The sequence below is a fragment of the Gymnogyps californianus genome, chromosome Z (assembly GCF_018139145.2).
Source record: "Gymnogyps californianus isolate 813 chromosome Z, ASM1813914v2, whole genome shotgun sequence".
NCBI classification, from domain to species: domain Eukaryota; kingdom Metazoa; phylum Chordata; class Aves; order Accipitriformes; family Cathartidae; genus Gymnogyps; species Gymnogyps californianus.
In genome coordinates, this window is record NC_059500.1 from 80,383,590 (window position 1) to 80,526,457 (window position 142,868).

The 142,868-nt window shown below is 44.6% G+C and overlaps 5 protein-coding genes across 6 annotated transcripts; 2 read left to right on the top strand and 3 right to left on the bottom strand.

The window, feature by feature from the left end:
* Positions 1–18,842: 18,842 nt before the first annotated feature.
* SIGLEC15 (sialic acid binding Ig like lectin 15) lies at positions 18,843–27,198 on the top strand. Its single transcript, XM_050913690.1, has 5 exons — positions 18,843–18,894; positions 21,627–22,010; positions 24,293–24,652; positions 25,673–25,703; positions 27,102–27,198. The coding sequence occupies exons 1-5, from the start codon at positions 18,843–18,845 to the stop codon at positions 27,196–27,198; spliced, it is 924 nt and encodes a 307-aa protein (XP_050769647.1).
* A 4,559-nt stretch (positions 27,199–31,757) lies between these two features.
* EPG5 (ectopic P-granules 5 autophagy tethering factor) lies at positions 31,758–91,611 on the bottom strand. Its single transcript, XM_050913644.1, is given in 44 exon segments — positions 31,758–33,456; positions 34,743–34,857; positions 35,832–36,047; positions 37,573–37,792; positions 38,653–38,895; positions 41,200–41,344; positions 41,489–41,698; positions 45,107–45,292; positions 46,030–46,205; positions 47,111–47,214; positions 48,083–48,150; positions 48,847–49,035; positions 49,155–49,315; positions 50,114–50,327; positions 51,428–51,622; positions 52,604–52,760; positions 54,387–54,529; positions 55,129–55,291; positions 56,256–56,427; positions 57,488–57,629; positions 58,551–58,674; positions 60,537–60,764; positions 60,896–61,062; positions 62,683–62,802; positions 63,583–63,696; positions 64,226–64,423; positions 65,289–65,433; positions 66,189–66,329; positions 68,090–68,349; positions 69,936–70,055; positions 71,285–71,449; positions 71,662–71,802; positions 72,375–72,529; positions 76,618–76,775; positions 77,134–77,289; positions 78,271–78,421; positions 79,030–79,144; positions 79,643–79,751; positions 82,158–82,231; positions 83,300–83,407; positions 83,992–84,128; positions 84,988–85,231; positions 87,044–87,982; positions 91,558–91,611. Coding segments are annotated over 44 exon segments (7,725 nt in total). The 3' UTR covers positions 31,758–33,273.
* A 3,719-nt stretch (positions 91,612–95,330) lies between these two features.
* Positions 95,331–115,025, bottom strand: PSTPIP2 (proline-serine-threonine phosphatase interacting protein 2). The gene is made up of 15 exons (XM_050913366.1): positions 114,993–115,025; positions 106,912–107,012; positions 104,632–104,709; positions 103,651–103,685; positions 102,052–102,158; positions 100,310–100,372; positions 99,747–99,845; positions 99,500–99,545; positions 99,038–99,117; positions 98,235–98,333; positions 97,608–97,704; positions 97,245–97,326; positions 96,153–96,187; positions 95,562–95,619; positions 95,331–95,364 (listed from the first exon to the last, which is right to left on the bottom strand). The coding sequence occupies exons 1-14, from the start codon at positions 115,023–115,025 to the stop codon at positions 95,570–95,572; spliced, it is 1,005 nt and encodes a 334-aa protein (XP_050769323.1). The 3' UTR covers positions 95,331–95,364; positions 95,562–95,569.
* Positions 115,026–117,873: 2,848 nt separating this feature from the next.
* On the bottom strand, positions 117,874–125,556 carry ATP5F1A (ATP synthase F1 subunit alpha). Of its 2 annotated transcripts, none has more exons than XM_050913254.1 (12): positions 125,470–125,556; positions 124,389–124,467; positions 123,125–123,294; positions 122,201–122,308; positions 121,888–122,054; positions 121,595–121,743; positions 120,472–120,623; positions 120,117–120,341; positions 119,902–120,009; positions 119,192–119,336; positions 118,814–118,964; positions 117,874–118,078 (listed from the first exon to the last, which is right to left on the bottom strand). In XM_050913254.1, exons 1-12 carry the CDS (start codon positions 125,527–125,529, stop codon positions 117,997–117,999), a joined length of 1,596 nt encoding a protein of 531 aa, XP_050769211.1. In that variant the 5' UTR covers positions 125,530–125,556; the 3' UTR covers positions 117,874–117,996. The 2 variants fall into 2 exon arrangements, with proteins under 2 accessions (XP_050769211.1, XP_050769210.1); XM_050913253.1 differs by having other exon boundaries at positions 122,135–122,308.
* Positions 125,557–127,271: 1,715 nt separating this feature from the next.
* Positions 127,272–138,156, top strand: HAUS1 (HAUS augmin like complex subunit 1). Its single transcript, XM_050913364.1, has 9 exons — positions 127,272–127,329; positions 128,831–129,005; positions 129,607–129,742; positions 130,786–130,920; positions 132,051–132,174; positions 132,970–133,035; positions 134,816–134,887; positions 136,798–136,845; positions 137,867–138,156. Exons 1-9 carry the CDS (start codon positions 127,309–127,311, stop codon positions 137,948–137,950), a joined length of 861 nt encoding a protein of 286 aa, XP_050769321.1. The 5' UTR covers positions 127,272–127,308; the 3' UTR covers positions 137,951–138,156.
* The last annotated feature ends 4,712 nt before the right edge of the window (positions 138,157–142,868 follow it).

Sequence of the window (142,868 nt, forward strand, 5' to 3'; positions counted from 1 at the left end):
AATTTTTCCTCTATTTATCATCACTAAGCTCTTCCAAAGACAGGTTCTCTCTTAAATAAGTAGTCTAGAAGACGTTGGAAAATAAAATTATGAAATCAGTGTATGGGGAATATTTAGGAAACTTCTAACTTCTGTTCTTTGTACTTATGGCATTTTTCTGCATCAATACCTTCTTAAACTTGCAAGTGCAAAGTCTGCTTCTGTACAGGAGGCACGATCAGCCGAAGGCACAGTGTTGTGCCTGCAGAGCTACAGGCAGAGCTGGAAACCTCCTCAAGAGCAGATGAGGACTCGTTCCTAGGGGAGATGCTGGCCAGGCCCCCAGACTGGGGTTAGATGAGATCATGTTCTGTCCAGAGGATGTACCTCTCCATTTGTCAAGCTGTGATGGAAAAGGATGTCTTTTGATGTCTGAACTGATATCTCCCACCCAGGATCACGTGTGCCCCAGAGAGGCAAACAGACAAAGGCTAGCTTTCACTCTTATGTCAAAATCTGCACTCGGGTAAGAGTACACACTTTATGACCAGTGTAAATCAGCAGATTTCCTCCGACTGTGCTATTCAGCTTGCTGTTGCTGAGCAACAGGGACATTTTGGCAGTATCATAAAGAAACCATATGCACAGAACAGAAAAACAACAAAAGACGCAGGCCATGTCTCAGCCATTAGAAAGATTTTGCACGTCATTCCGAATTAATTCTTCATTTTACGCTACCCAGAGAATTCATTCTTCCCATCGCCCCATACAAAATAACAGTTATTTGGTAATTTGACATGTATATCAGTCAGAATATGCATATCATGCTTTTTCCCATTATCATTCACAACACAGTCTTTGCTAACAGAATTAATTTATCTTATTATTGAAACTGTTCTTTTTTTTTTCTTTACATCAAATAAACGCTATTCAAGTAAATTTTTTTTTCAAGCACTCTTTTCGCATTCTTGTTTCCGACACACAGGTGATATCAGACTCATAAGAAACATTCATGCTGGGCAGGAGTTTTGGGGCTCTTTCCTGGACTACTTTCCTCCCAGTGCCAGCATAACATAGCAAAAGAGATGCCACTGCATTTAACATTTCTAAAAAAAAAAAATAATAATAATAATAATAAAAATAAACAGATAAATAAAAACCACCAAACCACTTGAAAACATCTGCTTGGAATCAGATTTTATCCAAAAGTCTAACTCAAATGAACTGCCTCACTGCCATTTCCTAAGCCACTCTCATTGCTTCTGTCTGATGTGCATAATTCTCTCCAAGACTCCCAGTTCCATGTCAGGCAACTGCCCCAGTCTCCACCATTTGACACTGGTGTGTCTCCTGCCTCCCAGTACTTTCTGCTGTGGTTCAGCTGCCCAGTAGCCCTGGCTGCAGCTACACACCTCGTAGTCCTGCATGAGGTTTGCTATTGGAGGTAAGGGGAGGGAAAGCATGAATGACAACTTAAGAAATCGTGGGATGCTGAGCAAGGACCAGCAGATTTTTGTCAGCAGAGCCCGCTCCTCTCCCTTCCCAAAGCAGTGCTGCTTCTTCACGGAGCCCAGGGCATGCTGACAACACCAGCAGCGGCACCAAGTCATGGGCTACAGCCCTCATTTCCCCTTCCTCCAGCAAACCAGTATCTCGGCAATTGCAGAAGAGGCCAATATTGAGCCATGCAGTGAAGACACTACACCCTTGATGATGCTGAACTGGGAGAGGAAACATTCAGCCTAGGTTACCTGAGGACCAGACCCAAGAGTCGGTTGCAGAAGCAGGACCAAAAGCAAGAGGTATGAGTGCAGCACACTAGCATTTTGGATGCTCAAATCTGGGAACATGCAACGATACAATCTCCTTTATCTGATCCTCCAGGACTGTTGCGGGTTTTGTTTGGTTTTACCACGTTGTACGTGAAATATAAACAGTATAAAGAATGCTCGTGTTGATAATTATCTAATCTTTTGGATCTTGACATTTACTGTAAAGGTAGAATTGACATAGAATTTGGCCATAGCTGGAATAATTCACCTGCTAAGAAAGACGCTAGCCACGAGGAAGCAGGGCTGTGCATTCAAAAGAAATACTTGATTATTTCCCCCTCCCTCAGAGTCTAAGCGTTGCAAAGACCACTATGGCAAGTGAATTGTTAGACACAAACGAACACCCTTCTGACGCCTTCTCTTTGTCTTGCCGTGGAAACCTGCCTTCAGGTGGTAAGGCCTTTTTTGTTACCAGCAGTTCAGCTTACTCAAGATTTTGAACTAGATGGGGAAACAGTATAACTCTCAAAGCAAAAACACCCCGATGACTTAACACCCTCACTCTGCTTATTCTCAAAGGCACAGATAGACCAAGGTAATCAGTTTCCCACGCATAGAAATGGAAAGTGTTTAAGCAGGAGTTGGAAACCTTAATATTTCATAGAACTGGGCCAGAAGACTTGGGCTTAGGTCCCCAAAGGTTACATCCATGCTGGTAAATTAAAAGGATCAGGTGCTGGCACACAGACACCCACCCTGCTGGACTGAGCACACGTGCCCTGGCACAGTCCCAGCCTTTGTCAACCAGCATCCCTCAGACAGTGCCTAAACACAGCTCAGCAGGCGGCGTGGACCTCTCTTGGCTCCTCAGCACTTCCTACACCAGCTAATATTTAAAGACGTTTCACTTGCAAAAGGGGCTCTGAAGGTTAAATTACCTACCGTGAGGCTGAGCCCTCCTGACTTACTATTGCATTTCAACGCAAAGTAACACAACTTTGTTTCATAGCGTTCCTGCTCGCATCAGCGAGAGCCCTTTCATGCCTAACTGTTTGCCTCCTGGTCCTGCAACGGGCTGGGGTTTAGCTCCTGCGCTGGGGGGCTGCTGCCCACCCTGCCTCCAGCATCGGGGGCCAAAGATGTCCTTGGCACACACGAGGGGCAGAGCACAGGAGACAGCGGCGTTGAAGCCCTGCCCTTTGCCTGACACAGAAGCCCTCACCTGGGGGTAGAAGGAGGAACAGAAACAAAGAGGGAGACGGAACACAAGTAACTCTGCAACCCGGTGGTTCTGGGCATCACCCAAAGGTATCGCTGAAGAAGGATGTCAGAAAGAACCAGCAAAAGGGAGGCTTGAAAGGGCAAACATGTGACAGAGGAGCTCATGTTGCTTCATGTGCTATGGCAAGAGCCTCAGAGACTGGGGCAACGAGATCCAGTCTGAGGCCGGATGAAATCCTGCCCACAATACCAGTATTGCAAACTGCCCTAGGGAGCGAGGCGGCCCGAAAGCTGGCCCCAAACGCGGAGCATATTCAACCGCCATGAGAAGGATTTCTCACAACAAATTCAAACGCTTAGAAGTGAGCAAGGAAATCAATCCTGCGATCAAACAGAAGTACCTGTGTGGGAAAATATGGCTCAGTTGTACTTGTAACATCAGAGCAATTGCTTCCACTTTTAGGCCCAGTGAGGTCAATGAGATTTTTTTTTTTGAGTAAAATAAAATCGTATGTGAACATGATTGCAAAATTGGGAGTTCAAATGCAAACACTTTCTAGGAAAACTGTATTTTCCTTTCTTTTGCCTCCTGTGAAAACATATAGATTAGAAAACGGATGGGAACCATGGGCTTGGAAAACTGACAAAATACCAATCCCCTCACTTTAGATTAAACATTCTTGGATCAGACATCAGTGTAATCGGATAAGGCTGAGATCAGCGGGAGGTTAAGGATCAGATTTGCCAATTAGTATAATTAAAGAAATAATACTAGGAAAAGTGTGCCCCTGGCATGGCGCACTGGGAAGGAAAAGAAGGAATTTTTTCAAGTGGAATTTTCCAGCGAACAGTCCTGGTGCCTCAGCCATAAAGCAGCTATAAAACACATTGTAGTATATAGTTTAGGTGGGGGAGGATGTGATACTCTATAAGAAAATCAGCCACTCTGGACTACATTGCTGCAAAAAGGACTTGCTACAGGTGAAGGCACTACTCATAGCACTATCCTGCACTGACCACGCTCTCGTACCACACAGACGTACCAAAGTATAGGACAACCCAGCAGTGCAGTTTTCAACTTCATAGAAAATCTTTGGATAGTCTCCTAACGATAGAATTTTTTTTTTTTTATTTTAAAACAAATTAAATGAAGGGAATTAAGGGTCGCATCTCTATCTTTGAACTTTCTTTTCTGTTAAAGAGATCATTCTAATAATCTCATGCTACATTCCCTTTCCATATTCGCTACTTATGAGACACAGAAAGAGCAGGCTATCTAAAGAGAAAACAAAACTTGAAAACAGTTTCTAAGAAACAGAGAGGGAAGTTACAAACTGATGTGAGTAGAAGTAACCTCCCTGGTCCTTTCCCGCACTGTCGCTGCAAGCTGTGCTGGAATTCACTCTCACGCACAGGGTGGGACGCTCTGCCCTGCTGGTAGGTTACGTTCTGCACGTGTATTGCAGAGGTTGCAATGTCTATGAAAGGCCCGACACATGCCAATCAAACGTGCAGCGCAAGACAGTTACACTTGTCTAGAAAAAAGAACAGGGAAGAGCAGATACATCCCTAGATTTCAGGAAAAATGGTTCAGAACACCAGTGAGCTACAAATTTAACAGCCCAACTATCATTAAGGATCTGTGCATAAAGCTCTAGGAGTTATACTGAAAAAAATCAGGATGGGAACATGACCTTGGACTGAACACCCTGCATAAGAATCCAACATATGTGTCTCTGACTACACACATACTGGGCAAACCCTCTGCGTTTTTCTCTCTCATCTCTAAAAGGAAGACGTATCAAACTCTCTTTCAACTTGCCTTGTCTGCCTTTACCCTTTAGATTTCTCTGTGGTCAGGCAACACTTGTCTCCTGCTGCTTTCTCTGTGATAATAGTGCCTGGTACTCACCAAATGCTGCCCCAGCAAGGCCCAGATATGCCCTGTTTGACTTCAAAGACTTGCTGAAATGTCAGACTTTGGAGTCTGGTAGCTACAAACACTTTATACAATTCATGGAGAGAGAGATTCAAGGTAGAGAGAGAAGCACCTCAGTAATTCCCATTATAATACAACCCTTTCTGAAATAGCAAGCTAAGTAGGAGCAGCTTATCTTTCTCTGTTGACCACAGAAGGGGCTGAGGGCAACTAGACGCCCACTTTAATGACAACCAAGTTAGATGGGACAAATCTGGGCTGTAAGTGTAAATTCACAAAGGGTCTAGGTCCACAATGAAACAGCTCCCAAGAGGCACCACATGACTCTGTATTGGCTAACAGCCAGCTTAAGCCTAAATTCAAGGTTAGATCCTCAAAACCCCTGCCTAACCATGCTTTACCTGTAAAGTATCCAGAGGACCACAGATAAAGAAAACTAATTTTAGGTGTCTACATGTTGGCATCTACATATATGTTAAGGGTCAAAGTCCTGCTCTAGTCAATGGAGATCTAATCAATGCAGTCCATGGAGTCCAGACAGCAATTCAGCTGGCCAAATGTGGGGGTCAATTTTAGGGTGGGCTGAACCACTCTCTAGACCCCATGGACAATATTGACTAGAACTACACTGATCCTAACAAAAGCCTGGATGACTACTCATGCGCATACACCAAGTAGGTTTATCATCCTGGGAGACGATCCCACCCACATGCACAGCTCCTTGCTCGTGGATATGTCCAGAACCATCTGCATCCTGAGCCTCTCATGCCTGGCCAATATCCCTCTTGAATGAAGTGCTCCTTCCACTTAATTTGCCTGAAGAGTCTAATCCAGCAGAAAGCATGAGCATCTCAGAGCATGCTCACAGACCCACATACACAAGAGGAGGAAGAAGTGGCGTTCCTTTCTCTGTCCTGAACTGGTACCTGTATTCAGCACCGTACCACATACACATATACTACCCTTATCTACCTTGCTATATGCTCTAATTATCTCACGTTATGTATTCACTTGAACAGAGACTGAAGTCTCTACCCTACTGTGTCATGAGTACTGGAAGACTACTGAGAAAACATGAAACAGCTTAGTGGCCTAATTCTAGATGGTAGCTCAAGGAATGGGCAAAGGCTCTGAGGGACTTAGGCCACATCTTCCCCAAAGCCTTCCTACTGGGTAGTCCAGGAAGCTCCCTGCCCACCATGATGCTCTCTTGGTTCCCTGGTCATGCCAGTGAATCATGAGCAAAGCACTTGGAGGCTAAGAGGTGGACCAGTGAGGATCCCAGCATTTCTGCCCTTCTGGGAACTGAGCCTTCATATGATAAATAGCACCACAATCTAGGGAGTTAGATCTGATGGAGGAGAGCAGAATCCATCTAGTTTTGTTTCAGGTTGCGAATCTGAACCTTGGTTTCTCATGCAAGGAAAGAGAGAGGGAGGTGGGAAGTCACATTACTTTGGAGAAAGCAAGAACATCATTTGTAAGTGGGAAATGCCTATTCTCTAAATAAAATTAGGAATGGGTCTTTATTACTCTTCAAAAAACCAAATGAAATTACACACAAAATGTGACATTTTCTGAGGTTTAACTTTTCATGGAAGAAACAAATACAACATTGATTTGTTTGTGTTGAGATGCTAAAACACAAATAGGACTCTCAGCAAGCAGTCAAGAGGCATCTGTCTAAGGCCTCTTCACTGCTAGTCTATAGAAATGCTGTCACCTCATCTGCCAGCCCTAGTGAACTGGTCATTCATCTCATTAGCCATCCTGATGCTGAACACCTTTCGTGTGGGTAAAAAAGGTAGATGAGGTTTTGCTAGTGACGCCAAACAGGCCACATAAGTAGTAGCTTGCATTACGTCTGCCTCCCCTGACCTAAACCTTCTCTCGTCTGCAGGATAAGAAAATAAGAAAACTTCCTATATCTGGAATCGCTACACATTTTTCATTACACATTCCCAGCTCATCTCCATCTTCCCTTTGCTCTCTGTTTTTTTCCTCTACTCACATAACAGAGTAGATTTACAGCAAGTGACAGCATCTGACAGCAAATGCAGGATCCTCAGCCACCTCCTGCTGCCTGAAGTGTCCTGGCTTTACTCTCAGCCAGAGGAAGATACACCCCTTCCCTACATTCATGCACTCCCTGCATACAAAGCAGCAGTTTTCACCTGAATAGGAAGATCCAGAATGATAACCCCCTTGACACGTCTCTCCGATTCACTTCAGCATAACCCAACAGATCACTTATCTTCAATTTACCCTTATCTAAACCGCATAGGTGACTCAACCCTACCTACGCACAGAATATCTTCAAATTACAAACTCTCCCTCCCTGGAGGGAGAAATCCCACTTAACAGCAAGTGTTGTGTGGTGGTGGCTTAGCAACAAGAGGCACCTCTGTGTGTAATTTTTCTGCCAGGCACTGTGAGCAGCTAGCAAGCCACGTGTAATAAACCCAAGTTTTATCCAAGAGACAAGGAACACCGCAATAACTTGGAAGAACTACAAGTCAAAAAAAAAAATCCCCTAAGGGTATATTGAATTTCTGTCCTTCTCCCCAAGAAACCTCTTCCCTTTTTTGGCCATCCCACCATGAATGGCTCTTTGAGTCTTCGCTTCCTTTTCTATTTCCCCATTCCTGGTTTGCTCACAGTGTGTTGTTGGTGATGGACATGGTCACCAACCCCTCTGGGGAAGCGTTCTAGCTTCTACAGCACCACCAAACACTTCAAATTCACTAACGCTTGAGTGTCCTTAGCCACAACACCCTCCAGTTGCTACCAGAGCTTATTCTGGGGCTCCCTGCACCCACGTTCCTGCCACAGCAGTGTCCATCCATAGGCATCCATAAGCAGGACCCTTGCTGGAGTTCACTCAACCCTTGCTGCCCTCAGCACCTTGTTGGAAAGTACATACCATTCGTTTCTCTCCTGAAACACCTAAAGGCACAGGATTTCATCTCTGTGGGGTGGAGAATGATGAAAGACATGTGACCTGGCAAGACAGTCCGCAGCACCAGAGACTTGCTCCATCCAGGTACAAGACGGCTAGGACAGCAACAAAACTATTACAGAGGCATTCAGTAAAGGTTTCATGCGGGCAGATTACATACCATTTGATCACCTTTCATCCACACGATACAGAAGACACTGTTTGCTTGCATTAGTTTAACTGGAAAAGACCAAAAAATGGATTCAGGAAAGAGAGGATCCCCGCAGCAGTGCAGCAGACAGACCAGCCCATCCAAAGCACAGTGGGGATTTTACATAAGGGAGCATGAGATTACCTTTAGCCAAAACATGAGTGATACAGCTTGAGGATGAATTTGCCACGTTATAATTTTTTATTTTGCTAAGCCAAAGCTGAAAGCTGATACAAAGCAGAGAGAAGAACTAGATTAGTTTTGAAAGGGCAAATGCCCACTAACATACCAAAAGATAGATGTTGTGAACTGAAAGTCATGCTGGGGATTAAGAGCAGAATAGCAGGAACAGAGCAGAAAAGGAGATCTATCCTTATCCCTGAGATGTTTGTAGATGTGCTGAAAAGAAGCGAAGGGGTGTCACAGAAATAAATCACATCAAATGTGCTTGAGAAATGTGCTCAGTTAGATTGAGACATCCAGACTTTCTCCACTGAATACCAAAAGCTTTTTTTTCCTCAGTACAAAAATGTTTATTGTTTTCTGTTTTGCCTGCAATGAAAATTCCAGAAGAAAATCTTTCCCCTGACTGACACCTCCTGGAAGCTGAAGTTGTCTCTCATCTTCAGCACAAGTCAGGCTCAGGAGCAGCAGGTGCCAAAGAAGGGATTACACAAGAGGGACGCAATCCGCATAGCTCCAGCCTAAACTCTGCTAGGATCTTGTGGAATGGTCCTTCACAGCAAGTCAAACCACCCTTCAGCTCCTTTCCAGTATAGCTGAACATCACAGCTGTAAGCATTTCACTGCCTCCCAGGGTGGCAATTCTGCGAACAAGCAAGAATCCACAAGACTCGCATAGACCGGCCAGGCAAAACCAGTGCCACCCTTCAAGCTCTAGCTTGAAGCACATGGCAGGCCAAGACTTTTGAAGCCTACAATAGCAGAGGAGGAATGTCAGCAAGAATGCCATGCAGGAAAGGCACATTGTCCTTACAACAATCCTTCTCCCAGAGGAGGCCGCTAACCTGTATGTTGCGGATTTACGTAATAAAGCTAAGGAGGTAACAGAGGCCCCATTTGCGACGTGACCGATAATCGCACCGGCAAGTTTTGCACCTTCATTTGTTCCATTGTTCTTTCAAAGACTGATGGCTATTCGTAAGACTTGCAGAAACCTGTGCTTTTAGATGAAGCTGTGAGGAAGCAACGGAAGAAATGCACCCAAACAGCTCTGACTTCAGACATGGGGGGTTGTTCACGTGCTCCTCAAATACACATAGCCAGATTTCTCCTGATCATGGGAGAGGTAACCTCATACCGGTGCTGGAGAAGACAGCTGCTTACAGACATGTCACAAAGCCATCCAGGATTTAAGTTCTTCTGGGAACCCATCCAAAAGCATTCAAAGGATAACTGAGAATCGTTTATACACTCAGAGAAAAAGGACCGAAGCCCTGATTATTCAAAATAATCAAGCCTGACAGGCAAATGAGTGATTGTGCCTCGGAGGACACACATGTCTGTTCTTCCTTCCCTTGCTAAATCATGGGCTGATCTTTCTACAGTATGATTATTTGTAACAAAGTAATGCCTTTTGCCTACAAGAACGTGGCTCTGTTTCATCAACATGGGCTAGATCAAAACCTGTCTGTATGACAACACTGGAAGAGGTTGCCCAGAGAGGTGGTAGATGCCCCATCCCTGGAAACATTCAGGGTCAGGTTGGACGGGGCTCTGAGCAACCTGATCTAGTGGAAGATGTCCCTGCTCATGGCAGGGGGGTTGGACTAGATAACCTTTAAAGGTCCCTTCCAACCCAAACCCTTCTGTGATTCTATGACAAAGTCACCTGCAGTCTACTCCATGAAAGCCTGTGGATGGCCTTCGTCACCCAGCTCCCTAACCGAAAGGGAAACCTCCTTTCCCCTCTTACTGCTGGAAACTACAACATGGGCCACCTAGGGTCACATATTTTTAACTCTTTAGGTACTTAAGGACATGCCGCAACAAGGCACAGTGATTTTCAAACACACCAAGATAAGCTCACGCCCAACCCAACGGATTGTGGAAACCCCAGGAAGAGTTTGCCTTCAGGGACTGCAGAGCCTCTCTAGTTAACTTAGCTAAGGTCTCTGAGGACGTCACGTGAGAAGCAGAGATTTGTGAGAAACCTGCCTGCCCCGTGTGCCAAGAAGTGCCATTAACTGCTCGTTCCGTACGTCATGTCCACTCCTAACCAGCACGTTTCCCTCCCCACCTGCTTTACCTGATTCCCAGCTTTAGATTACCAGTATTTTATTTACCCTGCAGCATGTCCAAATTGCTTCTTGCTGATGCCCTGGCTCCATCCTACTGTGCTTTAAGGCAATCTCTTTGCAAAAGGGACCATGACCAAAGGTCACAATCCATAAAGGGGGTTCAAGATTGGAGAGGAGAGAAATGACTCTATGGAAATGTCCACCTCACAGAAGGGCCATCCTCCCCTCATGTCCCAGGCTCTGCTGTTCTCTGACACTGTATCATCTTTGCCCAACCCCACGTTGCATCTCTTCTTCACCCCACTTTCCTACCATGCTTCCTCAGCTTCCCTCACTTTGCCACCTCTGTGTCAAGCAGCTTCCCTCCTCTGGTGCAACTTCACTTTCTAATCTTGCCTGGACAAGGAACACTGAGCTTTCAACAAGGTCCTGCCGGTGAGTCAGCAACCGCTTGCACACACGGTTGTGAGTAGGGTGTATTAAGTGATGTAAATTGATCTATTGTTTGCTTCAACCCCGTGTGTGGTGAGAACTGATAAGAACAATGCACTCCCCATAACACTTCTCCTCCACGTTATCAGCCTCTGATCTTAATCCCAGGAGTCAATGTCATAATCCATCACTGTTAACGAGTGTGAGCTCCCCTAGGCAGGGGCCTTATCTCACTTGGTATCTAAAGGGCCGTATGAGCTTATGGCAATAGTGCAATTAAGTAAAGGTTGAAAGTGTTAGCACTGGCTCTTTGGGAACACTTCTATGTTATCAGAGACCAGAGGAAGCAAAAGTAAATGCTTTATATGCTACAACTCACATGTCTCTTCCTGGCACTTCCATCGCTGGGACCTTCCGACCCAGCAGATCCCAGTACCAACACCACAGAAAGACAAACTGCCAGCCTTGGACAGCTACCAACACAGACATGCGCAAGTGTTGTGGTTTGAAGGCAGGATTGAGCATGCTGGAGAAGTGCTGAAAACGGTTTAGCCATCTGTTGCTGCTAAATGCTCCATTTACTACCAGAAATGTTTCCTGAGGTGAAGGTAAAGGGTAAACACACAGGCAGTAATACTTTACCAGTATGTCCTATTTAGCCCTGTTGCCTGCATCGATCAAAATATCACACCCACTGAGCAAACTGAACTCTAGAACAACCCCAAATAAGACAAAACAGCAACACAACCCCATCTTCAACCTGCCTTCTGGGGAATCCCTGCCATAGAGAGCAAAAATGATTCCTTCTCCTGGCTCTTCCAGGGGCAGGTCACTCCATCAGGGCAAGGAAAGTTGCTGCCTTCATCGCATCTAATACCTGTCCCAGCTGGAAAGGAGCTGATCTTGCACTGACAGGCTCTGCCAAGAATTCAAGTAAAGGTCTCCTCTTTCAATAGTACCTACACTGCCTGCCCTTCATACAGGTCACGAGCTACCTACAAAAATTATTTGCAGTGGTCCCCTTAAAGGCAAAAGTGGCCTTAAAATACACTTGCCTCTGCCTATGACTCAGCTGCAGATTTAACTGCAATGTAGACAATCCTAGGACAAGCAGGTCAAGGCCGTCAAAGAATATTGCCTCTGGACACAGTTCATTGGAAAGAGTGATCACTCAGCCTTGCCTCATTTATTACCTCAACAGCTTGGCTTCATGTCTGCAACTCACCTTTCCTCCCACACTTGCCCAGTGTGGCTGGGCAGGGGCTGCGGGTGCTGTGCTTTCCCTCACTCCTTCCTACCACACATGATAACTCAGTACCTAGGTCAAATCCAAGTTTTGGAATTCAGTTCAGGAGCAAATGGATGAAAACAATCTATGTTATACTAGAAGTTATATACCAGGTCAGATTAGATGGTGCAGTGGTGCCCTCTGGCCATTCAACCCACCCTTGAAAGCTATGACTTTCAAACATATGTTGGGACATATTTAAGAGCAAGCATGATGGCAAGATACCCATGCAGGATGGCAAATCTGTGGTTGACACTTAGAGGTGGGTGAGCTGAGGAGCAGTCAAAGCACCTCTGGAGCTGCACAGCAGCAGATAATGCCAAGAGGAGAAATTCAGCTGAAGTTTGCAAGTAAGCAAGGGGAAATGGCTGAACAGTTCAGGCCTTAATCACATTTCAAAAAAAAACCAAAAAAACGAACAACAAAAAACAAACCACCACACCACCAGAAAAACCCAAACCAACATCATCATTATGGTTACATAAACACTACAGGCTATCAGACATTAGGAAGGTCAAAGGACAATAGAATAGTGTGTTTCTCAGAGAAGATGCCACAATAAACTTCACTCTAGAGAGGCTGGGTACAGGATCTCAGGCAAGGCAGGTTGTAAATAAAAACAAGAGGTAGAGAGGTATTCTCCAGAGGCACATCCTAGAGACGTGCGTTTCTCTTCATTGCTGCAGATCGAAGTCTAAGCGCTTTTGAATCCGCTTTGAGTCTGCAAAGTGAGACAGTACAGAGGTGGTGGTGACCAGAGCTCAGACCATGCGTCAGTCCCATTGTTTCACCGGCCAAGAGCGCTGTGTCAAGGGAAAGTTCAGGACCTGCTTCAGATATTGTGTGGACTGATGGATATAACCAGCCCACACTCCGTCCCAAGCTGCAGTGTAAGGGAGTGCAGCTCTTATCCCAGAGAAGGGCTATGAAATCTACAGCTAAAGGAGCATAAATCACCAGCTGCGCTCATGCAGCAGGGAAAAACAGAGCATATAAATCTCGACAGGCTCACTTTCAGCAGGAAGGGTAGGCAGGGACTTCTTTTCTGGTGGCATTTCAAGCGCCTTAAATCAGACACGTCATTCGGTTTAGGCTAAAGGAGAGGTTTAGCGTCTCTTGTTTTGCCAGCTGGCTCACCCCCTTGCTCAGGCTAATCCCAGCGTCACACAGATACCAGACCTTCAGTGCTTATTTGGATGACAGGATGACCAGGGTAGGGGAGGACAGTCAGTGGTTGGTAAGCTCACACGGGTCCAAGGAGCATTGGCTTCAGTCCTAAACCTTTCCATCCCTATCATTAAGCAAGTCCATGTATATCCCTTGCAAGTCAAAGGTCTCCTAGGTTTGCCATTCTGAATGGCCGCATCAGGGATTTCAGGGCAAAGCAGCGATTAAATCAAGTGTATCTACACTGTCGGTTCAGCTTGGGACCAAGACGAGTGCTGAGACGAGACAACCCCACTCTGCAAACCTCTAGTAAACAGTTGCCTTATCCTGAGCTCTCGTGCTGCCCCGAGAAGGTGGGCACTAGCATTATCATGGCCCCAGGCTCACTCTCTTAATGGCTTTGACCTACCTTGGTATGGGCAAAGTTGGGCACACCATGTCACTGCCTGTCTGCAGGTGTTCCAAACACAGTTCTTCACGGTCATAGTAGAGGCTTTGAACAGGCAGCAGTAGGGACAGAAACGCACAGGTCTAGGAGATCAGATCTGTTCTTCATCTCAACACATGGATGTGACTGCAGAAGTCAACAGACAACAACTTACTAGAGAGACGCTTCCTATTTCTTCTTCCATCCATGATGCTCTGCCCATAATAAATGCAAGCTATGTTTTCCATACAGTAATCACCCACTAGGAGCAAAACTACCCAAATAGGCATTTAACTTTCTTTAGCTTACGTTCACCAGAGGCAACACAGGCTCACCAGCACCCCTGTTGCTGCTCCATCAATTCGCCGCTGCAGCTTTGGTGACAGAACAGCTCAAGACCTTGCAGCAACCACATGGCCGGCAGGAGAATTTCTCAGGTCAGGAGCGTTTGTAAGGGGCTGAGCAAACACCACAGGCGAGCAACTGAACCTGTAGACTTTCAAATTGGATCAGCAGGAGCTTGACGCAGTGGTGACCATGTTCTGCAGCAACACTCAATGCCAGGAAGCAGGATCAGTGTCATCTACGATAATGGTGCCTGGCTTTGACACCCTCTATCCCTCCCGCCCCTTCTACTTTTCTTGCACTGTAGGTATACCCGTTTTTTTTCTCCCTCCATCTTGGTGAGGATGAAGTGGACGCACAGGGGAGATGGGCAGCCCGCAGCAGCTCCCCGAGAAGGGGAGCATGGCTCAGCTTTCTTCTGCTCAGCTGTCAAGAGACCAGGCGGAGGGAAAACTCCTGTGGCCTCCCCAGCTTCACCTCCCAGCTACTTCACAGACCCAATCCCTTCAGGGAAGAGTGCCAGATTGGACAAAACACAAGGCTTTTGCGTCGAACATGTGCAGACTGGCACAGTCGAAGGAGTAGGGGCAGGACTTACACATGCCGCTGAAGTAATTGAAGTAGAAAACCTTGGAGCTGAAATTAAGACCCAAAGGGAAGGAGGGGGAACAACTGGCTTCACTCTGGTCCTTAAATAAGCAGATGCATTATCAGCAAAGGTACAGCCACACAGAAAAGCTCATTGCTCAGGTCCTCAGTGACAAACCTGGGACAAGGAGGCACGAGCTCTGCCGTGCTCATCACCAGCTACGTGTTGCAACCTGGGTGCACATCACCACCCCCCAGGACCGGACAGATGCTCAGATCACAGCAGTTTAACACGGTGGTCAGTGGAGAAACGTGCGAGGTGGCATGGAGCAGCTTCTGACAAGTCCAAAGGGCTCTTCTAACAAGTTGCTGTCTGCCAACGCATGTGGTGCAAGGGGTATCGCTGAACGGAGGGCACATCTGCTAAGAAATCATCCTGGCATGCTTCTGGGTTGCCCTGTAAGTTTTGTCAACCATCCATCACAAAACGCTGACGGGAATTTCTCAGGGAGGTAGGAGAGATGAACACTCTACAAGAGACTAACCTTTACAACAAGTCAGCCAACTGGGAAAAGTTAAAGGGAGCTGGGAAACGCTGCTGGCCCTGTAAAACATTCGCATCAGCAAGATACAGCCACTGACCATCTCGATCAGTTTATTTCAACATCATTCTCCCCTTCTTCTGTGCTTTCTCCATCAGATTGCGCTTTTAAATTGCAGCCTATATGGTGTGGTACGTAACCCCCTACAGTGCCATTAACACATGGTTAATGTAGTCAAAGCAACACCCAGACACCATACATCTCTCACTTTTCTCAGTGCCTCATGAGGCCATCACTTGGATTCAGGGCCGACAGAGGAGGCAAAGTCCAGGGAGGAAAGGCTGATGTTGGCTCTTGCCGAAGGCAGTTTGATTTAGTCAGTACCATCTTCCAAAGGTAACCTTCAAAACCCCAGGACTGCTATAAACAGGACCAGACGCAGTGTCGTGGTTTAACCCCAGCCGGCAGCTAAGCACCACGCAGCCGCTCGCTCACTGCCCAACCACCCCTGGGATGGGGGAGAGAATCAGGAAAAAAACCTCGTGAGTTGAGATAAAGACAGTTTAATAGGACAGAAAGGAATGAAAAACAATGATGATGATGATAATAATATGACAATAGTAATACTAAAAGAATCAAACTATACAAAGCAAGTGGTGCACAATGCAATTGCTCACCACTCGTTGACCGATGCCCAGTTAGTTCCCAAGCCGCGATTCCCCCTCCCAGCCAGCTCCCCCAGTTTATATACTGGGCATGATGTCATATGGTATGGAATAGCTCTTTGGCCAGTTGGAGTCAGCTGTCCTGGCTGTGTCCCCTCCCAGCTTCTTGCGCCCCTCCAGCCTTCTTGCTGGCTGGGCACGAGAAGCTGAAAAATCCTTGACTTAGTATAAACACTACTTAGCAACAACTGAAAACATCAGAGTGTTATCAACATTATTTTCCTACTAAATCCAAAGCACAGCACTATACCAGCTACTAGGAAGAAAATTAACTCTGTCCTAGCCGAAACCAGGACACGCAGCCATGAAGGCGACGGGATATGAGATACTCCCCTTCAGCTGCCAAAGAGCACGGGATGGACTGGCCATACCATTGCCAGGATGGGCAGATGTCTCCCTATCTTTGGCTGAAAATTTGCCACTAGCCTACATTCGATTGCTACTCACTTGTATTTACAGGTTCCTCTAGTTTTTATTTACAGGTTCTTTTTACTTAAATGGGTTCATCCATTTTCTGAGTGGGAAAACCCACAAGTTTTCATTCCCCTCTCTTTCTCCAGATTCCATGTATTTTCATAGGACAAGAAAGCACCAGAAACTGGGGTGTTTCTGGGCCCAGACCTGTGATTGTTGCTTCTGTACAAGCACCAAGGGAAGATACTAGTAAAGTAGCATAACATTTGCTGTCATTACCTACAGCCCTTAAAAAAAGATTTACCAGGAGGAAAACCAGTATTTGATGAATATGGAAGGCATCCTGGTTTTGGTGTTGGACCAGAAGCAGCCTTCCTTACAGAAATCTTAGATATCATTTAAGTGCAAAACTGGGGAAAAAAGGTCCCAGATAACAGTCTGTGGATCATATAGCCATGGATGGGTTTGTTTACAAAATTTTTTTGGCTGATTCAAATAGTTTGTAAACATTTTCAGCTATACATTTTCAACTCTGTATTTTAAACATTAAAAATGCGTCATTGCAAATAGCTATCTCATGGTCTGAAAAGAAAATCAATCCAGAGATAAAACTCAAAGGATTCATACTTCTGCACTGATTTACCAGATATTTGTCTAGGAGATGCTGGAGTAAAACATTAGAGAGGGAGAGGTTCATACTAAGCGTTAACCGCAGCTATTCTTTACGTTAATCATTTATGCTTCACTGTAACAACATGTTTTTAGCGTGGATTTCACTTTAATCTTTTACTTCAATCCACTGAGTCCCACTGTGCCATGAGTGGTGAAATGCTTAAAGACAATCAAAACACCAAAAAGTTTACATCACAAATAGATAAAATCAAATAGTATATGGAGGAAAATGGGGAAGGTACACAGAAAAGGCACATAACACAGACGGGATAAGGATACAGGTCTCTTACTCGCTGTTTCCACCACCCATACCCTCAGGTTTCTCTGCTGACAACGGCATGGACTACTTTTTACAGCTACTAAGGACAGTTTGCAAAGTAGTTAGAGCACTGGGTCCTGATTCTCCTGCTCAAGGAGGACATGTGTAAGGTCTGAGCAGGGCTCTAAGTCATTAGTCGCAATAATACCACCCTCTGCTGAGTAGCAACAAGTCTGAGCCACCGTAAATAATAGTTAGGTACTCTCAGAGCCTCCTCCAAAAAGCCTGGGAAAACAGAAATCCCTCCCTTCACAGACATTCTAACTTTGACCAGAACAAAGAAAGGGTTCAGAAAGCAGCAAGCACACTTAATACTACCAAATCTCCAAGTCCCTCTTCTAGGAGCTTTCGCGCACCAAGTTAAGAAGGGAACATAGGCGGAGAGTTTAAGGAGAAGAGGTGAGGAGCAGAGAGGAGCCCCTGGCATCTCTGCTGGGGGAAGGCGCTGGCTCTTGGCACAGCGAAAGCGGGAGCAGCGACTCAGCAGCATCTTCTAATATTGGCTCTGAGAGCCCTCCAGTGGCTGCGCACCCGGTGATGCCGACAGACGGAATCGTGTGGGTGCCGCGTCCCCGGCCCCAAAAAGGAGGGAGACGGTGGGACCCTACAGCAGCACAGCTGCTGAGGTGAGAAGAGGGAGTCAGACATCAGCCCTCCCTCCCTCCGGTCTGAAGCAGAAGCAGCAAACCTCAAGCTAAGCCCTGATGGGGAATACACGCGCCAAGGTTAAACTTAACAACGTCACGGGATCACTGTATGGGAGATGACGTGGAGGGGAGCATGGTCAGCTCTCCACAAACCCCGAGCTCTGCAGCTTAGCAAACCGCGCAGTAAGTTTGCTAAAGCTAAACCCAGAAGGAAAGAGAGAGCATTTGTGCAAGGATTCTGGGCAAAAGCTGGAGCTCAGCTGATTTCAAAACGCAGGCTAACAACAAGGAGGAGAACGACTCGCGACTCATCAGGGTCATGGGAGTCCGGACAGAGCAGGGTACCAGGGGACATCAGAGCACACTTCCACCGCTGAACCTTCACACAAGTGCTCAGATGATTTCCAAAGAGGAGGGTTTGTTTGTTGGGTTTTTTGGGGGGTTTTTTTGTTTGTTTGTTTTTTTTAACACACCTAGGGATGACAACAACCAGTGAGCATAAGGGGTAACGCACAGTTGGCTTGCAGGCTCCAGGTTCAGGAGGTGGAACTGCCTCAAGCCAGGAGAGCAAGGGTCTTGCTTGCCACCTCCTTAGGCAGATTGCAAGGACTTCCTCCAGACTGGTGAGTTGGTAGCACTTGAAAGCTGTCCCCTCTTGCCCCATCGCACAGATGGAGTGGGTGTTTGCAGCCTCAACCTGCAGTCCCCTTCCTTTAGCTGGAAAATGGTAATACTCCGATTCCCTCTGGTGTATTTTTCACATGACTGACCACAAAACTATTAATATCTGAATCCAGAGCTGGTTCAGCTAGACAACTCATTCCCTCCAAGGAGAGGAAAACCACAACTTCTTCCACCCCTGGAAAAACCTTTTGTGACTGCAAGACCAGCAGCTCAGATGTAGTAGAGACGGTTCTGGCTTGCTGATACACCTCAGTGGAGAACGTCAACCAGTATGAGAGAGTTCGGCTTGTTTCTTCTGTGCCTCCTTCGCATCTCCAGGAGGGGTGAGTTCTGAGCTTGCTATGAATCTCTGTCTGATCAGGGCTTTTCTTCACACTCTAGTCAAAGTACCAGGGGAATTGCCTGGAACAATAAACTCTCCAAGAATTGCACCATCCATCACGTTGCTTAAAAGGATCCTGAAATTCCACATCCTGAAATGTGAGATTACTGGAAAAACTCAAAGGCTTGACTCTGTAATTGTCAGAGAGGTCTTTGGTTCGGATTTTTTTGCATTTTTTTTCTTTTTTAACTTGTGCAGGGAGTTCCTCTAACTTTTCCCCTGCATTGCCAGCTGGATGCAGCATTTCCATCACCACCCAGAAGTGCTGGGTTACGTTCCTAGGAGTTATTATGCAACAGACACAATTTGCTCTGGTTCCGCTGAGCGCTTAAGCTCACGTTTAACTTCAAGTATGCACTTAAGTTCCATTAAACTCAATGGGATTTGCTTAGATATACTGTCAGACAGTGTTTGCTAGAGCAAGGCTAGTGTCTGTGGCTGTCTCCAGCTCTTGATCTTGTTATTGTCTTCACGACCTTTCCATTGACAACTAGCAGATACACTGACCTGACAACTCCTTTCAGGAGTTACCTCGTGTAAGGTGTGTAGGCTATTTGCTTACGACCTTCTCTGTTTCTTGTGAGAACTTCAACTCCAGGAACAAATGGAGGCTGGATATTAGCAGGAGGAAGCCATGGAAGACCTACCATGCTGAAGCCTTAAGGTTAAGGTTAAATTATACACAAGATGCTGACAACTCCCTTCACTCATAACCTAGGCAAACTGTGTTTCCATAGAAATGGGTGGAGCTGGTAACATCAGAAGCACTTATTTTTAACATTATTTCTCATGTGGAAGGCAAGGGGATGTTTACGTGCTAAAAAGAATGTTCTTTGCTTAAGATTTTTTTAAAAAAATGCAAACCAAAAAGGTGGCAGAGAAAAGCAAATCATGTACTCAAAAGCACATGATCTGCAGTTCTCCAAAAGTAAGGGTTACAGTGACGTGGTGTAAAATAACCAAAATAACATGAAATAAACTAGAAAGCAATAGCATTTTCTGTTTTCACTGCCAGGTCCTTGTGCTCTAAGTCCATGAGCTTTCCGGAGCTCCTGTGACCATGTAGCCTTGTATATTAGATTACCTAGGCTGCAAAAGGTACTCCTATCGTTATAATGAATGACAAGGCAGCCCGACTTCAGATCTCAGTAATGAAAACACTGGCTTGGCGCTCATTCCAGATAAATTACTTAATGGCAGAGAACAGGTCTTATGTTGGCCTTTGTCCATTGCGCAGCGCAGAACAGATTAATATGAGGTGCACCGCCACTGAGGTATTTGTCAAATACTACGGAGAACAGATATATGAACAAGCAAGAAAATCTTATCTTAGAGTTTACACGAGTAAACCGACAGCTGAATGTCCACAGACCACAGTGAAGCCAGCTAGACCAGGGATGGGTGGCAGTTACTTACAGGATGCCTTTGCATTTTTTGCAGTTCTTCTCAGCTATTGAGGGGAAAGCCCTGATTTAATGAAGCCATCAAGTGAGTTTTATAAGACAGGAATGTAGCCACAGATGTTCCTGAAGCCACAATCTGCTGCTACAGCTGTTGCTATTAGCAAGACAGTGGATAGATACACATATTTATACGGAAAGCACTGCCTACAGGTGCTGTTTGTTGATGCTGTTGGTTCCTGGGGAAGAGAAATGGATGAGACATTGAGTTTTCCCTATATACTTCAAAGGTGGGGAGCATCCATTCAGGTGAAGGCTGTTTTCATCACTGGACAAAAAATGATCAGACTGGGTCTGGTGGCAGTGAGGTTCAGCTCCCCAGACTCTGCTAGGATTTACTGTGACCAAATTTGGCCAAGAGAGCAAAATCCCAACCATTTGTGACATCTCAGCTGGAAAACTCAGGATTTCCCTCGCCGTGACACCAGGACAAGGCCTGTCTGAGAAGATACTGGCAGCTAGAGTCCACGCAGTGACAACCTGCTCTGCTAACAGGGAGATGCTTTCTGTACTGTCAAGGGCATCCTCCTTCCTACGACAGGAGCCGATACAGGGAACTTGCCTGTTCTCACCAGCCTTCGTAAGATGAGTATCTTCTTTATTCAGATCCTGTCACAGCTTACGAGTAAGAAAGATGCTACTTTGTGACGATAGCAGCATTGATCATTAGAAACATTAGCTGTTACTACCTTCCCCAGGGGTAATGCAACCACCAACTGATTAGTGTAACGTATACTATAACGTAGGAGTGTGTGTGTGCATGCGCTCAAATGAGGGCTGCACTTCAGTGCCTAAAGCCACCAGATTTCTGAATACATGCAAAACTTATTTTTAGCTTTTTTTTTTTTTTAAAGAAAAAAAGTCTCTTCCTCCAAGCACATAAATGTCTGGTAACTGCAAAAGACTGTTACACAACTTAAGATGCTATTGTTCACTTGACAAACAAGAGGCCTGCTTAGGAATTAAAACACTTTCAACACGAGCTAGTCAGTCCCCTGAGCTCTGCTGGAGATTGGTACCAAATCCAGCCACAGTAACTGGGCTGCGCAATCACCTGCAAGCCCTCAACAAGAACACCAAGCAGCACAGGGCCCACCACGGGAACACAGCATCCATTTTCTGACCAACAACAGAGTAGATGCAGGAAGGATGCCCAGTTTCCCTCTTAAACACCCCAGATAAATCAGTCTTGATCATCTCTTTTTGCTTCTAGGTGTGCAGTCCAACAGCTGGTCCGTTCATGTCCCATCTGATGTTACTGGTGAACTTGGGAAGATGGTTATCCTGCCCTGTACTTTCACACATCCCTACAAAACATTTGACCGGACCCTCACTGCCATTTGGAGGATCAAGGAACCTTACAACGGCACGATAGTTTTCAAGTGCATTAGCCAGAGCGCCAGCGAGCTCTGTAAGACTGCCATCAGCTACAAAAACAAATACAAACTGCTTGGCAACCCCCGGCACAAGGACCTTTCCATCAGGATTGACAATCTGACCTGGAGTGACAGTGAGAGATACTTCTGCCGGGTAGAGTTGTCCGGAGATATCCACGACAAGTATGAAAGCAGGAATGGGATAAAGCTGCATTTGATTGGTAAGAGGGCACGAGAGCCAAAGGAGGCAAAGCCAGCCCGTAGGGAAGTCAGAGCCACAAGACGTGGAAACTGATGAGATGGTAACAGAAGATGACCCGAGATGGTCTTCCAAAGGGTTGGCTTTTCCAGCTCTGTGGATAGTTTATAACATTTGGGCAGGGAATACTCATCGCCTTTCGTAATCCTCCAGTATGAGGTGATGAGCGCAATGCAGGGAAGGGAATAGGAGCAAAACTGGTAAGGAGATAGCCAGGCTCTGGCTGCTGGGGTAAGAGCCAGCCACGTCCTGGGCATCCCACTTTGTCCCTGCAGCACAGGATCTGTGCAGGCAGCAAAGAGGCAAGCTGGGGTCAGCAGGCCATGGGGTGGGGTTAAAGACATCCTCTTCATCAGAATTTAAACTGGAGAACCTGGGTGCTGAGCACACGTTAGCAAATGTAAGCACAAGAAGGCCCAGATGGCAACAGGGGATTAGAAAGACAAGTTACCTGGTACCCACGTGCCATAGGTCCAAACTCCTCTGGAGCAGGAAACGTTAAGTACAAACTGCCTGAAGAACCAGCTCGGATCAACAAATGTCAAATGCTAATCCCATCTCCCAGGGTGCACTCGCAGATCAAGGGAGTGCTAGGAGACCCAGGTGGCCTCGGGAACAGACTCAGACCTTACTCGTGAGCGCAAAGATGCCATGTGTCGAATGACTTTGCTTGTGAAGTGAAACTGCCTTACGCCTGCTGTGCGCTGTGGGCGTCCAGATGGGACCCGAGGATGAGCTCGGTTACTTCTTGGGAAGTTCTGCATGGTCGAGGCTCTCCTTCACTTGGAGCAGCTCCTAAGCACCCACACACACAGCATGACCAAGGCTCTCCTTCACTTGGAGCAGCTCCTAAACACACACACACAGCAAGACCAGGCAGGACGGCAGCAAGATCTGTCTCTCAGAGGCTGCCTGGATTTCAACACCAGAGGAACGATAACGTACACAGATATGGTACCCAGGCTGCACCCCGCTTTGGGAATGGACCCTGACAGTATGAATGGGAGGGGTTAAATAATGCTTCAAAGGTTAATTTCAACACCAAAACAGACAGACACATGACACAACTAACACACCTAGCTTTCTTATGGATCCGTCCTCCAGTCTGAAACTCCTCCTGCATTACATAGACAACAGAGAAGACGTGCTGTAGGCGGTTGCAAGCTATATGTTTGTTGTCTAGCCTGACAAAAAATGAAATAAATACTGAACTCCTGCTTTTCCTCCATGAGGACACTGATTTAGTTCCCTCCAGTTTTCACAATGCCTTTAGGAACCAAATGCATTAAATGGGTCAACAAGCCCAAGAGGAGAGGATCGATAGGTAATACGAGCTTGCTCATATCAGCTACACTTCCTTAGCAGACTAGACCAAAGATGACATGTGCAACAGCGCATCTCTTAACATTTTGCATCCCCCAAATGATCTTTACCACTGTTTATTCAGTCACACAATCCCATATGCTACAAATACAGGATAAAAAATTAGTGGCCCTATCTTGGTATTGGTGTGCTACCCCAAAGCAAGCAGGATCCTACACCAGCTGTTGGGTGGTCGCTACAGGGTTGGAGAAAAACATCAAAAATAGGTTGTAGCAAGGAGTGTAAAGGTTCCCTGATGATAATTTGCCAAAACTGGCAAGTCTCAGGCACCGAGCAAAGGGCTCACACAAACGGATCCATCCACGTGTGCTCTGGAGGTCAGAGACCAAAGGAACGGCCACGAGATGCTCGCAGGAGAGCACCGTGGTTGCCTTGTCCTGGACCATGTGCAGATGCAGCCAGTCCGAAAAGGTCACCAGCTGCACTTGTGCCTACGTCATGGACGGCACTGGGCTGCGATTCACGGTGCAACCGCAGAAAGCAACCTGCCTTCACGGACAATTGCCCTGCTACGGCACAGTGCCAGCGCCTGTGCCTTCTGCCACCATGGAAGGTCACAAGAGTTGACCGAAGCTCAGAAAACCGTGTAAGGCCTTACAGGGATAAAACACAAATAGAGTACACATCCTTGCACCCAGGCTTTGCTGGGTGAATCCCTTCGCTCCTCTAACATAGGCAGGGTGGGGAAATCTAGGGAAAGAAAGCGCTGAGAAAAACGAGGAAGGGGAGGTTTGATCCCAACGTTACCCTGATATAACACACTGAGGGTCCACCAAGACCAAGAGCTCATTCCAGGTGTTTTGCGGTAGACCTGCCTTTGAAGCCTGACGCACTTTCCCTCCCCTGTTACGATTTCTGCAGCTGCCCCCAGGATCATTAACATCACCGTCAGCTCCAACGGGGATCGCACCTTCCAGGCACGCTGCACTGCCGAGGGGGAGCCAGCGCCCACGCTGACCTGGACCGGACCGCCCTACAGCAACCTCACCTCCATCACCAGCATGAACCATCGCGTTACCAAGGAGCTCCAGTACCTGACCCACGATGGAAAATACACCTGTACTGCTGTCAACAGCCATGGGAGAGCAGAGGGGGCTGTGTACTTCTACAAATTCAAAGCATCCAACAGCTCCTTCTTCCTGATCCTGATCTTCGTGCCGCTGGGAATTAAAGTGCTCATTTTGCTGGTGATACTGAGCTTCACCGTTTTCTCAAGAGGAGGTACGTATAGCTATTTCCCTCGGTAGTCTTCCTCCATCCGACTGGTAATCAGCGATGGGATGCGGCAGATAAAGTCAGACAGGAGGGTTTGGGTTTGTTTTGTTTTTTTAAATGATTTTATGATTTTTCCACCCTAGGAGAAGAACATTTCTAACGGGAAATCTAAGAACAAGTAAAAGGGACCTCCTGGCTGGCTGGTCACAGCCCGCAGACAGGAGGCCTCCTTCGGGAAGGGACCTTTGAAAAGACAGAGGGAGCAGGAGTTTCCCTGCACCCAAGGAGAAAGGTTAATAAACTAACAGATGGGCAATTAGCAGAGAACCCGCTGCCTACACAACCAGATTTTTAATTTTTTTTTTTTTTTCCTTGAAGCAGACTAATTACTACCTCTTTGCCTGTAGCCCGTGGGCAGGATTTACCTTTGCTGCATCCCACACAACAGTTTAATCTCCTGGGGTGGCCATCCTTGTTTTACAGACTGCCCCTCTCGGTCCCCCAGGCCTCGTTACAGTGAAATCCCTCCTCCCAGCCACGCCAAGGCCATGAGAGCATGGAAACCCCAGCTCGTAGGAGATGAGAATCAGCTCATGGACTGACAGATGAGACTTCCCAAGAAGCCCAGAGGCCGCTAGCCCCCAGCCCACCACCCCTGCTGTGCAATGGCATGGGGAGGAAGGGACCAGAAGGGACTCTGGGCTCTGCCTCTCAGGCTGGTTGAGATGTCACATCACCGTGACTCGTCTGTAGAGACAGCGTGATGTCAACACCTTGCAAAAGCCACCGCTTGTCTCGAACTGTAGAAGCTGTAAGACCAACTGGAAATACTTTGCTCCTTATATTCCAGTGCCTAATTCCCACCCCAATGAAGAGGACCACGCGCCTGACAAAAGGTCTTCTCCCCATTCACTGGAGTGTCGCAACCACCCTCCAGCGCAGCTTCCCGACAGCTCTAGGTCAGTCCTGGCTCCCCAGCTCACTCTGACCACATTGCTAACCCACGTCTTCCTTCCCACTTCACAGGTCCCTCCTCTGCTCCATCCAGCCTGGCCCGGTAAGGATGTCTTACCTTCTACTCATGTTGTCCAGCAGGAGGGTGGAGATGGCTAAGGAGAGAAATGCAACATGTCCTTGGTCTTGGCAACAACCTTCTGGCCTGAGAGCAGGCTCCTGGGACAAGGACAGGGTTAGGCTGATGGCCAGGCGAGCTGGTGTGAGGGACCAAGGCTGGGGCACTGCTAGGAGGAGGCTCTGGCTTGGGTACAGCTGAGAAGAGACCTCACTGACGTGAGGACAAGGGACTGGGGCAGCAGGTTGGAGAGACCATGGCATATGGATGCTGCAGCTGCAAAGGGCTAGCAGAAGTTTAGGTGGGCCATAGGCCCAGAGCGTGGTAGGAAGCCACATTAAACTAGCAAAAGAACCACTCACCCGAGGGACAGGTGAGGGGAACAGGCTGGGATGGGGTCTGTGCCAGGCTGAGCAATGACGAACGAGAGAGGGGAAACTGTGCAACAGAAACCTTCCCCTCCCTCTGCCCCCCAGTCTCTATTGGAGCAGAAAAAGTGCCCACAACAAAGCTGATGAGCTCTGCCAAGTGTGGAAGAAGGTGCAGAGATACCAAACAGCCCACCTCAGAACCAGCTCAGGTGTGGCAGGGCCTGATTCTTTGGCTGGCATCCATACTGTGCTCCCACAGTACCCTTGGCATTTCCCATTACCCAGCACAACACCGATCTTGGACACTCCTGACAGCTATGGTGGCCAAGCTAGAAAGGGATGGGGGAAAGAAAAAAAAAAAAAACCGAACTAAACCCCAAAACGAACCCTTAGGCTAAACCTAAAGAAGCTGTATCTGAGGTCAGTATAATTACATCCGCCTGGGCTGCTCCCTTCCAACCTGAGTTATCCCTACGTGATGTCTCCTTCCCTCACCTTACCCAAGAAAGATGGCCATTTCAGCAGGACAGTCAAGTGTACAGCATCAGGACACAGCCAAAGAGGCAATGGGGAATTTAATCCTACAGTTAAATTTGTAATAATTATTCGCAAAAGCATCGTTTTGCTGATTTTGCAGTGTCTAAACCATACTGCACCTTTGACTGTATTTGTATAGATACATACATAGATGAAAGCTTAAAAACCAAGATCCACGCTCTACATGAGAAGATCCTTCTCAGCAGAGGTTTGTCACGACCTCCTGAGGTGCTGAGCAGCAGGACAGTAGTAGCAGTTAATGCTAACTGTGTAGTAGATTGTTCTGGATGCTTTAAGACATAAAACATTAGATGCAACTCAAGACACTTAAAAACTACCTGCTGCAGAAGGGAGGATCTGTATCAGACAGTATTGCAGATGCTTACTCTGACTCTCAACTACTAGCTGAAGCCACTCATAAAGTCTAGAGCAGCCAGAAATGTGTCTTCACCTTATTCACTTCTTCTACTGCCAGGCCACAGCTGCAAGACTCCACCTACGAGAACTTTGACCGCAGACACGGCGGCGGCCAGACTTTGCCGACAGAAAGAACAGCATCAAGACGCAGCTGAGGACCTGGGCGGTCTCATCCGCGCCCGCTCGCACGGTTCGAATTCCTGTCTGCTCTGCACGAGGGTGCCTTTTCCCAGTGAACGTAAGACTGACGTTGACTGATGCACAGAAGGTCAAACAGGCCTTGCAGGTGCGTGACTTCCATCCCTGCTGCTGCTTGCAAGCAAGAGAAGCCCTTAAATGGAAAGCAGAAGAAAGAAAAGAGAAAACAAATAGGGATGGAGCTGGAAGAGCAGAAGAGGACCTACACAGAATGTCAGTTGTAACCAACCTGTGTGTTTTTACTCCGTATCAGATAGCGTTTAGCAAGCAGATAACAGTCTACGATTTTCTCACATCTTTTTGCTTTGGCATTTTTCAAATGTTACTTCAAAAAGCAGTTTTCACCACTCCACTTGTCAAACCACACGCAGCTTCCTAGAGCCAGCAAGCGAACTATTTCATGTTTCAAATACCAGCTGTGAAAAAACCACTACTGGAATTTCTGCTGGTTTTTTTTTTTTTTTAATTATTATTATTCCTTAACTTCCAGAAGAGTTTATTTAAGAGTTTAAAGGAAATCTTAACTTTCAAGAGGAGTCCAAGCAAAAAGGAAAAGAGGTTTTCCAAAAGCTGGTAGAACTGAAAGCAAGACATGCCAAGGGTGGTCTGTACTGTACCTCTGCTGCAGCTCCTACTGCCCATGTGCACACACAAGCAGAATCTCAGAGCTTTGTGATAAATATGCTGTGAAGTGTTCCAATAAACCAAACTTTTTTTAAACAAAAAAGCCAAAGAAAATTATTTCTAAACAGTTTCCATCTCTGTGTTACATGAAAAAATTCCTTTAAGGGCTGACTACTCATCTCTTAAATTCTCCTGAGATGAAGTCACTACTACAAAGTCACTGGCCATCCACAGACAAGTCTCTAACCCAACTGCAAACGTGCTCCAAGACCAGGTGAATAGACCCAGCTTATGGTACAGGATGATGCAAGTCAACCTGGAGTCTTGGTCAGGCAGACAAAGGTCCAGGAGAGGGCTGTGAAAAGCGATGGGTTGGCAGAGAGAAGAATGAAAAGAGAAGAAGCAGCGACAAGAACCTACTTTCAGGTTTGTATCACTGGATTCGATGCTCTGTGCAATCATTGCAGTGCAGCAGCTCCAAAACTCTTCCCCTAACGATCCCGCTTCCGGTAAAAACCACCGCTGGCTGGGAGCCCAAGCTGCTACTGAATTACCATCAAGCCTGTGGTCCTGCTTGCAAGCTCACCCCCAGCCTGGGAATTATTATTTTAAAGTTCATCTCTTCATAGCATCTGCACCGGGCAAGTAAAGTACAGCTTTACATGACTTGGCCAGGATAACAAGGTAAAAAAAAAAAAAAAAAAAAAAAGGGAAAAAAAATAAATGCAAGGAAATACTTCAACCTGATCTTTTAAATCCCAGCAGTGGCAAAGCCAGGTTTAATAAAAATAGGAAGAGATACAAAAAAAGGAAGTTAGAGCAGACAGCATAGTCATGGACCAGTAAGCTCAGTTTCACAGGTGGCGCAGGAAGAGAGAGACCTGAGAGATATTAACTGGACAAACTGAATTGAATTTCTGAGCCCTTATGATTTATAGACATGTATTAGAGTAACGAGAACCCATTTCTACCCACGTACAGGATTGAGGCTTGGCTTACTGGATTTTCTCTTGAAAACTACTTCTTTAACTCACGTAGTTTGGGTCCAAATAGACATCTCAGACCTTACGCCCCAAAACCACCTGGGATGCACTGAGTGTGCCCTGTTGCGCATTGTCAGCACCCTACACTCGGAGCGCTGCCAGCAAATGCATGTCACGAAATTGCTGCAGCGATTTAGATGTGAGGAAACTCATGGATCGGCACTGTTTGTCTTTTACTTACTTGGCTTCCAGAGCACAGCCCACGGTAAGTGCAGCAAATGGGAGAACAAGGACGTCCAGGTACAGGAACCCACCACGCTCTTGGACACTGGGGAAGGCACAGAAATGAGTTTGCCCGAACCCTGTCCCTCTCCCCAGTGAGGGACCTCTGTAACCCATCCAGACCCCTACGAGGTTGATCTTCAGTGGGAAGAGTCTGCTCTCAACATTTCCCTCTCACTACCCGCTGTTTCGTCCTTTGGAAAGCAAAAGGTGTGGGGTGACGTGCAGAGGAGAGACCTCGTAATCAAGAAAACAGAGGGGAAGGAGCCCACTTCAGTGTACGTGCACAATAAAGAAGTGCCTACAGGACAGCGTTGTGGGGAAAGCTCTCATACTTTTCCAGAGAAATCAGCACAACCAGGTGCCTCTCAAGAGGGGGAACAAGCAGGAGGAATTAAGAAGTCCACATGCAGTTGCAGAGCTACAGTCTCACTGGGATGACGGAGATGCTGCGGGATAGTTCACAAGCCTGGAGTGCTGCCGTGGATGGCTACAGCCTCTTCAGGAAGGACAAGTTGGGACAGCGAGGACGAGAAGTTGTCCTTTATGTGAGAGCACAGCAGGAATGCCCAGGGCACTGGCCAGGGGTGGATGACGAGCCACCTGAGAGCTTACAGGTCAGCATTAGCAGGCCACCACGCACAGGTGACGGTGTGGTGGGTGTCCCCTGCAGCCCACCTTGCCCACGAAGTACATAAGGAAGAAGCCCCATGTTGGCAGGCCCTGGTCCTCACGGGGGACTCAAACCAGTATATACTGGAGGGACAAAACACAGCAGGGCACATGCCAGGAGGTTTCTAGTACTGACCTCAGTTGGCCTAACAAGTGTGTTCCAGTTCCTCCCCTTTTTTTCTGCCCAGCTTATGCATAGTCAGGGTTTGGGAGGATTTGGCCATTGCTCTGTTGAGCACTTTAGCTTCCAGAGTAAACGATACCAGCTCCCATCACCACAACACCACAGCCCCTGTGGGATGCTGCAGAGTCCGCCTGCGTAGGAAGCGCTGTCTGTACGTTTCGTGCGTCTTGCTGCTTGACTTCTGGTTTTCATTCCACTGACTTAACTTAATGCCACATTCACCTGTTACATCCATTTCCCTATGTGGCCTTATTTTCTTAATAAATACTTAAGCTGCAATCCACAGGCAATAATTCATCCCAATGCAACAACTTCTGTGCGAGTCAAACATTTAAAAAGCCACAGATATTCATTCTCAACTAAACTACACGAATTATCCAAAAGGCACGCTTGTTACTAAGTAGCGGACATTCCAATTTCATCTCTTTCCACTGCAATCTACAATGCTAAAACCAGCACAAAACTCAGTTTTCCTTCTGAGATTACCTGGTTACATTTATGATGTGAACAAGAACACTGCAGTTTAGGGTAGGAGGGAGGGTGGGAGGTGCTGGGAACGTGAAAGTCTTTCCAGTAAAACTAGAAGAAATGAAAAGTCAACCTGTTGGGCACCATTCGGAGAATAAGACCTCAAGCTCTGGAGTTCACATTTGCGACAGAGAACTGCCAGTGGATCTGTTAGTCCATAAAACTGCTCCTCTGTATTTGAGGAAAGCACAGGTTCAGACTTCTACCACTACCAGGCTCACCAAGAAGCCAGAAGATTGGTTTGTGGGTGACACATATAGCAAAAGCAGCAGCTCATGGTGGATTCTCCCTACTTCTTAGGGCCTACCGTAGTATTATCATGGTTAAAGTACTCTCTGAATAAAACAAATCTTTTTCATCACAATTACTAGATCGAGAAATGGGGGGGAAAAAAAGTCATCAGCATCATTTCTATTACATTTTAAGCAGTAAGTTATTAAAGAAGCTGTTTCAATGGTCAAGACAAATGGACATGATGATGGTGTCAACGGTGTTTGCTGACAGCAGCCACTCCAGCGTGGTCCGGCCCTGCCCGCCAGCAAAGCCCTCAGCAAGAATGCTGTACCACCAGCACTGGAGGCATAGTTTTTTCCTACTTCCCTCCACATTACCAGCTTTCCCCTCATTTGGGATAAATACCAAATTCCACAGTCTGTGTCAGTTGTGAGTGCTGAAAGAACAGAACCAGTGCCTCACCCTACGGTCACATTACCGCAGAGGTTCGGGGGATTTTGCCAGGACAGAGCAGCATTATTTCTGCCATTACATAGATAAGCTTTCTCCTGGGCTCTGGGCACAAAAACAGGCTGTTGTGTCACACGTGTTAAATCCACAATGTCCAAGAGAAGAGTCTCCAGACCTCCATCAACTGAGCAACTGCGTGGCATTCCCCCATCATACTTCCCTCGCCAAGAACAATTATGTATTACCTGATGTGGATTCTTCCAGCAAGTTGAAAATATCATGGTGTTTGTCACAAATTACTTGATTTTTTCGTTTTTATTTTGCATGGTCTTTGCAGACATAGCATGGTATAAATACAATAGTTGTAAAAACTCAACAGCTGAAACAATATCTCATTTTAAAAGTGCATGTCAAACATATATATATGACTTTTTCACATTTTTATGCAACCAATCAATAACATTGAATCTAATAAAACCAGTGCTTTTAAGTCTTTGGGGGGGGGGGGGGGGGAAGCAGCAGAATGTATTCTTCCAGACATGAATTTTCCAAAAGAGTCTGTTAAAAAACATGCTGCATCGATATCTGGTTAATATACAGAGGGATGTACATATGTATATATATTTATAGGCTCGCAGATAGAGCAAAGAACTCTAAGACCACATTAAGATGAAGGTGATCTAATGACCCAGCTGGCACAGCGGGCAGAATCTGTCAAGAAGAAAAAGGGGATTTGTTCTCCAGCACCAGAACCACAGTTAAGAGCAAGACTTCAAAGCATTATTGACCAGACAGTAGGTAGCACATTTCCTTCCGCTAGTGACCAGAACTGATATTTTAACGTGTAACCATGTTCTAAACATAAAAGGCACAATTAATGGAGGAAGAGAAGAAGTGATCATTGTTCCTTCAGAGAGGTGTCCAGGTTGGGACTGCAGGACCTTGGGCCACCTCAAATAGATCAGTGACAAAAGGGACAACATTAGACAAGCAACTGGGGAAACTCGCCTTCTGCTTTCCCTGAACAAAGGTGCATCTTATGATCAGACAAGGCAACAAAACCAGTGATCATTCAGCTGAAACAACAGATTTACAGGCTCATGGTTCACGCTTTGGCAACAGAATTCTAACAAGTGATCACCAAATTTAACACAAGATAAATATCTTTTCACAGTGTCATCTAAAATCCTATCGTGTCATGCCCAGCTAGGCAGAAAAGAACAAACTTAAGTAGTTGGTGTCCACTTGTTAAATCAGTATTCCCTAAACAACCAGACTTTCAGAATTAAGGAATCCTCTCTAACATGAACATAACTGACTGTTCCCCTCCCAGACACTGGGGACCAAGAAAATCCGTCTCTGGATTTAAATCACCTGACTTAAAAAGAACTTGACTAGAAGCTACCTGCATTTAATCAAGCAATATGGATGCAGACTCATCAATATTTAGAAAACAGGAAAAAACAAAGTTCTTCAGTTCAAATTTCAGTTTGTATTTACAGAAGCAGAAGAAGATTGTAGGCATGCCTTTCAACTACAGATTTCTGTGGGACAGCAAAAAAAAAAAGTCAAAATTTAAAACACTGTCTTTCCAAATACGGGGATTACACAAGCCTTCAGACACACACTCACATAAGACTCAGAGGTATCCTGGTTAAGAAAGTCAAAACCTCTTTTATACACAATCCTCCACTCACTTTGAACTGGCCTGAGTGATGACACGTTGGAAAATAAAAAAGGCACAAAGCAAAAACTTAAGACCCTACAGGATGAGCTTTGCTGTCTAATGATTTGTACACCTATCCTCAGGTATCGCCTCTCACATGTGCACCATACACAGCAAAACATTCAAGTGTTTTCAGTCAATGAAAACTAAGCCCTTCCACAGGCCTACAAATCTAAAGAAAAGGAAGAAAACCTTAAAGAGGAGAAAACTTGCCAGTGTGCAGTTCCCATTCACACTTCTGCCTTAATTAAAGTGGAACTCTGAAGGTAAAAATTACTTGTGCAATAACAACATTATATGTAAACCAGAGTAATCAACATGGCATGATGATTCTGCGAGCTCAGTGCTGCTATCGTATGCTGTCCAAATAATGCACTTCTGGGTACAGAGTGTTAATAAGGAGAGCCAAGAGATTATTGCCATCTCGAAGACAATGTTCTGGATGCTTGACGAACTGAGAAGCCTGGGAGAGCTGCTCTTGATAATCCATATATTGTTTGTTTGATGCCATAGATTCAAGAGCATTCAGTGCCTATAGATACAAGGGAAAATTCTGTTAGCTGTGTGTACTGTGGTCCGTAACAAACCAGTTCATGAGCCACCATATGCACAATCCCACTAGAAGATCCTTATCCACTAGAGAACCCGGAGTATTCGGAACAAAACATTTGTAAAATACAATCACATAGCAGTGTTTCAAGTCAGCTCATATTTTTCAAGCTGTTCTCTCCCTGAGATCAACACAACAACTGTTCTATCAAGGCTTGCTAGGATTCTGTAACCCAAATATTGTCAAATATTTACTTCATGAACTCAAGACACAGTTTCAAGGAAATTACACAGAACTACAAACTGCAAACTTAACTATTCATTTCAGGTTATTCTTATGAACATCTTGACTTCCATAAAAGTACTCTTTTGCTCCCATTAATAATATTACAATGTCAAGTTAGAAATTACATGTAAAAGAGCCTACGCTGGCAGTACCAGCCAGGGCAAATGTTGGAAATATGTCTGAACAAGTTTCATTCATTTCTTAGAGAAACAAGTTGCACTAAGTTACTTTGCTTTGGTTTCTAATCAACTCCTCCTTCCTCTTCTCGTGCACTTACTGAAACAACAACATGGTCAGTGCACATGCTGAAGAAGGAATGTTTATTTGTCATAGGGCTTTTAAGCCTGGTCTCACATAAATGCCAGTGTGAATGTAGCCCTGCTTTATCACTGAAAAGCAGCGCAATCACAGCAGCATTGTTTTTTCCTGTTTGTTTTAAATTCCTTCTACCTGCTACGTCCCAAAGTTTCTGAACTCAGGGTTTACAGACATAAGTTCACCTGCACCTTTATGCAGTGTAAGATTAGAAAGTGATGCCTTCATATGAATACAGAACGCTGTATAAACAGTTTTACCTAGGATCACTTTAGGTTAGGGCTCAGACACACAGCCCTGCTACCAGAGTTCAGCAAACTCGCATCATCACCCGGCCTATGCTGCACCTGGCCTGGTCTCTGGCAAATTCCAAGATGGTGCCTTGATGTATAGCAAAATAGTACACAAGTTTGTGATACACCCCCTTCCCTGAGAAGACAAATGAGAGCAACGAGCTATTTCTGAAATTCAGAATTTAGAGCCAGGTGTAAAGCAGCAGCAAAAAAAAAAAAAAGATTGAGGGCGTTCAGCGCCAAATAAAATGAACAAGCTGAGAGCAGGATTTAGCTTGAAGAAATGCTTGCAGCGACTCTTACAAGCCTCACCCCACGAGCTGAGCGAGCAGGCAAAGAGGGCATGCCAAGAAGCCAGCAACTGGCACACGCTACCTGCTGGGCCTTCTGCGACAGCTTTGGCTCTGACCCCGCTTTCAGGCGGACTTGACTCTCTGCAGGAATCTGCACCAAGAGGAAGGCAGACAAACTGCGGGCAACCACCCGAAACCTTGCATAGGGAAAAGGACAGAGAGAGAAGGTGATATCAGATTTGCAAGTCCTCAAGAGCAGATAAACTGGAAGTTCTGTCCCGTGAGATCTCTCTTGCATGAGGAACATAGCAAAGGCTTTAGAGGACCTTTTTCAATGCATTAGAAAAAAATAAATCACTTTAATATATACATAATAGGACCTCATATACACTAGAGGACAATATAATACTATACATATGAAATGTTACATCTGTTCCAAGTTTAGCTGAAGCCTTGAGGTCACATCTGAAATACTCCTTCATTTCACAGCCTTTGAAACATTCTTATCACCCAAATCGAAGGACGAGTTGAACAAGACTAAGATTTCAGAGCAATTTCAACAGGACTGCATCCCAGAAGGTCTTTATAAACACAAAGTTATGTTTAGGTACTGTGTTGAACTGGTGTTCCACAAACTTTTCCATATTTTTTCTTGGCATTCTTTCCATAGTGAATTTGATTTTAATACCTAACTACCAAAGTTGGTGTCTCTCTTTAGAGGGTAAAGTGAATAACAAGCAAGCAAATACTTCTTTGAGCTTCTCTTAACATTTCCAACACCTCAAGGTTAAGATGGAAAAGGCAATGTGCATGTAATCATACAAAATTCTTGAGGTCAACTGGAACAGTCTTCTACAGACCAGATGCAAGTATCTTCCTCTAACAAACAGTCTCCCTACAAACTTCGCTGGAGATGGACATTAAGCCAGAATCACAACTGCATTTTCCTTCCTTTTCCACCACAAACTTTGCAGAAGTTCATATTCACTTCTTAACCAGACTAAAACATTCACTACATTTTTTCTGTGACGGCCCAAACAACCTTATAGATTTGGGGACAGCATGTATTCAGAACACCTTTTGACATTGCACTGTGCAGTCTGGATCCAGCCTGCAGCTTTTCTAACATGACAACCCAAATAAACTAGTTTACCACACCTTCAACCCTTACCTGGGTGACAAAGGAGACCTCCTGCCTAGCCCAATAGCACCAAGTATTCCAGAAGTCAGTCTCTCTTCAGCCAGCTGACTCTGCCTGCCCTGGATTGACAGCAGTATCCGAATGACAGATTTGATCAGAATGGTGTCATCTTGCTCCATCTGAATCAAGGATAACTGCATGGCTTTATGCCACCAAAGAAACAGCTTTGCCTCCTCCTTTGCTGAGCTTTAGGTAAGATTTAAAGAAGAAAATAAAATAAAACAAAATATAAATTAAAAAAAAAGAGTCAGATGCATAGGTTAACAAGTTTGTATCTCTCGCCATTAGGCCGATGAAGAATTCAGATGGTTAATTAATGACAGCTAATCTTACTGTATGAGGACAGCATAACTATACTACCCCACCAGTTATTATACTGCTGTAACTGCTAGTGTTACGGATTTAATGCAGACATCAGCTAGCAGGTTTTAAGGGCCTCTAAGAGGACAAAGAACAATGCTTCCTTTTAAGCTTTACAACTGAGAATAAATGATATTGCAGCCATAAGTGGATTTAAACTTGTCTAAGACTTGGTATAAAAGGAATGAAGCTGTATCTCTACTCTTCTTTTTTTTTTTTCCCCCCTTTACTTACCAATAAAACACTTTAGGAAGCACTAGCTGTTGTTTCCACAACAATTTAGACTTTTAATATGATCTTCTAGAAAAGGAAACACTGAAGTTTTTTGTTGAGCAAAGCACAAAGTGAAGTTCCCCCTATGGTATTTTTAATCTTCTCCCAAACAGTTTGCAGTTTAAGTTAACAAGCTCAGATTTTCCACATAAAGCATCAGCACGAGTTTCCTGCATCAGACTATCCTCACATTACTCCACCCAGTCATTTCCCATCCCAGGCACCCTCAGCTTTGAAGTTGAGAGCAAGGTTTAATTTGCTGTGTATGGTGGCTTTGCCGTCTCCTTCACACTTTGGCAATCAAATTACTAGGGTACCTACAACAGTGAAAGTATTCTTTGAATTTCAAGAAACAGCGGGAATGGACATTTTCCCAAAATGTTCTTTCACAGCAAATATGAACATTATCAACATTAATATGGAAAAATATTCACCACATTTGCTGAATTCTGGCGATTTCAGCAGCAACTGCAAATACAGTTGTTACATACTTTAAGTACAAAGTATTATCATATTAACCCCAAAGCTATCCATCCTTTCCCCCCAGAACCCTGTTATCTAATAAGTTGTTTTATAGCGATACAGGCCCCTAACTCTGGGCACCCCACCACATCCACTGGGTTCAGATTTGGTTCAGAGCTGCCGACAGTCACCATTGAGCAGCTTTGAACACCAGGTCTCTCAGTGTCGAACTGATTATTTAGTACATAACTCATCCCACCTAGTGGACATTCTGGAAAGTGGAACCCACAGCGATTTAGGGTTTGCTTAAAGTAATTTTAACTGAGAACAAATCCAGGCTGCCATTGAAATCAAGCTTCTCTGACTGAAAACTGACCAAAACTGCACCAGAAGTGTTCAAGTAAATAAAATTCCTTCTTCTGTTGAACTACAACAACTATTAGTGTTGGCACTGCGGTTTGGCAGACTCCATAATAGTGGACATAGAAGGATTGGCCATTTCATCCAGTAGCCTAGTGAAATTCACCTAATTAACCTGGCCACCTAATTATACCGGCAATACAACTATAGCCTTATTTAAAAGTCAAGGCATATTCAGAAGCCTTGAGTTTCGTACCTTGGGTACACTTGCTCCAGCCATTTGCTGATGGTTAGCAGGATTTTCATTTCATTGGTAAGAGTTTGGTCAGTGTTTAGGCATTGCAGCAGGTAGACATACAGGGTCAAGTAGCTTCCTAAAGACAGACACTCCTGCAGGAATTCTTCCATGGTTAGCTCAGGAACTTGGAGGGAGGCAAGTATAGGGCCCCAGCCTAAATCCTGGTGGTGAGGAGAATCTATAAAGAAGACAAAAGGACAGAACAAAGAGCGTGTGAGAAAGCAGCACTTAGTAAAACCTAAGAACTTGAAACTACTTCACTGTGTTCCTATAAGTTACAGAATTTGGGGTGGTTTAGCTGTTTTCCAGGTAATCAGTTTGTCGTGAACCTCTGATGGAGAGAAAAGAAAAACTCCACTGTCATAGGGAACCTCCTTGAGGTCAAGGCGAGATATTTTCCCAGCATTCAGTCAGGATTAAAGTTGAAAATTTTAGAAATGGAATTTTAAATATTTCCTTCAGGTGTACTGAAATCTGATCACACAGAATGTGGAAGAAATCAAAATGTAGTTCCACAAGGAATACGTAAACAGAAAGAAAAAATAAAACCAAACCCACACCAAAAAAAACCCACACCACAAAATTTCAGAGTTTTAGCAATCAAGAGTATTTTTTTCTTAAATTAGCCTACAGAACACTAGAGGAGGGGACAAATATCTGTTTTGTCCTCTTGGGATGATTTTTTTTTTAAAAAGTCCTCCCCTTTAGCTGGAAAAATGGCAACCATTACACAGAGCAAACTGGTTTTTGGAGACAGGTACAGTTCTTAAGAAAATACACAATTAGGGCAGTTGAATAACCCAAACCACAACGGCCTAACTTTTCTACGTCTAGTTACTACAGCACATATATGTGTGACAGGTGGGAGCCATCAGATACAAAGAAAGGAGCTCTGATTATGGAAACCAGATTAAAACCCAGTTCCAGTACTGGGCAGCATGAAGCTACAAGGATTCCAGACAGACAATCTGTATTTAATGAGCATCCAAGCCTGATCAAAGTTTTTGAGACAAGCAGCAGAAGACGACAGGCTCCTACCTTCATTGAAGTAAGCAGTGATACAGGCTTCTGTCGTCTCTGCCATGTGTCGCACAGAGGCCAGGCTCTGACACGCTGCTGTGAGAAGGGGCATTGCTAACAACCCGTGCACTTTGCTGTCAATCCACTTTCGTAAGCTCCCCCGTAGCGACTCAGCTGTTGTAACGCTAGAATTGTTCATCATCATCAGCGTTTCTGTAAAGAGACTGCTGAGGGCCATATGACGTGTTTGCAGATCCATATCTGAAAGTCAGAAATAAGAGAATCATTTCAGTAAATAGACACTAGAACCCAAATTCAACTTCACCTTCTGTAGATACTGGCAAAAGCTTCTTGCTCATTACACACCTCAATTCCTTGTCTGTACTTACGAAACTGCATAAGACACCCATTCCTCGCAGACTCTTCCCCTGATGAGACAGTTCATCATTCATTAAACAGGGAGACAGCTGATAAGACTATATAGTCGAGTACATTGGAGCCCATCTTTCAGCTAGGGTCTTTTATCATGACCACAGTGCAAATAAGTTGAATGATAAAGCACGTTTACAGTCTCCAAGAAAACTTGGGTATTAAAACACAGCTTAAAGCACAGCTTAGAGTGAAACAACCAAGATTTTAGATTACTCAATTTGAAATATGACCAAGATGAGCCCTGAAATGTTGCAATCCCCTCATGCATTTCCAGGATTCTAGATTTCCTGCTAATCCCAGTGCTCAGCCCAAGAATATTCTTTTGACACCATCTCTTGGCATTGCCTGAACATGTTATCATGCCCATGATGTAACTTCATAACAGTACCCTCGAAGCACAAACATTTCGGGCTCTTGGCTCTTAAAAGTCTCACTACAGACTAGACCTTTGCACATATTGATGAAAAAAGCCACTAATGTTATAAATTTTCAAGCAACATCAGGCATTGTAGAACGAAAAATTTCAACTGGTTATGAAGAAAAGTTGTGCACAAAGGGGGATTAATCACTGCAAAAACATCGCTCAAAGAGGCTGAGACCTCCACACTTGCAGGTATTTGGAAGCTCACTGGACAAGGCCCTGAACAACCTGATTTAACATTGAAGCTAGCCGTGGTTTGAGGAGGAGGTTGGACTACAGGCCTCCAGAGGTCCCTTCCAAACTAAGCTATTCCGTCTGTATCTACCTACTACGAGAAAAAAAAAAAAAAGGCCAAAAAAAAAAAGCCCCAAAAGTCATCTGTCACAGCGCAGCTCTCCAGTAATGTCTTATCACAGACCAACCGAGAAAGATGATGCCAGGAGGTTAACTGACATGCCTAAGGTCACAACTAGTTTTATAGCCAAGTCCCACTCCACAGGCTGCAGACCACCGAGTGGGACCACCACCAGACACCCGACACCAGGGCCCACCAGATCCCCTGGGGACAAGCCCTGGCACAGCGCCCACGCGAGAAGTCCAGCTTTCCTCCTCTCCAGCTGTTGTCAACAGAAGGTGCTGCTGCTCCGGAAACTCTTCCAAAAAACTTCTGCCAGCCCCCTCCAAACCTCACAGAGAAGCTAAATCCGATATGCACCACCGCTTTCCGGCCACTCTGCGTCAGTGATCCTCCTGCACTCCACAGCCTGGTTGAGCAACACGGAGCATTCTCTCTTCCCGCCCTTTAACGCATACAAGCGTGCACAGGGGTTCACGAAACAGAGCTGCTCCTCTTACACTGGAGCTCCTGTCTCCTCCAAAACTTCTCAGCTACAAGGAGTGTCAGGAGCAACAGGCAAGCCTTCACTTCTCTTCAAGTCAAAGAGTTTTACTGACTATGGGGCTGTCCTACAGAGCTTCCCCAAGTAGCAATACAAGTATTGAGAGACAGTTATCGCTCTTACAGATTTTTCAGATGCTTTCTGTTCACTCTTGCTAGCACACCTGTGTGGGTCATGGACAGAAAGAGACATGACTCCTGGCAAGTATTTCTGTGTAGTACAGTGGGACCACTGATTTCACCTGAAGTTTTAGTTTGATAGAGGAAGCTGAGGATGGTACTAGTACTAAAAATGAGATCAATATAAATGCTGTGGGTGTGGACACACCATACTACTAGTGTACATCAGTATAACTCCCCTATTTCTATATAGTCAGTTTTCCCAATTGCACAACAGTTTAGAACCCTTTCTTAGAACCCGATCCCTCAGGACCAAGAGAGTGTATTTGAGTCATCCTTCCTTTTAAAAAAGATGCAAATGTCAACTAACGTAAAAAAAGATTAAAAAACTAGACAACAAAGAAAAGAATCCCTCAAGGTCCTGTATATCGGTCAGTTTTACTCACAACACAACCCTTGTTTTTTCCTGTTGGTTCTGTGACTCAATAGCTCTACGGGGTAACATTCACATTTTTGTTTTGTGCTAATATACCACCTATATATACACATCATCAAAGCAACATGTCCTGCTGCCCATAAGGGAGACATCATAGTAACGCAAGTAATTACTAAGTCACAGATGTTCAACAATCCATGCAGTAGAATAAAGGATCTTGACAGCTTTAAAGTAATGTGCCACTTCTTTAACACAAACCTGGAGGATTAAAGATGACTACATCATCTAGCAACTTGGACATTTCTTGTTCCAAAACTGCAAGAGTAATCTTTCCGCTTTGTTCTAAGGTGCTGAGAAATTGAACAACCTGGCGAATGTATGCTCGGCACTTCAGTGTTGCATCCTGGTAATCAAAATTAAAATCAATTAGGAAAAAAAAAAAATAAAATCCTGTCTAGAAGTCTTTCCACACTCCATAATATACAAAAGCAGAACACTGCAAACAACAAGAACAGCTCAGAGACACTGCAAGACCAGTTCAACTTACAAGGTGGATGTGACTATTCGAAGATGCACCAAAGCCTGCCGAGATTTTCAGGAGCTTCACTATCAGTTCAGCTGCAGCATCCTTAGCAAGGATAACAGAGGGAGGGTAGTGACTGTTGCAGTAGCTGATGATGCTTTGATAAGACGAAATGCCCACAAGCTGCCAAGGAAGGGAGCTGGTCTGCCCAAGAAGATTTATGAGTGGCGATTCCTGAAGATTTAAAGACATTAGTCTAAGCTCCACCTTCTCTGCTGTTTTAAATTAATATTCACAGTACTCAATATTGGAAGGAAGCCCAGACTCCAAAATTTGAAGGAGACAGAGCAGAAACCCCACAGAAACAGATGACCACTGGGAGTCTGGCTGAAAAGCAACTCCTCATTCAAGCAGCAAGCCAACACATGTATGTCATCTCTAGCATTCACATAACAGTACTCAAGACTGCTGCAGCAGCTCTAACCCAGCACAAAAGTCAGTGAGAGACACTAAAATTTGACATGTAAACATGTAAAGACAGCTAGAAAGAAATGGAGACCCTACAAGGTAAAGTCATTTCAGTAGAGGTTTAAAAAAAGGCATTAAAAAAATTATTAAAAAAAAATTAATCTAAGTTCACAGTAGAACCAGGGACAGAAGCCTGGTCCCTCAATTTTTCCATTCAGTGAGCCACCTAGCAACCTGGGGGACTCCTCAAGTGCTTATTCTCATAAATACCATCCTGAACAGTACAGCAGCCTACAGTATCCACAGCTCACACAGGCAGTGCAAGTATGCAGATGTGTCGTGGTTTAACCCCAGCCGGCAGCTGAGCACCACGCAGCTGCTCGCTCACTGCCCCCCACCCCTGGGATGGGGGAGAGAATCAGGAAAAAAACCTCATGAGTTGAGATAAAGACAGTTTAATAGGACAGAAAGGAATGAAAAACAATGATAATGAGAATAATAATATGACAATAGTAATACTAAAAGAATTAAACTATACAAAGCAAGTGGTGCACAATGCAATTGCTCACCACTCGTTGACCGATGCCCAGTTAGTCCCCGAGCCGTGATCCCCCCTCCCAGCCAGCTCCCCCAGTTTATATACTGGGCATGATGTCATATGGTATGGAATAGCTCTTTGGCCAGTTTGGGTCAGCTCTCCTGGCTGTGTCCCCTCCCAGCTTCTTGTGCCCCTCCAGCCTTCTTGCTGGCTGGGCACGAGAAGCTGAAAAATCCTTGACTGAGTATAAACACTACTTAGCAACAACTGAAAACATCAGTGTGTTATCAACATTCTTTTCCTACTAAATCCAAAACACAGCACTGTACCAGCTACTAGGAAGAAAATTAACTCTGTCCTAGCCGAAACCAGGACAAGATGGAAAAGTCTCTCTGTCTACACGCAGCAGAGAGCCTAGCCTCAGCTACCGCCATCCTCCTCTCACGGGTTCGTATACATCTGCAATACAAAAGGGCCCCCCTGGACACTGAGAAGCACCAAATTTCTACACGTTATAGAATGAACAAATACTGGAATTGTGTTGACGGCCAACACAACCTAAAGAATTTAAGGATCCAGAACTAACCCGAATTAGACTACATCAACAAGAACATTACACTGGTACATCAAGTACTTCTCAAGTTGCTCATGCAGTGGAAGACAGGGCTGAGAAAGTTTGAGATTTAGGTTAAGGTGTCAGGAGCGTTCTGGGAGGTAAAAAACAAATGACTACGTGTCAGTTTAACACATTCCTGGAGGCTAGGATGGAATTCCTGAGGCTGACTCATACAATGTACAAACAGGTATCTTTTGAAGCTTGAGAAGCTTCTGATAAGCAAGTACATTCAGGTCAAAGCACATGAACTCCGGTAATTTTCCTCAACTGGAATACAATGTTGATTAAAGGCTGCTGGTGACATCTTGACACAGCATCTTGTAATGCCTCAGAGGAAGTGGCAAATGGAAGAAGCTGCAAGTGGGAGAAAGCTGGCAGATGTGAAATGGGACTTCTTGAAGATTACCCAGACCCTCTGGAAGAGTTCTCCAGAAGCAATGGACTGAATGAGACTGTGCTAGATTTACTCACACACAGCTCTCGGCAAAAGCAGGGTTTGGAAAGTTCATCCTAACACCCAGTGTTTCTCTTTCCTACTCCAACAATTCAGAAATACTGGAATGCAACCATAAATGGGAAAAGTGCTGAGAAATCAGAGATGATCAAATCCCCCTTCAGAACAAGGGAACAAGAAAACTCAGCCTAGGATTCAACAGATGAAGTAATCTGTCCTCAGTAACTCATCAGAAGCAGACAGTGCCAAGCTTCTTAAAGATATATCTGGTCTTCAAGATGTTGTTACATCATTGTGACTTGTCATCACATCATATGGGAGTTAGGAGGGGAGCATTTTATAGTAAGAAATAAATGTTTGCAAAAACAGTTCTGAGTAAGGACTGAACAACACTTATAATTCCTGAGAAAACATGTTCAAGCAGATAAATAAGTATTTTCCTTTTTAGACAGCTATGAAAAAAACTACGCTTAGATCAAGTGCTGCTCCTAACTGCACAGGGACTAATCCCATTGCTGAGTTGTGCTTAACACAACCAACCTGAAGTGTGACCAGTACTGAAGATCGGGTTGGAAAACATCACGAACATGCACAGTAAGACACAGAGCCAGGCATAAGCTTTTCATAAACGAACGATTCCTTACCATCCCTCCACACATTCGTATTTGCCACTCAGAAAAAGAAGCAAGGCACAGCAGAGATTTACACGACTGGCCGTGACAGAATAAACGTGGCTCAGTGAGCCTCCCAATTCTTCTCACAGCACCACAGGCGCTGCAGGCACGAACGCCACAGTCAAAGCTGCTCCTGCACTCACGTCGCCAGACTGCCCGAATCAAACCGGGCAGACGCTGGACACTCTTTTCGCTCAGGCTGTCAGAAAAAGCTTCACCTTAAGTTATATACAATATTGCGCATGCATATATATACACATGCATGCGCAATACATAGGCACCTATACATAGGTGCACATAACATGTACATATATATTATAGGTGCATACGTAAATTCTTGCTAATACTACCTCTACTTTGCATGTGCTTATAACTAAGGCTCTCCAAAAACAGGAAAGAGAAAAGGAAATGGACATTTTCATTAAGGTCTGGCTTAAGAGACAAGAAAGCTATGCTACGCAGCATCCCATGCTTAACGATGAAAGGAAGAACAACTGCACAGTAGCTTCATATAACAACAATGATTTTTTAAACACTAATGAAACTAACACACTTATTTGTTCTTTCCAAAATCCAGAGTGTCATTTTGTAACTCCAGGAAACTGTCTGTATTTATTTGCTTACTCTTTACAACACTACTGGATCACAGCACCTATAAAAGCTTCTTAAAATGAACAGCAGCTCTTCTTTTTTCACGAGTGATACAAAATGTCTCACATAAGGAATTAGTCTTGGCCATCTCTGGAATACTATTTGGGTCATTTTACCTATGCAAAAAACACTTTCGAGTTAATCATTCTGCAAGTGAGAAAGAAGTCACCTCCTGTGCCCTTGCTAGCAAAGGATTATCCTTCTTTTAAGACAGACAGGTACGAACCTTTCCAAAAATTACCTCTTTGCCTATAAGTTGTTCCTCCTTTGCCAACAGGACCATCATATACAGCAAACAGACAATCATGTTGTGAGTCTGAGGATGAGGGTTGGGATTCCAGGCATCGGAGAGGACACTGACCCAGTTTATTTCACATAAAACATAACCCAAGAATAAGAAACAACTCTTGGGGCTGCCTCTTTCAATCTAGGAAGGAGAAAGGAAAAAAAGACAAGCACATGGAACAATGTAACATATAAACACTTTCATACTTTTCAGTTCCTTAGCCATCTATAAATCCACAGCAGCATTTTAGGTCAACAGAGGAGCAGACAGATGCCACTTCTCCATCATTTTGCCCCCCACCAGAAGAGCTGCACATATAACTTTCTAAGCCTCTCAAACAACCAGTACAGAATACCAATCTACTGCAAACCAGAAAAAAAATAATCTATTACAAACTGTTAGCTGCATGATTGCATCCATTTCTCTTCACTCTAAGAGAAACAAAGAAACTCTGAGCCTGTTGAGAACTGCAAGAACAACTCATCCCAAACAGATAAGCAGTAAATCCTGGAGCATTTCCACACCTATCTGCAGCTTTACGTTGTCTCAGACAACTTGGAAGTGAGAACAACATGGCAATAGTAAAATATATTAGCTCTAACTAAACACATATCAAATATATATGTAATAAATGAGACATTCAGATAGAGTAATGACAGATTACAAAGACTGCCAGCTTTATAGCTCCCTACAACTTCGTCTAAGACTCAATAGCACTCCTTCACAAAAATCAATCACAAAATCAGCAGCTGTGAATGCTACAAAAAAACCCCCCAACTTTAAAAGCTTACTTGCTGAAAGAACTGTCTCCAGCTCTCCAGTTATTTTCAAGGGCAACACTGATTATGAACTTAATTCAACAGATGCCGTGTACTCACTTTAAAGAACTCTTCCATAAGCATCTGGTCTGGATGCATCTCCTTCCACGGCAGCCTTCTGAACTCAGTATGGAAAGTATAGAGAATAAACTCCGGCATTTTGGGGGCTGTGCAACATTCACAGTAATGCATCAGATGTAACCAGAGAGCCCCATGGTGGCTTGGCAACAGCTTATCTAGATTCAAAGAAAAGAGCTGAATTAACAACAGAAAAAATTCAGGGAAATCTTGATTACAGAAGGAAGTCCAATTTTGAAGATTAAAAACCATAAATGCAAGTTACACTAAAATACATTCGTCAAAGAAAAAAAAATGCACATTAAGCTTTTAGGTTTTTTTTCTCCAAATCAACAAGCGGGGAAGCTTATGATTTCATGCCCTTCCTCGATCTTTTGAAGAGTTGCTGGACAATAATCTGAAGTTATAAAATACTCCTTCCATGTAGGACTTCATTGCTTTTATGTTGGGTTGTTCTGTTTTTTTTTAAAAAAGATCTTATGTATCTCAAATTTTATAAAACACACAATAATATGTTATTTTTAATTATTTATTTTTACAAGATAAGTTTGAATCTAGTTCACCCCTAAAAGTTGAGAGGTATTGTGAAATTAATTTTTTCCATTCCTATGTCTAACTACACATTAGGCACAATAAGCAATGCTAAATAGGAGCTCAAAATGATCAATCCTGGAGATTAAATTAGCCCCAAGACTAGCTGTTGAGACACACGTATTGGTCATCGTGACATGCTACCGCATACTTTGTATAGGAACAACATACAGACCTGGAATGAAGTCACACACTCCTCATGACAGCTCATTTTGTTTTGCTTTCCTTCAGATTAACTTTGTTATCTGACAGATATGCATTTATCAATCACGTTATCTACCCTAGCCAAGGAAAGAAGCTGTCTTTTAAGGATGAAATAAAGAAATGCTCTTGGTACCACTGCAGTGATCATCTTGGCTAAAAGTTCATAACAAACAAAATCCCCTCACGTCCCACATCTCAATCAAAAATCTTTTCTGGTCTGATAGAACAGAAAGTGCCACTACATTAAAATAGCGTGGACTTCACCCACCTTTAAAGCTCTCGTGCAAAAGCTTGATGCAATCTGTAAACAAACAGACCACGGTAGATGCTACAGGAGTGTCACTCTCTAACCAAGGGTAGCAGGGCTGGTTACTTAAAAAAAGAAGCAGTGAAGAAACACAAATTTCAGTGTTGAGTTACCAGATCATAAACACTTAAACGATATAAATATTCTAAAGCATAGTAAATCAATATAGTACACGTATCAGCAGGTCTCTCAAACACAACTCTTTGGGACTGTCCTCTTCTTCCTTAGAACAGGTACCTACTTTAGTGTCACAAGGAAGGTCCACGATACAACTGAGTTAGCAGAGATTACTTGTTTGATATTTCATAACTCAAAGACCAAAATGCAGGAATTTCTGAATGACAGCACATACCACCTGCAGTCAACCTTCTAATTAAGTGCTAAAGATGTGCTCACAACTCAAAAAGCTTTTGGTTTTGCAAGAAAGTAAAATCTAAATATATAATATTACAAATAACTGTCCATGTGAAGACAGAGGTACACAAGACAGTAGACCATCATAGGACCGATTTAGCCTGAAGTTTCTTAACATACTACTGGCATTTGGGATTGAATTTGTTTGGCTTTTTTGTTTTGTTTTAAACTAAGGCATTATAGATATTATGGAAGCTAAAAAAAGGAATCTAAAATTCAAGTTTCAGTGTTTTCAGAACCGATTGCAATCCATATTTTTCTCATAACCAAGCTCTGGTCAGGAAGCAGAGATATTTCTTGTATCTAAAATAATTATTCAATCCAAACCTTGGAAATTTGACTTAAGTCGTGAATTAATTCTGTAATTATTAAGAATATGACACAAGTAACAGCTATTTAAATGGAAGGTCACAATACAGTCATGAATTAGAAAAAACTGGTAACAATGAAAGCCATTCTTACAGGGCTACAGTCCTTACTTTAGCAAAAATTCATTTAATTTTAAAATGCAATATATACCTTGCATCTTCCTTATCCAAGACCAGTATCCATGGTTTAAAGAGTCCAGCAATGACTGAATACAAGGACTGCAATGCTAGAAGAAAACAAAACAAAGAAGTTGCTTTTTTTCCTTCAAATCAGCAACAGCGAATATATTACGCTTTTCCAAATTTGAATACAATGTCCTTTGCTTATTCCAACATTTAATCAGTTCTTCCTGGTCAAATAAAAATTTAAAATACAATATGCTTATTAGTAACTCTGGTTAATAATGTGGTTGTTTTAACAACAGTCATAAGCATTTTGCATTGCTTAGGTGTTTTATTAAAATCACTTTAACATGTCTGAGATCATGGGCATAATGATGATTCACTCTTCAAACCTGCATATAGTAAAATAAAAGGTGTTTTGGCAATTTTCTCCAAATCAAAGTCACACGATGAAATTCAGTAGTCCCTCGTTCCCAAACCTCTGCTCAGTGCAAAAGACTGTATTTTTCTTTGAAGAAAGTATGATCTCTTCATAAAATAATTTTAAAGCAAGCTCAAATATAAACAAGCTTCCTCCAACAACATAAAGATAAAGCATCAAGTACCACATGGCCATGAAGTAGCATCAACATTTCCCGTATGTATTTTAATGTTCTCATCATTCTACAAAAGCAGAGCAAGAAGACTTTACTGTATATTCATATGGTCTTTAACAGAGGAAATCAGAGAAACTGAGTGCCCGTTCTTAAGTAATTTGCTTTTAAGACACATTACCTGCTAGAATTCTGTTACTGCCAACAGGCTCTTGGCTAAATTGGCAACTTCGGTGTCAATAAGTCGTTTAACAAGATACTCCAGAAATTTATTCACTTCAGCCACATAAGGACTCCATTTTGAAAACAGGCCAAAAGTCCTGAAGTCCACTGAAGCCAGTCGGAGTTTGCAGAAAGACATGGAAAGCCATTCTATTGTCTCTCTAACCTGTAAAAAGAAGGAAACTATTAATCAGCTACAGAAAGACTGCACAGCAGTGTTATTTGCCACTGGTGGGCATCTGTTTCAGCTGAAAAACGTAATAAATCAACCAAAGAGGCACCCACCTGTTCTGCAGAGAGGAGAATTTTTGCGGCATCCCGCAATACAGGACTTTCAGTAGAATCACTTTTCTTGAAGCTTCCCTGTTCAGTCACTGGTGAACCACATCCCAAAGCCTTAAGTGATGCCTTCCAACAGTCAGGGCTTAGAAGCTGCTCTGATGAGCCTTAGGAGAAAGAGAAGGGAATGCATTTGTGAAAACCAGGAGAAGGATATTAGTCCCTTTCTCAATACGAGTCAGAAAAGGTTGAAATTAGAGCTCCCTACTACATAAAAAAATGAGGTAGAGGCATGAGTTTGAAAGCCCCAAGTTTAAGGGTGAGAGATACCTCTAATTCCCAAACATAAGTAATTTAACATTCCCTTTTGGCATCTACATGCTCTCTTCTTAGAGACTTTCCCAGGCACTTAGTACCTCCCTGGCTACACACACATATTAAGAGACAGTTGCTGCCTCAGCACATACGGTTTGACAGAAAGTCAAGTACTTTTGTTCTCATTTTAGAAGCACATCGGATTATAGGTAGCCTCTAATGTCAGCCAGGACATTTTCAGCAGATTTCAGTATCAGTCCCAGGTCTCCATAATTCCTGTTCTCAGTTTGACATTGAAGAGTGCTCAAGAACAAGGATGCTGCATTACAGACTGTGGCATAATTATAATTAATAAGTGCTTCCATTAATAGAAACCTCTCCTCCATCCTTCTCCTGTAATATGGGCTGAACATCTGTTGTCACTGCTGCGCATACTTTGATCTGCAGAAGGGGGTTTCTTTCTAGTAGAGCTAAAATATGTCTGATAAAAACGTATCACATAGCATGCACATAAAAGTGCATATAGAAACTTAAGAAAGTTTAAATCATTCCGTATTTGTTGCTATTTAATTCTACTGCATGCAGTTCATATTTTTAAGCCAGAAGAGTTCTGTACAAAAGGCTTAGTATGCATCGATTCAGATACTCACTCTGCACGAACAACCTTAGGAAATCACTATAGTGATCAGGGAACTGATACTGGAGAAGGTTAGTCCAATGCTTGCAGAAGATATTGAATGGCATCAAAATATCTTCTTCAGGTTCAAGGCCACATGCATTGAGAGCCAAGTGAATAGACTCCAGAAGATTGGTACGGTCAGACAGAGGTGGCTTAGCAACATTTAACCATTGCGTAAGGTCAAACTAGAACAGAGGACAGGAGGCATTTGTAAGTAGAAGCTTTAACAGCTGCAACACCTTTAGGAGAAGGGAGAAATTGTCAGGGAAAAAAAAAAAATCCTGAAGTTTTTATATATTTAAGAAAAACCTAATGAATTTGCACCTCATTAGCCCTAACTCAAAACCAAGGTAACACTCTCCAAAGGTTATGATTTAGCATATTGCCAAAGTCCCTGAATTTATGAAACAACCCCCTGGCAGGGGATCTCAGGTTCATAAAGATGTGTATTGAATTTCCACGCTTCAGTACCGCTGCCAAACAAACACTTACAAGCATCAGACTGGGCTAATCTCCATAGTCCGTAAATTTTCAGGTGGAGGTGCAAAGCTTTTGTAGCCTCTACGCCATCTGTTGAGACCTAGGTCAGCAGGGACAATGCTGATCGTTGCCACAAAAGACAGCTCGGAGTCATGCCCAAAACAGACTGCCTGCTATTCACAGCTGCCGAACCCTGTCTCCGTGTAACTAATGAAGAGAACCAGAGCGACATCAAAGCCTAAGCAGAATAGTAATTTCTCCACTGACAATACAGGTAGGCAGTATCATGCAGCCCTGAAACAACAGATGTGCAAATCACTTGCTCTTACCTAACTCTGTGTGTTTTAAGATAGGCAGGAAAGACGTGGGTGCCAAACAGAGATGGAAGATTCAGACACTGTTCCAAATTTTTGTTTGTTTGTTTTTATTTTTAAAATACCTGGGATTCACTGGCTATTTTGATTAATATCTCTGCAGAGCTATCAGGCAGAAGAAGCCATCGAGAGCCTGCTCTTACTTTAAGAGTGCACTGAAGAGTAAGCCCTAGGAAGCACATACTGATACTATCCGGGCTAGGAAAGGGTTATTTAAGCTTCCTATTTGCTTTTGCCTCCAGTCCCTCTTGAGCTTAAATACAACACATACCATTCAGGATGAGCAACACAGATCTATAGAACCTGTCAGTGTTATTTTAAAGTACCAGATTTGCACCTCTCTCTTCTTTAGCCTAAAGTCACAGTCTTTAGGGGAAGAACACCCACAAAAGCAACCCACAAACTAGACGCAGTATTCACGAATACTTTACCTTTGTCAGCAGCATGAAGACAACATCACTGTTATCCTCACTCAGAAAGGCCACAACTTTTTCATATAAAGTCACAAATTCATTTGGAGAGGCAACAGGAGTGAAATAAGGAGAAAGGAGAGTACAGAGCCTTCGATTCTGCAGGATCGTCTGGAGGAGACGTTTGCACTCTGACTTGGTCCCACTGATGAACACCTGAGGAAATTGGGAATAGGGAGAAAAACGGCCCAGTATGAATCTATTGGAAAACACATCTCAGAGCTTTTTGTTGAGACAAGAACAATTTTGGTCCTTTCTTAAAAAGGAAAGCTCTCTCAAAAACGACAGACTGTATGAGATCAACATCAACTAAATACTGCTGTTCCACAAGATACAATGCAAGATAAACATGTTTCCCTAGCACACTTAAGAACAGCACTTGTGACCACATATGTTGTCTAAAAATACCTAGAAATACAATTTTTTCTGATGGGATAGGAAAGGAAAACGAATCCAGATTTTGGCAGCCCTGCCTGATATTAGGAAAAAATTAAACAGAACTACAGCTATGAAGAGCTTTTCAGCACTTCAGCTGTTAGAGGTGCTTAAGGATAGCTGCACGTGGAAACAAACTGCATCTAAGAGGTGAAAATAAATACCTGGACCCAAAGCAGAGGCTAATGCTTTTTCTCAGAGCACCCACGTAATGTGTTCCCCACGGCAAACATTACCACCAGCAACAAGCACTTATGTTTTCTACCAGCAAACTCCCAGCTAACTCTCTACACAAAGAATACTGCAAGGCTGTACAAGAGAGGTGTCTAAATATAGAGGCTGACAAGATATACATCAGCTAGAAAGTGATCCATAACAGCAAAATATATGCCAAAACCCTCTTTTATGCTCTGGAAGTACCCAAACTTTAGTTACCTGCCCAAAAATCCATCCTATCTTAGCATTTAACTAACACAGTGAGCACTTATTAGCACTAAGCAGGCATCTCAGAGCAACAGTTTTTATTTTGCTTATATGCAAGCTTAAACCCTCCTGAAGACTGTGTATATAATACAATTAGTTGACAGGAAAATGGGATAGAAGCTTAGAATTTAATTTTCAGACTTCTGAGTGTTTTAGACCCCCAGTATCATCAGGCAATTGGAATAAGCATTAAGCATCCAAAAATCAGAATAAACTCACTTGGCCTAGAATCTCAATGCAGGATGTGAAGAACTGCCTTGTGGGAGGATTGCGTTGAGTTTCATCACACACATATTCCACTAACGTAAAAAACAAACTAATTCCGACTTTCTTAATTGCAGGCATAGGCTGCACCTTGTAGATATTTATTAAGGCCCTGCAAAAAAAAAAAAAAAAAAAAAAAAAAGAGGGGCAGATTATATATGGAAAATAACCTGTGACAATAAAGAAAGGTTTCTTGCCAATATATAGCTTTGAGATAGGTATTTCTGGCTTACATGATAATCAAGCATGGGTTCACAGAATCACAGCATGGTTGAGGTTGGGAGGGACCTCTGGAGAACATCTGGACCAACCCCCCTGCTCAAGCAGGGCCACCTACAGCTAGTTGCCCAGGACTATGTCCAGATGGCTTTTGAGTATCTCCAAGGATGGAGACTCCACAACCTCTCTGGGCAGCCTGTGTCACCCCTCACAGTAAAAAAGTGTTTCCTGATGTTCAGAGGGAACCTCCTGTGTCTCAGTTTGCACCCATTGCCTCTTGTCCTGTCACTGGGCACCCCTGAAAAGAGCCTGCCTCCATCTTCTTTGCATCTTCCCTTCAGGTATTTCTAGACATTGATAAGAACCCCCTGAGCCTTCTCATATCGAGGCTGAATAGTCCCAGGTTTAGCTCAAGTAATTTTGCTGCCTGAAACGGGTACCTCCAAACCTTAGAAAGTCTCCATAATCAGAGTCAGAAAGTGATCATCAAAAGATGTTTCACCGCATAGTTCCAACAGATTATTTCTCCCTCAGATCATGTGTTCATCATGTTCTTAGGCCATCTCAACTACATTTGTACTGCAAGAAAATTTACCTCGTTTTACTTAACAGGCTCAGCAATAAAAAATTAAAACAGAATCAATCTTTTCTTGTGTATTGCCAAGTAAACGTTTTATTGAGCTCAAACCCTCACCTTCCCTGAGGGTGAATTAAATCATCTGAAGAACATGCAATTCCACAGATGTAACTCCCAAGAATAACTAGCTCATCCACAGAATTTCTCAGACTAATGATCAAGAATGAACGTGTAGAAATAGTAACCAAATATTTTTACTTGTACAGTGAGTACACTCTGTAGGAAACCAACTACACTAAAAGAATCCCAGCGGAAATCTAGAAGATTGAGAAGAATCGTGTTGCAGAACTGGACCTCTGGGATGAACTCTAAAAGGTCTTCAAGAGGAAGAGGGCCTTGGACTAATTCATTTATTCATCCCTCCAAAAAAAAAAAAAAAGTGGTATTATACAATCCTCTTCCACTGCATGATTCTGTTTCACATACTGAAAAGCTACTTCAAATCATAACTCTATTAAAGAACTATGTCCTGCACTATAACAGGGAAAAACCTACAGAGAGATATTAAAACCACTTAGTTTAGCCTGTGGCTGAGACAGCTGGGATACAGGTTTGTCACTTCCTAAAGTTTAACACCGCATCCCTGTCATCACTCAACATGGTTTTGCAGGGTTAGAAGGGCTATTCTAATACATACTACAATAAATTGAAGTAGAAAACAATACTGTGCGCCCTGTTGAGGCTGAATGACCTTCTGATAATACAGTTATTCCTTTAGAGGTCTGTGTCACAAACATACAGATCTCAGGATTCCAGCTCCGTTGTTGACCCAAGCTGACAAGCATTACGAAAAACACACAAACAGGTTCCACATTTTAACTCTAACATACAAAAAAAGAAATATAAAACATCACTACCTAAAACGGTGTCTGAATAACCTACGTTATAAAATTTTCCACATGTACTGCTGCTTCCACAACACCCAGAGAAGGTGGCTTCGTAGCTTCTGCCTGCAGTTGTCTCACTTCTTTACGCAAAGCATGAAGCTGCTGGCTCACTGCTTCATTTTTATGTTTCCCTTCAAACTAAATGACAAAAAGACACATATTCATTTCAGAATAATATTTTTTTGCTAAAACTCTTTGACGTTGACACCTATTTGTAAAAATGAAGCAGAGCCCAGTAAGAGAACTCTGAATATAGCTGGTTTTCCCCTGAGAGCTTTGATCAGATTTAGTACATCGTGCCCAAGCACACATCCTTGGTCATGTTCCTATTTAATTATCACACACTAATATAATTCATGTCTTTTATGTAAGACTTTTAATCCACAGGGACCAAAACTTAGGGGGGATCAAGAAATTCATATACCAAGCAACATGGGAATATTTCTATAAACATTTCCATGCTTCTATTCCTATCAGTGAGCACATCCCCACATTCACACATGGGGAAGCAGTTTAGAATGGATGCTAAGAGCAAAACAAACGTTATGCAACAACTTACTCTTCAGCCGTTGATCTGCATCTCCTTTTGAGCATTACATATTAGGTATTTCAGGTAACTATTATGTGTGTATGGATTTATTTGGTCAACTGCTACCATTCTTGTAACCATTCAGCCATTTCACTTTCATTACCCATGTCCAACAGCCCCAAAACAGAAGTGATGCCACGTCTCTAACCTGGATGGTTAGAAGAGCTGCTCCCTGACAGCCTTTATTTGAAGTTCCCCGGCACTCCAAATGGAGGGTGATCTGCTCTTCCCGATTGACATACAGCTTAGGTACTGTGTCCAATATTTCACTATTAAGAGCAACATGCTGAGATTCCCAGAGAGCTGCAGTTCTGAAAAGCATTTATTAATAAAGTTACCAAAATCTTTATTGAAAACAGTAATGCTAGGAATTTATAAGCAAGAGATGAAACTTCAATTTAACGTGCTGTACAAAGACTCGTGACACTTTCCTAGAAAACATAAAAGGTTATTAAATGAAATTGAGTTAAAACTTCAAAGTAATAGCACTTCAAAGTAATAAAGAAATAGGTTCATAAGAACAAAACTACTCAAGTCTGCATGAGTTCTTTTTAATTATTCTATATGACAACGTGGAAGGAAATTAAATAGATCAGCGTCTGTAGGAAATGCAATTTTCCACCAGACAAAAGAAGCTGTACTGTGGGATGATTCGGTCAACAAAAAAAAAAGCCCACCTAAAATTGCTGCTGGAATTGTTTAGACACATCCTCTCTTGGAACTGGCAAGTTTTGTTTTGGTTTATAATACTGTTATTAAATTACTACATTGCACAAGAACAGCTACAGATTCATCAGCTGTGTTTGAAAATAATTCAGCTGGATTCTCTTAGTAGGAATATTAAAAACAGAAAGTCTCTTTCACTCACAAAGCTAATAGTCCCAGAAGTCAGATTTCTCTCTTGCGTGCTCCAGTGGTTCATACTGCAGCTACTACATTAGTGCAAAAGGGTTAACTAACTTATTGTCAACAAATCTAGGCGAAGGGAGGCTTTATTTTAAGAAGTATGCCAAACGAGAAAAGAAACTGTAGAAGTTAGATGTCAGCTGATGTAATCTCAGTCATTAGATAAGACTTGTGTAGTCTTATCTTCGTTAAAGGATTGGAATAACAACATGATTGCCAGGAAGAAAGAAAAAAAAAAAAATGGGACAAGAAGTAGTAGTCAAGTACTGACAGTCTTGTGCCAACGCCACAAATGAGGCTGCTGTAAAGGGCACCTGAAGACACTGCTAGACAGGCTAGTGAGGCAGAAGGAAAACAGCTATGTCTTACTTGGCATGTCGCTGCAAGATGTTAAGGTCCACGTGCATGAGCTGAATTGCTTCTTTCTGACTTACTAGACTGGCAGAGGAAATAACTGGCACAGGAGCTTTCACTGTCTGGAGTGGAAGAGGGGGCTTGGGAGTATCAAACTTCTTCAAATTATTCATTATCCTCTCTTTGGCTAGAAAAGAAAGCAGAAGCAAGTTTTATCAATAAGAAAAGCTTAGGAGAAACTGAACAAAACCATTCTTTTTTTGCATGAAACATTGTTAGCAGTGTTAGACAAATGTTTTTCAGGATCCCTCCTTTTAAAAAAAAAAAATATCACTTAACTAATCTTCCTATTTTTGTTGACAAAGTTTATTTCTTACAGCTAATTTTCATGACCAGCTCCATCACACAAACATTAGGATCCAAGGCCCCATTGCTTTCCTTGTTTCCCCCAGCCACTCCTACCTTCTACCCTTCCAACCTTCCTCTTACCACACCATTTATTCCCCTCATCTGACAGAGGCTCCCAGACCCAGCCTAAGCCAAATTCATCTTCCTTTTCCTACAATTCATCCTCACCTCTAGTCTTGTCAGCTCCAATTCCTCCCCAAAGCACAGCCTTTCTCCAGGTCAGCTCTCTCCTCCGGCTGATTCCCATTCAGTTCCTTTGCCCAAACAGTGCCAATTCACCTATGAAACTATTCCAGTTTCCTTCTAGTCCCTCCCACCCCCCCAAAAAATCCAATCTCACCATATCCTTAATGTACCTACCCCAACTTTTATCCTCTTCTGTGCTAGAGCAACCCTTTCACTGTGCCAAAATTTGAGGGAAAGGCATTGGGAACAACAACAAAAAAAACCCTCAGAGACGATCTTTCTGTTTTCAGTTACAGTAGCTTTTGCCTTCGCTTGCAGCTGTCTATCTAAACTTCAGGAAAATTCAGCCTGTCTGGAGTGTGCTCTGTGCAGAGGAATCTTTGGGGAGCTCACCCATGAAGCTCTAGGCACAACATGACCTGCTGTTCTGTGATGTGGCAAACTTTAAGCCAAAAACATCGATGTTAGCCTCTCACATGAGCATCTTAGTGAGAACACCATGAAAACTTCATGCAAAGTACTGTACCCATAGAAAACAAACTGTATTAACATCTTTATTCACAGACATCATTATGTTCCTAAAGAAACCAGGGCTTCAACATGCTAATAATTCTTTCCGGCCCAGTTGCATTAACAATATTCTTATCTCTTACCTGATAAAGGGTTGGTGAAATCTGTTTGCCCTGCAGAAACACAGGTTGTATGTGATTCAAGCTGAACCTGCAGCCAATGGTTTAGAGCTTCCTGAAACTCATGGTGTATGAGTTCAACATTGACATACTCCATCCACAAATCCTAAAGCACAAAAGAATTAAATTATCATTCCCATTTTGGTCAGTACCATATACTGTGCATCCATCCCAGTAGCTGGGGAACTAAAATAAGTACATAAAACTAGACCCTGCAGTTTTAAGTCATAGGAAAATTATTACTGGGGGGGGGGGGAATCTATACTGAAGAAAAAAGCTGCAGGATTTTTGTCACATATACAGATAAGCCACTGAAAAGCATTCGTGACACTTAGAGAAGAAATCTGACAAGCACACACAGTATAATTTCTAACGTATAAGAGAGAAAGGGTACAGATTATTAAAACTCTATTCCTAAAAAAGGAACACAGAGGAAACCAAGATAGTCTAAAACATCATTGCATGACTAACTGTAATCAGACTAAAGCAGGCTGCCTTTCCAGTAGTCACATACACTGGAGGAATAAAGACAAAACAGCCATGAGGAAATGCCCTTCCAAAATCTCCCCTCACACAGGTTTTTTAATTATACTAACTCTTTAGGCTTACTGGACAGAATAATATACACTTCCCACTAGCTAACTTATAGCTGAACCTCACATATTACAGACTACCAACATGAGCAGATTTTGGCTTCCAGTCTTCTGTCATTTAAAGTTCCAACTTCAGTAAGTCTCTAAAATTATCTCAGAACATAAAAAGAATTACAGAACAGTACAGAATAAGGACTGTGTTCTCATTAAGATATGCAAAAAATCTACTCATGAGTCCTCGCTCAAATATAAAGGAAGGCAGTCTGGGATAGCACAGGATTTTTTAGGAAAAAAGTTAGAGCTGTGAAGGTATCATACATGCCGTACGCGTGTTAAAGACCAGTGACACCAAGTCTCTCACTACTTTAGAGGACTCATTTTAACAAGTGAAGCGAATTTTGGATCCCAGATTGCCAGCGTCATTAGTACTTCACCTGTTGATTCTGCATGACTTTGGCAAGTCTATGTGCATCATATTGCTTCGGTAAAGAAGGAATGTACGTGTCTCCTTTCTGGAAACTCTCTTCTTCCAACCACAAAACAAAAACATTACAAAGCCTGAGAAGAAAAGCCAAAAAAGGAAAAAAATAAATCAATGTGAACTTTAGTTGTATGCATAGTATGTATTACACAGCAGTCTCATTCTGGGAGTTTAGAGTTAAGGCAACAAAAAATGCTACAAGGTGACACGGCTCAAAACGTAGATGTTTCAGACGCTTTGTGACTAGTTTACTAAGTGTCAGTTCAAAGCCCAGCAGTGAAAAGAAGCTATTTAGAAAAATATGAAGAGCAACAGGACAAATTTTGAAAAGGAAAACATCTATGCAAATTAGCACACGACCCAGGACTGGAATAGTCTCTTATGTCAGGGAGTCTCATCCACAACCCCATTCAAAAGACCAAAGGAAAAAAGAGAGTACATTTGAGCAACTTTGGCTTCTCACCCCATGACTTCTCTAGAGTGCCCACTCCAAAAGGTCACAGCCAAGTTGAGTCACATCTTTTAATTTCTTTTCAGACTCAAATTCATGGCTAATTTATTCTCATTTCCTCCTCTGCTAACACAGTACTTTAACACAAATATATCTCTTTCTTCAACTGGCATCATTCTACTGAGTGGTACCCTTTTTATAATCATACCATCCAAGCTTTCCTGACAAGGAAGAACTAGAATGCCATTACATCTTCACACTGCGGTATTAAATATCACTAGCAAACTCCTCTTTTCTATATCAGTGTCATTGGTGAAAAAAATGGAAGTAGTCTAGTTCCAAGAGTCAGCCCTCATGAACTCCATCAATATTTTCCCTCCTGTCTAGGTGGTCATTAAACTTCCTGAGCATAAGATTTACTTGGCTGTAGAGCAGTCTGGTTTTATGTTGGAGGGGGGGAACTCCTTTGAAATGAAAGGCCGAAAATATTAATCAAATTACACCCAGTGAGCATCTCTGGATTATTTTTCACAAATGACCAAGGAGGATTTATGACCTCCCTTGTTTGTACAGTACCTACTGATGGCTGGGGGGGCGGGAAGCACTTAAAAAGCTCAGATCCCATATGCCCAAACCCCCTGAACAAGGGACTCTTTCCAAATAACTCTTTCAACTAGTTTCTGGGAATATTCAGATACTGTAATACTGCAAACATTTAAGGTAGACTGCTCAGACCAAAAGTCTGTGTGTAACAGAACCACGGACTTCTGAACAGCATAGCTACAGTTTCAGTGTGCATGAGGTACGTAGCTCTTAGAAGTTACCACCCCTTACAAAAGTGAGCGTTCATCAACTGCGTTCATCAGCTGAGTCACAGCAAGTGACCATGCCCATCTCCTTAGCCTACTCCAACACAGAGACAGTCTTTGCTAAGGTTTTGGTTAAGCAGACATATCACTTTCCAACTGGTACAGAACACACTTGTCACAGCTCGACTTTAGCATGCTAACTGGGTAAACCACACTAACTGAATCATGTGTTGAAGTCCCCACTAAATTCCCTGATGAAGTAATCTTACTCTGACATAAATTTAGGCCGTGGTCTGTGACAAACATATATACACACAAAGTAGCATTTTACATTTATAGCTAGTAGTGTACATACCGGTAGCAGATATGTCTAAACAACAAATACTTTACCAGCATGGGGATACCATTAATTAAAAAGCAAAGCTCTCCCCTAAGGGGAGCGACAACTCTATCAACAATGTTTTCTTTTTTGTAGTAAAATCAGCCCCCTCTCAAACAAAACAAGTTATATCAACAGAAGAACGGATTTGACCACAACTATGCATATAACAAGTGTGCGCGGTACATCTAGGTCAGCCAAGAGTCACATCCCTTCACGTCTCCCACAGCTAAGACTGTGCTCTAGCAGTTGCTCAGGTGGTTACATTGAATAAGATTGAACTGGGCAGGCTTTTTTTACCTGACAAGTTCCTTATGCAGTTCTGGTGAAGTCAGGTAATCTGGTGAGCAGCTCGCCTTCTCTGGTGATCTGTCACTGCCCTCTGCAGGACTCTCCACTCTTAGTGCTTTACTGGCAGCATGGTGGAAGTCTGCTATCTCTATTAAGCGTTGCTTCATTTCGCTCAGCAAGTTAACGTGAGCCGCGCTCTGGAAAAAACGTCTTCCAATACAGCCATCTACAGCTAATCTAAAAATGAACAAAAAAGCACAACAAAGTCTTGTTGCAGGTGCAGCCTTAGTGTGAGGCACTTAATCTCACCTGCAGTGCAAACTTATTAGTGCTTGCTAATCTGCTAGAGCCGTTATGATCAGACTCACCCGTACTGTGGTCCTGGTCGGTGAAGGTAAAGGAGGAAGAATTTCTGCCAGATTAGTGGCATGAGAGGGTGATCAGCAGGGGTAGCAAGGGCCTGGTGAGCCCAGCGGTAAATCATGAGCCTCTGAAGGGAAGGTACGATGGGCAGCTTCAGCTGGGTCTGTGCTTTCTGCAAAAGGAACATTTTCAGACAAGCGTTGTGCTGCGGTTCCCTGTAACAGGCTGTCACAGGTTAACTTAACAGATTAACACAGCATGAAAACTCAGCAATTACGGAGGAGAAAACTTTGGAAACATTCACACATCTGTTAAAGGTCTTGGAGGAAGAGCTGCTCAGCTCACAGTTATGTTGGACAGCTGTTCGAGAGCAGTGCTACACCTCTGATGCTTAAAAAAAAAAAATAGCATGATGGCTCTGTGATGCAAGGCCAACATATGGGCCATTAGTGTTAATTACAGTTAATTACTGTTCCTCCTCACAGAGGTAGATGTTCCTGGTTTAGACTTCCATAAGACCAGTGACGTTAGAGAACAAAAGCAGCAATAGTGAAGCACACAGCATGTTCCAACCAGTAAAAATAACAGTCTTGAGCCACATGAGGACGCAGAATCCTACAGCGTGCTACGTTTAGCTTTTCCAGACTACATTCCATACAGCCTTATTGAAAATCTAAAACATAAAGTAAAACTGATGTGAAGAAAGAATACAGAAGGAAAAAAATTTTTTTTTCTTTTTGCAAAAGCAGAACAAAGGCAAAGCAACGTATGAGCAGCAGCACTCTGTATTAGCAACATGGAATGCTACTCCACAGACCCATTAAATCATTAAAAAGTCACACACCAAGCTCCCACGGACTGTGCCTGAAGCAGGGGAATGGGAGGCTTTTCTGAGTTCCCAAGTCTCAGCGCAGACCCTGGCACTACCTCATCCCCCACCCTAGACCTCAGGAACCCTCAGCACCCTTTTCCACACACTACCCACATACTATCTCACTGTTTGCCAGCTAAATTGAGACATGCAAGCCAAGGGACAAACGTTCTCCAGACTAATCTCCAAGCATGCAAGACATATACCGGTCTGGACATAGCCCAAGCAAACCTATTTTCATAATGCTTCTAGACTACCTTCTTCATTAAAACACACTGAAACAGTTGAGATGAAGGATGGGCCAAAAGTTACACTTCGAGACCGGACAGCTTTGGTTTCTACTTGCTTCATTCCAGAATTTCTAACTGAATTTGGGCAAAGAACCTGGAAAATGCTGCAACATGGCTGAAAGCACACCTGACTAAGTGCCTTGTTAAGGGAGAGACCTGAACAGTTCTGAAAGTCTTGGAAAGTAATTCAGCAAATACAGAGAAAAGCCTAGACTTCTGCAAAATTCAGATCATCTGAGAAATGCTCTTAGAAATACAGGCACATTTTCCCACCTGTAAAATAAGAGTATCTGCACTCCCCATGTCAGTGGTATCAAATAAATCCACTGAAGATCGTGAGGCATTCAGATGACCCAGAAAATCATGCAAGAGCACTAATTAGTGACTGAAGTTTTCTGTAAATAATGGTATATTAAAAAACAGATTATTTGCATGGTAGTTTTTAAATGTTCAACTCAAAATGTAAAAGAAAACTTCCCTAAGGTGTGTTTTCCCCTGGAAAGCCAGATAAAGCATTAGTTATGCTTTTATCCTGCTAAGAAAAAGTACATAACATAAAAACTAAACAATACAAGAGAACACTTTTCTCCAGTAGTCCTCTCTAATAAAAGCAGATGAACAGTTCTCTCACCTTCAAAGCTTGATCGGGAGTTAAAGCATTAATAACCAACTCCGCCTCCACAACTCTGCGAAGCTGTGAATCTTCTTCAAATATTGACTCCATATTTAACACCATCCATGAAAACCAGACCTGCACAACACAGCAATAACAGAAACGTTGATAACGAAATGGCAGGGGTAGGATCAGGAAGCTTGCTGTTTTCTTAAGAGGAATAGGTCTTTGCCAGATTCTCATTACAAAGTTGCAAAAGCAGTATCATATCTGAACAAGAAAACTGAAAACCAGTTTCCTCCTTATCTACATTCAAACTCACCCTTTGCATTTTGTACAATCTTGGGAAAGAAGGGGGAAACTAGGGACAACTGCCAGAATTATCCAGAGAGTTCTGGAAGAAATAACCTCCTGAAACCCAGTAAAAATAAGGTCTCCTTTCTCCCACCTGCACTACACATCTCCAGTTGGGGCACTGTAGGTTTTTTTTCTTTTTGCTCGAATGAGGAACTTGCTTAAGCAGAGAGAAAGCAACTAGTATTCAAAATATTTCTCAGATAAAGACTGATCTAATAGAAAAGTCAGGCTTTACGTATTTTCTCTCATTAAATATATTGAGAATAATTGAAGATGAAAAGAAATCTTAACTAATAAATCCTATTATATGAATTCTTGGGCACAGATTAGACAAACTGTCTCTGTGCAAAATGTCCATGTTCCCTTTAGTGTAATAAACCACAGCATTCTTTTAGGCTAAATTAAGACTTTATCACAAGAAAAACTCACAAACACTGGGATAGGAAGAAAGAGGGAACAAGAGAATCAGCAAAAACCTGTGAAAGCAGAAAAAAAAAAAAAAACCCTAGACACATGTATATTGCTTGTCCCAGGGTTGTTCATACAATACCATCATACCACTTACCTGAGAGGAATTGGCATTGCCTCAACAAAGGAAGGTGTCACATTGCCTGCCACAATCCAGCTAACAAGTGAAGACAGCAGACCTTTGTCACAATGATAGCCCAAAGCATTCTGCATGGAAACAGAAAACATTGGGGTTTTTTTGTAAGCAGCCTAACAGATGATTTACAAGCTACAGGTATGTCACTCTGCCTTCATCCAGGTTCCTTTCTGCCTCGTGTTGCTACTTCCCAACCTTAGCTCAGCCACCCACCACTGAAACGCCTGCTTGTACCTTATTTCTTTTTCAGTGAAAAGATTCTGTTATAGTGACAGTGTCTGTTTTTTCAGTGTCTATTTTTGTTCTAAACACACTATCAAACATTTGAAATACAAAGACCACAAACTACAATACTATTGTAGAACTCATATGAATGAAACCTGTGTTCCAAATAGGTTTTCATTATCATTACTCGTAAAATATCAGACATTTCATTAATCTTGACCTACTCAGAAACATATCAGATAACCCCATTCTCACTCATCATCGTGATTGTTCTCGTTGCATTTCAGGAAAACATATTCACATCAAAATTAGAATGAGCAACACATGAACTGACCATTTACTCAACAGCCACACCAATACACCACACCTATTTACCTTGTGTTGTTGGTAAAGCAGCTTTTGTACACAGTCCTCTTGACTGTACTGAAAAGCAGCTTTACATAAGTCGTCCAGCAAGAAGAGCGTTGCCCGGTCCCTGTGCCACAGCTGCTGGCTGGTGAGGACCTGAACCCAGAATTCCAGTACTGCAGCCGGCCCCACTCCATTTGGCTGGTCACTTAGAAAAATGTGAGTCTGCCAAATTAAAGGGTAAAATTATTCAAGAGATTGCAGCTTCAATTAAAGCCTAAGAATTTATTGAAGAACTGTAACTTGCATAAGGCTGGGGGCCTACCCTGAAAATAAACAATTTACAATGATGCTCTCTATGCCTATGTAAAAACAGCTTTGTCATCTCCAACCTCCAAATTTCTGCAGATTCTGCAGCCTGGAGAGCTGAGCATCTTGTGCAATCAGCAAAAACAGACGCAAAAGCTGTAAGCGGGACCCCTGTGACCTGCAGGCATAAACGGCACGTATTTCTGAAGTGTAGCCTGCTGTTCCTGCAAACAGACTTCCCAGAGTAGGTCTGTTTCCCTTTAGTCCTTACCCTCTCTAACGTTAGTGGGGCTTGGTTCTTGACCTCTCTGCACTTAGAAAAAATACTACTGTTCCCTACCACAGGGACATTTTTTTCATACCACAGCCATAAATTAATAGTCAAAAGCAAAGCTTTCAAACATTAATGTATTTGCTGCATTCCTCACAAGTGGGAAAGTAGTGCTGCATATTACATTCCCTTTTTAGGCAGTTTTGACCTGATATTAGAAAATGTGTTTTCCAAGAAGCCGAAAGGCACATATTGTTATGTCCAGTGTCACATGCATTGCCAGATTTAGGCAAGTTTAAGCAGAAGTATTTCAGGAAACCAAACCCAACTATTCATGCTTGATGCAGGGTACTCTGTGGCTGCAGAACTGCCAGATTCAGTACCCTTTCGAACCTTAAACACTAACTCAGTCAAAAAAGCCTACCTGCTTTTAAACCTCCCCCACTTCTCTTTTTTTTTTTTCCTTCTGTTTTTTGTTTGTTTTTTTTTTTTTTCCAATAATCTTCTTACCTGTATCATACTACTGAGCAGCTTAACATTTTCTCCATAGCTCACTCCTGTCAAGTGCTGTGTTACTTTATGGGTAACCTGTTGGGTCATGCCTTGAGGGACTCCACTATCCAGATGAAGGAACAGTTGGACGTAAGATAAAAACCTACAGATGTCAACAAATTAAATTAATTCTAAAATTTCTCCTACTGCATAATATACAGAAAACCTGCTTCTAGAGAATTTAAAACCAGCTCAACGGCACTGGTGACACTCATATACAAGGACTTTGACTCACAACCATGCTGCAGATTTAATTGCTCCATTTTAACCGTATCATAGGCATAGTACGAGCCGTTCATGGCAGATTGTAATTCAAGGCAGCTCATCAGGACTGAATACAGTTCTTGATCCACATCAGCACCCAAATCTAGCCCAGGAATTGTCTGGGAGACTGCTAGGTGGTCCAAGCCAAAAGCACCCCAGGGACCACATTACTAATTGACTGGGACAGACAGCTGAGGTCCAGCACCCGAGAATGCTCCTAGCTGTTGCTCAACTTACGAGGAGGGACACAGTTAAATAGTATTGCCTGCTTGTCTTTCTCACTCACCTAAACACAACAGCTACCTGTAAATACAGCTGTCTGAAGACCACTTCTGTGGCGCAGCCATCAGCATCAGTGACGACTGTACACGTGATGTCAGTAGGACATACTTCTACAACTACCTCCTCAACCACAGTCAATGTCAAAAAGTAACTCGGCAAAGAAACCAGACATACTTCCCCATCATCTGCATCACATTCTCACTGGATGCAAAACCCAGAATGAAGCCCAATAATTTTAATAGTTAAGTTAAAGTTAAGATTAACTTTCATTGTTCTTTATCAATAAATGTAATAGTAACATATAATGCTTACTGTTCATTCTTCAGGAGATAATACTGGCAAGAGTAAAATAAGGGTAAAATTTTATCCAGCACATGGACTACTGTTCTCAGATATCTAGACTGGATGAGTACACCCAAAAGAGGAATCCCTTCAGCACAGAACTTCTCAATGCTGTCAAAAAAAAAAAAAAAAAAAAGAAAAACAAAATGAAGAAAAACACATTTGATTATCAGTAGAGGGAGACAGGGTGTTATTTTTTTTTGTGAACTGAGATGTAAAGACATTCATATCTTTACACTTCATCTTTGAAATTCTAAACAGCTAAATCCACAAGAGTTTTTTCTTCAGCTGTAGGAGTCATTCAATTGCTGACAGATTTGGTAAGTATTTCCTGCCCTTCTGGGGGTTTGTGTCCTGTCTTCCAAAAATCACTGGCAACGGGGGTCTTCACCCATTAAGTTTCAATCAATTTAAAGCTCAGTGTTCTTGCCTAACCTAGCCAACTAGCCAGGCAAAGCCTCCAGGCAAAGGAAGAACCTACAGAGGGAGTTTCATATCATCTAGCTTTGACATCTCCTCAGAATGGATGATGCTCTGGACATCCTTCTTCACTACCTATAGATGGACCTCAGAGGGTTTCCTTATAGTAGGTACTTAGATGGCTGCAGTCAGCTGAGAAGAATCCTACTCTTAGTGTCCAGAAAACTCACTAGCAGCAACTTTTAGTGCATCAACTTTTGCTGACTGAGAAGGGTTACACATTAGGAAAAGATGTAAAACATTAATGCTATGTCTACTCTGAAGTCATGAAAATGAAATATTGTATTAGTCACTAGCATACAGTACAGCACTTTGTTTCTTCTGCTCATTAACATAACTGGTCTTGAACTTTTGCATGTGATAAATATCAGTGTTATTCTTTAGATAGGAGAAGGATGTCAAATGGTTCTTTGCAAGGCCAAACGGGGGGGGAGGGAGTGGATGGAACAAAAAAAAAAAAAAAAAAACACCACAGAAGTAAAGAGGTTCCTTGTTTTTCATTCCATGCTCAAAGACATGTAAAAATTTCCACTCTCAAACCAGAATACCTTCATATCAGTCTCAAATTACTCTAGTGCTTTGAAGAAGCACATATGTATCTACGGCATAACCTTAGCATCAAGCAACGGCTCGGGGAAGGAAAGAAAGCCAAGACAAATCCTCTTTAAAGAGAGTAAAGCCATATTATATGTAGAAAATAAGTTAGTCAAAATTTTGAATATGAGATAATTAAAGGGATGACAGATTCAGGGAAAATAGACCTGGGAGAGATTGATTAATCTATGCCTGGCTCTGTACTTTAATCAACTGGTACATTTGTTTATCTCCAAGAACCTTACCTAAAAACCAGCTGAAAGCACTGGAAAAGACTGTGTTGGAACACAGTCAGGGCTAGCGGGTTCAGTATCAAGGTTATAAAGCTCTCTATTTATCATTACCAGTGTGAGTGGTTTTTTTCTCCTCACTATTTTCTGAAGGCTCTGCTACAGCGCCATAAAAAAAAAAAATTACCTGTAGAACAACCCTTTCAGTAAGTGTGGTTAAAAGTTATTCCTGTCCATAGCAATCATGCTAACCCCTCAGTTGCAATACTATTTCTAATGACTATTTTGACCTTAACATGCAGAAGGCAAAAAATAGTATTAGCAAAATAAAGAAAAAATGGCACGTTGTTTGAAACTACAGTCCCTGAAAGACTGCTCAATCCCTTGCATCAGAAGTCCTATATTCTTTAAACATGCATAAAGATGTTCCTTTATTCTTTAAACACGCATAAAGATGTTCCTTTATTCTTTAAACACGCATAAAGATGTTACTAGCTCTCAGTTCATCATTAGGTAAGTTGCTCAGTCACCGGGGCCAGCCAAGGCAAACATGAAAAGCACACTTACCTGTGACCTAGCGTGGTCATTGCCAGTGCCAGGTAACAGCCGATCGGGATGCTTCCTTTAACAGCCTTCAGCAGGGGGTGAAGCGTGACCGACTCCGTCATGTCGAGCACACTGTCAGACACAGGGACTGCAGGCCAGCCACGCTGCATGCCACGGTCATTTCTGTGAAGCTTTAACCTCAAAATTAAACCCCATGCCCACTGATTAAAGGAAGTCTCTGGTGTTTCTCCGTAACGAACAATGCTGGCTAAGTAGGAGACCTGGAACAAAGCAGCAGGAACAGGAATGAGAGGAAGCACAACCATACTACAGCACATACGGCACTAGTCTAGGACTTGGGTCAGCTTGGATGAGTTTCCTCTTCTATTGCAATACCGTGACATGAGATCAGAGCAACAGTAGTTCTTTTTCAGACACACCATGTAGCACCACCAATTAAGTTTATCTGAAATCTCTGTTTCCCTGGCCTTGATTTCCACCACCCCTCCTCCATCCCTTTTGGTAAAGGCTATCAACCTATACTGTTTGGCTAAAGTCTTCCAAACTAGATATTGGTCTCGGATTAAGTTTTATTTTTACTACTTTAAAAACAAACAAACAAAACCGCCCCCCCCCCCAACCTTCAGTAATGTTTAAGACTGCTAGTGAAAGGAAAACAAAAAATATGTATACAAAAATAATATCTGTCAACAAAAAGCCTAAAACCTGGCAGCCTCTCCTTAGAAAGAAGCCTGTAACGTGGACAGGCAGAGTCTCTGTGTCATGTACATGTGTCCGTTATCATGAAGACCCTGTCTAGATCAGCAGGAATTATAAATCTTTGGGAAAAACTAATGTACGTGCTCTGACAGACCAGTGTAAATCACAGAGCTGGGAGACAATGCAGATATTTCATCCCCTCTGAGTAGGGGTACACGAACCTAAGCATTATTTTCTCTCAAATTCCATTTACAAGCTCATGCAAGTCAGGACAGATTCACCAATACAAGTGGCAACCAAAGCTGAAATACGCTTAAAAAGAGAACTCGTCTAGCTGGCACAAGACAACAAACCATGATTAAGTAGTGCAGAGAAGGAATTCAGAAAAGAGCAGAGATAATAAGGAACATTCGAAGCGTGGGAAGAAAAGACTGGGGGGAAAAAAGCACAGGGGAGGAGAGGAGGAGAAAGCACTGTACAAGAAATACTGAAAAGACAAAGCACAACACAATGCTAAAAGCTCTGAATAAATAAAACAGAAGCATCTTGGATTGAATATCCAAAAGAGGGATTTTTAACCTTGATCTTTCTATCCTTCCATTCCCCTTCTGTAACTTGGAGCCATACCTTCCTCAGTCACCAGTGTGCTGTAAAAATCAATGTAATAAATGTTTGCAGGGTGTTCAGGTAACACAGCACTGATCACTACTGAAAAGCTCCTAAAATCTCGATTCTTTAAATAAGGTAGACTAAGAGCTGGAGACACAGGAAGGATGTCTCATATGTTCACCAGTAATAGTAAGTAGCCTTTCATTAAGCAAGTACTGGCCATCTCCGCATGAGTAAAGGATGCTTTGCAAGCACAGTTTGCAACTATCCAACTAGAGGCTGGATAATAATGCAAACCTACAAGGGGGACAAATTTAAAATTTCTATTTCTCATATAGACGTTCAACATAAGTCTAACAGTATCTTCAAATAGGTCTGTGGGTGCAAAAATACCAAGAGTTGGTATATTATGATGTCCTAGTAGTATCAAGATAGCCTAACTTTTAAAAAGAAAAAAAGAAAACAAGGTTTTGGCCTACAGTTTTTCCTATCTATCACTATCGATAAGCTATTCCCTGTAATTCTGAAGAAGGAATACCTGTTTTATGCTTTCAGAAAGCAGCCCAGCATATGGTTTCTGGGAGAGGTATTTCTGATATGCTTCCAGGACCATCAATGCCACTTCAGAATGGACAGCTGGATCCAGATGAAGAGCATCCTGCTAAAAACAGCATCGCACAACAAAATTTTACTTCATTTAAAAGGTCTCTACAACTGTATCATTCAGTTGCACTACAGAGAAATAAATCTTAATTTGAACAGCAAGAAAGAGATTAAGTATTGTAATACCTAGGCAAAATCTTGGCCAGTAAGAAAAATTCCGGCCCAACATTGAAGAATAATGAGCTCACACTGGGCAATACAAAGCTCATCAGCTAGATTATTTCCAGAACAAAGTGACCATAATCACTTCTCATGTGCATTTGGTGGATTTATAGCAATTAATCCAAAGATCCATAGATAGCATTTTAAATTACATAGTACAGACACTGGAAATCTTGCCTTTAAAAACAAAACCAAACCAAAAAACCTATCATGTTTTTGTATCAAAACATAGTAATTCCTCTTATCAATGACCACATTAAAGAACTAATTTTCCCCATATCAAAGGGTACAGACATGACGCTGTTATTGCACAGCAAAGACCCCACAGTTAATTTTCCCTACCATTCCTTTGTTTTCCCATGTCATCAAGAAACAGGGAGAAAGAGTAAGGCGATCTTCACGTACATGTATCAGCACAGCAAAGAGAAGAGTTCAGTACGATCAAATGCACAGATTACAATGCTAAAATGGATCACTGAACACAGGCAACAGGATTTTCCCCCCCGATCTATTTCTGTTTCTCTCTGAAAAAACATCCACCCTCCACTGGATCCTGAACTGACGGAGCTCCTGGAGTAACCCATTCTATGGAATATTTTCCAATCATTTAAATAATGCTCAGGGCTTTGAAATCTCTCATTTCAATCATTAGTTTTCTTGCATTGTGAAAAACATACCTGGATACCAGCCTGCAAACTACAGTCACACCAGTCTCATACACACTTCTTGGAGGATTCCTCTGTTTCTGCAGCCAGAGATATCTTAATCAAGTGACTCACAAAAATTGTCCTGTCAGCTGTTTCCTCTTGTTTAGAGAGGAAACTGCTGCTTAAATATCTCTTTTAATCTCAGCTGCAGCACTACAAGAAAGCAACACAAGCAAATCTTCAGGCAGAATGCTGCCAAATTATTGTGAAGTTCCCATCCTATGCCATCAAATGTACAGCCATCACATAAAAGCATGTAATTAACTGTTTTCAAATTCAGTTATAGTCCCAGGTTGAATAACACTTTTACTCTGGAAAACTGACCAAGTTCAGGCCTCCTGTTTTTAATACATACATGCTCACCGAATCCCCAGTTTAGCCCTTCCAAGATAATGCAGGCTAGTTTATTCTCCACTGTCGTTAGGTTGTAATTTAATAACCAGTCACGAATCAGTGCTATCTCAGACGAAGAAGGCTTCCACAGGTACAACGGCAGTTCTTTAAACAGATACAAAGAAACCTTTGAGGGCAGAAAAGAAAAAGGCTAATCAGTACTCAGTATGGAACAATAATCAGCATTATGTCCTTCTATCTTAAAGAGTGATATGATCAAAAAAACACGGACAGGCCTTTAACACGATCCATTCATACCAAGCTGTATCTTACAACAGTCTGGTATGACCTTTAGTTTCAACCGGGTGTCTGCTTTAAACGATGGACATTAGCACTTACCATCCCAACTTTCTCGATGGTGTCTCTAACTCGATCCAGCAGTACAGAAATAATCTGTGTATGGATGCTGGCAATTGCTCCCAACAGTTCTCGACCAACTTTTGAAAATGTCTCTCTTGTGGAAAGACTAACATAAGACACCTGAGAAGATGAGCAGAGAGAAGTTACTGGTTATGGCTGATCTTCACTGACCGCAGGTAAATGTCTTTTGGAAAACACAGAACTAAATCGCTCTTGGTGATCCTGGACAAATTTGATAAATGCCAGTATTAAAACTGAAACTGATTGCCCTAGAAGATAAGGAAATTATTATGTCACAGAGCCAAAAACAAAGTCTAAAACTAAACATAGGAACAACACCACCACACACACAAAAAAAAAAAAAGACAACCACGCACTACACATCACAACAGAAAAAAACACCACACAAGGAATTTCAAAGCTACAAGTTAGATCTGTGCGAGAAAAATAAACAAAGATATTTTTGTTCATTTGTTTCATTTTGGCTTGGTCTACAGAAAAGCGGTTCTTTCTCCCAGAAAAACATGCACTTCAGAATAGTTTAATTCAGTATTAGATTATAAACCTCAGAAGTAGCGCTTTCTTAGTTCCATGGTAGAACAAACTCAGAAGCCATAAATGTTTCATACCTTCCACTGTTAGGAAAAGAGCACATTCATTCTTTTTCTGAATAGACCAGGAATATTACTTGCCTCATATATCTCCAGAACAACGATTTTGATAAAATCCTCATCAACATCAGCCCGTTTAGTTTGTGCCATCTGAGCAAATGTGGTGAGCAGACAAATTTCTTCTGAGCAGTTCATTGATTTGAGATACTTCTCAAAATTTTCAAGATGCTCTGGGTCTAGAAAAGAGTCACATGAAAGAAACAGGATAAAAGAAGCGTTATAGGACATATATCATCAATATTTATACCTTTATTGACAGTCCAATCCCAGAGAAGGAATCAGTGACAACGGAATTATCATCACTGGGTTAGTATCCTCTCTTCAGAAGCGGCTGGTATCAGCTGCTTTAAAATAAGGTGCAAGAAACACCATAATATGCAGTGAGTCCATATGATTCAGTAAATACGCTAGTAATTCTTAATGAAAGCTAAAATTGCTTCAAGAACAGCTGGAATTCAATTTTTAATATTATTTTAACTATGCAATGTCGATCATCCACAGGAAGAATTTCTTGAGTCTTTTTGCTTTTTAAAAATGTTATCATGGTTTTGGCTTCCATTACATATTGGAGCAATTAATTCCACAGATTAAGTCCAAATTGTATGAAAGGATTCTAGTTTTAATCAGCACACAGTCAAAAGAAGATTAAAACTAAACCCATCCAAACACAACAGAGAGATTTTGATCAAGTTGAAGGACTCTGCCCATTCCACATACCATGATCTTAAGCAGCAATTAAACTGGGGAGATCATTCTACACTGATTATAAATAAAAATACTTCAAGCATCTAGCCCTGGACCTAGATTATGTCCAAGAGTTACAAGGAAAGCTCACTTTCAGTTTCTCAAACTCAATAGAAGTAAATTACTGAATTCACTTGTTTGGAAAATATCTCTGAAAACAGAGAACTGAAGTTGCACAGGACAGGGAGGCTAAGAGATGCTTTCACTTGAATTCAAGGCAGGTTTCCTCTTTAAAACCAACAGTCAGATGTTGCCAAATGCAAATAAACGTTTCATTCCTCACGGTGGGGGACAACAGGAAGGGAAGGGTACAAAGAAACCTGTACAGGACTTTAAAATAGCTTTTATTTCTTCCAAATATAGAGTCTGTGCAGCAAAACCAGCATTGAAAGCTGCACTTGAGCTGTAAAATGGTTTGGAGAGTGGTCTGCTTCCTCTGAAGCATAACACGCCAGTAAACACTGTTTACAGTGATCTTATCATAGCAGTTGAATATACTGAAAAAGCACTCATTGTGGCACTCAACTACTTAATCTGCACAGGCACGTGCTCAGCATGCTTGTGATTATACACTTCCACTTAGGTTACATTCTATTTTAGGGGCTTTCAAGAATTTTGCAACTGTACTTCAGCCTGAGAAGGTCAGACTTGCACAGCCAAAACATCTCATGAACAGGGTGCTAGAGGATTGTGCAATTTAAGTAGAGTTTTTCCATACAGTAAGATAAACTACACTCCTGATAGATACAACAGACATACAGGGGATGTCTCATCCATTCACTTCCCTTTCGTAACGCTACCTTTTATCCTTATAGCAGAAGTTACAGAGCATTATGGGTTTTTGTTGTTTGGGATTTTTTTTTTTAAGATAATGCAGAAAGACAAAAAAAAAAAGACTATGTCTTTACTATATATAAAGGCATAGCAGAATGACCCACTGCGTGGGGAAGGAGTAGGACACGCAAGTAACAAATGACTCTGACAGCATTTGTCATATTAGCACCGTGATATGTGCATCTGTGTTTCATTAGGCATAGACCAGCAAGCAACAGAGAAGGGGTTTGGAGGGGGACAGAAGACGGGAAAAATGGGATCTGGTAAAGTTAAGGACAAAGACCATAAAGGGAAGGAGGAGGGCTGCTGCCAGGTGCTGAGCACATGAGCACACTAGACCTTCCCTGCTGCAAGTCACAGCTCTGCAATCTCCCAGCTTCCTGCTTCAGCTGCACCTTCCTCTTCGCTGTACCTGGGGTCGTCTGTGGGCTCCACACGCTGCAGACCCCACGCCAACCTCAAACCCGCACCAAGCCGTAGCTTGGGACTGAAGGATGGGGACAAGGAAGAATGGAAGAAGAGAGACTCGACCTAAATCCTATCAACTCACAGTGGAGCAATGACATTTTCACCACACAGTTGCTACTTGAGCCAATTCCCTTCCTCCTCTGCACATTTGATCACACTACAATTCAAGTTCACAGAGACTCCAAAAATCAATGACTCCTCAAATCTTAGTACTAGCAGTAAGGAAACTGTAACCAGAAATGTTGATCAGCAGGTTCTCATTGCCAATTGCAATGCAAGCAAAAGCAAAACTGTTAATCCTACATTTATAAAACTTACAGAGAACACATGCTTGTATTCACGCAGGTATCAAACATCAAGAAGAAACTACTAGGTCATTGCTTGTCAGTGAAAACATGTTCCACAGTAAGTTTATTAGCATGCAGTCCACTCAAGAATGCCTCAAGTAACTAGACCTCCCATATTTCCCCAAGGGGTTATTTTATATCTGGTAGCTCTCATAGTCCAGCGGTCAGCCTAGTAAATGCAGCTCCATCACTGCACTCCATTTTATCATGCTATTTCTACCTATCCCTTAAAAGCAACTATGCTCCCACCTCTATATATGCAAGCCTAAAGCTTCCATCAATTACCAAGGCTTGCTACCACCTGTAGATTCACCACTCTTAACATTTCTCAAACTTAATTTGGGAAGGGAAATCAATAAAAAAGGTTCTCGCCTAAGAGAATGTTAATGCCATGGTCTTCTAGGGTATGAATTACAGGAAATTAAGTCAGTATTAGATTGGTGTCAGTCAAAAGAAGCTATTTCAGAAGATTAGATGGATTTCACTGAAAGAACTGTTGATATTCTCTGTCTAGACATTTGTGAAAATAGTATTGTGCTGACATAAACCATGAAGGAGAATGAAGAGGATAAAAATATCCTGCATCAGCATACCAGGGACTTTAAAACATAAGAGTTAGCTAGAAGCAAAACAAAATCTGAACAAAACAAAACAAACAAACAAAAAAAAATCAGTGTTTGTTACTGCCAGAGCTGCAACCTACCACATCATATTACATTCTCTTTGAGATGCAGTAAAAATTTCTTGCAAAAACAAAAATAAAGACATCCTACTGAAACAGTGTAACTTATTGTTTTGGCTGGCAAGTGCTAATCAGATCAGCACTTCACAAAGTATACACAGCTACAGTCTTGGTATCCCTCTCCCACTCTGCGTAAATTGCCTTAAATGTTAGCTGAGCTTGCACAGAGTCAAGACACTCAGTAACCTCTCAAGATCGCCATTTTCTTCTGCTTCTCCATCAAAAGACTCGGTTGATGTGGTAACAGCCAGCTGGGCTACCACCAACTGAAAAGTAAAACTGACAGAGTGAGATTTGCTCTCCCTGAAGACAGCAAAGAAGCTCTGAAGTAGGGAGTTACTGCTTCGTTTACCTGTCTCCCTGTCAATCAAGTCCTGCAATTTTTTCCATGAAGGCAGAAGCAAAGGGAAAGTTGCATTCCAGCTGGCTTCTAAATAACTCTCCTATAGCTGAAGCCACCACAATCACTGTGGCGATCAACACAGGACAGAAGTCAAGGGGAAACAGAAAGAAAAGTGGCATACAGGACAAGAAGAGCATCAAAAGAAGATGTGAGATAAGGGAAACATCTGTAGTTGTGGAAGATAAGCAGATCTCCCACAACTTAAGTTACTGAAGCCAAAACTAGCAAGTTTAGGGGGGGAAAAAAAAAAAAGGACTGGGGTATTTGTAGAATTATCAACAGCTCAACAGTTAACAGCTCACCAAAAAAAAAAAAAAAAAAAAATCAACAAAAACCACCCAAACCAACCCTAAGTGATACAAAATTCTGTATTTTAGGATTTAAATCTCACTCTCAAATACTATCAAAGGTCAAGACGGGACCTGATACAAGAATACACAAGATGTACCTACTGCATGGCACTCCTGCAGCTCTCTGAAGCAGCCAGTAGCAGTCACTGTCAGAGAGAAAACTAAAAGGACAGTAGATCTGACAATTCCTGTTAAAATGAGAGTTTGGTCAAACAAGTACTGGAAGACCATGAACTGCCCAAGACACTTCTAAGGCCTCTGGACCAGTCACATCCTGAAGGTGTATTTAACAATGGAACCTGCAAAGAATTAAACCCGTAGCTGATACAGCAGTAGCCAAATTGATTAGAATTGGTTCTGAGTGTAGGAATTCTACCTCTGAGTCTTTGTTTGCAGTCAGCAGGTTGCAGAGTAGAGCAGAGCTTTTCCAGGTGCTCGCTCTCCGCACAGTGCATGACAAAGAAGAGCCTCCAAAGCATGTTGCTGGATAAGGTTCCATAAGGCATCTCGGACATGAACAACCAGACTCCCAACCTGTTGGATTTGAAGAGGCAGACAGAAAGAGTTTCACCCCGCTAAATCCCAACATTTGAAAAGGAGACACATGCCCACGTCTCTGCCATATAACAGAATTAGGAATGTGAGGAAGTATCTTGGCATCTCAAATTCTGAGTTAACCTCATTCTGAACTGAACAAGTCCTCAGAGCTTCTGTTAGATGTTAGAATTCAAGGCATAATTCCTCCCCATCTTGATGCTACCAATGTGCTGAAAAATCCTGCATATTGCAGTCTTGTTTAAACCATTGAGTATTTAAAGCTACTCCAAATCCCAGTTTCAAATATCTAAGTCCTCCAAGATGAAGCCAGTAGCAATCACATGGGACAGCCTACCTTTTTGCCTTCAGAACATGTAGAACAGCTCTAAAAAACAGCTCATCAAACTCCAGTTGCAATTTTTCCACAGAGTAGGGATGCGCCACTGATCCATATTGTTTATTGCCGCTAACGTATTGGGCCCAGTGGTCACTCACATGACAAAGCGTCATCCTACACAGCAGAACAAAAAAGTCGAAGAAGGATCATTAAGTATGTCATCACCATATAAAAACACAGACAAGTGCAACTAGATCAGAGTCTAGTCGCAAGAGACATGTTCAACCCTTTGTCCTCTGGTTTCCAGAGATTTCCATATAAATAGCATTTCCCTCTCCTCTTCAGATAGGGTTAGTCTAAAATTGTTGTGTTATCCTTCCTTGGTTTTGCAAGCAAACAATGCATAACATTCTGTTATACCAAATTAGTTTCTGTATGAACTTTGGAGCCCTAAGGTAATCCTACATGATGAAATGGCAGTACATGCAAAAAGCTCATACAGGAATAATTATACTGAGAAAGTTACTGCTCTAACACCACCAAAAACACCCACGGATTTTGTTTCTGATTTAACTGTATCCCCCCTTGAAAACACACTCATAGAAGCCATATAAAGTGACTGCTAGAGATCTAAAAATAAAGAGCAATTTTTAGGTTTCAATTACATTTGCTTACTGCAACAATATGACGATTTTCAAGGAGCAAATTAAAAACCCTAAAACAATTCTGGATAACAACGGAAAGAAAGCAGTAACACTGGGTATAAATAGTGGTGATTAGAGAAACTGTTTGTTGGATTTCAGTGACTTTCCAAGACAAGCCTAAGCACATCCCTGATGGAAGTTAGTCTGGTGTTCCACAGCTCACCCGTACCCACAGCATCTAGATTCTGCAATTCCCCACTTCACAGGCAGCTTGAGAGTCAAGGACCCTGGGATTTTGGATTCCCAGATTGGCTAACCCTAAACTGACCAACTCTCAGAGCAAAATCTACCCAAGAACTGTTTGGGGTTTTTTGTTTTGGTTTGGTTGGTGGGGTTCAGGGTTTTTTGTTTGGTTGGCGGTTGTTTTTTTTTCTTTTTTTAGCAGCTCTGAACTTTAAACCAGACTGTATGAAAAAGATTTAATCATATCACAGAGAAAATATTGTCTTACTTGATCAGCTGACCAATTCGCTTCACAAACTGTCGGTACCGTGCTCTGTTAAATGTTTCTAACCCCGCAGACAGAAGTTCCACTAAGGAGCTTGCAAAAGCAAAAATCTTCATCATCTCCTGGGGACTTGTTTTTTCAGGAAAATAAGCACCTAAGACCGAGACAGAAAAATAAGTCTCAAAAAAATGCGTGAATTTTCGATTAAGTATTAACAAGCACTCAAAGCAACAATTCACCATATAGCTGGCAAACAGTTCATTGTTTGCCAGCTATATAGTGAACTTAAAATTATCTTTTGTTTATGAAATGAACAATAAATACCTGTTAAGTATGAAAGTACAAATAAACTATGCAGGTTATAAGACCTCTAGCAAGCAATTATCTTCATGTACTTGTTCAGAGATTTAGCAAAATAAAGAATGAATAAATAACTGGAGAAAAATCACAGTAACATTACAGCTAAGAGGCAAAGGGCAAAAATTAATTGTGAAAGGACATCTGTGAGTATAACTACCGAGCAGATCAAAACCAAGAGAAAGGACTCGTAACGTTTTGCATGCTAGCGCTGCTATAAGTTTAAGTTATCCCATACACATGGCATACACTTCCATCTCATCTATTTAGTCTGAGAGCCGTTGCACAGGTTCATTATTACTGCACTCAGAGACTCTCATAATGCAGTAGCATTCTTGGCAGTTTTAGTCATTAATACAATTAGCATAAGCAAAATGAAGAATAACTCTTTAGCAGCTGATTTACCTCCAGCCTTAAACCCGAGGAACTGCTGAAAGAGTTCATGAAATGGAAACTGTGACAACAGGGCAATCAAGTCATCTTCCAAAAGCAGAATCCAGCTTGTTTCAGGATCCTCATCCTATAGATAAATACGGTCGCTTTTAGTAGCTTTACAATAAAACGCACGGTAAAAGGGCTTGTACTGATTACAGTTTGCTTGCAAGAGGAAAACAAAGAAAGTACAAATGAACTCTCCTTCCCACACGCTAGCTCCAAAATTCCTCTTCTGTGTGTGTTTCTACATAAAAGCCCTCATCAGCTAGGAAACAGAACTAGAGGCAATGCCATGTTAGTCCAACCCAGCTTCTGAAGGCAAGCACCTATTCAAACATACATCTTCTTCCACGCTCCTTCTGCATGCAATAGCTCAAATGTTTAAATTCTATCTGTTAATACTCATTCCTAGAAGCTCCACTATCTTCAGTTATATCACAGAGATAAAAGGAGAGTAAAATAGATCTAAGTTTCGAATGATGCTTTTTAACTGAACAAGTCAGCTTTTTTCCTCCATTTCACAAAAATCAATACAATAACCTTGAGCAAAAGCATAAGAAAAAAACCAAGTCATTTATTGTACCTCTTCTCCTCCTTCATCTACCAGGGTCCAGTTTCCAGATTCTTTCCCAGATGAAGAAGAACTTTTCCTTTCACTTGGTTTCATATGGCACATGAAGTCCATCCGATTTCTGATTTAAAGTGAAAAATCAAGTTTACAAAAAATTAAAGAATTAAAAATTCTGAATTCAGTCATCTTTTAGTTAAGAGAAGATATTTAAAAAACAGATACAAGAACAAGAAATTAACAAGTATGTCAGAAAGCTGCCTGGCAGAAAAGGACTGGGTCGACAGCGCTGAATAGGAGCCAGCAGTGTGCCCAGGTGGCCAAGAAGGCCAATGGCATCCTGGCTTCTATCAGAAAGAGTGTGGCCAGCAGGACTAGGGCAGTGATCGTCCCTCTGTACTCAGCACTGGTGAGGCCGCACCTCAGATGCTGTGTTCAGTTTTGGGCCCCTCACTACACGACAGACACGGAGGTGCTGGAGTGTGCCCAAAGAAGAGCAACGAAGCTGGTGAAGGGTCTGGAGAACAAGTCTGTGAGGAGTGGCTGAGGGAACTGGGGCTGTTTAGCCTGGAGAAAAGGAGGCTGACGGGAGACCTTCTCACTCTCTACAACTACCTGAAAGGAGGTTGTAGCGAGGTGGGGGTCAGTCTCTTCTCCCAAGTAACAAGTGATAGGACCAGAAGAAACGCCTCAAGTTGCACCAGGGAAGGTTTAGATTGGATATTAGGAAAAATTTCTTCACTGAAAGGGTTGTCAAGCACTGGAACAGGCTGCCCAGGGAAGTGGTGGAGTCACCATCCCGGAAGGTATTTAAAAGACGTGTAGATGTAGCACTTAGGGACATGGTTTAATGGTGGACTTGGCAGTGCTAGGTTAATGGTTGGACTCGATGATCTTAAAGGTCGTTTCCAATCTAAATGATTCTATGATTCTATGATAACCTGATATCCTCCAAGATTCGCACCATTGGATGTATTCAGCAAATGATCTTCCATGCAATATTCTGAACAACGTAAATGGCTCTCAGCCCTGTATAGCAAGCACATTTAAATATGCAAGAAATAACACTATTCTTGCCCATGTGTAAGAAAAATCCTTTTAAAAAAAAAATCAGAAGAAGAATATCATATTTCAGAAGAGGTACTCTACACAACCATTTTAGGTTATCACCTGGTGAGTCAACAACAAACAGGATGAGTGTAGGCCAGCTCCACTACACAACTTTCATAGCTGCATTAGCCAGACGCCACGTCAACGTTAGTAAGACTGGTTTTATGTATGCTGAGCTACTACAACTAAAGACTTTCCAGGAAAGAGTTGCCTCAAATCAAGCCAGCTCCAGTTTCATGTATTAGACCACCTTAAGTCTGGGATACTAGTTTTCAGACTCAATACTGTATAAATCCTTAGTTGTTCAGACATACCAGCAAGTTAAACAAACATGCAGAAAGGGTATATAAAATTTACAGTCATAACATCCAACTTCCTTCTAACTTGAACTGTACTAGCAGAACTCTGCACACAGCGCCACAAAACTCTGGCATAGTATCGCTCTCCTGATCTCCTTGAACTTATACCCTGATAATATGAGCGTATTACAAATGAAATACAAGTTTTAAGATACTGATTTCACAGACCAAATTCAGAATTCAAACTTGTTCCTGACATGCAGCAGCTGTAACAGACAAGTTTCAGCTCTTTTACCAGTAAGTACAGCCACTGTGGAGGCTCTGCATTCTTGTATCAACAGTTGAGAGCATCACTCCAGACACTTTAAGTTAGCCCTTGTTCAAAACATAAGCATCCAAATGCCCTGGCAATACACATGCCCTCAGGATACACTTGTTTCCCCAGGCAGCTCTAGACAGGAAATGTGAAAACAAACCCCTTTAAAATAACAGCCTCCAATAAACAGGACTCCCACTTAACTCAGGGTCAGACTATCAAGATCACAATGACAACCCTAAATACCAGCAGTTTGATTCTTTGACATTAAAATTTGAGCGGGGGGGAGGCAAGTTATATATTTTATCTGAAGCACGTAACAGTTTTCACTAATGACTGATTTCATTAACTAGCTTCTCCAAGCACCATGTATTGCTTCTAGATAAAAAAAAAAAAGGATGAAAAATAAATTAAGAAGCCCAACCAGCATATACACCAACTTAGCAAACCCTTTACTCAAGGGCTTCTGTTGCAGAGACAGTATAATGAACAGGCCATCGTGCAAGGCAAGAACTCAATTTCAGAAGTCACAGTAAGAAAACACGCATGTATATCAGTCTTCACAAGCTATTTGACAGCTGAAAGCAAGCTGCATCGTACTGTGCACAGTAGGAGAACGTACTGCCAAGGTTGTATTTTAAGATGAACGAGTAAAAAAAGTTTTAATTAAACCGTGAATCTTATTTGTGCCTGCTTTTATGACTTTGCCTGCATTGAACCTTGAGAGTTTTACAAGTAGATCGTGTGTCATGTTTTCTACTCTTAAATAATCAGAACATATTTATAAAATCATATGCATACTTACTTGACAGGAGACATAAGCAAGGCAAGAGATTGCATGAAATGAAAGACACCTGATGGGTTATCCAAGACTTTGATCTGAAATTAAGTGCAAAAATCAAAGTAAATCTAAATAAGTAAAACAAGGAGCAAATTAGTTCTATCAAAGAAATTCAAATTCTGAGTTTCACATTTTTCATTAGCTTTTTGTTCAGACTAAAAAATATCCATAAAAAAGACAGTACCCACACTCTGGAGAAAGTATTGCTATGGCAAAATATTGGGAGTTGTCCAAAAGAAGGACTTATAGAAATTAAAGGGGGGGGGGGGGGGGGGACGGACACATCAAAAGCTCCACAAAAAAAGACAACTCTGTTTCACGTGTACTTCCTCCCAGGGCACCAGGGAGAATTGTGATGTTGAGCACAGGGGAAGTTCGGATCCTACCATGTTAGGTTAACAGTTGGACTCAATGATCTTAAGGGTCTTTTCCAACCTAAAGGATTCTATGATTCTATTCTACCCTTTTATTTCACTGCTTGCCCTTCCCCTGTTAGTGTAATTGCAATCCTTTTCCTACAGCTAGATTTCCAACACCTTCCCCTCTTGGAGGAGCAAAAATGTTCTTTGCAAGAACACCGTGGTGCCTTTGGATATCTGCACTCCCTCTGATCTATACAAAGTGAACCCTTTCCCTTGCCCTTGAAATTACCTAACTAATAAACTTTCCAGGGAAACCAGTCCCATTTCAACATGCAGGATATAAAAATCTGTTCTTCCTCATCCCTTATACATCACAGAGCTGCCTCCAATCTCACTTGTCTTATATACAGTTGCTGCTTCAAGTCTAAATATTCTTTCCATTTCTTGGAGAGCACTCCCAAAACCTGCTGCTGCAGGAGGCCTTCTGAGGCGCACTGCAAGTCCTGGACTCCCTTTCAGGGAGTCTCTCTAGCCAAGAATGAGAAGTGCGTTTCCCTGTTAACCTGCTCATGGTTGGGCTAACATGGGTGAATACATCCCTTGACAAACCCCTCACTGTTACCGTGATTCCACACACCTGGAAATATGGTGTCGGTCATGAGGGATTGACTAGGCACAAGACCCTCTCCTACCCACTCCACTCCCACTCCAACTTTGTGACAATAAAGAATTAAACATTCACACCTGAATGAATGGACAAGCCCATTCGCTGATCCCAGCTGGACACCGAAGGATGTGGTTGAAGAGGAAGAGATGGTCACCTGGACAGCCAATTCTTTGCAACACAGACACCTAAAGGGAAGTATATTGGAATCTTGTAAAGAATTTCAAGGTTCATTCCTTTATAGTCTTGCGAACTAGAGTAATACTTTTTTCATTTCTCTTCCCATGCTTTCTAACAAACCTCAATTTTCAGAGCAAGTTACAGGAGAACAATATTTACAAGTCTGCTTGCTTGGCTTATAAGCCACAAACTGTCTTCTTTGGTGTAGAAAAATTAATTACTTTACAATTGCATTAAAAACTAATTTATTTAGAAATCAGCAAGAATAGAAGTTTCTCAAAAATTATAAGTCTGAATAGTTTTAATTTCAAAATAAGTAAAAGCATAATGAATATTGAGTATTAAGTCCACTTTGAGCAGTGGTGGCTGCTCAGGTGCCACTCCTCATTAACACTGCTGACCTCCATTGACTTATCAGACAAGGGAATTCATTCTAAAGATTCACTAACAGATTCTGTTCCTGAAGTAGAACAAACCCCCCAAAAACCATCGCACATGGGACAGCAAGAGAAACAGTAACACTTTCAGAAATGACTCCCGAATTCATCCCATGTGTTGGATCAAACAGCTATATGCATGCTTACTCCCTCACCAGTCTCTGCAGCCACATCAGAAGGTCACTCTGAAACTGAGGATCTTCGATAACTCTGCGCGTGAAACTGAAAAGGACGCTGATACATTCCTTCAAGTGGCCCAAGTCTGAAGAAAGATTTTCTGACTGCTTTGAAACTGTAAATTATAAACAGAATTAAGGACAAGCAGCTCTCAGAGTAGTAGCATAAGTAGCAGTTTTGGGGCCATACAGAAAACTTGCCCTCTGTATCTGTAGATACCAAGATATTTCAACACAGCTGCTTGCTAAATCTGACAGAGTTTAGAGTACTTTATTTAATCTTATAATTAACCACTGGACACTAACTACAAGAATAATATACTATGGTTACTCTCATAAAAGGCCTTCCCTCAACATAAACTTTGTAAGAACCATCATTTATTATGCATATAAACTACCTGGGAGGTGGGGAGGGCAAAGGGAGGAGGACTAGGAAGGACAGATATCAGGGGGTGGGGGGAGAATATTTTAGCTAAAAGATTATATTGGCACAAACCCAAATAAGTAATACACCCAGGATGAAAACCAAAAAGATGTCTAAGTATGAGAGCTGCGAGATTTCAAATGGCCTTCCAAGAGGAAGTAAAGCAGGAAAAACATCCAGCTGGTTTTAGAATTGTGCATAATCAATTTGGAAAAGGGACTGTATTATAAATAGCCTTTGAGAATAAAAGATTGGAGTCCAGATGTCTCATTCCACCCAGTGTTCCTCTACAGTCATCAGTGGCAGTATGCAGCTCAGACAGGAGGCACTCCTGCATTCAGCTTCCACTCTCCAGGTAAATAAGTTACGAGAACTGGAGTTTTTCCTGTGAGAAAAAAGTTTCACTGATCCCTACATAAGATCAGCAAGTTTCAGTATCAGAGGAGAAACACTCCAGTATATAAATTCCACCACAAGACTCCAAAACTGCAGGTGAACAAGGCACTGGGCACCCTGAACAGCATGGGGAATGGTCCAGACCAGCAACACACCTTGTTCTTGCTGCTGAAGAGCCACTGATCTCAGCAGGGACGAGCTGCTGAGCAACCTGTAGAGATATGACTCCACTTGCAACCGGGACAACACTGAAGTGTACGAATGCAGCGCCAGTGTCTGATGCACATGCTCTGCTTTGGCTTCAAACAGCTTTTTCAGTTCCCCCAGCACACTTTCATTCAGCTCCACTGTCTGGTAGCGATGGTGACCTGTCACCTTGCACTGGTCTGCACAGACACCCTGAAAAGAAAGCAATTATTTAAGTGGCTTTGTCATTTTGTGGGTCAGGCATGCTTACAGAAATTAACCTTGACATTACCTCCCCTCAACAGATTTCAAAGCTTTCATAAAAGGGGCCACTTCACAGGTGGAAAAGACAAACATGTCAGAACACCCTACATACTTTTTAGAGCTGCTGATTACTGAAGATTCATATCCCTGACTTCTGAAAAAATTACTCTATAAACCCTCAATAACTCAGATTTAGAAATAGATATGAAGTGACTTGTCTGTATCACTGAGATAGATGTGAACAAAATCAGGTCTGTCTATTCCCAGTGGGCGCAACTGCTTCTCAGTTTATAGACTTCCATAAATATTTGGATCTGCTACTTTAAAGCTAAAATATGCACTGAAACAAGATAAATATTTTTCTAAGCTCCCAGAACTGAATATTTATAGCAATTCCCCATTGTACATTTAAAATCTTCAGAAATGAACTGTACTCTTTTTCCCAAACTAGAATTAAAAGCTGAGGCCAGACTTCCTCTGTCCTATCTCTAATTCTTCAGCACAAGAAAATCACAATACATAACATTCCTGTTATTCGTCTATGCAACCCCGAAACATGCTTCAGAGCCAGTACTTTGAAAGCTTAGCTTGAAAGTATCCCTGTGTCGCCTTAGGTAGTGGAATAAGAATTTTAAATTGGTATAAAGACAACAATTATTCTGAATATACAATAAATACATAGTGAATTGGGATGGAATAAAGCAAGCAGCAAGCTTAGCCAACTGTATGATGCCCAGTGAGGATATAAGAGTGAAGCCAAAATCGCTTTCAGTGTAGAAAGCGATCAACACAAAACTGAGAGTCCAGTGAGGTTCAGTGTTATACCCTAGTAAAAAGGAACAGATTCAAATCTGTTCAGTGGATGTCTCTCAATGTCTCAGCTCTGAGGGACTACACAGGAGAGGCACTGCACTCACAGAAACAACAGTAGAAACCACCACATACATAGGTACTTAGCACCCTTGGACAATTTTGATGTGTTGGCTATAAACAGCAGAACGCCACAGCAATTTCATTCACTCCCACTGTAACGTCCAGCTCCAAAACCAAGTTACACAGAATGAGTTTGGGGGAAAATTGCTCTGATGAGTGCACCAAAGAGCTCCCCAGGCCCCTCTGGTTTGCAGACAGAAATGCTACAGAGTACCACGACCACGCTGGAAGCAGCTAAAACCACAGCTACATTTACGGAGCAACAGCTACTGAAAGTGGCTGGACCTCACGCTCCCTCTGCTTTGAGCAACAGGGTCGCCCATGAGCATGACTCAAGCTCCTCTGCAGCTGCCACCTCTGACAGCAGGACAGTCAGGAATGACGTCAATGAAAACTGGCACTACAGGCAGCAGGCCAGATGGGGCATCACCGCTACAGTCATTCTGAAGTCATCCTCCTCCACCACGTATCCCCTGCATCTACCTGGAGTACTGTGATATAAATTTCACCTGACACTACAGGCAGAACTGGCTGTACACAGCTCATTCTGACTGATTAGAGACACGAGTCTGACTCCAAAATAGATCACTAACAGAGATCCCACTACCCTACACTCATCAGAGTTTAAAAATCAAACAACAAACTGTCTTAAATCTCAACAGGATGATACTCTGAAGTACTGGGGTTCAGTGAAGAGACCAAGAGCAAAGGCAATCATCTCTTTTAAAACAAAACAGCTTAAATACAATAAACTTGACAGCAAGTAAAATTAGTGTCTGGAATCACATCCAAATAGTTTGGGTTCAAAAGTAGCTTCAGCAACAGCACCTGCACAGTTTTCTGTTCTTCTTTAAAAGTCCATAATCTGCCCTTAACATTTTGGCAGTCTGTCGTCATAGCCTGCAGCTCTGCCTCAGCCAGCAAGAGCTGCTTCCTGCAGCGCATGTAGCTCAGGAGCAGTTCATAAAATTCGTGCCTGTCCTGATGAGCAACGCTTTCAAATTCCTCCGCATAGGAGTCAACATTCTCCAACCATGAACACGGTTCGAAAATTTTCAGCTGTTCTCTGGTAAACGGCACCAGTTCTGGTTCGGTTGGCAGCTCTGGATACAGCCTTTCATTGTGCAACAGCGGTTTAACTGCTATTACGGTTGGTCTCTCATATGACAATTCAGCTGACAAGTCTGGATAAACTGGTTTCAATCCCGATCGCTGAACACATGTTTTGGATTTCTCAGAGAGCTGTGAGATACTCAGAGGAAGCTTCTCTGAAGAACAGCCAAGAGGATTTTTAACGTCTTGTACGTTTTCAGTTCCTTTGTCCCGTACAAAGCCCACCGCTGTCTGAGCGCCAGCAGCACCGGAATGAAAGGTACTACTCAATAAATCAGAGTTTCCTGATCCGCTAGCAACCCCCTCCACAGGGCTGTGAAGTTTCTCCAACTTGCTTTTTCCACTCTTCTCAACATCCCCTCCACATTCCTCATGGGAAGGATCAGCTTTGAACTCTTCTGCATCTGTGGGAGACTCTAAAGTCACCGTCGAAGACCCTTCATTTGCTGAAGATAAATTACTCTGGGGGATGTCACACACATCATTTATAGTTTTTCCATCCTCTACTTCATCACTGAGTTGAATTTCTGTAAATTCTCCAGGATGTTCCACTTGCACTTTACTGGCTTGAGAAGACACTTCTGCCATGGCAGGGAGGAAGACATCATCAGGCTCTTGTATCTGGGACTCCTCACTACTTTTTTTCTTTTTTTCCTAGGGGGAGGCGGAAAAAAAAAATTAACAGTGTCACTACCAAGTGAATCTCTCCCCCTTGCATCCCAAATCCCCTCATCTCCAAAACTAGTATTTGTCAACATCACAACTCCAAAAGTCCCTCTTAACACATTAATTTTCTTAACATCAAAGGTAAAAACAAATGTACCAAACAGATCCTTGTTCTTTAGCTGCCCTTTGAAGACTGTCTATCAGTGTCTCTTTTCTTGGTCAGTTCTTGAACAATGCTTCAACATTTCTATGTAAAAAGCTATAAATATCACAGGACAGAATGTTTCATTAACATATAAAATAATCAAAATAACAGGACCCTGACCTCTAAAAAGAGTCACTAGATTTCACCACATTACAAAAAAAAGTTACTTTTCAATTCGTTCTAAGTTTTACAGAAATATTTTAATTAATGGAAAATTATTTTCAAAAAACTAATTTCAGAACAAAGAAAGTCTCGAATGCACCCCCTAATTACATGCTAAAACCATCACAACATCTGTACAATTACTGAAATACCTATTTTCAATAGGTATTACACACTAGAGATGTAGAAAAACTTAGCAGTGACATTAAAACTGTAAACCGATTATCCACTTTTAAATTAAGACCAGTTCGGGGGTAAATAGTTTCCATAAACCTAGTCTAAAGTGTAGATCAGTCTCCTTCCCAAAGCACAGCATGGGAAGTAATGTTGCACAGGAAATCAACACAGATTTTGTCAATTTGTAAATCATTTGCCAATTTGTAAAACAAAAAATTGGCAAAGTCTTTTGCCAATTTGTAAATTGTTTCTGTATACCTACCAGTTTATTAGGAACGAAACTGAGAAGAGTTAGGTTACAGCACTCCAGTTTTGGATGACCCAGATAACATAACAAAGAACACAGCTGAAGTTAGGAAAAGCTCTCAATATTCCTCCATGATTGGGGAAAAGATGATAGTTTTGGAAACTTGCTGACAGTGTCACATATACTTTCACTAAACATCTGACATGACTTTGCCTTATGAGAAGGCATACATGAAAACAGCTCAAATGAAGGCCCTAGCTAACCTCAATCTCAAGCCTAATTTTATTTCAAATCTATGCTCACAGCTCCTTTACAAAATGGCAATACGCTGGCTTTGCTTTCAGATTGTTTTCCAGTAAATTAAAACCTGTAAACACTGCCGATCACAAAACAGTTCTGACACACTCCAAGGCTAGCTAAAACTACAGGGGAGAGGTTAAAAATAGATCAGCACAATTCTTTAAACTAGGACTTGTTGTTAGAATAAACATCTCCTGACAATTAACCCCAAGTCAGTAATTTCCACAGGATACTATATCACTAGATCGTATTTCTGACAGCATACTGATCTGCATAGTTTACCAACACATGCTGGTCCTTTCCCCTGTACAATCTCAAAGTTCCCTCTTGCAGTCCTTGTACAGAAGAAACTCCCTTTATCTTTCAGTAGCATCCTGTATTCCTCCCAAACGCTACTGTCAGATAAAATAGTTGTTGTTAAAATTTATGAAGTGCCTTTCAGTTCTCACTTTCCAAGGCAAAAAAATGCCATAATCGTTAACAGGGACTTCATCTGAGAAAGGATGAGAGAAATCAGGTTCTGAAGTAACATGAAAGCAAAAGCTGCTGTTCTCTCTTCCGAGGTTTAGCCTTTACATCAAAGATGACACCTGCTCATTAGCCTCGTCCCACGCCTGGCCGTTCTCCTCTCCTAGCATGTCAGTGAACGACACCTCAAGCTCTAAGGACACCTACTATTTTTCAGGAAACACCTCTGGAGTAACTGAGTGCTACCCACCGAGATGCACACAGACATACAGGCTCATCTTCACCAGCTCCAGGTTCACTGCTTTTGCCACCTCACTGTGTTTGAATCAGTCTGGCATTACTGGTGCCGGACAAGCTTAACCTTGGGGCTACTATTTTCAGAAAGCCCTGGGCTCCTTTCCACTACTTGGCAGCTCCGCAGCTGAGCCAGCCTTTCTCCCAGCTCACAAGAATTTCAGTTTTTCAAAGGATTACAGTTGTTTCTGAGGCATGAGAATGGCAAAGTCCTTAATGTGACGGGGCTTCAAATTGCAGCCGCAAACACCCCTGCCTATTAACAGAGCTGAGCATAATAATAGCAACAAAAACATCAGGAATGGGTCATGTGCAACACTGAAGGATTCTGGATTCTCACACGTGACATTGCCAGTGAATTGTTTCACAGTGAATTACACCTGGAAGCGGCGACCAAAGACAGCAGCCGCTGGAGTCACGGTACACGTGTCCTTAATGAACCACCAGCGTCATCTGTGACTCACTGCCTTCCTGCAGGGAACTGATTCTCTTAAGCAGCAGTCTTAAGATTCGACTGCCTTGCGCGTGCTATGGGGCTGAATCAAAACAAAAACAATGACACACTTACTCTTCTGGGATTGCTTTTCCCTCCAACTTCTACTTGCCGCGATTTCAGGAATCACAGTCGTAGCTGACACTTAGATCTAATCCTTGTTTTACAGAACGGTGGTCGATTAATTCATTAACTTATTTTCAGAGGGCTTTGACAGCCATGACTTCAATGCCTTTGCTCTATGCGGTGCAGTTTACAACACGAAAGAGGTTAAGCAATTAAGGGAAACATTTCCATTTTGACTCAACTCTGAAGCGAGGTATTTCAGTTCAGATCATTTCCACAGACTACTGAAATTCTGTGTAGCACAGCTGCAAGGAAAATAAAGCCTTCAGAAAGCTGTCAGTACTAACATCAGGAACAAGGAACACACTCAGAATTAAAACCTAGTAAGAGTGATACTTAACAACTGTAGCACCAACTAACGAAGAAGAAACACTGTCATCTGCCATACATGGCCTCATGTTTTCAGTATTTCAAAGCCAAACCTATACGTATGAGATGTAGTAAGACTGTCATCCCACACTATACTAAAACACTGCTAAATGCTGCTAAGTTCTACTGCTCTACGCCTTCACCGCAGAGGCAACTCCAGCTGTCTCGCTGCGCAGAGCTATTTGAGACGGCCATACGCTATAAGAATAAAAAGCTTGTTTACACCCTTTTACAGCACAGGAACTATCACTCCCTTCACCTAGCTGCCCATTACTCTAAATCTTCTTACATCGCCTCAGAAAAGTGCAGACATCCAGAAGTCTTTTGAGAAAAACGCAGCCCCTGATCTAATTGCTTTCAGCAGAAGAGGATGAACAACCACGGACATAAACACCGCCTAGAGCAGCCACCCTTTCCGCTGCTTTAAAAAACAAACAAAAAAAAAAGGAGTAACCCCAAATACGAGCCAAACCCCTTGGCCAAAGTCCCACGGCGTGTAAATAACACCCCCCCACACACCTCCCCGTTGCACTAAACCCACCTCACTGCTGCAACCGCCGCCCGGAGCCGACACAAACGAGAGGCGGCAGTGACAGACCCGCCGCTGGGCCAAGGCACCCCCGCCCCGGGACAGTGGAACGACACCCTGAGGCCCTCGCCGCCGCCACGGCCACGGCCACGACCCCGGCCCCGGCCCCGGCCCCGGCCCCGGCCCCCCCTACCTTCGGCCTGCTCTTGGCGCGGGCCTTGCGGGGGCCCCTCACGGCCTCGGCCATGGCCCCCGCGCTGCGCCCCCGCCCGCTGCGGCGCTGCCCCGGCGGCTCGGGGCGGTGGCGGAAGGGGCGGGCCTGCCCCCACCCCGGGCGCTCTCGTCCAATCAGCAGCGCGGCAGGTACGGGAGGGACGGAGGGACATACCGAGTCGCGGTGCGTCGCCTCCATAGGGGCCTGGGAGGAGGCCAGGCTCCCCTGTAAGGATCTATGGGGCGGTCAGGCTCCTCCATAGGGGCCTGGCAGGAGGCCAGGCTCCCCTATAAGGATCTATGGGGCGGTCAGGCTCCTCCATAGGGGCCTGGCAGGAGGCCAGGCTCCCCTGTAAGGATCTATGGGGCGGTCAGGCTCCTCCATAGGGGCCTGGCAGGAGGCCAGGCTCCCCTGTAAGGATCTATGGGGCGGTCAGGCTCCTCCATAGGGGCCTGGCAGGAGGCCAGGCTCCCCTGTAAGGATCTATGGGGAGGTCAGGCTCCTCCATAGGGGCCTGGAGGAGGCCAGGCTCCTCTATAAGGACCTGCAGGGAGGCCAAGCTCCTCCATAGGGGCCTGGGAAGAGGCCAGGCTCCCCTCTAAGGATCTATGGGGAGGCCAGGCTGCTGCTCGAGGGAATGTGGGGTGAGAAGCCAAGCCCCTACTACTGAGGATGGGGAGTGTGAGGTCTCTTCTCCCTGCGCCGTGGCAGGACCTGGAAGTGCCATTGGAGCGGGGCAGCCTGTCCTGCAGCGCCTGAGGCACCTCCAGTTACAGCGGGCCTGCTGGCTCAGCCTGGGGGGCCAGGCCCCACTGCCCCTTCTGATCCTTGCCGTGGCACCCAGCCGTCCCCAGGGAGCCGCGGCCGGACCCAAGTCCAAGCCCCACTGGGAGCAGAAGTGACTTCTCCCAGTCCCCAGATGGACGAGCCCCCGCGGAGCTCAGGCCCACCTTGCAGAAGACATCGTAGTGGAGGAGTTAATGATCTTGAACAGGCAATGTCCACTCTATTGGACCTTGTACTTAGGGCTTGAGGAGCCCGTATTTTATCAACATAATCTGTAATTTATAATACCCGTGGGAAAGGTAAACTGTACGTGGGTCAAGGCAGGGATGCATTGATCCTGACCGGGAGCCCATTGCACGTTCAGGAGCCAGTGATCCCGTCAGCAGGCGCAGGGCTGGGCTGTGTGGCACAAGCCCCTTGGCCACAGGATGAGCTCAGCCAGCTCACGGTCACAGGGGGCCTGCGGGCAGCTCCTGCCTGGTACTGGCCCTTAGGCCACCTGCCTGGCCCTGCCTGTATCTGGAAACGCAGCAAGAAGTTCTCATGTGAACTTCCTTTATGAATAGAGCGGTTTTCTTGTGATAATTTAGGTATTGGCTCGCAGGACCAAAAAGGGAGAGCTCCATCCGACTCTGCCCAAAGGCAGGGTGCCCAGCATCTGAAGGGACATAAGATTTACTCGCTACCTGTATTCCTCTTCTTGTTCTGTCTTATTAAAGCAGTTATCTTATTAAGGCATTTGTTGTCTCTCTCTCCCTGGGGGGCACCCTGGGGAGGGAAGGCAGGAGCTGCACAGCTGGTTATCAGGCTCTGTAGGGAGGCCAGGCACTTCTATAGACGTCTGTGAGGAAGCCCAGCCTCACTATAAGGGCCCAGGAGGAGGCTAGGCTCCTCCACAGGGGCCTGGGAGGAGGCCAAAGTCTTCTGCACCACTTGGAAGACAACCAGGCAAGGGAAGATGCTGAAGATAAAAAGCCATTTCAGCGCTCATGGGCACACAGACTTGCTTCCCAGTAGCTCCACGTCTGGACACTCCTCTTCCAAGCCGGGGTTTGCTTGGCTTTAGGTCTATTCAAACAGTTGGTGTATTTAGAACCAGCACCCCTATTTTGGGATTACTTCTGTGCATTTAGTGAATGTGCAAGCCAAGTTTCAGCCTTGTTGGGGATCTCCACATCCAGAAAAGCCTAACACTATATATTGTGCTCAGTCAGCTGAAAAATCCCAGTAAAGAAACCATGCAATGTATTGTAGAGTAGATACTCTTCCAGGGAAAGGAGCCCTGCGTGGTCTGCAGTTCATGGCTAATCACAAGTACTTGTTCTCATGCCAGCCTTCCTTGAGGTGTTCTCTCCCACAACTGTCTTGGTACTGAGCAAGTACTGAAATAAAGGCTGAGCAAGGATATATTCTTGTAGGCTTCCTTCCAGGAGAGGCAACTTACACCACCCAAACATCCTAGAGTGCTTTGAAGGTGTACCAGCCCCAGCCCCGACAGAAAGTGAACGTGACAACCTTTTAAAAAAAAAAAACCAAAACATATCCAGCACACGAGTCTCAAAACTTATTTCTAAAATATGTATTTAAAGAACTAAGACTACAGCAGGCTCCTTCAGAAGAATATTTGTACACTTGGTCTTTCAGAAATAAAATAGGACAACTGATTCCTTGACATGCGCACTTTGCACAGTTCATTATAATGCAGCAGGACAGATGTTAAAGCTCACCGTGATCTTCTTCGCACAAGGAAATACAGTAAAAGCCCTGGGGACCAGTGGGCTTAGGCACACACTGAAGTCATGCAGATTCAACTTGAAGAACATCATACAACTAGCAACTCCTGTTGCTCCAAAGTTAGTCACCTGGCCCCAGGTTTAGACAGCTAAATTGTGTGCTGGTCCCCATGTCCCCTGTCCCTGTGTCCAGTGTCGTAAGGCACTGAGGAGCTGTTAAGCAACGCTGCACACAGGGACTGCAGAGAGACCAGCAGCCCTGAGGCATGTGAGCTTCTGAATCAAAGCTATAATCATATATACGGTAATAAAAAGGGCACGAACTTTGAGGAGACCTGGTCAGAAAACGAGTTTCGTGGCTCCAGCCCAATGTTAGTAGCCAAGTTTGTTTCCAGTGGTGCATAGTCCAAACAAATCCAAAGTTTAGGGATTCCCAGAAGTTAATCAAATGGGGGTCTCCAGAGCCTACCAGGGACAAGCTATACCATGAACTTAAAAAACCCCAAGCCCCTCATCAGAGAGGCAGTTGGAAGAGCTGACCGACTTCCTTCAGATCCTCAACAACGCTGTAGGGTGCGGGACTTCCCAGCACGTTTGTGGCGGCACAGCCTCTCACTAGGTAGCTGCGCTGTGGACTGCTGCACCAGGCACGATGCAAATCAGCTTCCAGTATCGGCGTTTAAGCCTGGAGCACATCTACAGCTAAGCCAGACACATGGTGTAACCGTTGGTGCTCCTCTAAGTAAGCTCCCTGAGAGACACGACTGAAATTAAACCTAAATTACAACTTTAATCACCATTAATGAAAGACTTCAGAAACAGGCAAAAGTGTAACCTGAGATCTGAGTGGGATACAGATGCCCTGAACACAAGCCAGCGTGCCCAAAGCATCGTGCAAGCGCTCCCCTTGGCACATATGACTTCTTAGTTATCTGGAGAGTGGGAGGCTCTAGCCTCTCCCAGATGGCTGCACTTTAGAAGAACTTCAAATCAAAACCTTCTTCCAACACAGATCGCCCCTGTGTCTGGGTCCATCGCTTACATTCCTTTTCTTCCCGAGTGTGAAGATGGGATATCCGTCCAAGGAGTTTTGCTGATCAAAGGCACAGATTTTTAGTAGGCACTTTCTGAATGTACAAATAATTATCAGAGTCCTCAAATACTTTCTTAAAATGGAGAAGCACTTCAGCTCTGTGTGGCTGGGAATAACTGGAAACACCAACTCTGCCACGCTGGCCAAACCAACAGTGTCTTCTGCCTGGAGAACCTACAGAACAGGATCAACAGCGTCTAAACCACAGCTCCAGCTCAGACAAGAGATGGGAGGGCTGACATGATCATCACTCCCAGTCAGTCACCTCAAAATGTCATCCCTTAACCGGTGGCCTTTCTTTCTCCACTGTCCCTCCTCTGTGTAGCTGCATCTCATATTAAATCCTTTCTTCATCAAATGTGAGTACTTACTGTGGCTGTTAGTGATGTATCAAGCTGTAGCCGTCAACTGTGGCGTAATCGGGCTCACCTGAAACACAGAGCACAAAAAAATTAGGTCTGCTCATGAGAAGTGCTCATTACAAGACTTTACACAGGACAGAAACATCATGCACTGGCTACCCGTGTTAAAGGGATGGGAGGCAAGGGTGAACGAGGCTCAAAGAGATGACTTGATTTGCCAAAGAGCCAAAGCAGGACCTCATTTTACCGAGTCCCGCTGTGGTATCCCATCACTGAAGTGGCACTGGGAATGATACGGCTCATGCTGCCGAAGCAGAGAAGGGCCCAAGCTGTAGAGACTGGTGGGATCCCAAGCTTAGACATCCTTCAGCTTCAAAAATGCCTACACGCAGGGCTTTGATCAGAACTTCTCCTGGGTGAAGCATTGCCTCCAAAGTTAGCGCCCAACTTCCCAGCATCTTTCAGCGGGGACCAGACTTACAGCAGGAGCTTCACCTAAAGCGATCCCTTCAGAGAGCTAAAGCTCATGACCTGATGGGGAAGAGCAAGAGCAGAGAGATCCTCTGTGGGGCCAGAAGCCCCATAAAGCAAGTAACTCACCTGGCGCGCTGGTCGGGGTGGGTAGAGGTCCCCTCCTGCACAGAAGGAAACACAGAGCTGAGGATCCGCGTGGCCACAGGACTCCCATTGCCCTGGCTCGGCGCTCCTCAACTGCCCTCCCAGAGCTGGTGGAAGGGCAAGAGGTTTGGCCAGCCTGGGCTTTATGGAGACCTGGTACCAAGGCATGTCACGGTGGGTTCACCACCGACAGCTGGCTTGGCAAACACGGGAATTGAAGCTGATATGGTGGGCGAGAGGAAAAAGTAACCAGAGAGCACTAAGTTGGGGAAACATTCACAAGTGAGCCTCAGGGCATGCCTTTTTGCATGCCTTTGCCCCGAGTGAGACATCAGGAAGCCATAATTAGACATGACTCCTCTCCCAATGTGACAGCCAAAGTGGCACACTCATCTTTAGCAACAGTCTTTAGCCCTGAATCCTCATCTTTCCCCCAGCAGAAGCATCCTTCACCCTGTCCTCCCTGCCCAGCTTCTGTCCCGGGGGAGTGAATTCCGCTCTGCTGTTCATCCCTGTACCCAGGCACGCTTTTAACTGATCCGTTTCTCCTCAGATAGACAGACCACATGGAGAATCATGCAGGGAAGCCCAGAAGGTTTCATTCTGGTATCAAAGGCTGCTCTAGAAGGGAGCTCAGATAGTTCCCAGAGAGAGCAAGACATGAAATTCAGTATGCCCCAGGCTGCCTTGCTTTTCTGCTGTCTGAGCACCGCAGCCCCTCGCCTCCATGCGAAGGACTTCTGGAATAGGCTTGGTACAAGAAAAAATGAGCAGACCCTCACCCTAAGCACTTTCAGAATAAGATTCCCAACCATGAGACGGGAGAAATGACCCCAAAAGGGGGAGCAAAAACCTCTAACTGGCCTTGAGGGGGTCCTTGAACAGCTTATAGTAGGCAGCACATTGGCATAACTCCTGCTGTGAAAAGCGATGGACTACATAGCGTGGGGAATATTTTCCTCTAATACTCCCAAGTCAAGCCTCCAATAGACTGAAAGCAACAAAATATGCCTTTTTGGGGGGGAGAGCATCGTTTGCAATAGCAATTGCAATTGTATATGTTATGTCCCTTACCTTGATATAGGTACAGGAACCGGACTTCTCACAGGAGTTGCATTTCTCTGTGTATTATAGTAGTTTTCATAAACAACAGGAGCTAGGAAAAGTTAACAATAGTGAAGTACAGACCTTTTATAAGCATAAACTACTTGTCAACACCAACATTCAGCTGCTAAGTCTTTCCTCTCTCTGGGAAAACGCCTGATCTTCAGGGGCTGGTGATAAGTGGCAGAGACTAGCGCTGCACACCAGTTAATGGAAGGAGGGATGTTGCAAAATCAGTGTTTTTGCATCCAAACTGATGCTGATCAGAGCAGCAGCTCCATGAGGAGTACAAGGAAGTCAGCACTACTTTGTGAGATTGTACTGAGCTCTTACCTGGGGCCAAATTTCCAGTTTTGCGTAAATTTACAAAAAAATCAATATCCTTCTCAATGCTGCACATTTCTAAACTCTTGCGGATTTCCTCGTATTTCTGCAAAAGGGAAATAAAAAGCATTTCTATACACCAGGTCAAAAACCAAGAGGGTTTTTTCCAATCGTTTATCACACATGGGGTGAAAGCCCAGTGCTCACCCAGGACACGAGCTTCAGTGGTAGGGGAATCATAGAATCGCAGAATAGTTTGGGTTGGAAGGGACCTTTAAAGGTCATCTAGTCCAACCCCCCTGCCATGAGCAGGGACATCTTCCACTAGATCAGGTTGCTCAGAGCCCCGTCCAACCTGCCCTGGAATGTTGCCAGGGATGGGGCATCTACCACCTCTCTGGGCAACCTGTGCCAGTGTTTCACCACCCTCAAAAAACGTGGCAATCCCAGAGGAAACCTCATCTTCAAGAGCTCTGGCCAAAACCTTCTGCCTGCACACTCCTGCTGGTTTCTGGTGGCCAATCAAAGGCCACAGCCCAACTCAGACATAACACAGCTCAGTGCACAGGAAAGCAAATTGGGCTCTGCTTTCCAAACAGAAAAATGAACGTATGGGGAGACTTTCATTTGACGTACCTCGTCATTCTGGACGCAGTCCTGGGAGAGCTGGTTGACATGAAGCCAGAGGGCATTGCGGAAGTAGTTGATGCGCTCGCACTCCTGAGTCTCAAAGAACTGTAACGACACAGACAAAACGGCCCTAACGTCTTTAAACCGAGAGCAAATCTCTTTTATCCTGAATGTTTCTCATCCACAAGTACCACTACAAAGACGACTGTCCTCAGCGAGGAGCAGGTAGTGGTGGTCTCCTGTAGGAAACATGGAAACCACAAGTCCTCCAGCTTGACTGGAGGAGAAATCATCCCTCTACGCAACCAGGTATTTCAAAGATGAGTGTTAAGCTCGGGAAGGTCTGCAGGACTGATGTGGAAGGGGTCATCCAGCACATTGCACCCTCTGGGGAGACCAAGCCAGCTTCTAAAGGCACTGCATGTTCCCTAGGCACCCCGTGGTCCTGCGGACCCAGCTCACTTCACTCCCACAGGTACAGAGCAATAAAAAAGCACTGGGGATGTATGAAAACAAGAGGGGCATTGACTGGTTGTGGTCTTCTCCCTCTTTCCTGCCCAGCCCTTTTCCAAGCAGGTTTAAACCCAAGTCTTTTGAAATCTGTTGTCTGGAATACCTCAGTTTCACGTGCCTTTACACGTTTCCATGAAAGATAACCTTTCAACCCCAGTGTACAAATGCAGGGTTAGCTGCAACGCCTGCCAGAGGAATACAGAGAAGGCAAATCTGCACCGTCCCTGACCTCTGCAGCAAGGGGACGGACATCCAGAGGACCATGCTGCCACATGAAGGTGTTTTGGGGCATTTACCTCGCAAGCTTTGATGTGCTCTTTCTGCCATTCTTCCCGGATCTTCTCCAGTGTGGTAACGCTCTGCTGGTAACTCCTGTCTGCGAGAGAAATCGCATTGTCATCTGATTAACATTAATTAAAAAAAACTCTTCGCTAGAAAGTAATATGTGAAGCCTGAAATGGCTGGGACGTCAGGGAGAAAGCAGCAGTGATGCGTGAGCTCGGCTGTGGGTGGGCACTGCAAGGGGACGCAGAGCCGCACGGCAAAGCGGAGGGTCATGCCATGGGAGCAGCCTTGGTGGGGCCATGCAGGCTTCTCCAGGGCAGGTGCCCACCTCCGGTATCTTGGGCACGTGTTTCGGAGGAGCCGTGCCTGACCCAAGAGCCGGAGCTTGCCCGAGAGCCATACAACAGCTTCAGAACTCCCTGCCCCAGGAAACGCTCCCCTCGCCCTCCAAATGCTGCCATTTCCACACTCACCAGAGTCCTCCAGAGCTGATTTTGTCTGAGCCAGCTTCAGGAACAGCTGCCAAAAACGGGAGAGAGAAGAAAGGTAAAGGAGAGCCCTGGTGCATCACCAACGGCACTGCAGCCCAACCAGGGAACATCACCAGCCCTCCCGTCTCACCCCAAACCCGAGAGCTGAGAAAAGAGGCATGGGGCAGGAGAGCCACAAGAAGAGACACCCCTTTCTCCCCCTGCCCCACAGCCACCCCCCTCTCCGTACCTTCTCCTGCTGCTTCTGCGTCACCAGGTTTGCGTTGCGGTGCACAGCCTGTTCCGCTTCGTCCTTATCCCTGCAGCGCTGCTCGTAGAGCCGCTTGGCCTAGGAGAGCCACCAAACGGGGCAGGAGCGTGTCAGCAAGCAACGAGATGCAAATACAGCTCACGCTGGAGGCTTTGGAGGAAAGCACAGCCTACGAGTGAAGAGGCGGGCGCAGGCTGCCAGCAGAGCAGAGGATGGCACGCAAGGTCCCAGATGCCCTCCTGCTTGGGCAAAACCAAGCTCACAAGACAAGCTGCTCTTTGCTCAAGATGAAAAGCTCATGGTAATCGAGTCCATGACATCTAAATCACTCGTTTCCAACCCTGCAAGGCTACCACCAGCCACGTCCCTCGCATACTCTTCGGTTTTGCTGAGCATGCCCTGCACGCCGCTCATGCAGACACAACGTAGGGACTTGCAGCAGAGGAGGAAGACCTTCACGTTTAAGTCTGCCCCAGCGCCACGCGTGTGCACGTTAGCAGCGTTAACCCATACAGCAAGAAACAGCAGCAGATTTGCTTTACCTCCATCGTCTTCTTGTACTGCAAATTCCTGTTTTTGTGAATCGCCTCCATTATCAGCTCTATCTGTGAAGACAACAGACCCGGAGTCAGCATGTCACTGACCATCGAAGCTTCAGGATGAACTACATGGCTTAGGAAAGGAAGAGGCACGGACCAGATTGAGAGGGGTTTAAGGACCTTCCTCTACCCAAAGCATCTTCACAAAACCTGTCTAAGACATTCATCTTTCTATGTTTCTATCGAAGCCTTCACTTGTGTATGCAAAGGAGCTCTACAAATGAAATCCTAGCACTACATAGTACTGTATCGTCTCCATAGGGTCTGGCAAAATTGGGAAGCCCACTCCCCTCTGCTAGGTCCAAACTAGTCCCTGGTTGTAGCAGTTTTCCCTCATTTTCCAGGCAAAGGAATCTCAAGCCAGAAGAAGTTAAAAGGCTTGCCAATTTTAGCAGACTCTATGGAGATCATACAGCACTATATTGGGGCCAGTTCTGTTTAATATCTTTATCAATGCTCTGGACGAGGGGATCGAGTGCACCCTCAGGAAGTTTGCAGACGACACCAAGTTGGGCGGGAGTGTTGATCTGCTTGAGGGAAGGAGGGCTCTCCAGAGGGATCTGGACAGGCTGGATCGATGGGCCAAGGCCAACTGTATGAAATTCAACAAGGCTCGGTGCCGGGTCCTGCACTTGGGTCACAACAACCCCATGCGACGCTACAGGCTTGGGGAAGAGTGGCTGGAAAGCTGCCCGGCGGAAAAGGACCTGGGGGTGTTGGTCGACAGCCGGCTGAATATGAGCCGGCAGTGTGCCCAGGTAGCCAAGAAGGCCAATGGCATCCTGGCTTCTATCAGAAATGGTGTGGCCAGCAGGACTAGGGAAGTGGTTGTCCCCCTGTACTCGGCACTGGTGAGGCCGCACCTCAGATGCTGTGTTCAGGTTTGGGCCCCTCACTACAAGAAGGACATGGAGGTGCTGGAGCTTGCCCAAAGAAGGGCAACGAAGCTGGTGAAGGGTCTGGAGAACAAGTCTTATGAGGAGCGGCTGAGGGCACTGGGGTTGTTTAGCCTGGAGAAAAGGAGGCTGAGGGGAGACCTTCTCGCTCTCTACAACTACCTGAAAGGAGGTTGTAGTGAGGTGGGGGTCGGTCTCTTCTCCCAAGTAACAAGCAATAGGACCAGAGGAAATGGCCTCAAGTTGTGGCAGGGGAGGTTTAGATTGGATATTAGGAAAAATTTCTTCACCAAAAGGGTCGTCAAGCACTGGAACAGGCTGCCCAGGGAAGTGGTGGAGTCACCATCCCTGGGAGTATTTAAAAGACGTGTAGATGTGGCACTTGGGGACATGGTTTAGTGGTGGACTTGGCAGTGCTAGGTTAACAGTTGGACTCGATGATCTTAAAGGTCTTTTCCAACCTAAACGATTCTATGATTCTACATGTATGCTTTAAAAACATTCCTGGTTGAGGCTGGAATCCCTGGAGCTGAGCCCCTTCTATCGCTGGCCCCAAAAGGCGCCGAAAGGAGAAGACACGGCAATGAGAAGAAGGAAGTTGGAGGTTGCCGCACAGTTCACCAACACGGTTGCAACACATAGGAAGGAGCTCAGGACTTCCCGGCAGCAGCAGGCACCAGGGGCACAGAGGGGGCTGGGGCACAGCAGGAGACATCGGCCGGGAGCAGCTCATCGCCGGGGCAGGATCGACACCCTGCGGCGAAGGTGCGTGCTCCTGTGGCACCTGACCTTTTTCCGATGCAGTTTTTGCTTTTCCCTGAAGTCCTCCATTTTCTTTGCTTCCTCCCGAAGGGTTTGCGCCAGCTGGATGTGACCTTGTCCCACATTGTCTACCTCTGCAAAGAAAAAAATTTTTAAAAAATATATATAAATTCCTAAAAAGACTCTGTTGCTCGAGTCAACTGTTGTAGCTGACATCAAACTGACCCCACATCATACATCCCCTTGCAGAAACATATAAAAGCAGCAGCACTTTTGAAGCAGCCTCCAAGCAGTGCTTGCCTACGTAAGGATCAGTGCTGCTGGGGCCTGCCCTTCAGTTTAAGAAAACTGATATCAAGAGAAGTCATTCAAACAATTACAGTCACATCTCCCCCTCATCCAGATGAATTCAGGCACGTTTCAGCACATCGCAGCCTGAAGGAGCTGTCTGAAGGAAGCGTTGCCCCAGGCTAGCAGACAACCAACTTGGGGCACAGAAAAACTAACGTTAAAAAAAAAAATCTCAGGCTCATCTTGCTGAAGGCGAGCGGCCACACCGTGAAACGCCACACCAGCAAGCTCATCGAGGGAGCTAAGCCGGACTGTAGCTCACGATTCAACCCCGAGAGCCGTTTCAAACCCGCAGCTATTAATAATTAGCTGCTGTGAGGGCAGAGCCTTGTTAGGGAGGTCCACCAAGGGACAGGGCAGCAGACAAACCTGGCTAGGGCAGAGGGTGGACTCAGCACAGGTTAGCAGAGCGCTAGCCCTCAAGGTACCGATACTGGCTGCCTGGACCGTGGCGGGCTGTGACACATGGCAATGAAGGGACAATGTAAAGTGGCCAAAGCATCATCTTTTAGATGCTCCGATTAGAATCATAGAATCATTTAGATTGGAAAAGACCTTTAAGATCATCGAGTCCAACCATTAACCTAACACTGCCAAGTCCACCACTAAACCATGTCCCTAAGTGCTACATCTACACGTCTTTTAAATACCTCCAGGGATGGTGACTCCACCACTTCCCTGGGCAGCCTGTTCCAGTGCTTGACGACCCTTTCGGTGAAGAAATTTTTCCTAATATCCAATCTAAACCTCCCCTGCCACAACTTGAGGCCATTTCCTCTGGTCCTATCGCCGCTCCTCATAAGACTTGTTCTCCAGACCCTTCACCAGCTTCATTGCTCTTCTTTGGACGCGCTCCAGCACCTCCATGTCTTTCTTGTAGTGAGGGGCCCAAAACTGAACACAGCATTCGAGGTGCGAATTACTGCGTGTGTGTTTGAAGAGGGTAAGGCGAGCCAGTCCAACAAACTCCAGATGAGCTTCCCACGCACAACTTCTGATGTACAACACAAGCACAACCTCTGAGCTGCAGCCAGCCCCGAAAGCCCAAGAGATCCCCAAAAGGACGCCCTGTGGGTCCCCTCTCCCACCCGTGCCCTGGAGCACTTGGTCCCAAACCCTGTGCACTGGGATGAGCCGGGCCAGGAGGACAGCCTATGCCTGACCTCAGCATCGCACAGGTTTAGAGCTTTCTCTGCTATTTTCTTCCCAAGCAGTTGCCTGCAGGCTTTGGCGCTGCCAAGCACCTGACAAACACAAAGAAGAAGAATCACTTACGTTGCTTGAAAACATCCAGGGATCTCTTCAGCGTGCTGAAAAACACAGGCAGAGCACTAAGAAGAGTGGGAAAGCACGGCCAGGCACAGGCATCAGCAGAGCACCTCTCCCAAACCAGACAGCAAGTCCCTCACTCAACACTGGCCAAAGCAGCTCCAAGCAGGTTTATTTACCCTCTTTACACCTCTGGCTTTTTCCCTCTCAGCAAGTATAACACAGCTCACTTGGTTCGAGATCTACGTTACACCTTTCTGAACATTGGATGCTATTAAAAATTCTGAGTTTCATGACAAATGTTTCAGGCAACCTCCTAAAAGTATCATTTGGGACATACGAACACCTTCTACATGGTGCATTGGCCAGTGGTTGGAAATGTAGGGAACTTTTCTCCCTATTAATATTGTACAATAAAGATTTCAGAAACATTTTATGTGACACCTCAATATAAAAATTGAAATAAATGATTAAAGAATATCAGACCGGGCATGTATAAAGTATAGAAACAAGGAGAAGGTGCCAAGGGTCACTGGGGAAATGGAGACCCACTCATGGAGCCAACCACAGCGGCCACAGCACCCCTGCGGGGTAGTAACACATTGGGCTTTGAAGATTTGCATGGTTTGAGTCAAGGAAGTACCTGTACTTCCCTCTGGCCTCAAAAACAGTCAGGAGCGAACCCAAGGTCTCGTGATCCTCGGCCCTCTGCTGAACTGCCAGCCCATATCTCGCCTGAGCGTCTACGATGCTTTGGTTAGTCTACAGCTGGTGGGAACTTGGTGGAGTCCAACTCATTTATTGGCAAAGGCCAAACCAACTGTGGACCATTCATTCACAAGACCAATTTCAGATCATCTTCTGGTAGCATCCCAATCACATTTCAACACTGTTTTGTCTCTCACAGCCTCCTTCCTTCCCCTCCTCCTTCATTGCTCCAAGTAAGGACACCCATTAAAGCAAAACACACAAGGAGTGTGAACTTACTTCAGCTCTATCTGCCCACAGGGCTTCTTCTTCGACAAGTTAATGAGCTCTTTGCCATATTTTTCTTCTATAATTGCCCTGTTGAGGAAACAGAGAAATGAGAGGAAGTTCTCATTTCAGAAACTGGTACTTGTCTGCAGCAGAGGCCAAGACCCGCTCTTAACACCCTCCCTATCTTCTGACCTGTTGCAAACCAACTGTGGACAGTTGGCTGAAGGAAGACTGTTGTTTGCAGTTACCCAACAGCCTTTCTAGTGAAAGCACTTTGTTTTGCTGTGTCTGTGGTCCTGATGCCTTGCTCTCCCCATCTCCCCATGGCCGATGGGTGCAAGGACCACCTCCGCAGGAGATGGAGGACTAAGCAGCCAGTGCGGCTGGTGGCTAGATGCAGCCAGGTAAGTCACCTGAGTAGTTTTTAGCTCAGTTTCCTACAGGAACAAGGCTTGTGCGATCACACGTCTTCTGCATCTCGGCCATCAGCGTCTGTCGGTCCATCCACACAAAGTACTTTTGAATCTGATTTGGCTGATTTAAACCAAATGTGACAGAAGGGAGTAGGCACCTCAAAGACCACTCAGCCACCATACATGCACCCCAAAACTCGTACTCTCTCCTGTCTGCCTCTGGTCCTTAGAGAGAACACCTAAAGAAGAGGCCATATCTTGTGAGGTAACATAAGTAACACCTTTAGAGAGATCGTATTGTCCTCCCCTCTTGGAATAAAGAGTGGGGGGGAAAGAAAGCCTATGTGTTGCAGTCTAAGAACAACCAGCTTTCTGCAGCTGCTTTGAAGTCTGTACAGACAACCAGGGCTGGACTTGCTTGGTCAAATGTAGATATCTCCATCTGGGCAAGCCACCCTAGCTGTCTGCAGTCAGTGGAGAGAAACAAGTACTGCTAGAGGCTTGCATTAGAAGGTCTACCGGATAAAATAAATAGCTTCCTAAAATGCCTGTATCTCTAACGCAGATGCAGATATCTACGTTGTTGATTTCTAGAGTTTGGCAGTAGGGTTCACCTAACTTAACTCTTTAAAAACTCCAAAAGCTTGTAGGGAAATGGAAAAAATAAAGATTATAAATTGATTTTTTTTCCTCTCTCTGACAATATTCCCATGAACTTCCTTTTGAGACAAAGCATCAAATCCAACAGGCATGTTCTCCGTGGCTGGGACCATGTAACAGCCGTGCTGTACATGGAGAACCGGGCCATGTTCAGAGAGGGCTGCCAGTAGCAAGTCCAGGTTCAGCCTCTAATCTCCTCCTGGCTAGACACGTCGGTGGAAACCTACACCTCCTTCAACAGCAAAGAGGAACGGGGCACAGGGTGTGGAGGAGGCTTTTTGCACTCTCTCCGTTGCCACGGATGAGTGGGACACGGTTCTCAGGGTTCAGCGGATGGTTCCTCAGGCAGCTGGAAAGCCGAAATTTTCCTGGAACATGGGATTACAGCCTAGACAGATGTAGGTGCATTAGACACTTTTAACTGCAGGTTCTCCTCCTCTTCATCCCCATTACATTTGTTCCAGGCTGTTTTGTACTGAGTCTTGTATTCAGAGGTTTGTTTTCTCCAGTTCTCAATACCAAAATTACATTAATTCAGGGTTGTTCCACAACGCTCTTCATATTTAGCCACTGCTAACCAGGTGAACCATAAAGTCAAAATACGCGGCCAGACCATCATCTCAGTTGTGCCTTTGTAACCACAGAACCTCTACTTAGGTCATATCCTCTGATTAATAAACTCACTCTCTAATGCTACTACTTCTTTTTAACATAAAATCTGTGGGCTGTCCATAATGTGCAAAGACCAATTCAGGACGAAGCCGTGGCTTTCCTATGCCAAGGTCTTCACCTGATCTTCTGCAAGCTGAACTGCAAGGTGAACTTCATGGGAGAGCGTGTGGCCTGGGCAGGCCACCAACAGCTGCAAACACATCAGTACAGATGTCTGGCAACATGTTAGACTGAATTATTAAACTGCTCCTGATTCCTCTTTCTGTTTAACAGACAGTTCAAAATGTGAGCATCAAGCTCTGGGCACCATCGCTGCCTCGCAGCTGAGGATTCCTGGGCATGGACTTCATACCACAGCACCAGCCGTGCAAAGAAAGGACAGTGTAAGAAAACAAGTTCCTCATCAGTCAAAAATCAAAGGTTTTTTAACATAGTGGACAGTTAAACACGACAGAAACCAAACTGGGAATACAAGGAGTAGAAGTAGTGCCACCACCTCACTTCCCAGGTTCAACCCAACCCATTTTCAGAGGCAGCTCCATACCTTTCCTTCAAAAAGTCTTCAAACTCTTTGCAGTTCTTCCTGCCATCATTCAGATGTTGAATGATGCTGTCGTAGCCAACTGTGCTCGTCAGATCCGTACTCTGAAGACACAAGAACAGGAGTTACATCCTCGTCAGTGCAGTCCACGGCCACTGCCACCTCCAGCGGCATTTGCACAAGCGATGGCTCAGCTGGGAGCAAGTGTGCAAGTGCCTCTTTACGAAATAAGATCTTTTTCTTTTAAGGGTGGGAGAGGCTCCAGAATGAGAACAATGGTGGCAGTTTGGGAAAGGCACTTCCATGACTTTCAGAAAACAGAAGGGCTCAGTCCTACCACATCCTATTGCTCCCCCCTGGCCTAAGCACAGCTGGCCCCACGGCATATGGCATCTCCTCCTAGGAGCTTAGCTGTCAGCTCTAATGTAATGAAATCAAACACTAAAACCCCTCCAAGTCTCTAGATACAGCCCGTCTTGCTACTGCTCCTCCCAGTTTCTGCAGACACGGAGATGGATCCTGGTTACCGTTGACTTGCACTATTCTGGGCATCACCCTCACGTCTGGCTGTAGGAGCCTACATCTGGGCTGGAGGTGAATTTATCAGACCTTTCTGCACAGGATCGCTGAGCTATTGGCTTCTCTCGCTGCCCTCACGGTAATGTATGGATGCACCCAATGACCGCTGCTGCAACAGCCTTCTCTTTAGCCTTGCAAAAAGCAACACTGTCCCACACGTCAATTCAAAACACCACTGCAAAGATCATTTCCCTAAGTACCAGGTCCTCCTCCACCACTGCTGTGTGCCCTCCAACACATCACACAGTGCTAGCTTCTTCACTCCCCCCAAAACTTCACAGCCATGGAGAGGTCCTGCCTCCACCACCCACGGGGCCAAGTCCCATCTTCCAACCCAGGGCTCTCAGCCCCGCAGCGCCACTCTCACTTCCCATAGACTTCTGAAGGATCAGTGCTTTCCTTCAAATTCCTTCTTAAAAACATATATTGTACTGATGCTTATAAAAAAAAAAAAAAAAGATAGATACATGCAGCAATGATGTAGGTGGGCTAGGACGAAGATTGACTAACTCTACCCCATTCTTTCCTCATACCCGTGCCTGGAAGCACCTTAGGACAAAAAATGGATTTTTGCCCTATGACTGAGGATTTACCACCCTGGAGACCTGGGCCAAGAGCAGGGCTCCTAAGTGCTACGATAACACAAAGAGATGCTCTGACCATCAGCTCTCTTTCTCTGGAAGAAGCCTGAAGCAGACGCAGGGAACTGAGCAGAAGGTGCTACCTGTTGTCTTCTGCAAAGAGGACCAGTCGGTGTTGCATAGAACAGCACATATGGGAGCAAAAAATATAGGGAAAGGGGCTGCAGAAAGGAAGCAATGGTAGGAGCAGATATGAAACTCAGGGAAAGGAAGGAAAAGCCACAAACAGTTATTAAGAAGCCTGAAGAGGAATAATGGCAGGATGGAGAGACTCAGGAAATGGTTCAAAGCCAGGATGAGAGTACGCGGAGAACTGGTGTGAAAGCGTGGGCAGCAGAAGGGGGCATTTCTTGGAAGTTTGTACCTGGTGCAAGAAATGAGGCAGAACAGGGCTGGTATTTGTGATAAATGAAGGATTTAATTATGTGGACTTCCCTAAGGAGTCAGGGACTTGAATGTCAGTGGACAGAAAGCAAGAAGTGAGGTGGAGATCTGGTGGAGTGGGACCTGCAGGAAATCCCTGGGTATCTCAGATCAGCTTTGCTCCGTCCATGGCATGCATGGGAAGAGAGGACTCTGGAGCAGGACCTAAGCAGAAACCAAAACAGTTTCTTTTTCTTTACAAAGCACAAATGTCCCTCCGAAACGGGCTTATTACTGATAAACCCACAACCGGTTCTTAGTTTGCGTTGCGTCTTTGCTAATCGAGTCTGTGAAAAAGGAAACATGCTTGCACTGAACTCAGTCTTCATGACAGTTGCAAAACACAGGAATATCCCAACTTGACTTCCTATCCCCAGTTTCAAAGGAAATAAAATGGACGCGGAGAACAACTGTCGGTCGCTGCAAGCCCGGGCAGGATGGAGCAGTCAGACCTACATCGCTGCGTATCAGGGGGCACCCGAACGCTCCTGCATCCTGCTCTGCTGCCTGGGACACTTGGGCTCGCTGCGCCAGGCAGAAGTGCCAGGGGAAAAATTGGGACCATCCATCAAAAGTCTTTATTTTATCACTCTTCCTCCTCCAGTAGAAGGATTTCATTCCTGCACGTATGTATTTCCTAAGCGCCCAAGGCTGGACCAGACTTCACAGTGCAAGGTGTTATACGAAACGTGGGAGGTAACAGAGACGGTGGAGGTTTCCAAAAGAGCTGCTTCCAGGCAGGAGGAGCTCCTGGCCCAAAAGGAGCTGGGCAGGGTTGTATGCTGTGAAACCAGCCTTCGCAGCACCCTTCTGGGCAGATGTTGGCACGGAAAGAATAAAAAGGACCAGCGTGACTGCCCGTGGGACGTCCCAAAGCAGGGCTGGCAGGGAGCAATGAAAGAGGAAGGGCAACACGGCGAGCACAGAGCCATGGGCGCAGAGGACAAGATTTAAAGACATAATAAACGAAGCCAAAGACAGATACGGAGGATGGGGAGTTGCACCAAGCCCTCCCCAGCCAGAGGGATGCGGGAGGATGAGCATCTCTCCTCCCACCCTGCAGCACGCGTCTGTCCTGGTCCTCCCCGCTGGGCAGAGCTCTGAGCCCACGTGCAATTCAGAGGACAGCCCATGGAAACTACAAACAGATGATTTCAAGGTGACAAAGCAGCAGCTGATGTTTCCCGAGCCCGCAGGGCTCAGCAGGACATGCCCCCCCCTTCCCGAACCACTGCCCAGGTTTGTGCCATCCTCCCAACGGACTCGATGAGGAGAAGGAATTTGTGTGCTTGTTGTGATGTTTTGGGTTTTGTTTGCACTTTTAGCCAAAAGAGGAGCTAAAATGCTCTAGTGGGGATCTGAAGTCACGCTATGACCTTGTGTGAGTCACAGCTAAAAGGCAAGCTGCTGAGCTTGTCATTTCCATCTTCAACCCCACTTTACATGGAAAACCGCCTCCAAACACACACCCTACGAAGCCAATGACATGGGAGAATCATAGAATCATTTAGGTTGGAAAAGACCTTTAAGATCATTGAGTCCTACCATTAACCTAACACTGCCAAGTCCACCACTAAACCATGTCCCCAAGCACCACATCTACACGTCTTTTAAATACCTCCAGGGACGGTGACTCCACCACTTCCCTGGGCAGCCTGTTCCAGTGCTTGACAACCCTTTCGGTGAAGAAATTTTTCCTAATAACCATTCTAAACCTCCCCTGCCACAACTTGAGGCCGTTTCCTTTGGTCCTGTCGCTTGTTACTTGGGAGAAGAGACCGACCCCCACCTCGCTACAACCTCCTTTCAGGTAGTTGTAGAGTGAGAAGGTCTCCTCTCAGCCTCCTTTTCTCCAGGCTAAACAGCCCCAGTGCCCTCAGCCGCCCCTCAGAAGACTTGTTCTCCAGACCCTTCACCAGCTTCGTTGCTCTTCTTTGGACACGCTCCAGCACCTCCATGTCTGTCGTGTAGTGAGGGGCCCAAAACTGAACACAGCATTCGAGGTGCGGCCTCACCAGTGCCAAGTACAGGGGGACGATCACTTCCCTGGTCCTGCTGGCCACACTCTTTCTGATACAAGCCAGGATGCTGTTGGCCTTCTTGGCCACCTGGGCACACTGCTGGCTCATATTCAGCCGGCTGTCGACCAACGCCCCCAGGTCCTTTTCCGCCGGGCAGCTTTCCAGCTGCTCTTCCCCAAGCCTGTAGCATCGCATGGGGTTGTTGTGACCCAAGTGCGGGACCCAGCACTGAGCCTTGTTGAATTTCATACAGTTGGCCTTGGCCCGTTGATCCAGCCTGTCCAGCTCCCTCTGGAGAGCCCTCCTTTCCTCAAGCAGTCTGTCCCAACCTTCCCAAAAATGAAAGGTTTGGGGCACTGCACTGCTCACGGACCATTGCTTGAAAGATCTTGATTTATGTTCTTAGTATCTCTCCTCAGCCTTATCTGCTTAGAGAAACACAACCGAAGCTGGATGATTATTTTAGTAGTCGGAAACACCGTGCAACAATAAATGGCTGCGCTATTCTTGCTCACAGTCAGTACAGCCTCAAAATCACTCAGGGTCCTGCAGAGGTTGCTGAGACCAAGAAAAACGCTTGCGCTGGTGCCTGCAGGGAGCAGGGTGAGGAGAGCAGGAGATGCTGCAAAGAGGCTGCAATTCCTCCCCATCCCATTACCAGGCGGGTACAACAGGACAGACAAAACTCATCGCAGGGAGGAAAAGGACTCGCTGCAAATTCACGCACCTGAGAACGGCATCCTGCGAAAAGCAGCTTTTTGATTAATAATTTTCCATTGGAAGTTTCTTTCCCCTACGCCAACGCACCTACCCTGCTCATTCCAGAGACACAGAAAGCAATGGACCGTCCCGCCTCGATGCAATTCCTTCTTCCCACAAACCCCACCTTGTTCCTTTCAAACGACGACCTGAGGATTTCATAATGCTGCCGATAAACTCCGCCAAGCCAGTCCCCGTTTAGAGAAGGACAAGCAGGGGTAAGGGGAAGTGAAATGACCCAGCCAGCGTCACATCATGAGTCAACAGCTGGGGAATGAACCCAGGAGCCCGGGGCTGGCAGCCCCCTCCATCCCCTGACAGCAGGGACGCAGAATAAAGAAGTTTATCCCCGGCCAGCCACACGACGCTAAAAAAAAAAATACAGCCGGTCACAGCACTGACAAAATACCGTCCGTATCCCGTGGTAGAGGGACCAGCAGGGAGGAATTCCCGGTTCCTTTGCAGACACCGGCGCTCCCTTGCTCTGCAGCGAGGGGCAAAGCATTTCTTTTCCCCCACGCTTCGTTTGTGCCATTGCGAAAAGAAATGCAATAGCTCTTTGCTATGCGTTGGGGGGTAAATAAGTGTTTTCAGATACTTTGCCACATGCTTTGTTAGAAAATTAAATATGCCAGTGCAGCTTTTACTGCAGATGACTTGCCTGAGCCATGGATTGTTTTAGCAGCATCGCTTTTTCTTGGCGTGACAAAGAAATATTTGAGAGTGCCTAAAAGATTTAGATACCTAAGTCTGATTTTCAAAAATTGCTTGACCAGACCAACCTCAGTGAGAGTCAGCAGGTCTCGGTCTTCAGCATTATTTGCCTTTTTTTTTTTTTTAATGTTTTAGCAAATGCTTCTTTTTAATGCACCCTGCAATACACTGCAGAGAGCAGAGCATTGGTTTTGTTTCATTAAAAGCAAAACGACTGAAAATCCACTCTCCAAGCTGCAAGCTGTTAGCCCGTAGATCAGACTTACACTGTTATTTAGCATTATCATCATTTCTATTTTTCCCACATAGTTTTACAAAGTGCTCTGATGAGACCCAAAGCTTTGCTGTTGGGTTACCCAAAATACTCTGCAAGAACAGGCTTGGGGAGAACCAGGCGTGTACCAAGAAAATTATTAAAGTGAAAGAAGAGACCTCGTATAGCGAAAGAAGAACAGCAGGTTGCAAAAACAAATGAAAACAAAACCCCACGCTTGCTCAACTCGCAGCAATCACTACAGGCAGGGCAAGAGGAAAAAACCATGATCTCTGGCGTATTTTTATTTCTGCAGAGCTCTGTTGCAGGCAGCTGCAGGCAGCACAGGCTGCGAGAGGGAGCGTCACACGAGCGAGGGCATTCGGGGCAATGCACGTGCAGCTTCGTGCATCTCCGAACTTCGGCCTCTGGGCAAGGAGGAGCTGCGGTAGGATGCAAAAGAGCAAACCCCTTTATTTAAGGAAATTTATCATCTTGTGCTGAGACCTAAGAGCATGAATGAACTCGAATGCAGAGAGCAAACTCGCAATGTGCTTTCCCGACGCAGCGCATCACGCCATGAACTTCAGCAGGGAACAGATTCCAGTGCAGGAAAAGACAAGACACACGCACCTCACCGAAGAAACCAGAACTGCCAGGGTTTAAAGCTAAACCAGTCCTCAGATGAGGCTTGAGGCACGGCCCCGCCGCCCCGGCAGAGCAAGGAGGGGCTGCAGCTTATCCCCACAAAGAAATTTGGCGGTCACCATTCACAACCAGCCGCATTTCAAAGCTGGAAGATGCAATACCAAAAACGGCTCAGCTTTTGGGGGGTTTGGTTATTTTTTAGACTTTGTCCCATCAATTAAAGCATCCCTCCCCTGGAGCCCCTCCCGAAAGCTCCCCTTTCCCATCGGGCTGTCCTGACCGCTGCAAAATCACTTGCTTCGGCACAGAAGACTTCTCCTTCCCTTTTTGGCTTAAGCGAAGTAATTTAAGAGGAAAAATTGCAGGAGGAAGTTTGCGCTCTCTCACCGCACTTAACAGCAAACCGGAGCCGGATGAGCAGCCCTCCGCACCTCATCTAAATTTGGTTTTTTTTCTGCCCATCTCTCCTTTCTCCCCTCCCTCCCCAGCCCTCGCAGCTGATGCACAGTCACCGGTACGTGGCGTGGAGACTGCTTGGGGCGGTACCTGCCTTTTCCATGGGCCAAACGATCGCAGCAGGGCCTCGATCTCTCCACTGAGTCACGTCCATCACGTTCCCATCCAACCTCCACCCCAACTGCCTGCCCCAGGCACGTCGGTCAGGGGGGAACTGAAGGACACAGGCTTCGGGAAGGAAAAAGCCAAGCAAAATCCCTGGCAACACCAATAGTTTTGGGCTTAGCAAGAGGGTTATTCAGTAAACAGGCATGTTTGCTATGAAAGGGAGCGGGCAGGCATGAACGCTCCGTGCAATGTCCCGGCTCCTCCTCGCTTTCGGGGCTTGGGGTAGCTCCTGTCCCTGCATTTTCTCCCACCGAGCCCCCTCCTCCAGGATCCTCCTTCAAAAAGCACCACGCCACAGCAGGAGAGGAACAAACCGGGCAGCGCTGGCCGAAGCCAGCCCCGCGGCGAGGACCTCTTCTTCAATCCAATGCGCCACCGAAGCACGACAAACCGCGTCCACTCGGCTCTCCTGGCATCACAGCTTTTCCCCCCCAGCCTGGGAGATGCTGCCACCACCCTCACATCCCTCCCCTCCTGCACATTTGCAAAGCGAAGGGAGCACCGTGGAAATTTCTCGGGCAACAAATAGCTGAGGAACAGCTGCCAGATGCAAAGCTGGCTTTATTTTCCAAGCCAGGTTCGATACCTACGCGGGTTTTACATATTTGACGGCCCTACGCCAGATAACACGCTGATGATGCTGGGCGAGCCGAGTACTCTGCACTTACACCTCTCATTCCACAACACGCAGGAGCCCCAAACCCAGCGCCCGCTCCTCCCAAGGCCCACGCGCCTTTCCCCCGTCCCGCAAGATGGGAACTGCTTCCCAGGCATCATCTGGGAAACCCTGAGTGCCGTTCATAGATGGGGATTTTCAGCCTCAAAAGCCAAAATTTTGTCATTTGTTTCCTGGTTGCTGGTACCTGGAACAAAGGCGCACAGACCAAGAGGAACTAAGCAGCCACAGCGCCCATGCTCTGCAGCAGATAAGCGGCTGTTCAGCACTTCTCCATTCCCAAACGCGCAGTTCAAACTCAAAAGAATAAATTGCGGCTTTCCTCGAACCGTGGCTTTTCCTCCACAGCTCAGCAGCTGGCAGCAGCACACCGAGGGACTCGCTCCTAGTCCGGGATTAACTCAATATCAAAGGACCCTTTTTGGCCATAGCGTCTCCAAGTAGTTCGCCAGCGGCCAATTAATATCGGCAAACCCTCAGCCCGGCACCGACTGCCTTCAGCACGGCAGCGGCAGCTCGCCGGGGCGTATTTTGGCTGCACGGGGCAGGTTGCAAAGCCACAGCTCTCAGGACACGCGTGAACAGGCAGTGCCTGCCGGGGGATGCTCAGAGCCTTCAGCAAAGTCACCCCAGGACCACGAAAGCAGCTTTGGAGCCAACTCTGCCCACAAAGGGGTGAAACCCCCCCTCCCGGCTCCGGCTGGGTCCTATCCCGCCGTCCCCGGTCCCACCGTGCCCCTGCTCACCCAGAAGTGGTCCCTGAACCGTGCCTCCCGCATGCTGCTGCCACCGCCGCCGCTGCTGTTGCTGCTGCTGCTGCGTTCCGCCGCCGCTCCTGGCACCGCCTCGCCCGGCCCCACCCCACGGCGCGGTATCCCCACCCAGTCCCCACCCAAAACGCACGGTTACATCCACCCCAGTTGCTGCGTGGAGCTTCGCTGTGCGGTCCTGGATCTCCGTGGGTTGGGGGAGCGGGGCACGCTGCTGCAGAGGGGACTTCTTCCCGCAGCGTGAGGTGGATGAGATGGGTGGGGACGCCAGGCACGGCATCAGCGTGCCACGGAGAGAAACCCCACTAGTGACGGGCAAACCCGATTGACCCACGCGGTTTCACGAAGGAAACACGGAGCGGAGGGCGAGCATCATAGCCAGCGTGCCCACGCGAACTGCGGCGCCTTCCCCGCCTGGCTTGGCCAGAGGTTGCCGGAGTATTTTGGGAAGGTTTCACAGCGCACGTCCTGTCCTTGTCCTTAGTCGATTAGGGGCCACTGCCTGAGATGAGACGCTGGGTGAGCGACGTCGAGCGGTTCTTAAAAAAGATGAAAGCCGATGAGATAGGACATTGTGTGCCGGAAAGCCTGAATCATAACCACTGCCCTAATCTGCTGCCTCTGCTTTAACACGAGGACAGCTAAAGCAGTCCAGCGAGGTAAAAAAAGGCATTTTCCACTTACTGAAATAAATCTGCTCGGTTGTGACCCGAGGCCACTGCCACTTGGCAAACGTTTCTGAAGTTTATACCGACGAAAGCAGGTTTGCATGGATTTTGCCTTCAGTGTTCACGGCTGCAGCTCCTGCCCCGGCAGCAGAGGTAGCGTCCCATCTGTGTTTCAGATCTGAATCCAATCTGCCCAGCTGCAAACACACAAAAAAACCTCCAAGGCGTGAATATCCTGGAATAAACTTCCAGGTTTTCTCCGTCTGATGTGGCTGCGCTGGAAGGGCACGCTCGAGGACAGGCAGGTAAGCCCCAGCGGGGTCGAGACCCAAAGCGAGCAGGACAGAGCAGCGCGGATCAAGGCACGGCAGCTCAGGGCAACGCGCGCAACGGCCGTCATCAGCCCCGCAGCGACAGCCGCGCATCAGCTTTGGCGTCGCCCGCACAGGGAGCGGGTGTTACGGCAGCGCCGACAGTTACACGTCGCAGGAGGCCACGCCGCAACAGCATGTTTCTGGGATCTTTCTGTGATTTTCTGCATCAGCTCTTCAGCTGATGTAGCCAGACTGACGCCGCGCTCGCTCCCAACAGAAGAGGGCACAAAGCCTCACCGCGAATCCACGCCGCTGCCGCCGCCACCCACTCGCTATTTCTCAGCTTCCCAGCAGCAGCCCACCGCCAAGGCAGCCCACAGCATCTCTTGGAACTTGCGACTGATCCTTCAACACCAGCCCCACCGTCCTTCTGCTCCTCCTTTTAGTGAGGAAATTACCACCTTCCTAAGTCCCAGCAGCAGACTGCGGAATATTTATCTGTTGCCAGAAACAAATACGTGTCTCTGTGCAATTTTGGACTGAGACACCCCTGAGCTTGGTGCTTTCTAACTACAGCAGCACACAAGTAAAATACGGCACAGCAACACCACCAAGTAAGTGGGGTTTAGTCGCTGTGCAAGAACGGAGTAGCAAGCTGTAAAAGCTGTCCTGGAAGGGACGAGTGATGGAGGGCAGGCAGAGCAAAAAGGCTCCACCGCAGTATTCCTTCACGCCTGTGAAGCCGCCCAGCCACCGGTGCTGGAGCTGCGCGTAGAAGAAACGAGATTGTGAAAGACACACGGAACTCCCCAGGAAGCCCTCCTCCAGGAGCACAGCACTACTCTTAACATGCCGGCTCTTCCCAGAAAGGTGTCTGACACTTCCAGACTAAAAGTGTTTATTTTTTCCTGTACTGCAGAAACCAGAGCTCTCAAAACACTCAAGCCATTAACAGAGAAGCTCGTTAGCCTGGAACTGACTGAAAGGCTTAGATGAAAATGTTTCCAGCTGCTTGTAACACAGCAGGTTTGAACTTGGGAGGCAGGGTACTCCTGCAAAGTTAACCGGGACAGAGCGCACAGCCTCCGCAGAAGCCCCGGTCACAGGGAACCGCGGTGCAGGGGCTGACCGAGGATTAAGGACGCAGTTGAATACAGCACACGAAGCGGAGCGACTTTGAACTGAACTTTCCCACATCCCAGATAGAAGTCCTAACGCTGGGATCTTGTACCTCAGGTAGCACGCAGAAAAAAAACGAGGAAATGAAACAGATGCTCTGGTGTATAACCTCCCCCCAAACCACGAACGATGGCAGTTTATTGACGGAACTAGAGTCAACTACAGAGGATGGTGGCACTTAAATCTCTAGCAGTTACTACTGCAACAGCTAAATGTGCCGTCGTCCTGAGACACAAGGAGTCAGTTCCGAAAGAACCCATCTTCCGAAAGCCAGGCACCAGGACGAGTGAGACAGCAATTCTAAGAAATACTCCGTCACGGTATCAGACTGTTAGAGAATACTGCGAGGTCCAATTAAGTTACCACCCGTGAGGAGACAGCGTGAACTGCTTCCCCAGTTGTATGCCTTTCTCCGCAACCAGCTGCCTAGTGAAAAGGATAAAAACTGCAAGAGCGACCCTCAGCTCTGTCACGATGGGACCTGCAGTCTTGGCCACAGAATCCTGCTGCTAGCCCTACTCGTTCTTCCGAGGGGAGTTTGATCCACCCAACAGTTAAGATGCCCCCCCGATTTTTCAGAGTTCCTTTAGCAAGCATGTGTCCAGGGGAGTTTAACTCTGTGGTTTTAAAGGCACATGTTGCTCAAGTAGCCAGCCCGAAAGGCGATAATTTAGAACAGAATATACAAGCCTTTTTACATGGAAACTTTTATTCTCACTGAGATCTGTACATTCAAGTCGCACATACTTTTAAGTCTTTGATGGAGCTGGAGCACGGGATCACAACAACAGCCTGGTCTCTTTGAACAGTTTTAAGAGTTTATGCCTCAAAAGTAGCCAGGAAACTTGTGACTATTTCCTTCAGCTTAGCTTCTGTCTGGTCAGAGATCTTCCCTTCGGTCCTGTTGAAAGAGTTTAGTTAAACTTCTGATGCAGGAATAGACATATGGTCAATCCCTGACTAAGGCAAAGAAAAAAAAAAACTACAATGAACCTTCTGATTTCTAACAAAATTAGCAGATGAATTAACACATTTCTGTTTGATACACGAAGCTATACCACTAACGCAACATCCCTTCTCCTAAAAATGTTAGCCCTGTTTAAGAACTAAGGTTTGTCAACAAATACTTTCAAAACAGCCGTACTTAGTTCAACAAGGCTCTACCTTCTACAGAGCTGTGCCTCAGAGATGGAAGGCACATGATTTGACTCATGACAAAACAAGCTAGGACCAGTTTACAGGACAGGGCTGTGGAAATACTCATTCCCCAACGGTCCACTCAGCGGCAGGGAAGGCAGTGAGCAGCACTTAATCCGCGGTACTGTAACAGCTTAAAGCTGTCAAAGATACAGGAACTGACCAGATCAAGTGATTTCAGTATCAGATTAGAGGAGAGGTATGCAGGTAGGTTCATTTTAAGCAGCATGGATTTCCTAAGTAAAAACTGGAGACATGGAGCTGAGCTCTGGACAGCAGTGCAAGGACAGTAGGAAGGCTGATTTAACCTCCGGTTCCGGTACAGGCAGCTTAAGGCCTGATGTTCTAGGATACACTAAATTAACAGTTCAGCGACCATTATCAGCACTCCAGCCATCAAGTCAATACCCTTGGGATGAAGAAAGATAAATCATGATACCTGATCGTGGAGAGGAGGGCCTGGTGCTGGCTCAGTACGTGAGCTAGGAAAGCACTCTCAAATTTAGTGATTTTGCTGGGCTCCAGCTTGTCCAAGTGACCTCTTACACCAGCATAGATGACTGCAACCTGTTCCTCAATGGCCATGGGAACTGCAGAAAAGAAAGCATTCACGCCACCGGTAACTGTTACATCAGGACACATCAGGAATACACAGAGTCCTTCTTTGAAGATCAACTGCACATATACAACACAGTTCAAGTAAGTCTGCGTTTACCACGTCCACAGAACAGACATGGTAAATGCTGCCACAAAAACCAACCTCATGAGCACAAGAGACTAATGGGAAACGCAGACTTGTGACGTCCAAGACACTCACCGTACTGTCCTTGTTTGAGCAGCTCTGTCAGACGTACACCACGGTTCAGCAGCTGTTGCGTGGCCGCATCCAGATCAGACCCAAACTGAGCAAAGGCAGCTACTTCACGATACTGAGCCAGTTCCAGCTTCATGGTACCTGCCACCTACAACACAAGACACAGGTCAGACTGAGTTTGATCAGTTTTTAAATGAGTCTAGAGTAGTTTGCAGGTTATCTTCACCTGACAGTTGCCACAAGTGAGCATTGCCTTACATAGCAGTCAAGTGAACCCGAAGATTCTGACAGATGATTATATGCATTTCTAAAAATCCCACCGTCTGCTTGGCCTTTTAACACAAGCATGCTATTCCTCCCTAAAATGGTGACAGTTGATATTAAACCTCTCCAATTCCATATCAGGACTAAAAGAAGTGTGGGGTTAAAAGAGCATTCTCTATTTCTAGTTAGATCAGTACCCAGTTCAGCATACTGAAACTTAACAGTCCTACAACTTTATGCAGATACTGTTTTCCTTTCTCCCCCTCCCTCTCTCAGCAGGCAATGGAAATATCAAAGAGATCCTCAAAGTCTGTTCTTTTCTAATTTCATAATGCTAAGGAATCCAAACCTTTATTCCCTCTCTATTCACAGCTCTTTTAAAGTGAAATGGGTTGGAAAGCATACACACTATTCGTCTCTAGTAAGAGGAGCATCAGTTTCATGCTTACCTGCTTCATAGCCCTGGTCTGAGCAGCAGAACCTACACGGGACACAGACAGACCAACATTGATGGCTGGACGGATACCTTTGTAGAACAACTCAGTTTCCAAGAAAATCTGTAGGAGAAAATTGTTTTATTATCTCGGTCAGAAGCCTGGAAGCCTCCTCAGAGACCTGCCAGTAAGTGACACAGAAGTACTGGCACATGAAGAAGTAATCCTACCTGTCCGTCAGTGATGGAGATGACATTGGTTGGAATGTAGGCAGACACATCACCAGCCTGAGTTTCAATGACAGGCAAGGCGGTCAGAGAGCCACCTCCAAAGGAATCATTCATTTTGGCTGCTCTCTCCAGCAGGCGAGAGTGCAGGTAGAACACATCGCCTGGGTAGGCTTCACGACCAGGTGGACGACGCAGCAGCAGAGACATCTGACGATAGGCAACAGCCTGCGTGGTGTAAAGAAAGCTTTCAGGCTTCAGTAGCTCGTTTAAAATTTTGAATTTCTAAACCTGAGGTGATCTTACAGCTACAAACACCGATGCTAGACTATGAGGCCTATAAACAATGTTTCCTGACCTGTTTGGATAAGTCATCATAGATGATTAACGCATGTTTTCCATTGTCTCTGAAGTATTCCCCCATGGAGCAGCCTGAATAGGGAGCCAGATACTGAAGGGGTGCTGCATCGGATGCTGTGGCAGACACCACAATAGTGTACTTCATGGCATCTGGAAAGAATTGGAGACACACACCACTGAGTGTATTACCTCATCACGCCTGTAATCAGCAAATACAACACGCATGTGAAATACTAGTTGCTGAAGCAAGCCCAGGCAGCATCACTACATTGTTACAGGAAAGACCACCGTACCAATTAACACATCCGTTAGCTCAACTAACTCAAGAAGTTTCAAGAGCAAGTTCATGGCAGCTAATGTCTAGTAATTGCAGACTTCTTTCCCATTTAAAATGAAGTTTAAGCTTTCATTAAGACACACTTTGGTTCTAGAAGTAACTTAGCCTGAAAGTCCATGGTTTCCTGGCTGCTGCAAGGCGATACTACCCTTTGTTTCATAGTCCCAAACAAATTACTGTCATTAAAACGTGGCGGGGTTTTTTTTTCCTGCTAGGTATGACTCTGCTTGACCAGCAAGCAAGAAGTAAGGTGCCTGATCTCTTGCAAGCTCTGTTACATATGCAGCCTTGGTCAATGAGACCACTGTTTCTGAAAATATGCTACATTTAATCCCTTACGTTTGGGCAGTAAAGTCTATGTTTGGGCAGTAAAGTCTCTCCGTTAAACTTGCAACTGCCATTCACACTGACTTGCATACATATGAAACAAATGCCAAGTCGATAAATACTTGTAGGCCATAGCTTGTCATCAGGCCTGCCTGACTGCCAAGAGGAAGCTCTCAACTCTGCTGAAAAAAAAACCACAGGCTGACTTTTCCAGAAGCAATTCAGCAGCTTTGGGGCCTCATACTACTCTTCTAATGTGGTGTAGCAAAGAGGAGGTTTTTTTTCCCCCAGATACCTAGAAAGATTTCTTGTCCACAAAAGCAAGCAGTTCTCACATCTGATAAGAAAAGAATTCTGTCTGTACTTGCAGCTAGGAGAGGTCATAGTAGTATTCAGCATTATAATGAGAACAGGATGTCACTAGTCGCCAGGCTCAACCATCTTCAAGAATCTGTACCTGCATCAGTGAGCCTCTTCACCAGCTGAGCAACAGTAGATCTCTTCTGGCCAATTGCAACGTAGATACAGTACAGCTTCTTCTTCTCATCTGTTCCATCATTAAATCGTTTCTGGTTGATTATTGTGTCAATTGCAATTGATGTTTTCCTGTGTAACACAGACGTTGGTAAGTTAAGCTGCCTACGGTTCTCCCAACCTCTATGCAGTTCTGTGTTCAGCTTTGTACATCGGCGCACGCTGCACTCGAGTCTCCATTTCAGGAAACATTTTTAGCTTGGGCATTTAACTTACCCGGTCTGCCTGTCACCAATGATCAGCTCACGCTGGCCACGACCAATTGGCACCAAGCTGTCCACAGCCTTAATACCAGTCTGCATAGGTTCACGCACGGAGATTCTGGGAATGATCCCAGGGGCCTTTAAGCCAACTCTTCTACGTGTCTTAGATGTAATAGCACCCTTAAAAGAAGGGAAAAAACCCGTTGCAGTCTGTATCACATAGATACAAGCAGAGCTAGTAAACACAGAGTTACACTTACCTTCCCATCAATTGGATTGCCCAGGGCATCTACAACGCGGCCCAGCAGCTCTTCCCCAACTGGAACATCCACAATGGCACCAGTCCTCTTCACAACATCCCCTTCCTTGATCAGTCTGTCATTACCAAACACGACAACACCAACATTGTCGGGCTCCAAATTCAAGGACATACCCTAGGACAAAGATCACATTACCCTGAGAAAACCCATACCGACATTTACGAAAATTTTGACATTTTAATACCAATGTGATTATTCTATAGTATAGAATATCCAACACAATCTACCTCAATCTTATTTGTAACAATAGTCAACGTTCTGCTTTTATGTACAATGTGTGTATGTTCTTCCTTCCGGTTAGAGAACCTGCCTAAGCCTTCAGCTTACTACATAATTATACTTGCAGCAGTCTAGCATTCAGTCATTTATCTCTCTAAAAAGAACAGAGAGGATAAGCAAGGTTCAAATACAACATTTCTCTCTTGCCTAGGAACTGGACAAGGGAAAACGACTAGCTGCTTCTCTGCCTAAGGCAAGTTAGGTCATTAAAAATACTGGAAGAGCTGTTGCCGTACTCTCGGAACAGTCAGACAGCTTTTTAACTCTAGTCTACTCTTAGGACTATAAGTAGTCAGCAAACTGCACACTGTATTGGAGCAAAGAGGCTATTATTCAACAGTAAATAGAAAAGCTAGCCTGAAACCAAAGAAAACTAAATCCAATGCCAGATTAGTTCTTATGTTTCCTAGATGGAGACAAATAAAGCTCAAATGTTGGCCAAGAACCAGATACTGATACTGAAAGCAAAGTGTTACAAATTCAAAGAATATTTCCTTTGTAGCATTATTTCAACTAGTTACCACATATTAAAGTTGCAATGAAGTCTGTAAAAGGTCCATACGGGTACCTCCAAGCATAGTCTCATGTTCTCCTTAAAAAAAGTCTTCTTTACATTTCTAGGCTAAACAAACTGCTTTAATGAAAGCTTACCTTCAGTCCAGAAGAGAATTCAACCATTTCTTCTGCTTGGACATTTCTTAGGCCGTACACACGGGCAATACCGTCACCAATTGAGAGCACACGGCCAGTTTCCTCAAGTTCAGCAGAGGTGTCAGCTCCCAAGATACGTTCCTCAAGAATAGAGGATACCTCAGCAGTACCTGGAAAAAGACATTTCAAACTAGATTTAGCACATTAAGGCACAGTATGAATTCAGTAAGCTTGTCTTAAATTCACAAGCCAAGGTACCCTTTCTCAGGTATGCCACAAGGTCTAGCAAGCAATACTCTTCCTTACAAAGGATGCATAATTAACAGCTTCTGTATTCACAGCCAATAAAAGCAGCTTCAACTCATCATTATGAGCCAGCTTCAATCAAAACACTGATAACTGTTTAGTTATCAATTTCCTTCTTTGTGTCCTATACTATTAGTAATCTCTCCCCCTAGAAAGCAATTAGATTAAATAATTAGCCTTAGCTCAGAAAGAACAGACATGCTAGCTCCACTTGCAGACTGGAGGCATCAAAACACTCTGTCACCTGATTTGTAATCCAATATCCGAATATATTTAAAGGAACTCAATATATTTAAGGAGCAAGTTGTTCAGTATAAGCTATAAAAATGTATTCTCCATCTTCCTCAAATTTGTTCGGCAGTGTACCTCCAACAACTTTTTATTTCTTCAGCTAGCAAACGGTAAAGTAACACTGTGAAACTGTTATTTCCTAATAATACCTTTAATCACCCTAAACCACTTCAAAAATTGTACGTGAACCACTACCAAAAATACAGCTATGCAGTGCCGCTGCCTTCTCTAAACACCAAGATGCTGGCAGCAAAGAAGTTATACTCAAGGACACAAGGTCAAACCCAGGCAGGCCTGGGAAAGTCATCCGTTCCTTCATACTGTCACAAACAAGACAGGAAACTGGAATTTGAGATATTTTTTCAAATAATTCTGCAGGAGTTGAAGACTGAATCGAATCCTCATGAAGCAGGTAAGCTGTGTAAGCCAACTGACATGTGACCACTCCTTTGGTTTGGGCACAATTTGAATAGTTATTAAAGTGAAGTCTCCTGGATGTGACTGTGTAACAGATAGTTCACCGTTAAATACTGTCAGTACATAAATGTCCTCAAGTGTTTTGTCAACTGACACACACCCCCCTCACACTCCATATTCAAATTCCTTTTTGTCTGATAGAGCAAGTTCTTAAACCACACTCTTACATGAAGACCCTTCTCAGACTCACCAGTTTTCTGAAAGCATGTTTTGGAGGCATGGATGTTTCTTGTAGCAACAAACGCTGCACCCAGGGTGTTTCTGGAAATCTAAAATAAGTAACTGTTTCAGTAACACAGAGATTTCCTCAATCATTCAAAAAAATGTTAAGAGATAACACACTGAAATTTTTGACCATGAGCTTATATATTTAATGTGTCTCAGTTTTGAGTTGAGCTCCACAGCACTCCATTCACAAGTTGTAGTTATGGAACCAAGTCTAGCACTACTAAGCAAGGACAGATGATAAAGGAGATTGCTCTAAATTACTCGCTGCATTTTTCCGCATTGCACCTATGTCACCATCACAGCACCGCAGCAGCTCCCAAAGCAACACCTCCTCTTGTTTGCCACCTTTGCGCTGAACATCAAAAGCTTGGGGCATAAAGAAATCAGTGCACCCCTCATGGTTCTCTACAGGAGGAAAATAAGGCTGTGTCTTCTAAGGGTTGGCCTCTAAGAAAAATTTAACTGCAGAATTTCTAAAGTATGCCTAGAAATATATGATAGCAGAAGAAAAAAAAAATCTGTGTTAATGAATGTATTAAGAGATTATAATCCTACATCCCAGTGCAGTCCCATGCAGCGTTAATGCTGTTTCTCTGAAAGCCTGGGCAGGCCTCTCCTCCGTTCACCTTCACAATGGACAGCGGCCAGGAATGGGTCCTGACAGATCTTCGCACCTTCGCTCTCCCCACAAACACGGGGGAAAAAAATGCCACCTGGCAAAGCCTCGCAGCTCAAATCCCTAACCCTGACTGGTTAGCAGCTTTCAGACATTAACCTGAACGCCAACAGTGCCAATCCGCATCCCCGGGGAAGGACACGCTGTACTCCTAGACCCCCTCACCTCCCAGGTGAGGGCACCCCCGCTCCTCAGCAGGCGGTCGGGCCCCGCTGTCACCCAGCGCTGAGGTGAGCCCCTCACACACCGCCCGCCCCAGACTCCCGACAGCGGAAGGCCGCGGCCCCTCAATGTCACCGCGGCCCCCAAGATGGCGGCAGCGGCGCCCGCCCTCCCGCTCGCCCCAGGGAGGAGAAAGCGCGCTCACCAGGCCGGCCTGCCGCGGCAGGGAGCGGGCGAGGGCGGCAGCCACACGGGCGGAGAGCATGGCGGCGGCGGCGGCGGGCGGCGGCTCCTCGGGAGAAGACTGAAGCAGACAGCAAGCGGCTGCCGGCCCCGCGCTCTCTCCACAAAATGGCGGTGGCGCGCTCCGCCCCTTTTGGCGGCGAGGCCACGCCCGCGGGGCGGGGCGCGGCCCGGAAGTGCTTCCCGCCGCCGCCACCGTGCTCCTCAGGCGTTGCGGCGCCTTCGGCTTCCCCGCGCCTCTGAACGATGAAGGAATATATATATTAAAAAAAAAATATAAAAAAAAACCGAAACGGGGCTTTTAGAAAAATACCCCATTTGGGTAGGTGCCCTTGAAATGGCCCTCGGCGGGCGGAAGGGGCGGTGAGCGGCGGCGGGGCGGGGCGGGACTGAGGGCATGGGGTGGGCCGGGTCTGGTGTGAGGCGCGGGAGGCAGGGCTGACAGGGCTGTGAGGGCTGACAGGGCTGTGAGGGCTATGGCAACGGGGCGTGGGGCAGGAGTGTGAGGGGCTGCGAGGCAGAGGGCGGTGGTGTGGGGCAGGGGGCGGTTGAGGGGTGTCCCCCCTTTTCTGGGAGCTGCAGGTTCTCCTGCTCCTGGCCGCCCTGTCCCGTAGCAGCTGCTGGCTGCAGAAGAAAAGCGTGGTGGCAAAGTGCTGGCATCTCGCCTGTGCTCTGGAAACGGGGGTAAAAGGGACGTGATGTGCAGCGCCGTGTTGGTTTTCTTACCGATACTACAGAGCGGCTTAAATTTGTCAGCCAGTTTGCTGATAATACGTGCAACCTAAAAGCTGACCCCGCAGGTGCCATCCGAGGTGACGGTGACAGGGTAGCAGCATCGCAAGCTGAGGAGAACCTTGCTGCAAGAGGCGGCTGTGCTTACGGCGCACGGGGGTCTCTCCCTTGTCGTGAGAGGTGAAAGTGCTGAAGCTGAGGCAGGCATAGTGTGGTCGTGTCCCCGTGGTAATCCAGAGAGGTTGGTAAAGCACAGATCCCGGCAGGCCTTTCTGGGAACTGAAAAGGTTAAGTGAAACATCCTCGACCATTTTGGCATGTGTCGTATCGAACACGGTGCTTCAGTAACGTTTCTCATGCTGATTATTTCAGTAATCACTTCAGATTCTGTAAAACTGCCTGAAGAAAACCACATTGATGTAAATAACCCATTTAAGTCTCGTGCATTTGCGCTTCTATATTGCTAAAGAAAAGTGGTGCCTTGATGATTGTTTAAAGGGTTTAACTTAGAAGATGCGTTTTTATGGCGTATTTTCTAATAAGGAGCACAGCTTTTATATGAGTTTATGTAAGCAGCGATATACAAGCTATTCAAATTTCAATTTTTACCCTCTAACTTAAAAACATGATTTAAGCCTTTTTGATGAAGGGCTTTATATGCCTTTATGTGTAATTTGCCTTATGATACACATGAAACATACAATTCCATCAAAAAAACGAAATCCTCTCAAATTATTTTACTGATTAGAGACTATCGTCTTAAAAGTATTGGGTACAGGGGAAAAGCAAATTCTTTCAAAACATTCAGGGCGTTTAAATCCCCTTTGGTAAAAGCCTTCCCTGCAGCTAGTGAATTGAACTGATCTTTTTACTGTTTTCTCTGTGTTTCAAGAACTTAAAACTAGGAGGCTGGGTCCTGCTTGGCTGGGTGGGCTCGCCCAGCCTCAACACACCCGCACCCACCCCACCCACCCCCGAACTACAAGTCCCAGCAGGCCCCGCGGCGCGGCGGCTGCGCGCAGGGGAAGCCGGGACGGAGGCGGGAGGTTCGTAGGCGGCGGAGGCCGCCATGGAGAAGAAGCTCCAGCGGGTAATGGCGGGGCCGGGCTGGGGCTTTCGTGGTGCGGGGTTTCCGGAGGTGGAGGTGGCCCCAGCCTGGGGCTGCCTTAGGCCGGGCCTGGCTGCCCTTCACCCGCCCAGGGGCTCCTCCCCGCCGGCCCGGCCCAGGGCCTAGCGCGGGGGGCGCCGGGCGGGTGCCATGCCCATCACCCTCCCCTCCCCGGGGCGGGCAAGGTACCGGCGCCGGCCCCGGTGCGTTATCGGAGCCCTCGCCCTGCTCTCCCGAGAGCATCTCTTTCAGTCCTTCCACACGAGGCACCCGGGCGGTTGCGCTGGAGGTTTTGCTGGGCCCTGGCAGCCGTCGCGCTGCTTGCCCTGGCGCTCGGGCGTGCGCGGTTTAGGAGTAGAAACGAGCCCCTGTCGTTCTCTTGGCCCTCTGAGCGCTGGGGGACAGGCAAGGTGCGGTCGCTGGGTGGGTTTTGCAGCAGTGAAGTCTGTGTTCACCCTCTTCATCCTCTACTACCTACTAGGTAACAGCCCGAGCTCACTGACCCTTAAGTGTAAGCTCATAGCTGGTTTAAGATGCTAGGTTATAAAGATCTTGGGTGCCTGAAGTTTTTGCGTTTCAAATCTTTCTCACTGGAGAGAGCGGCAGAAAGATGTAATTCATCCTTTGTTCGCCAACTTGGCTTTCTTGCGGTATTAGAGTTTTCATCTACACATAGATGAAAACTCTAACTAGTGCTGTTTGCTTCTAAGGGCTTGATGGTTTTCTCCCCAGAATAGTTCAGGGTGATGTTTGCTGTGTGCAGTGTATGTAGCTGAGATGCTGGTATGGTGGAAGCATAAAGAAGGACATGCTAGAAACAAATGTCTTTTTAAGTTATAAGGCTGGGTACTTTTCCATCAGGTTGCTTAGGTAGCCTTAGACAAGAATTTCTTACCTCAGTGTTGAACTTCCATGTGTTCAGTTATTATCAGTCATAATCTAATCTTTCCATACCACCTGAGAGCACTGCGTTCCTCTTTCTGCCGTTTCTGACCTTCTTTTTAGTGGTAAAAACTGTGCTCTGCAGGGCTTATGCCTGCACACTGTAGTAACCCTTTCCCCCCTGCTAGCCCATAGAGACTGTTCCCAGTGATCATGGTTTGGGCAGTTTTATCCCATGCTGCTTTAATGCGGTTTTTACCAGCTGCCCAAATACCCATTTAACATCTCTTGGGTCATTAGTGTGTCTGTGGCAAAGAGGTCATGTGAATAAAAAGATAAAACTTTATCACCTGGAGATAAGCAGGTGTCCAGAGAAATGAGGGAGATTAGAAGGGAAGTGGTTTTCTAAACTACAGAGGGTGTTTGAAGAAGAGACAAAGGAAGTTGTCTCCCCTTTTTCCAGCCATGCCTCGACTGATGTAGTAGGAGCTATTCTTCAGGAACACAGAGCTTGCAGCACTTCACATTTCTCACATCTATCAGCTATTTGCTGTTGTTTCACTTGACCGTTTACTCTTTTTTTTTCCCCGTTCTCTGGCAGGTTACTTTATGGCTAAAGAAAATATATGGGAATCGGCCTATTCCACAGTACGAAGTGAATGCAAGGACAGTTGATATCTTGTATGAGCTTGTAGAATGCAATGAAGCCAGAGACAGGGATGTTTCTTTGCTGATAGAGGACATGAAGCAGCAGGCGACAGAATATGAAGCAGAAGGTGAGTTTGAAGCTCCAGGTCTCAGTTCCATCAAAGTTAGTTTTTCTTAGTGACCCTGAAGATTGTCTTTGTTAAAATCTTACAAACAAAAAAAATATATAAAAATAAATATATATAATTGGAATGAACTCGGCTTTTGTTCTGGTACAGCTTTTACTACAATACATCCCATGCCTTCCTTTCAGCAAAATTTACGGTGACATAAGGTTGGTCAAAAGCAATTTTATAAGCCATCTTGAGCAGCCTGTAAATACGGACAAGCAGATTAATTGCTAAAACCTCCTAGCCTGCTGGGCTGAGTAGCACAGCATTGAAATATTGGCTGGATAGACAGGGAAGCAACGCTACAGCTGATTTAAGAGTCTGAGCTGGTGCTAATCCACTGTTAAGGAAAGCACTTGAGGAATCTGAAACAACAGTGAGGTGATTAAGTTATGCTTGAGCTGTGTAGAGTGAATTTTTGATAATGTGGTTTTTTTGGAACAAGCAAGGGGACCATAATACATTTTTAACACGCGTATTAAAAGAGAGTGTCCCATCTAGGCCTTAAAAGAACAGTAATATAAAAAAATGACTATTTGGGGTTGTATTTGTTTTCCAGCTAACTATCTACAGGGCCTTCTCACAGAAAGCCTGGATCTTTCCCCATCCAGTCTGTCCAGCGAAGGCACCAGCTACCTCAATGTCCTGGTAAACAGCGCAATGACGCTTGAAACGAAGGACACTTCTCTTGCCAGGTAATTATTCCCACTGTGCATCAGGAGTGATGGTCTGTGCTGTTTCTCTCTGGTTTTTCAATGCAACAGTTTCAAACTTGACTTTCACACCAGGAATCTTACTTGTCCAGCTTCTTTTGCACCCCTTGGGCAGCTTTGGAGGACACAGGAACTGAGCACAAAGCTCTAACTCTTGATTATCCCAGCAAAGGAAGCCTCTGAAGCCTGAGAAGTGCCTCGGCCAGAGTTAAATCCCTCTTTTTTTGCCCGTGCTTTTGTGGTCAGTGGCTGCAGGATGCTGCTACTCAGACTGTCGTGCCAGGTAGCACAAGCTAGAGCAGCATTCGTACTGCTTAGGCAAGGACTGGGGAACTGTAACTGGTCTTGCAGTCTGAGCTCCTTATTCTTCCCTCTCTTATCTGGCCTCAGTTAATGTAAGGAGATTTCCTTAACCACAGAGAAACGGATGCTGTTAGTCTGGTTTTCCTGGGCCCCTCTCCCTAGCCTGGCTTTGACCCATAACGCATCAGATTTGTGCTGAGCACTGGCAGTAAGGAAGGGCCAAAATCTGCCTTGGAATCCAATTTTTGTATGATGTTCAGGAGCTTGGCTTTTACAGCTCTTCTGAGCTGGAGGGGCAAGCAGCTTTGAACCATTTGGGAAGAGGAAGAGACTGAAATGCTGCTGGGCATGTCTTGGGGACGTGTGTTTTCGGGGGCTGAATACAGTTTCTCTCAAAGGCAATTTGGCAAGCCAGGAGTGGGGCATCTGATCATGTCCAACACAGTGGTTATGTTCACTAGAGTGCCAGGTTTTGTTCACTTCCTCCTGCTGAGATTGCTGGGCTCTTTCCCCTTCCAGATGAAATCTTCGTTAGTTAAGGGAAGCAAATACCCTTAGTGATTTATTTTAGTTTCCTCCTCTAAAATAGCTGGCAGTTATCTGATGTATCATAATATGAGAACAAAAAAGTCATTTGGAAAGTGTGGGGAAAAATAATAATAATGCTGAGTCTCAGAAGAGCTGACTCCTGAGCATTCCCACTGAATCTCTCTCTTCACCAGCTTCTTCTGTGCCATCAATGATATGACTTCGGAGCTGTATGCAACAGAATCAAAAAACAGAGAAATGGAACTGGAATTGAGCAACATCAGGAAAAAACTAACTGCAGCGCTGATGCTGGAAAAGCGGTTAGAGGAGTGAGTAATGGATGAGAAAAGCATTGGAACAGGCTGCCCAGGGAAGTGGTTGAGTCACCATCCCTGGAGGTATTTAAAAGATGTGTAGATGTGGTGCTTGGGGACATGGTTTAGTGGTGGACTTGGCAGTGTTAGGTTAACAGTTGGACTTGACCTTAAATGTTCTTTCCAAGCTAAACGAGTCTAAAAGGGAAAGATGTAAGCAATACTGCTGATCTCCGCAATGTGGAACATTGGTTCTGATAACTAACAAGGATAACTGAATTTTCAGGGTCTTGACACATCTCTGATTCACAATATTTGGAAGTATCTATCAAAAGCCATGTGCTATGCATACATTCAGTAATCAAAAGAGATTTGGGGTACAATCAAACCCATTATTTTAAACCAAAAATGATCTCCAAAGCAGTTTTCAGATATGGACTGGCATCTTCCACCTGTTGCCTTCATCTGAGGTTGAAGGCGAACCTGATTTTACCACATTTAGCATGGGCTCTGTAGTCAGAGTGAAGGAGCCAGGCAAAACAAAAACCATTCCCAGGTAAGAACTTCCTTTAACCAGTGTGTGGGAGACTTAAAAAAAAAAAAAAAAAATCCGGTCCATTCCCTAGAGGATGTAATCTGGAGTGCTTTGCCAAGCATAGCAGGATCAGCCCCTGCCTTGAGTGGGGATTGGCCCAGATGATCTCCACAGCCCCCTTCCAATCTAATTATTTTCCGGTTTTTGTCTTTTAAAGTAGGAATTATGGCGCTGCTTGTAGCAAAGGTACCCGACCTGTGTGCTTTGTGCAGGTTTGCCACGGCCCTTCTCTGTGATCTTAAGTTTAGCTTGCGTAACAAGTCTCTAACTGAATTAGGGAATTATGCAGAAGACTGTTACTCTTTGCTTTTATGCAGGTGGCTTTCCCCTTGGCCCTTTTTTTTCCCCCTGGCCGTTGGGACTCTGGATGTAACAGCTGTGGATGTTTCCACTGGGAAATCTCACAGGGAAATGCAAGTTTTTCTCCATTCTCTCCCTTCTCGTGTTGGTTGTATTACAGGGTTTAGCTTGAGTATAGATAATTAAGCAGTATTTGTATACTGGTATCTCTTTGAATGTAAAAGTTTGTTTCTTTTTGTATTTTTTTTAGGGATCTTAAAAAAACAGAGGAACTTCTGGAAGTAGAAAAGGCCAAAGCTGACAGCCGATCCCAGAACTTGAAGTTCCTGAAAGATAAATCTGAGGATTTAAAAATCAGGATCAGGGCTGCTGAGGTAGATGGAAATAATTTTCTAACAAGGTGTTGTGACAGGATGGCACAGTCATGGTTGGTCGGGCCCAAAATTGTAGTTACAGAGACATCCCAGGAGCTTCCTAAGCTTCCAGGACTGAGGACTCTTGGGCTAACAGGACAACATATTACTACACTTCAGTTGTTCCTGCTGTATTCATGGTCTGTCCCCAGGATGTCCTATGATAAATGCAAAGACACTTTCTCTGCTTTCACCAAGAACTGTATTAGCTCCGACTACCTGGTGCTTATTGTGAGGTACTGTCATATAGGAGTATACAGACAGCTACCAGTAGAGGAGCTGATTCACTGAGGTAAATTGTGTGTCAAAATTCTGAATATAGCCATTTTTTGAAATTAATGAATGATAAAACACAGAAGGCAGAAGTTGTACTGTCTCCTTCACCTTTCCTACATGATGAAGGACATGCGAATGCTTTATTTAACACTTGGATGCTGTCCGATACCTTGACAAATATGAGGTGGAAAACGTTGTATTAGAGTTGATGACATTTTACTGAGGAGCCTCTTCCCAGCCTTGCCATGTGCTCTTCTCCCGGTAGTTTTCTGGAAAGACTTGTTATTCTTGATACAAATTTTAGTAGCAACTGATTTCATATACCAGCTGTAGCTGTGGTTCAAATAGCAGACGTTTCTGTTGTTGACAAACTGCGTTCTTGTTTGCCTGTTTAGATCAAAACCCAAGGCAATGGTAAAATCTTTCTCCTCCCTGTTCTATTTTGTGGTCAGTTATGAACAAACTCTTTCCTGGTTGTAGGAGCAGCTTGCTGCCACGGGGTTGGACCAGTCGCTGACACACGAGTCACTCGTGAGCCTGTCTCAGGTAGGTCTTCTGGCACAAGATGGGTGTTTCCAGAGTGGTACAGACCAAGCTTGTTTGTTGGGTGGTTTCAGGAAATGTAGTTTGCTATTTGGTTACCTGAAGAAATATTAACGGTAAAAAGAAGCACAAATAAAAATCCCACAGATGGATACCTCTGAACTGGGGTATGTTGGATGGGTTTGTCTTTCCTAGAAACTGAGAAGCATCTATGGATGCTGAAGTGGTACCTTTGCTTCAGGGTTAGATGTGGGCTTCTTCTGCACTTGGGAAGAAGCTTTCCTTCTGGACTGATTGAGGGGAACAATTGGAATCTTTATTTTTGTTGCCTTTTGTTTTTCCCTCTCTTCTCTTTCTGCCTCTGTCTGTAACTGGGAATATAGCCTACTAGAGAATTTCCGTGGAATAATTTCCCTGCCACTGAAAGAAAACTGGCAGCCCGTGATCTGCCTCCTCTCTCTGTGATCCGTGTTCTAAACAGAGTGGATATTCTGTGGCGTATATCCTGTTACATGGCTACCTGTGTATTGCAATTACTTGATAGAATGACCCAGGTGGTTCTTTCTAGCTGGTGTGAAATAAACCTGCTTTCAAACACTTCAGACCAAGGGGAGGAGGTCAAGTGAAACCCAAATTCTGAACCACTGTGTGCTTTTTTCCTTGTGTCTTTAAATATAACATTTTTCAGTTGTATTGTGAGCCCAGCGGCATAATTTGTTAAAGGAAAAAGCACATTTCTTGAGTTACTAGCTATAGATTCTCCAGCTTTGTGCTGAAGCATTTGTACACATGTAACATGTATTTGTGTTGTTCTGTCTGCACTCACCACATTTTAGTATTATTTGCTATTACTGTACTGAGACCTTAGTCTTTCTCCCTATTTCTTTTGCTAGCTTTTCCTGCATGTTAGTTACGTTGAACAATGAAAATAGCTTTCCTGATTTTTGTGTTGTCATTCTTATGAACCAGCACTGGGTGGCAATGTTTACATTGCACAGTGTTTCAGAAGAGTACTAACCAAAAATAATTTCTGTTGGAATTTTACATACAAAAAGTCATAGGCAATTTTATAGACTTGTCATCTTCTAGAACCTGAGCATAAGGGCAGGTTTGACTCCCTGACATTTCTATATCTGCTTTGCCAAGAGCTCAGTGAATTGGGCAGCACAAATTACTTTATCTTCAGAGTGCTTTATTTTTTTTTTTTTGCTTGAAGTTGATTATTTGAAAAGAGTTGAGGACTGAGGCAGGTGCTCAATTTTCAGCCCCAAAGAGCAATTATTTCCCCTTGTTAACAGAATAAGCAAAGCAGTGCAAGTGTAAGGGGAGTCTTCTTGCTGCTGCATGTGCAAAACTGTTTTCACACAGAAGCCATAGGCGTGAGAACGTATCCCCTTCCTTGGGGCTCAGTTCTCTCTCTGGCCTACAGTGAGGTTGACAGGGAAAGTCCTCTGTCTGGTGGATTCTCATTTGAAATCCCCTCTCCTTTCAGGGAGGTTGAGATCAGGTGGTTATACTGTAAGAAAAGACATCTGAAGATGTCTTCAGAAGGAAGAAAAATTAATTGATACTTCTGTGTAAAATTTGAACTGGGTTTGACTGACTGATAACTGAATGAATAGCAGATATTTAGTTTTCCATGGGTTTTAAGAAGGATCGTAAAACCTCTCACCAACATCTGTGAATTCTGTAATGCTGTAGATAATTGTGGATCTATTTCACTGATTTACATCACTTCTACAAGTAAGACTATAGAACACAATCTGCCTTGCTCTCTTCACAGAAACTGGCTGGACTGCAGGAAGAAATTGTGCCTTTGAAGAAGAAACTGGAGTCCTACCTAGATTTAACTCCTGTAATTATTTCTTCCACTGTTCTATTGTATTTACTATCAGATTAATTTTAACGGACTTCAGAATGTAAAGGATATTGTTGTGATGGTTTCAGTGGACAGGTAGATGTCCTACAGGTCTATTAATGGGGTAAACAGAAGACTTTACTTGAACAAAAGGCTGTCTATTTATTAATCAAAGCCAAGAAATTTAGAATGCTTACCAGGCAAACTTTGTTCTAGCAAAAGGCACAGATTTGCTGGGTGAGCTCAGTATCAAGGTGAATTAGCTAGAAATTGGACAAAGAAATGTGGAAGAAAATATAATTCCGTAGTATAACAAATTTTTTGAGATTTACCAATATACTGGCTATACATGTCATCAGGCTGTCAATAGGGTGGACGCAGCACATTGTGCAGAGGTTGGAGCTCTGAGCAAGATTTTAACAATGATGAAGAAATAGCCAAATGTAGGCACTGTCCCGTAAACAAGTACTCTAGCTTGTGAGAGTACTGGCTGCTCCATCATTTTCTTTGATTTCTCTTGAGGGTGCTGGGTGCTCACTCTCTGAAAACATAGGTTTCTCATTTAGGTGACTAAATTGCAGTTTTGAAAGCCCCCGTCTGTGTATCTCTTCTTCATTTTACGTTTTGGCTATTGTCACTATTGGTTCTTGTGCTAGCAGTTACTATCAGACTGCTGTGGGAAGCATCTTTTATAAAAAGGATTTTACTCTTTTCAAATTAGAACGCTTGTTACAAAAGACTGTTTCAGGTAAGGGTAATTTTGTGAACAACTTTATAGTGGCTTAAAGAAATCATGGGTAAACAAGGCTTTAGTCCATGAAACAGAAGGCCTTGGCTTTGTGTGATGTCTGTACATCGCCACCTGTGATATTTTGGACTACTAAACCCAAGTATTTCAAATTTCCTTTGGAAGATTGCTGTTGCTTTTAGAGATAAGTATTAAGGACTTCTCCCTTTGTTCAGGGGAGAAGCAGTGAAAACTGGAGTGTGAATAGTTGAATGTGTTTTGGTTTTATTAATTACAATTGTAACTGTCTAGCTTACAGTTTTGTATTTGAGTTACCTGACGTAGCCCCTGTTACCTCCTCATCTGAGCACCCCACAGCCTTTAATAGAGCTAACCTCAGACCTTTCTGTGTAAGAGGTGAACAAAAATTTATTCCAGTTCTTATAAATGGGGCATAGAGGTCCAGAGAAACAAAGAGACTTGTCCAAAATCCCACAGAAACTGCGATTAATCATGTCTCTTGTATTATGAACTAGGGACCTGTCTGCTGGGCCACACTTCCCTCTTCACCTCCTTAGCCCCTCCATCGAGTTCCTGCCTCTCAACACATCCCCCTCCTGCAACTACTGCTGTCTCCCTCCTAGAAGAAAAGGATGAAGGGAGAGGGTGGGACTGCTTCTCTTTTAAATCCATCTTACTCCAAGAGGCAGCTGCCTCCCTTCCTCAAGCGAAACAGGACGTTCGAATTGGATTAGGTTCTCCAATTCCCCCCCCCTCCCATCTCGCTGTCAGTGGAGACAGGGAGAGCCCCGATGCCTCGCTTCTGGTGCAGGCAGAAGGAGGGAGGAAGGTTTATCCTTGCAAGCTTATTGTGCTTTGGAAAATTCATGCACGGATACGTTTAAAATCCAGGTCCTTGATTGGTAGGTTTGGGAAATTGCTAAAAACTGGGGGTTTTTTTAGACTTCAGGCCATACCAGGCTTTTGAAAAATATGTGATTGCCCAAACTAAACTGATACTAGGCTTTTAATGTCAGTACCTTTTGCATGTGAAGGGTGTACACAAAACTGATTTCATTATCCCTGAGTTCCCCTATGGTACTTCATTAGACTCTTGCAGTGATGCAGGGACTCTGTTTCCAGCTGAAATACTGATTTTTATGCCACTTTCTCTCATTAGAATCCTTCCCTTGCACGAGTGAAGATTGAAGAAGTAAAACGAGAACTGGTAAGAGTTTTTTATCTTTCACAGGGATTTAAATGAGTGCTGTTGTTCCAAAACAAGCTATATATATTGGTTGTGGATTTATCTACCTCAGATTGTAGTCTTAATGATCCCTAGAGGGAAATTTTGCTCTGGTAAGGCAGAAGCCATGCATATTGGTAGGAGGAACTGGTGGAGGAATGATATCTAAGCTACAAAGGCAGTTGGGCATAACGGTATCAGTGGGGATTAGGTATCTATATCCCTCTGGATTTTGTCTGCTTCACCTGTCAGTGTGTTTATTCACTCAGCTGTGTTGCAGCTTCTTGGTCTCACAACCTTCCTTGCTGCTCCTGAACTCTCAGAAAGCTCTAGGGCCCGTATTTTATTTAACAGCTGCCTTGTAGACTGCATTGGGACCTTCCCCTATAAAACATAATGCCCATTTCATCCATGTTTGTGTAATCTGCAGGGATGGTTGTTGGGAAACGTTCATATGAAGCTGTTTGGGAAGTTCATACGTAGCTTTCCTGAGTGAGCTAGGCCACACTTGAGCATAAAACATGTCTTTTATTTCTTTGGGCTACTGTCTGCTGCTCATAGATAAAGCACGAGGTATTCAGTGATAAGCCTTAAAGCTGTGATAAAAAAACATGCTATTTGAGAGTATCTTGTACGTTTTCAGATGGGACTACTCAGGTTGGTAAGCCACTTGTTTTTCATTCAGAAATAAAAGCCTGAGGCTTTTATCGGGTCAGAATACTCGCCTCTGGAGAGTACCTGTTCAGCTTGAAGGTGTCCAATATCACATCGGGGCACCGTATAAAGGCAACTGAGCTTGTTCAGTCCTTCATTTGGAGATTTCTCTGTAGCTGTCTCCAGAGACTACTGCCGTTTGCAGTAGTGAGACCTTCCAGTTCAGCACTTGGGTTAATCATTGCTAATAATTTCCCAAGGTTTGATCATTGTAGATGTGTTTGTCTAACAAGAATGTAAGAGAACTGTTTCGTGGTCGCTGATTCCTCTTGGTTTTCTCTCCCGCTAGAATGCCTTGGAAGCAGAGTTCTCCAAGCAGATTGATATGCTGACTCTTGAGATGCCAGAGCCCCGCAAACTCCAGTTCACCTGAAATGGCCTGTGTAGAAGAAGATTTCCCTTCTATTGTCTATTTATTTGCACTAGTAAAACATTTTGGAATTCTTACTCTATTTCTGCAGCTTTCTGCCTTACTCTTCTTGCTGTTGGATGGCACGCTTGTGACCTTCCAGCAGGCATGCTCATTTTTAGGGGTTCGTGTAGCCTTGCATTTGTAAATGCCACCTATTTTTCATAAAATAACCCCCCAAACTTAATGTTTTCTTTATCAGTTCTTTTTCCATATGTGATACACACCTGTAACTGGCCTCCAGATGGCACCTCCAGCAGGAGATGTCCCTGTCAGGATTTGGGTGACCATTACCACTTAGAATTGAACTGATCAGGGAGTCTGGTTTTCTTCTTTTTTCCCTGTCCAGGCTCTGGATTGTGCTTTTTTCCTGGAGTCCTCTCTTTGGTGGTGCAAGCACGGTGATGACAGACTCTCTTTACATCTACTAGATCATTAGCTTTTGCTCCCTTGTTTTGTTTTCTCTTGTCATTTCAGGGTTGGGGACACATAATTTTTTTTTTCCACTCATAGCATGTCTGATGTTTACCAAGTTTGTGAAGATGAGTTCTAGACTCGTGCCTGGAGTGCTTCTTGGTTTGAGCATTTTCTTTAAACAGAATTGAGCAGTTAAATTTCTCCTTAACGTCTTCAGCAGGGATTTGATATGTTAATCAAAGCGAACGATACGGAAGTTGTGATCTAGGGTTCTAAGGTTCTGTAGTTTCGTTGGCATTTGAGAAAATGGAAGCCCGTGGCACTAACCTGTAAGGTTTGCCCACGCTCAAGGCTTTGAGAGATACCAGTCTACTGTTGACTACTTGTTGTTTCTCCTTATGTTATTAATAGAGCTAAGCAAACGAAAGTAGATAAATGGCTTTATGGATAGTGAAGCGACAGCTTTAAAAACAAAAAAGGGCTTTATAGTAAGGCCTTTCTCGGTCTGAAAATACATGAATATTTTTGCAGAACCACTGTGGGATTTGATCACTTTGAAGCTAGATTGTCCTTTCCAATTTTACCTCAAGTATCTTCCAAAAGGGTCCCCAGAGCCCTCCTCTTACTTCTATGCCACCACCACACCAGCCTTAAACACCCCAGCTTTTAGAAGCTGTTTTGTACTAAAGCCAAACATCTGAAAAATCTCCTGTGGATGGGGAAAAATCAAAATCTAGAAATAGTGGTAGCACCTAAGGATGTCAAGCATGGACTAGGGCCTGTTTGTACTGGGCAACGTCCAGACAAATAGCAGTGGTGCTCTTGGTGACAACTTGTAGCTATGTCTGTTTGCAATTAGAGTTGCAAAAGATTATGGTAATGGTTTAGCATGCTGTGCCTGTCCCCAGGAGCTGGTACTTCACTGCAGAAATTGATTTCACTGATCTGCAGGAAGAGAGATTCTTTCTATTGCTTCATGTCCTGCCTTGAAACAATAGGATCATGAGATCTGTACCTGATTATGCTTAGGGTGTAGCTCTGACTTCTAAGAAGCTGCAAGCTCAGAATGACACTGGTGTCGGTAAAGTGCCACAGCCGCCTCCTCACCTTGTGACCTTCTTCACCTCGTTTCTTTCACTGTGATGGGGAAGAACTGGAATGTGTTCAGAGAGCCACTGCTCGTGGGAATCTTCGGCTTCAGCCTCCGTACGCCGGAGGGAGTTGCCGTTTAGTTGCAGGTCTGTAAATCAAGATGTTAGGAAAGGGCTAGCTGCCTTAGTTTCATGGCGATTTATCTTCAGTTCCTTCTGGGCTAGAAATCAAGATGGCAAAAGCAAGCGGACAAGCCATCTGTTGTACACATAGGTAAACTGGCTAAGGGGAAATTACCTCAGAGGTAACTGATGTGAAATCTAGAGCAGGCACAGTAGTGCAGGGATGACTACAAGTACAGCTACTGCTTACCAAAAAAAAAAAACCACTGAAAGAAGGCAAGGGAGTAGGCTTTGAATCTGGAAAAAGCAAGAGCATAATCTGATCTTTCCTGTTGTGGAAGGGGAAAGAAGTGATAGTCTTGAAAGGCATCAGAACGTAGCTGGGTAGACATGAGAGAATGACGCAATGAGAAAGCCATCGTAAGGCAGTGGAGGTTGTGGCCTCACAATTAAGGAATCTTAATCACTGGAGGCTTTTAAGAGCAGATCAGAAATGCTTTGCTTAAGTGTTTATAATGCGAGGGAGTGTTGATCGTGCTTTGGGATAGAAAGATGGGTTAGATGAGGGCTTGAGGATGCTACCAGCCCTGCTTTTCAATGAGAGCCTCAAGGCTTACTCGGCTAACATTAGATGAAGGCTTTTTATCGCACATGTGTAACCACGACTCAAAGCTTGGGAGGATTTCCCGAGGCTGTGGCACTCCCTTAGCACCACTTCATCGCATAATACCGCACCAGTTGTGAAACCTGGGGGGTTGTTGTCCCCCTGCGCCCGCAGGGCAGCTGCGCAGCTCCCTGGCTGCTGCTATTTCACAGCACGTGCTATGTCCCATTCATTGGCAAAGAGCCTGAATAGAGACAGCAGCAGGGCCAGACTCCGACTCAAAAGCCATCCAAAGATAGCCACGTCTTGCTTCCTAGCATTGGAAATGCCAGGAGAAAAAAAATACCCAGCAGCTGCATTCGAGCTGTGTGCCACAGCTGAGCCATCTGCACCATGTGCACCATAAATCGGTGGCCAGTTGTCAGGTCTGACAGTTCAGCTTTTGATGGAAACGGGGGAAAAGTCAAATAAATGAGATTTATGCAGCCAGTGGTCTGTCAGTAAGATTTCTCAGCTCTTCAGTTACACGTTTGCACGGGCAGAGTGCCTTGCAGGGCAAGCGGAGATGTCCTTCCTCGCTGTCGGTGTTTTGGGATGGTGCAGCTTTTCCAGCGCGGGGATGGGATGCTGGCGCAGGAACGCCTCGCAGAGGTCCTGCCGAGACAGGAGCGTGCCAGCCTGAGTGCTCGGCTGAGAAAATGTTTGACTTTGGGCTTCACCCTCTGCCCTGGCAGCTGTTGAGTGTTTCCACAGAGGTCACACCGGGTGGTGAGGAGCTGTGGCAGCCTGGAGGGAGGCTGCCAGCTGGACCCCTCGGCTGTTGTATATTATGAAATAATCACCCAACTGAAAATGACACGAATGCCTGGAGAGGCCTCTGCTGCTTCAGCCTCACTTCACATTACATCAGCTGCTCTGCTCTGAACTCCCAGCCTGATTTTTTTGGAGACATCTGTCTATTAACACCTGCAAGCTGAGAGCAGTTGTGCTTGCTTGGAGCTTCACATGGGGCTCCCGCAGCGCCGGGGCAGCTGCCCACAGTGTGGGATGCTGCGGGGCTGGAGCAGGAGCCAGGCTGAGCTGCAGATCCCTCAGTTTTACGGACGAAGTGCAAAAGATGTGCGTGCTTTATCACCGCGCGCTCAATTCCTCCTCCTGGAAAATACGAGGATCCAAATTCTACCTGAAAAAAAAGCGTCAACCTCAAGTGTAAACTTCTGTGGTAAAACGCATAAAGTGGCATACTGTTCTTATCAGGCCAATATGCAAAATAATAATTGCTTTAGGAAAAAAAATTAGAATTCATTCCCAAATTAGCTAGAGGGTACTAAAACCAGAACAATAAAAATAAAATGCTAGAGAAATGCAAAATACAAGGCAAATTTAAGGCTACTGAGCTGAAATACATGTCTATTTACTCAAAATGCATTGAATCAAAAGATGTGGATGGAGTCTCTTTTGGCTATATATTTTGGCTAGTACTAGAGAAATACTCTGTGTTGCAAACATTTCATTGTGGTTGCTTGTCAAGCTTCCTTTGACTGAAAGTATTCACAATTTTTTTTTTGTATCAGTCTTTTAGTAGAATATTAATATGGGACTTTGTAATGAAATACAATTTTAAAAATGTTTCAGGATTTATTTAAAAAGTAAGTTGGTTGCATTTATACTGTCTCCAGTAAAAAACTCCAAATATTCTTCCAATACAGGCTTTTGTTTTGGGAACTTAGAAGCAAAAAATGTGATGCATCAAACTGTCTGTAAACATACTTAAGATTTTTTTAAATTACATCTAGTACTAAATAGGTCTTACAGGTATGGGAAAGATTTTGTATTTCTGAGCTATTCTTTAAATTTTTAAATTACAGGGTCAGCAGTGAAACAATAGTAATCCTGATCCGCGCGGCCTTGCACGCTGCAGGAAATCCTTCAGTTTGTCTCTGAGTACGCAGTTGCTGTTAGTAACTTCAAGTGGCTTTAGAAACATTTTTCGTTTTCTTATACGCTCACTTCAGTAAAAAGTTCAGTACCAGGCTAGAAGGATTTCTGCTTCTCCGATTCAAAAATATTTCTCCTGCAAAAAAACCCACAAGCGAGTAAGCAGAGGCTTTACTAATAAGTGTGCGTTTAAAGTAAAACTTGCGGTTCCTTCTCTCCTCGCTGGGTACCACCTGTGTGGGAGGATACAGCGCTGCCTCCATCTGCCTTGAAGTCATTCAGCATTACACCATCCTTCCTGAACCATGTAATCTCCAGCAAAAAAAAAAAACAACCAACAACTCCACAACTACGACCTAATCTAATAAATGCTTCCTCTAGCCCCTTGCTAAATATGCTTTAAATGCTAATTAAGCAGCACAGCTGCTTAATTAGCCAATATTGGCTGGTAAAGCCCAGCAGCAAGGAAAAGTTATCTCTCTCTTCCTTCCCCAAAAGACGTGGGCTGTAGCTTGGGGGTGGGTGAACCCCTCGGTGTCCCGGGCACCTTTCCCGTGGTCCCCGTTCGGCCGCCGCTGGTGACTACGGAGGAGCCTGGGTGACTTCGCGAAGGAGCGGGAGCGCAGCGAGGGGATGGCTTGGCCGGGTTTCAGCGGCACATTTGTGATTTCAGATGCTTGGCAGCCCGCAGCCCAGCTTGGAAAATGGG

Excerpts from the sequence above, each read along its gene's own strand:
- ATP5F1A (XM_050913253.1), bottom strand. The coding sequence starts at position 125,529 with ATGCTCTCCGCCCGTGTGGCTGCCGCCCTCGCCCGCTCCCTGCCGCGG. Across the intron at positions 121,744-121,887 it reads ATTGGTGACAGGCAGACCGG|GAAAACATCAATTGCAATTG; the intron begins GTAAGTTAAATG and ends TGTGTTACACAG. Across the intron at positions 120,342-120,471 it reads ATGATGACTTATCCAAACAG|GCTGTTGCCTATCGTCAGAT; the intron begins GTCAGGAAACAT and ends TACACCACGCAG.
- PSTPIP2 (XM_050913366.1), bottom strand. The coding sequence starts at position 115,025 with ATGCGGGAGGCACGGTTCAGGGACCACTTCTGG. Across the intron at positions 99,546-99,746 it reads CGCAGAAGCAGCAGGAGAAG|CTGTTCCTGAAGCTGGCTCA; the intron begins GTACGGAGAGGG and ends CGTTTTTGGCAG. Across the intron at positions 98,334-99,037 it reads AGCACATCAAAGCTTGCGAG|TTCTTTGAGACTCAGGAGTG; the intron begins GTAAATGCCCCA and ends GTGTCGTTACAG.
- HAUS1 (XM_050913364.1), top strand. The coding sequence starts at position 127,309 with ATGGAGAAGAAGCTCCAGCGG. Across the intron at positions 133,036-134,815 it reads CACTCGTGAGCCTGTCTCAG|AAACTGGCTGGACTGCAGGA; the intron begins GTAGGTCTTCTG and ends CTCTCTTCACAG. Across the intron at positions 134,888-136,797 it reads CCTACCTAGATTTAACTCCT|AATCCTTCCCTTGCACGAGT; the intron begins GTAATTATTTCT and ends TTCTCTCATTAG.
- SIGLEC15 (XM_050913690.1), top strand. The coding sequence starts at position 18,843 with ATGAGAGAGTTCGGCTTGTTTCTTCTGTGCCTCCTTCGCATCTCCAGG. Across the intron at positions 24,653-25,672 it reads CACCGTTTTCTCAAGAGGAG|GTCCCTCCTCTGCTCCATCC; the intron begins GTACGTATAGCT and ends CCCACTTCACAG. Across the intron at positions 25,704-27,101 it reads GCTCCATCCAGCCTGGCCCG|GCCACAGCTGCAAGACTCCA; the intron begins GTAAGGATGTCT and ends TTCTACTGCCAG.